Source organism: Anser cygnoides, chromosome 5 (assembly GCF_040182565.1).
Source record: "Anser cygnoides isolate HZ-2024a breed goose chromosome 5, Taihu_goose_T2T_genome, whole genome shotgun sequence".
Taxonomy (NCBI): Eukaryota; Metazoa; Chordata; class Aves; order Anseriformes; family Anatidae; genus Anser; species Anser cygnoides.
The window spans coordinates 17,926,278-18,048,173 of NC_089877.1; the positions used below are offsets into that span (position 1 = coordinate 17,926,278).

Consider the following 121,896-nt stretch of genomic DNA (forward strand, 5'->3'; position numbering starts at 1 on the left):
GAGACTTTTGTGTTTATGCATTACCCTTTGAAGAAAAGTATAAAATTAGTTCGCAGATGTTTGGATACTCTTGCTAACTCCTTATATCCTAAGCTGTCCCTTTCTTTTTAAAGCACAAGAAGAGTGAAGTCCTTCTCCCTCTTGTGCCAGAAGGGGATAAATCATTTACTCTGCTGGGAGAAGAAATGAAGATGTATTCTGTTCTAACTTAACCAATCTTTCATTTTGTTTAGTTTTGTTTTTCCCTCTGCATCTTCTCACGTGGATGGTTGCAGGGTACATTCTCCTCCAGCAATGCTTTCATTCACGCAGGGAGCCAGTGGATGAAGTGCTCCAGATCCCCCCCTCACTGCTGACATGTGGTGGCTGCCAGCAGAACATCGGGGACCGATATTTCCTGAAGGCCATCGATCAGTACTGGCACGAAGATTGCCTCAGCTGTGACCTGTGCGGGTGCAGGCTTGGAGAAGTGGGGAGACGGTTGTATTACAAACTGGGCAGGAAGCTCTGCAGAAGGGACTATCTCAGGTATACAGCCTCCCCAGCCCACTTCTTCTACCCTAGCTCCCCTTCTTTCTACCATTTCAGCTTTGCTTATTAATTTAAGGTATAGCAGTGAACAAAGGTCCATAATTAATTCAGTTTGATTCATCTTAAACATAGAGTTTAACATGGTTTGCTAAGTGCTGCTGCTCCCCCCAGTAGCTCCAGGCTGACTGAGCTGTGTCAGCATGGGATGCTCTCAAGTAGAAACCGGGGAGCGGTGAAGAATTTCAGCAAGAAGGGCTTCCTGCACCTGAGCTGACCATGAGCCAGTTCCCTGGAATGGCTTTAAGTAGTTCTGTGCTTCTCCAAGCATTGCTGTGGAGCTGAAAGTTATATAAAACAGGTGCCAAGATCAGCTACTGATGAAAGATCATTTAGTTCTCTCATTTATGAACACAGTATCCAAGGTAACTGAATTTAATTCATTTTCCTGATGCAGTAATATCGGCTGTATAAGAGATGCTTGACTCTACCAACCAGCAGGGCCGCTGTACTCGTTTGGTTTCTGCAGTGACTGCCTTTTATACATGGATTGATTCATGTCTTTTTCTGCATCACTGGTGAACTTATCTGGAACACTTCAAGCAGAAAGAGACAATGTGTTGTATGCTTATTGCAAAGCTGCAGCCAGTACAGGAAAGTTTGATCCTGCTAATTTGCACCCAGTGGATTTTTGACATTCTTAAGCCTGGTCCTGAACAGACGTGAACTTAAGATATTTGGCTGAATCAGATCCCATGAACACACTTGTTAAGGGTGTTTTCATGAATATCTCTGTCTATCTGATTTGCCATAATTTGTAAGTAGAAGGATTAAACTGAGATTAATATATTTCAAGAAAATTGATAATAAAAGATCTCTGTATTCTCAATTACAAGAAAAGTGTTTTGATCTTTGCTGTGCTGGTTGTATAGCATTTCTTCTAATGGATCCTTAATGTTGCAGGAAGTCTGTGGAACAGAATAAAGATACTTTATATTTTTTTCAGTTACCTTACAAAAGTCTACAAAATATAAAGTAACAGAGGAGCTCCTAATTATTGTATCCTGGAGCTTGCTGATGGGAATTTTGCTTAGCAGAAATTAAGAACCGAGTTATGCAAATGGGACCTCTTATAAACACTCGGCATGTGCCGTATTCCAGCAATCAACCAGTGTTAGCTACACTTTCCAAATACTTTTCATCTTAAAATAGAAGCAACAGAATATATGGCAATGCAATTAATGTATTTTCTTGCAGTGAATTCAAATGTTTTTATTTATTTAGTAATGTAACATATAATATCTTCCATTATTAACAAGAAATTTTGCAACTTTTTTGTACCCTTGTTATTACTTTTGTTGGGCAGAAGTAGACACTGACATCTCCTGGTAGAAGAAAGAAACGATGTCTTTTCCCCTTAAAGAGCTCTCTTTAGTGGGTGTTCCATTTCCAGTTCAGGTTATATGAAGCAGGTAAAGTATATGAAAGTGAAGTGTAGGGGGTGGACAAAGTCTTTATGGAATTAGTATCAAAATGTAGAAGTCAAATTCAATAGGTGTAAACTTTAAACAAGTAATAGAAATTCTTCCCCCTTCTAAGAATATATATATATTATATATCTTCTATATGTAATATATATACATATAAATAGATATCTTCCTGCTTATTTATTAATGATATGACTTGCAAACTCTGTAACCAGCACTCTGTGTGAAGTGCTGGCATTCGTTTTGTCATCACACGTGGCTGAGTATGTTGCACTGCTCCAGCAGAGAGTGGTGGTGCATGCTGTGATGGGGATACCTATGTGGTGCATTCATTAGAGTCTTCTTTTAAAAGAAAATACCATAATAATCTCAGCAGGGGGTCTAAATGTGGATAAAAGATCAGTCCAATCATAAAATTGTTTGGGCTAGCATAGTACCTGGAAGGTCTTAGCATGTGTCCATCTGAAACCCAGCAGGAGTGATTTCATGGATACAGAAAGGTTTGAGTTTGAAAGAATTTCAAACAAAAAGAGACAGTAGTATGTTAAATCATAGCTTGTGTCAAGCTTCCTTCTTATAAACTTCAAATACAACAGCTTAAGATAGGCAAAAATTATCAGCTGAAACTAATTTCTATTGATCATATATGTGCAAGTATTTGCATCACACAACTTTATGCTATGATCCAACAGTCCTTTACTCCCCCTGAAGCTGCTCAATATTTCAGGATAAGGTCACTGATCACAGAAATCAATCACATTGAAAATAGGTGAGGACCTTGGACTTTCTACTTCAATTTTTGGTATTGCAAAGTTTAGAATTTTGTTCAGCAGCTTTCCATGTGACCTCTATGTATCTTTGACAATAGTATGACTAATGGGGCAAGGCACTGATGTTTTGGTGTGTTTCTGTTTTGATTTGTGTTATTCCCCATCTCTCCAGCAATGTAACTCTGCTTACTTCTCTGCTGTTGTTGTTTTAGGCTTTTTGGCCAAGATGGCCTCTGTGCCTCCTGTGACAAACGAATCCGGGCTTATGAGATGACCATGCGGGTGAAGGACAAAGTGTATCACCTTGAATGCTTCAAATGTGCTGCCTGCCAGAAACACTTCTGTGTTGGGGACAGATACCTCCTCATCAACTCGGACATAGTATGTGAACAGGACATCTACGAGTGGACTAAGTTAAACGGAATGATATAGCAAAGACATGGCTCATGGTCTATAAAAGACATCTCACGGGTGACACAGACGCATAGCTACAGTGAGGAGATAACCACCTGAGCTATGTGCTTTGTCTAAAATGGGGGGAAAATACCACAGAGTAGGCCCTTTTCAGGCAGTGCTACGTAGAATCTAAACTACATACAAGTGAAGAAGGGAGACTGAAGCAATAGTAGATAGACTGACTTCTGTTAACAAAGGCGTATTGACAATAACTGACATCAGCCAGATAGGCAAGAGTTGGGGAACAACCATAATGTGGTAATGAATGCTCATAACTGGAAAAACAGTAGTGACTTATGTAAAGAGATGTTATGACTTTGTCACCTGCAGACTAGGATTGTGCAATTGATTTTTCTTTTCATCTTGTTTTAGTTACTCAGTTTAGACAACAGCTCCTAATGTAGATATGAAGAAGAATACTGGAAGAAAATGGCCAGTCACTTACATGGTCATTCAATAAGGCCTTACATTTCGGGTAGGACAGAAAGTGGGAAGAGGGTGGGGGTTATTTTTGCATGGATTTTTTTTTTTTTCCTGTGAGAATGAAGAATGCATCCTCTAGTCCCAAACTGTTCTTCAAATAAATAAATAAAATCCTGCTGAATAGCTGTTTTGGGGCACTGCTGTTTCAAGATGAGATGTTCCACAGATCATTTCTATACAAATATAAATCTAAAGAGTTGTTCAACTATTTTAATAACTTAGATTATATCGATAAAATATTTGTTGTGTGTAGTAAGACTCTGCAGCTTTAATAAAAATAACAGAAGATTTGAGTGTTGCTATTTCTTTCTTGGGAGCCAGACTGGATATTTTGTTTGCATTAGATATTTTATTTTTTGGTGGAGGGGTTTCTACACTTGGTCTACAACTGATTCCTGCTGTATCCACTTAAGGTTGTGTTTCAAAGCAGTAATATGAGAACACCAGCTTTGCCGAGTTCTTCACACTGAGGGGAAGTCAGATAGTGTTGTGTGATGCTGAGGCTCTTTGGTGCTTATGAGAATGTTTCGAGGCTGGGTGCCCACAGTGAAATACATTTGGGCATTACTTTGCGACAAAAACAGGGGCTATCTGATCTCAGAGGAGACTGTGTAGGATTAGGGTCTCCTAGAAAGATAGCTGGTCCTGATTTTGCTCTGGGTTATTGAATCCAGTATAATATAACTTAGAGCCGATCAATACTTGCTTGTGTTTAGAAGGAGTTAAGTTCAAGGCCTCTCCTTCAAAGACTGTTGCCACTTGCATATTAAGCAGAAGGAAGTTTCTTAGTGTTATAGTAATAATAACATGAGACATATGCCTGGTCAGGCAAAAGTGGACGTTGAGTATCTTACTCCAACACTGACAGGTAGTAGGAGTTAGGGAAGCCTAGAGCAAAGCAAGCATGGAGTGACCTCCTCATTAAGCCTTCCCAGCTTGCAGAAAGATCCACAGAGATCTTTGAACTTGTCCTCAGACCTCTTTGCTCAACACTCAGACCCATCCTCCATGAGTTTGCCCTGCCCCTTTTTCGACTTTTACACTTTCAGCCTCCTTAATGTCCCAAAGCAATGATTTTCACGGTTTGATTCTATGCCGTGTTTATTTCAAAACCTGTTTCCTGACCTCTTCATTGGGTGTCCACTATATTGGGAGAGAGAATGAATGGTCATTTCCTGTCAGGTTTTTTGCACTATTCCTGACTTTAAAGGCCTATAACTTATCCCCTCCAACTTGTCTCTTTCTGATATGAATAGTCCAAGTTCCTTCTTGCATGAAAGCTGTTTCACACCTCTGGTCCTCTTCACATCTCTGTTCCTCATCTCTATATATTTTCTGGTTCTACTCTGTTCTTCTGAGAGTGTCAAAAGAACTGGGTATTCTGCTCAAATGTTTTAAAAATAGAGCTGATAGCACAGTGGAACAAATCTGATAATCTGCTCAGAAGACAGTTGTTACGTTCATTCACCCCATCAGTACTAATATATGAGTAATAGCACCTAAGCGTATGGATATCTATTTGTCTGATTCTTTTCAATAGAATTATCACCTAAGGGATCTGTCATCCAACTGGCAGTGCTAATCACTGAAAACATTTTGCATTTTACATTTTACGATGTATATTCTGAGAGCTCTTTTTTTTTTTTTTCTTGGTTTTGTTGTCACAGCCAGCACTGGGGACAAAAAGCTTTCAGTTTTATTACCACTGAAGTGGGAGACTATACAAGGGACATAATGAGATCATGTTTGAAAAGAGAAAGTGCAGTTTGAGTGCTCTGTGATTTAGCTCTTCTCAAGTGATATGCTGACCTCTGGAGGCCATAGGCAGCCGTTATAATTACAACTCAGCCTAAAATACATCCTTGTCAGCACAGACAAGAAAGCTATGTACCCAGAGCGAGGAAAATCCAGGTAGCATCTTCTGCACTCTCAGTGGCTCCTTGCCAATACTGTCTCAATATCCCTGTTAGCTTACCCCTCTTGCTGGATGCATCTGTGATGCTAATGCAGGGTGCATGTGCACAATCATTTTTGGGTCTGTGCATGGGAGCACATGCACACAGTGAGCACTGTATCGACAGATAATGAAGTAACAACAGCTTCATGGCAGATGCCATGAAGCGTTAAAGCTTTCCAAATCATCATGCCATGTCATGCCATTGCAGTGTCTCTCTCAGAGCCCTCTTCTTTCACTCCTCTCCTTTCCCTGAAAAAAATACACCTCGATGGCACTACAGTATGAGCAGGAGAGAGGGGTGTTTACAACGTCATCGACTAGTTCATGGCAAGAAAATTTTACAGATGACAGCAATCTGTTATAAAGCTGCTCTTTCTGCACTCCCCTGCCAATGGCATGTTGACACAGACAAGTATCAAAGGGACTGTGATGCACCAGGGAGTGTGAAGTCCGCTCCAACACACGGAAGCGCTGGCCGCAGGACCTCCCCACAAGTAGCATGGATTTCGGACAGTGGGCAGAGTTCTGCTGGTGGTCATGACACTGCTTGGGCAACCGAGGGACAAAATGAGCTTCCCCTTGACAAAGTAGGCAGTGATTTCGACTGTTCAGAAGTGCCATGAAGAGGTTTTGAGCCACATTCTGATCTCACACAGCTTGATGATACGAGTGACTCTGGAATAACTGAAACCACAGAATTACACCTGTATAAAGATAGCATTGACATGATCAGAAGCAACTGAGATCATTACAGATAATACTTTTGACATTTATTCCTTTTACAGTGTAATTTTTAACCTTTCTCAGTCATACTGTATCTTATAGAGAAGTCTGACTGAAAATGGAGTATGAGGGGCCTTGTTAACACCTGAGTTGAAATTAGGTGATAGTGTCAATAGTTCAGGAAGGCTTTGCACTAACGAAAGCAAGATCTCTGTTTTGTTCCCGCCTCGGAAAGTATTTCCCGTGTGACTTCGGGCAATTTAGTTAAATATTTTGCTTCTCTGCCCACCTGTGAAATGGAAATATTATCACCTATTCTTTAAAAATTCGAAAACATCCTAATGGAAATACACTCATTATTTTGTGTAAGGTATAACTTACACAGGGAAATGTGTTTAAAACCTAAACGAATATATTTGTAATGGAAAGATGCTGCAGGGTGGATATTCTTATTTTATTATACGGCCAACTATTTTATCTAGTCCTTGTAACTTTAGAAGGGGCTTAAGCTAAACCAGAAAACAACAGCTTGTGCCAGAAGAGTCTCTGCTTAAGCAGCAGTATGACTCTACCTGTATAATTATACCAGTCTGTTGATAATCCCAGCCAGAAAAACCTTGAGACATCACAGAACAAGACGTATGCGTGCCAGAAAAGAAAAGAGGTTAAAAAAAATAAAAAATAAAAAACTATCAAGTGTAAAAATATAAGGCAAAATGCTGTAGTCATTCCTAACACTTCTTTTGCTGCTAGATTCCCATGTGGAGATGCGTTTATCACACTGCTGTGAGTTACCACTTTTTCAAGCCTGCTGCATTACTCATAACACTCATAAGTCATTTGTAACTCTTGTTCTCTGGATTCAGGAGGAGGGAGAAGAGATTTTTCTTGGAATTAGTGTAACCAATACTTCACCTCCATCCCCACTCCAAGTGTGTTCCTTACAGTAAAGAGTCTCTCCTGGAACAACAAGATAATAAAATGCTTTGAAAACAATGATAAAAATAAACACAAAAATTATTTAACATCATAGAAAAAACACGATAATCTGCATATGACTTCATCAGCTGATATTCAAATGCTTTGTCCTTTATATGTTTTCAATATCAGCAGTATTTTAAAAGGCATATCATCCTTCAAGATTTCCCTTCTTTGTCCCCATTATTCAATGTCATGCATGGTAGGAAGATGAGAGCATTACCATCGATATCACTTTTTTAATTCCATGTCCTTGAATAAGGGCAATAAGAACCCTGCATAATAGAGTTTTCAGCAGAGAGAGTAAATGGGAATCGGTTGTTAATTCAATACAGGATTCAGAAGCTGTCTCTCCCTTCTCTGTTCTCAAGGTAATACTGTGCCTCCAATTGTCATTATACCCAAGAATCGAATTATTTGAATTCTGGACACATCAGCACAAAACTGAAGACTCCCTGCCAATTTCGTAGCCTGCTTGGAAGAGAACATCACAGAGCATCACTCATTTATACGACTGCCAGCCTGAGACTGTAAATTCAGGAAACAAGAAGGCCTCAGGTGCTGCACTTTAACATGTCTTTCTGCTCCTGAATCACCCCCCCCTCCTCACTACCCCCCAGACAAGGTAACATTTTATCTCTGAAAGGCAAAGCTTTCAACCATCTGCCAGGATGAGCACAGACTCTGTATGGCCTGAATGTGAATTGAAAATGAGACTATTAAGTCTATTAATTGATAACAGTGACTTGTGACTTTGAAGGCGATTCATGACACTTGGAAAAATAATCTATAAAGATTTCAGTTGCTCTGAAAAGACAGTGCAGCATCAGCTTATTTCACTTGCAGCAGGTTCATCTCTTTTATAGAGCATACTGCACTGCAGGCAATGGAAATTTTAATGGACACTGGAGAAAAATGATCTAGTTCTCTGTCCCACAACAAAAAAAGAAACCATAAAAAGACATAAAACAGAGAGATTGAGATACGTTATCAGAAAACATTTAAGGAATTGTAATTAATTTAAGATTTAGAAGTCTTTCCATGAGATGAAGATTAAACTGGCAGAAAGTTGAACCTTGTTTGAAGCAACTTGTTCCCTCCTGCTGTGAGTATTTTTGTACCAGTCTAATGAGATGGCACATCTCTGAAAGGTTCCTAATACACCAGCAGATCTCTGCCAGTTAGTTAATAAACATATTTTGCAGGAGTATACCATATTCTGTTCAATGCTTTTTAAGCGTCTTGCAAATTTTTAAGCTACAAACAACCCTTTTTAAGCTACAAACTACACTCCACAGGTGGGGAAACTGAGGACTAAGATTGACCTAACCTGTTTAAAAATTGCACGGTAACTCTGCCAGGCTTAGACAAGAGCATCACCTTAGATCTCTTGACTTGAGTGTAACCATTCAAGCACGGACCATTCTGCAAGCACTGACAACGTGGGTGTCAGCATGGCATGGCCTGACATATACAACAGCATGGATCCAACCCCCCAATGTTCTCGAATACAGCCTGAACAGTTTCAAATAGTATTTCGTATGGATAGTCGCCATGAATTGTCTGGAAGTGATTGGTGCATTGATGATGAATACTTCTCTCCCTGTATGAACAGTCAGTTACATAAAGCTCAGCTATGTTGCAGAGTCAGGAGTTCGCAACCTTTGGGGACATTTGGGCATGGGTGGTAAAAACCCACCATCTTCTGATAAAATAAATGCATTTGATGACATCTATGGCTTAGTCTTCACAGACAGCAAGCCATCATTTCACTGTTTTCGGGAATAATCAGGTAGTACATCAGGCTCCCTTAAGTCCCCTTATCAGTGTTTTTCACCAACAGAAAAGGGGTGGTCAAAAAGTCCCTGTTACATTGTTTCTCTCTTACAAAACTAGTTTTCAAATATTTAATTTTTCAGGGTGGAAAACACATCATGCTTGAAAATCCTGTTTAAGATTTTCAGGGAAGATATTTTTCTTTTCTAACAAAAAGTTTGAATATGCAATTTACTGAATGCTTTCTGCTCATCTCTGCTCTCTCTCTGACATATTCTGGTTATGTATATATGTTGGTATAAGTCAGTGAGGCCCAGAACCAAGGGTGAATGGAATGCTACAAGTTTTATTTCTATGGATCTGCCGGAATGAGCGGACAAGGGGGGATGCTGTGGCAGTAGTGACTGGAGTAGTGAAACCCAGCCATTACTCTACAGTGTTGACAGATAATACCAGGGAATAACCCATTAAAGCTGGGATCCCAGAGAATTCCTTCTATAGTCCAGTAGTGCTGTGCCTGCTACCTTTCACATGATTGCTGAGATGTTTCCTCTTGATTTGTTTTGTTTTCTTGTTTTGGTTAATCATTGCAGCCATCTGTCTAAAGGATGAAAAAAGCAAAACCATGTCTCTTGTGTGGAAGTGTTTGCCAGGATAGTAATCGCAAAAAGGCCTGGAAATGGTGGCACAGCACACCAGCAAACCAGCATCTGAGATACAAGCAACAAAGCAAAAAAAACCTAAATATAACATCTGAAAACTTAGAAGAGCTTATGAATTATTGACTGATGATACACCTGTTAGTGAATTACTGTGTAATGGCTCCTGCTCTCTGTATGTAGCTTCCACAACACGTCAGTCACAAGATGTATTTTCCCTAGGGCACTAGGTCTGGATACTTGTTAGTACGGGGCGTAGCTTTTTGATCATGTTATCTGGCCCCCAACAACCTGCTGGAGCAGGAACCCTCTGGGTAAAGGACAGCAGAACCCCCAGCCTCAGTCTCCAGTTTTCTTACTGCTTGAGACCCCTGAATCAGGGCTGGGATTGAGGGCATGTGTCTCAGACATGTGTGGGAAAGGAATTTGCAGGTGGCTTTGCACTGTTTCACACGTCCCTGAATTAGAGATAATGAGGACACAAGCGGTAGAAACAAAAACTTGAGCAAGGTGGAGATGAAGTAAATTGGCTACAGCGTTAAAGATGAGCTTTGGGCAGTGGCCAGTTGCTGGCTGGCTCGAGGCGCATGTCTGAGGGTCTCTAACCAATTGTATGACAGTTTCGGGCATGTGGACAACACGTGGAGCTACGGGGAAGGTATATGTAGTAGTGAAAAAGGGCAATAAACGTCTCCTGTTCAAGAGCCATCAGGAGTCCATGTCTTGCATCCCTTCAGACATGTGTCTTGCATCTGATATCAGATAACTTTCACAATACCTGCAAACTGGTTTTGAGATACAATTTACTTATTTATATTTATTTTAAAGAGACGATCACAGTAAAACTGAAATTCTTCTACAATATGATGCTGTCTTCAGTCTGACAATATCTCGCAGCATCTTGACAGCTATATAAAAAAAAGTGCTTAGATGTCATGTTGGTAGCTTACTAAAATACGTAAGACCTGGAATCATCAACCTGAGGATGCTTTGCAACACTGGGAAATTCCAGGCCCACTCGTAAAACAACGCTCTGTCAAAACATGGCTGTGTTTCTCTTACAGCGAGTAGGTGTGAGCGCTGAATTCCCCTGGAATTCTTGGAGCTGGACCAGCAGTGAGTTTGACCCAACGTGCATGAGAAGCGTGTTGTTCGGCTGATAAGGAAACTGAGAACATGCATCAGCAAACACAGTTTGTTTATCCCGTAATAACTGTTTTTGAGTAGTACAGCAAAAAGTGGCCGGGTCTGCATTAGGCAGATAAGAGCTCCTACCAAAAGGACGACCAAAGGTCATGCGAGGCTTCCTGGAAATTTCAAAAGAGAAGCCTTCAGTGGGAATGGATGACTAAGGGAATTGCAAAGGGTTTCTGGAGTCTTTTATCTTTGTGCTACCTCTTCAAATCCGGCTCAACACTTCAGTAATTTATTGTTGCCATCATCTGATGAATGTTCAGTGGGCTCAGCCTTGCTCCTACCACACAGGTGTTTATAGCCAAAAACCCACACTGCTGGAACCGCAGCTAACTGGTCTCCTTGTTATGAATCTCAGCTAACAATGCAAAGAAAGAACATGGGGAGCTGAAAAGTGAGCTTTCATCTGGTTCATACAGACAGGGTTCTTTAGGTGTGAAAGAATCGGTAGCAGCAGAATTTTCTTTAGATGTGCCTTGTTGTTTTCCAAGTTCTTTGGGTAAAGAAAGACCTTCAGAACTTCCAGGAAAATGCAAAAACTGTGTCTAAACAACCAGGGTACCAACACTTTGCACAAGATCATGAAATATTCCTCCAATCCTTGCTTTCAGTGGTGTCTTTCACACATCGCTTAGGCCATGTCATCTTGCATCATGAATCACACACAGTGAAAATGCTGTAAGCACATGAAATAACAAGTATTCCCAAGGCTTTATTACTGCCTTTTTAACAAAGTTCAAAATCAGCTATCTTGGGAGCATGCACCTGTGGTCTCCTGTGAACATCTCAGTGTTATTCTCTGTCAGTATTGGTCCAGCATGGACTGTATACATACAGAACCAGAGAGTGGGTATGAGGCCTTGTTGGCCTCTGACATTGGCACCTAGTGATTATCCGCTGCACTGAATTATTATTCTATACTTAATTTAATGAGTTAGCTTTTGGAGGCAAGGATCATGCCTTTCTATGCTATTCACTCTCTCTAAAGTAAGTAATATATTTTTTTTGATACTTACACAGGTCAATGTTTACATTTTTACCAGTATCTTAGATTTGATTTATGTGAAAGGGCATCACATGAAAGGAAAACCAACTCTGAGCTAAGAAACCACGGGAAAGAACAAAACTTGGTTATGTCAGTTTGAATTAACATGAGGTCCTTCCTCTCCAGAACAAGGCCCAGTCTATTAAAATTAATCTCTAATTAGGATTCATAGTTTTGCAAGCATACATCAATAATTTAGAGCCATTTCATAGTTAAGAGTCTGAGACAATTTAATTTATTTATTTATTTATTTATTTATTTATTTATTTATTTGCTAATAAATAAAGACGAGCCTCAAGTCATGCAGAGCTGTGCAGTGTAAGGTAGGGAAGGAACAGAGGTGGCCTGGTGACAATCTTAGACAACCACTGCAGACAAGAGCAGCCAGATAGAACCACCTGACGTTTCCAGATCTATGGACCACAGTTTTATTAGCACAGTGCACCTTCCCTAGCTTGTCTCTGCCTCAGGACTTGCAGGGTTCAGAGGCACAAGGACAGGAGAGTCTAATTCATCTGGCAACCTTCTGCACTAAGGGATTTGCCTGGATTCCTGCAAAGTTAGTACCTTATTTGGTTCAGAAGAACCAAAGCTGAGCATAGACTCTAGCTATGGCTGCTCCTAGTCTTTCACGGCACCCACAAGATGAAATCCATTGGTTAAATTCTTGGTGATACCGGAGCTGGTCTGTAGTCTACCTCTGACTTCAGTTGACCTTGCAGCTGTCAAGGGTAATTTGCCATTGTATGAGAGAGATTCAAGAAGGGTGTTGTTGTTTGCACATACGTGGCAGTAACAAGAAGGGATTTGTTTTAAAACTTGTTTCAAAAGTGAGCGGGCCCCTCGCTACAAGAGGGACATGGAGGTGCTTGAGAGAGTCCAGAGAAGGGCGACCAAGCTGGTGAGGGGCCTGGAGAACAAGTCTTATGAGGAACGGCTGAGGGAGCTGCAATTGTTCAGCCTGGAGAAGAGGAGGCTCAGGGGCAATCTTATCACTCTCTATAGGTACCTTAAAGGAGGCTGTAGCGAGGTAGGGGTTGGTCTGTTCTCCCACGTGCCTGGTGACAGGACGAGGGGGAATGGGCTAAAGTTGTGCCAGGGGAGGTTTAGGTTGGATGTTAGGAAGAACTTCTTTACTGAAAGGGTTGTTAGGCATTGGAATGGGCTGCCCAGGGAAGTGGTGGAGTCACCATCCCTGGAGGTCTTTAAGAGATGTTTAGATGTAGCCCTTAGTGATATGGTTTAGTGGAGGACTTGTTAGTGCTAGGTCAGAGGTTGGACTAGATGATCTTGGAGGTCTCTTCCAACCTAGACGATTCTGTGATTCTGTGATTCTGACAGAAGAAAGCCTGAAGCTGTATTCTGACAGAAATCCCATTTGTTATTAAAATGCCCAACATGCTCATATGTAATATTTAGTTTATTCATGTACACATTTCACTGAAGTTCTGGCTCTGATCCCTTTAGCTACCACCTTGTCTTCTCTCAAATCTCATTTGAAATTGACTCCTGTAAAGCCTGAAAAAGTGATTTGCTTATCAGTTCCTATGTAAATCCCCCACCTTTCAAAGGACTACTGATCTACCTTCATGTTTGCGTGACTCACCGGAGTCACTGCATGATCACACAGCTCCCACTTTTAATTTCCCTTACCTTATTCCTTCCATACTGTTTGTTACAGCCACTCATTGGGTCATGGCTAATTTTAGATTATCAGATTTCCAAGCAAAGGTCACTGCCTAATTGTTCCTATGAAGCCCTGACCTTATTCCCTCTTTTGTACAGTAAAGAACAAAAACAATAATAACAGTATAACAACTGTACCAATTTCTATGGGTCTTTTTATTCTCAGTGGCAAGTTTTAAAAGGCAGTGTAGTAAATGAGTATAACTTCAGATTCCTAATTGCATTGAATGTACTCAGAGTAAGCCTAGCTGCAAGGCCCCCGTTCTGGCATACCATGTGCTACATCAGGTCATAAACAATACAGAAGCTGGGTGCTGTGTTAATGGCATAATAGACCCACCTACATCCTGTGGTTTCTTATCGTCTTCTGACATTCCTTTCATTTGGATATAGAGGTAAGAAGCAAAGTTTATCAAACTTGGCCAAATGTATATAGGTTAAGGTCAGGTTACTGTAGTTGTTAAATAAAGATTTATAGTTTCAACAATTAAAAGATATTTTGTGTTGTAGCATGTATAAAATGGTTTTGGTTAAAAACAGAGTTTATTAATTTCACTATAATAGATAAAATGGAGCACACAACTCCTGCATTGCAATTCACTGCTCCCCCTCTTGTGTCATATTCAAGGGTGTTTGGGGCTTCACCCCAAATAGGATTATTGAAGTGACCCTTCCCAATCCACTTTTAACATGGACTATCTCAGAGATCCAGTTTACAGTAAGGCCTCACAAATAGGTATCCCAGAAAAAAACAAGTAGGTGACAGACTGTGGCTTCATTCTTGGTCAGAATCTTGTAAAATCAGATCCAAAACTGTATCATGAAATCAAAAATAAAATAAAATAAAACAAAACAAAACAAAACAAAACAAAACAAAACAAAATAAACCCACCCCCCCCAAAGCGTTCTGTGTTCACCCCAGCAATCCTGCATCATCAAACCTCAGATTCTTACTGCTAATTCCCTGAGCTGCTTGCTACCCCAGAATGTCAGTTTTGCCCTTTCATATTTTGCCCATTTGTCCATTTAGAGCACTAAGAAACTGAGCTTGTGAAATGTAGTCCATCCCCAGATGGAAATCTTAGTGTATTAGGTAAATTTCAAGGGATGCTCAGCACCTGGCGGTAAAGATCCCTAGTGTGTCATTTCATTAGATTTTCAATAAGTAAAAATAAATGAAGTATGCTAAAATCCTCATCATCTTCCAAAGATTAAATATGAGATGTGCAAAGGAATCTGAGAAATTTTCAGCCTGAGGAATACTTCTGATACATTTAGCCATTTAGGCTAGAAGACTGGTGATAATGGAAGAAAAACTAGGCTGCATTAATAACGTGAAAAAGAATCTTTCTGTCTAGGCTGAGCTGCAAAAATGCCTTGATAACTTACCTGTGCAGCTGTCAGCTATTTGATGGACAATGCCAAGCTTGCTGTGGGTAAAACATTTCAATGCTAAAATTTTAAGTGCTAATTTTGGGGTGAATATTTCTATGCTCAGCTTCAGAAACAGATATTCTCTGCCAAACCAGCAGTTCCACAGCATTTTCTCATCTTTGCATATACTGCTGCTGCACGTCTTGAGAAATCATTCAGATGATTTTGTGACCCTAACTTACAAGCTTGGCACATACTTTGCTTGATGATTGTCCCGTTCTGTAATCTCCTAATTTCCTCAATAATTTCTCCCACTCTGAACAACTGTGTGGTGCTGCTAAGATTTGGAGATTTTCATGCTCAATGGCCATCTTGTGCAGGTATAATGAAAATTTAAGAAAAAAATATTAATTTTTGAATGGTGACGTTAGATTTTTTCCCTTTTTGAATAATTACTGCAATATGTAATTATCAAATCTGATAACTTGGTAAATTGTCATGCATTTCTGCTTCCTTAGTAAAATCATGAGGACACATTTCTATATTTTTTTACTTCCTTCTGTTGCAGTTTCTACATTCTTAGCAGTTCTTGATAACTTGGCTTCCTTTTTACCCATTGATTCATTTTAATTTCTATTTCAAAAATTCCATAGGTGTTTTAATTGTTCGAGATAACAATTTTTATGTTAGGAATAAGGGATAACATACAGTAAGCATATGACATATGGATACTTTTGGGTCTGGCTCACTTTCCTCTTGGCTTTCTGATTTTTTCATACTGCATGATGTTTTATATTGCTCCGACAGGCAAATGTTATTTAATGTTCTGTGTTGACATTCAAAATGTTAAGGAAAATTCAGACCATGACATAGCATTATACTAATAACAGAGGGATTTAAATAGGAACAAACAGCAAATGAGAAAGTTCAAGATACAATCTAAGAACAAAAGAAATACAGAATGTACTTCTACAGTTTTATGAAACACCTATCATGTCTGTTTGAGGGACTATATCCTCCCCAAAATGCATGAATTACATTGAAATCAACTCACATCAACTTTTACAGAATTACATCAGATCAAATAAAGCACAATAAGAGCAGAAGAAGATGGATTCAGCTGTGGAAAGAAAACTAGGAAAAAAAAAAAAAAGAACATGAAAGAGTTCAAGTAGGTTTTCAGAATTAAATTAGAAAGTGTTGCAAAGGAAAAGCGGTCTTTCCCCTCGAGGCAATGTTAGAAAATTAAACAGCAGATTTTCATTATTTGCAAAAAAAAAAAAAAAAAGTAGCAATTGACAAACAATGCAAGCCTTAGAACTATGCAAGTCTTGGAGTGCTAGAAGCACCACTAACCTAGCTTTGAATCTACGTTTTGGCAAAACTTGACAGAAATAAAGGATTACGTGGCGTCTCTTAGCTCTGCATTGTTAGATTTTCATGCTGGACCACAAAACCAAGACCAACAAACAGAAATACAAGTAATAGCTTTTTAGTAACATTTCAAGTGTAGTTCTACTATTTTGTTTCCTTCTCTATGGGGAAATTTGCAAGTGTGAAAATTATAAAGGACAAAAATCTCCCAAACAACTAGCAAAAATGCAGTCATATAACCATTAGCTTTTTCCTTTTTAGTTCTTATTTGAGTGATGTTGCAAGGACAGTCCACTCTGTCTCAATAACACAATACTGCTATCTGAAGAAGAAGAGGGGAAAAAAAGGATTATTAGTGTAAAAACATCCATTAGAAACAATTCCTTCTTTCCAATAAGCATATTTAACTTACTACATGTGAGGGAAAGTGAGAGTAGTGAGACCAGTTTCTACTTTTTTTTTTGTGGCTATCACATATTGATTTTTTCCATATCAGTTGTGGTCTATTTAATATTTATCTACCTCAGAGGATGCTTGTGAAGCTTAATTTGTCGCTTGTGAAATTCTGTGGTATTCTTAGTTTCATAGGACCATATCATCATAAATTTATTTTTGTGGCTTTACTACCTAGTAGTTACGTTTGATGCGCAAACAGACTTTGCTTGTTGAGCTCAAAACGTATCACCTGCAACATCCTTGTTTTGACACGAGATGTTTGACAAATGCCCCGTTGAAGCGTGGTGTGGGCCAGCAGAGGGCTGGAAGCTGGTGGCTCTGTGGTGTGTGGCTCTGGGGACAGGCCCATGAGAGGACATAGCCACGGGCTTGGGTTCCAGAGGTCCCAGCACGAACAGACGGCACATTCCAGAAAATACATTTCTCTCAAAGGGATTAGAATGAAATGAAAATACACTTTCTCTGAAAATATATTTATTTTTGATAAAATGTGGAGGAAACTTAAGAATAAACTTGTGATACAGATTCAAGATTAAGACACAAGATTTGGATACAGAGGTAAGAAGCAAAGTTTATCAAACTTGGCCAACCGTATATAGGTTAAGGACAGGTTACTGTAGTTGTTAAATAAAGATTTGTGAGGCCTTGCTGTAAATTGGATATCTGAGGTGGTCCACGTTAAAAGTGGTTTGTGAAGGGTCACTTCAATAATCGTGCTTGGGGTGCAGCCCCAAACACCCTTGAATATTAAGATTAAACCTTGTAGCTGGTACACCTCTAAGCTGCAATACATGTTTTTTGGCGGAAAGAGATTCATCTCGGGAAGTTTACTTTCTCAGTTACGTGTAACTGTGTTATGTTTCTAATTTCAGTCCCAGTGGATTCTACAGGACCAACCTATAGGGACCAAGTATATAAGCAGGTTTGTATTTGTCTCGTCAGTGCTGTTCTAGCACCAACTCCTGTGGCCCAGCCGAGCAGAGCACCCCCGCATCTCCTCTCGGAGGGCCGAAGGAGGGGAGCCCGGCGGAGCGGCCGGCAGGGGGCGCTGCGGGCCGCCCCCCCCCGACAGCGGAGCGGCGCGGCGCGACGGGCGGGGGCGGCCCCGGCGGCGCCGCTGGGACGTCTCGCAAGATGGCGGCGCCCCTGGACATGGAGCCGGCGGCCCTGAGCCTGGAGCTGCTGCCCACCGACCCGCTGCTGCTCATCCTCAGCTTCCTCGACTACCGCGACCTGATGAGGTGCGGCACGGGCACCGGGCTGCGCGGGATGCGCCGAGACGAGCCGCCGGGGGCTAAGGGGGGAGGAAAAGAGGGCCGGGCCCGGCCTCGGCGGGGGGCTGGGGGAGGCGCGGGAGGCGTTCCCCGGACCGCGGGGCTCGGCGCTGGGCCGCGGGGCGAGCCGAGGCCGGGCCGGCGGAGGGGTGGCGGCGGCGGGGCCCGCTCCCCTCCGCGGCCCCGGCGCCCCCGGGCCGCCGCTGGCAGCTCCGGGCCGGCAGGTGCGCGGCGCCCCCCCGCGGCCGGGAGCTGGGGGCCCGCCGCCGGGGGGGTCAGCCCGGGGGGGGCGGGCGGAGGCGGTGTGCGGGGCGGCAGCCTCCCGGTGAGCCGCGGTTGCACAACTTTTCAGTCCGTGCACGGCTCCGCTCGCAAACGGGGTCAGGAGGATGTGACAGACGGGGAAAGCGAGGCTGGGGCAGAGCGCTCCTGAAGCACTTGTCGCTGCTGGGCAGGAAAAGGATTCGGCTTGTTCTGGAGAAACCGCTCGGTGGAAGACATCCTAACGAATTGCACGCTTAGAAGAGCAGTGTTGTGCCCTTTTTGTTTTGTTTTTAAGCAAAAGGGGATGTTCGCTCTTCTCACCCGCATGCCACACCGCTTTTATTTGTCTCTAAGTTACGCATTAGAACCAGTAACTGAGTTGATGAAATGAGTACTTCTCTGAAAGTCCCGCGTGTCTGCGGGCGAACAAAGGGCAGTCTTGTTGCCGGTAAGTGTTTTCAGATAGCTGAATGAGCTCTTGTTGGAATCTGAGGCAAACTGAACAAAATTAAACAGGAGGACTTTTCAGGCAGAAAAAAGCATGAATGAAAGTTGCAAGCTGCTCTTGGATGGTCTGCTAGGTGGCTAAAGTATTGAGTCAAACAGTGAAGATAAGAACATGTTTTTGCTAAAACCTTAGCAATAGAGTACAAGCAATGGCAGTGATTGGAATCACAGTATTTAGTTGGGGGAGGAATGTGTATGAATCACATAGAATATTATCAAAGTAGTTTCTCTTTTCCAAAATGTTAATAAGAAAGATGAAGGCATCAGAGAGACTTCTATTAGGATGACAGTAAAAAAGGCTAAGCGTAACGAAAGTAAAAACGTACAGTCAATGTAGATGATTTAGTAGTAGTTGATAATGGTGTAGTAAAGGCAGTTAGGCTCAGTACCTATTTTTGTTATGTATTTGAAATGAGATGGATTTGATTGTGCAAGGACCATTAAATACTGGTTAGGTTTCTTAGCTCTAAAGGTGACAATGGTATTTTTGCATAACTGGCTCTTCGTGGTACTCAGAGCAGCAATTGAGGAAATCTTTAGTTTGCTACTGTTTGCTTTAGTGACATGTACATGCTCTATCACAAACATTACAGTTTCTCTAGTATTCCACAGGTTGGTTAGCCTGGTGGTGGTCCTTAAATAACGGAAAAGCTGACATGGGACAAAATATGTATGTAATTAATGAGAATTGATTGAAGATGCAATTAAAGCCTGTTTGAAACGACATGTTTCTCTGATGCCACAGTGACTTTTCTCCAAGCAATTACAGGATTGGTTGATAAGCACCAACATAGTAGATTTCAGATAGGAATTTAACTTCAGGATATTCTAATTTACAAATAAACATTCGTCGTATTGTGAATGAAGTTCTTACATGGCCAAATGTCAACATTTTGCTGTTAATGAGCAGCCATGAAACAACATGGTGTTTCTAGTGGGATTATGTTGGGATTGCTATTAAATTCGAAGTACAAACCATTAACAGGTGTTGAATATCATCTTATTTAAAGGTAAAGCCATTAAAATTTACAAATGCTGCAACGAGAGGTGAGGTAACACAGCAATCTTTCAAGAGGTCTGTGTTCTGGTCAAGCTGACCAGTCAAGTAAGTGAGCTGTAATTCTGAGGGGGAAAAAAAAGTGCAAGACCATGCTGATGGAAGGCAATGAATAAAAAGATCCAAGGGTGTTAACAATCAATTCAGCGTGTCTGTCTCATTAGTAAAACGATTATGATGGTAGAAATGAATGCACTGATGTCTTTGTGTTATTGAGAGTGGAAAGGTAATGGCAGGGCATCCAAAGGAAGAATCACTTTGCATCGTTCAGGTTAGTTTTGAAATACTAATATAGTTATAGTTTAAACAGCTTATAATGGATATTAGGGGAAGAAAAAAAAAAAAAGAAAAAAACACTGAACCGGGCAGATAAGCATGAAAAATTCTGTAGTCTCAGCACAAGATGTTTTCTCCAGGCCTGGACTCTGGCTTACTTAGCTTATCAAAGACAAGATTTGGAGGTATCTTTATTTCAGTATGTAACTATGTCCATTTACACTGTTGGTCTTTCTAATTTACCAATATCTGAGCTACACTGGGGAAAAAAAAAAAAAGGTCAGTAACTGAAAGCTGAAGTTTGGTAACCTCGTTTAGGGTATTTAGATGTTAATCACAGCCATTAAAACACGTATATTAATTGTTAGAACAAGCTACCAGAGGAAGTGGTGGTACTGCATCTGTATTTGTGGTATCTTTTTGCAAGTTTCTTCGAAGTATAACTGACAATTCAGCTCAAATACAGAAGGAGGAAAAGGTTTCTTGTCTGGTGTTGAGGTTAGACTGAATGAGACACTTGTTTCTTTTAAATTCTATGAATCTTTGAATAACATAGTAATTCCCTGTATTACTGCTCTGCATGTTGCTGATGTTTTGCCACACATTCTTAACAACACAAATATACTGGAATGCCTTGCTGTTATTGTCAGTTTTACATTCCAGAAAGGCTTTTAAATTGTAAGAAGTAAAAATGGGAACAGGCTTGTGTGTTTGATGGTAGCTCTGTTACTGCTTTTAAAAACCAAGTTACCAGGCATTGGGAATATGGGTTAGTTATTGCTATCTCCTTGCATCAAGCAAGGATCAACTTAAATGATTCTGAAGCCAATTCCCAACTCACGTCCTACAGTTTTACTTAATACTGCTTCTGCCATAATGCTGGATAGTGCAGTATATGATTCTTTGAAATTCCTGAAGCAGCAGTGTTACCTGCAATGCAACAGTGGCAAGAACTTATATATGCTCTTCATAAGAGTGAACTTGCAGTTTTTTTGTTTCCCGTCATAAAGTTTATTTAAATAACTTAAAGTGGAAAATAACTTTGTAATACTTAAACTGTATAGTTCTTAGGCTTATTGATTCAGCTTTCAGTAGTATGGCAACAGTGAAAAAGATCAGGTAGAGTCTGGAGATTCAGGTAAGGAAGCAATTTAAATCATAATAACTAGCCTACTGGAATACGTACGTCTGGTGGCATGGAGTCACACCCAAATCTTTCAGATAAGGTTTGTGATGGCAGAGACGTGCAGGATGACCCACTTTACAAAATGACTTAATTGTTGACAATTCTTGAAGTTCTTGAAGGATGTAGTTCAATTAGAAAAGTAGTTCATGACTTACACAGCTGTAATGGAGACTCTTAACCTTTATAAGAACAACTCTGAAAAGGACAGTTGACTAATTTTGATGTTAATTTCATGAGAACATAAATTACAATGTATTAGTATTTCTCTGTTTATTTCACTGCTCTTTTGCAATCAAATTTAATGATTTTATATTTATAGTTGCTGCTATTTAAGTCGGAGATTAAATCAGCTCTCAAGCCATGATCCATTGTGGAAAAGACACTGCAAGAAATACTGGCTTATTTCAGAGTAAGTGTGATTGTATTAAGCCTTTTCTCTCTATAAAAATAAGACTTACGTTATTGTGCTGTCTATGTCCACATTACTTCCAGTAACTCTCAGATAGAATTGGTATTTGCCATTTACTGGCTTCAAAATGATCAAAGGTTTGAGGTATCAAAAAAGTTAATTTCCTATAAAAGTTACATGAATGTAGGAGTGTTATGAAAGTTTTATGGATTGTTAGCAAAGAGGTGCCCTGTTAATCCCTAGGCTGAAGGAGAAGCTACAGTCTGACTATCAGGCACCAAATATTCCATGGAGGAAAGTAATATTCTGAGTACTGTAATTATGGGGGTACAGCTGGATGTCTGTGGCAATGGCTGCTATGACTGGAACCACGGAACAGTTGAGTTTGGAAGGTACCTTTTGGGATCATCTAGCCCAACTCCCGTGCTCAGGAAGGGTCACCAGCGGCAGGCAGCTCAGGATCGTGTCTAGTACGGTCTTGAAGATCTCCACAGATGGAGGCTGTGGGCACTGTCTCACACCACTGTCACAGTAAGAGTGTTTCTTTGCACACAGTTGGAATTTCCTGGGTTTTAATTTGTGCTGATTGCCTATCCTCCTGTCAGTGCACACTACTGAGAAGAGCCTGGCTCCATCTTTACTCCCTCCTGTCAGGTATTTGTACACATTTATGAGGTGCCCCTGAGCCTTGTCTTCTCCAGGCAGAAGAGTTCCAGCTCTCTTAAACTCTCCTAAAGTGAAAGATTGATCCAATCTCATAATTGTCTTTGAGGCCTTGTGCAGTATGTCCATATCCCTCTTGTACTATAGAGCTCAGAACTGAACACAGTACTCCAGATACAGCCTCACCAGTGACATTCAGAAAGGAAGAATCACCTCCCTTGACCTGCTGGCAATGTTTTCCTATTGCAGTTGAGGATCTGTTGGCTTTTTTTGCTGTGAGCATGCATTGCTGGCTCATCATTAGCTTGCTGTCCACCAAGACCTCCAGGTCCTTCTTGGCAAAACTGCCTCTAAGCCTGTTGGCACCCACTGTGAACTGGGTATATGGGGTTATTTCTCCCCAGATGCAAGACATCAGCATATGTAAACATACAGTGAATGTTCTAATTATATACAGCTTGTGAAGATATAATGCAAGAAGATGTAAAAGTTCTGCCTTGAAATCTCTGCGTAAAAATCCTAAGTGATATTCTTAGCAGAATCCAAACTAGAAAGGAAAATCTGGTGAGGGGGGCAGGGGAAGCAAGATAAGGAAGTGGAAAGTTCAAGCTGAGTACCTGATGCTAGAGAAGAGGAACATGGTTTGTGTATGTGGGGGAGTTCAGGGGGTTAGGACTCCACTAAGCAGAACAGACTCTTGTGTTGGTTTCTGAGGTGCTGGCCTCCCTTCAACCAAGAAAAGTGAGTAATCAAGGCTGAAGGAGATTTCTACAAATAACTTTTGGAGAGTATATATATACTGAAACTTCTCTCATCTGCTGAGACGTGATTCACTTTGGGTTTTTCCTCTTTTAACTCTTTGGTTTTGTCATTAGTTTATATAACTTTCCAGATTGCACTTGATGTCTTTTTTTTTTCTCCTCAACTCATCCTCAAGAAACAAGTTTCTTCTTTTATTATTAGAGCTAAAGAAATGTTAAAGCTGATGTGAAGACTTCTCAAGTGTGTAATTATTATTCGGGTGTATTGAACTGTATTACATATTTTAGATTGAACATGCTTATTGGACTCTGAAGAGTTGGAATATGTCCTTACACAACAATGCAAAAGCCGCTACGCTTTTGGAGGCAAGCATCGTTTGTCAGATATCAGCACTGTATTGGCAGCTTACCTTCCAGTATCCTGCTGTTGTGCCTGTGAGGAGAATTGAATATGCAGTGATTCTTTAAGAAACTGACTTTCCAGATTGGTGTACCGGGTTCTCCATTAACCGTTTTGCTCCTTGATCTTTCTTATTGGGTAAATAAAGGAATTAATGACTAATGTGGTCATTAAAAAATTAGATTTTTAAAGGCCTTCCCTGTATATGTGTGAAATGTGATCTGATATAGCTATTTTACCAGTTCCCTAAGACTTAATAACAGACAGCACTCTTCCTTAATGGAAATATTTTATCTAAATTTTCCCCAGATACTATGTATCCAGAATCTTTTCTACTTCTGTTCAAAGGTGCCAGAATTAATTAAGTTGGTGGAGCTTCCTGTGACTGAGAAATGTTCTTGGCATAGTATTATGCACACCTTTTTTGTCAAATAACAAATATTAACATATTGGGTTTAGAAGTCAAGATTTTTAGACTGGTGTTTAACCTTTCTTACTTCATGTCTATTTAGAGCAGAAAAAAGTCAGCGAAATCAGAGCTGGAAAGCTATCTTCATCAGCACCTACTCTGATCTAGGAAGATATATCCAGTATTATGCTACATTGAAAAAAGCCTGGGATGACCTAGAGAAATACTTGGGACAGCGGTGTCCTCGGATGATTGGTTCTTTGAAAGGTATGGTATAAGACCTACTTCCTTTAGTTGATTGGCTAATGCTACATTGTCTCTTATTAGGTTTTGTACTGTTTTCATCTTAGGCCTGTGCATTGGTTACTGGAGCCCTGGAAGTCAAGGAGACGTGCTCTCCCTTCCCCTGCAGTAAATAAATATTGGGTCACATGAATAGTACTTGGTCAGTTACTAGTGATCCATAGAAGCTCTAAAGATTTCTTTTAAGAAAACAATTATTTTTTTTTCTAGTGAACAAATGAAAATACTTTTGCTGCTTTTGTCTATGGTTGCTGGGACTGATTTTTTTTTTTATTTTTAATTTTTACTAGTCCCAGTATTTCAAGGACCTGGGGCTTGTTGGTGTGATTTTTATGTATGAGATTTTCTGAAGACCTAACGAAAGCACATTGACACTTTTAAACAGTCACTTTTAAACTAAAGCCAAAAAAAAAGGGAGAGGTTTTTTTCCTCTTCTGTAGGTCTTACTGTGTTCCTCTAATAAAGGTAAATTAGTGGCTGAACAAGGATTTGTATTTTTAAAATTACATATCCAGGTTAAGTTTGTGTCTTAATACTTGAAGTAATTCTGGTGTTCAGATTCATAAATCGTGTACATTAAGACATAAAGCAAGTTTGGGCTTTTCTGGTATAAGGATAAATAGGTCTTGCATTTTCATCTTCAGTCATCTGCGTGCAATTAAATCAAATGTCTTTGCCTAATACTGTGGTCTGTGAAATTAAGAAAAACCTATAGACAATGTTCTATTTCCTATGTAAGTCTTGCACATTTTTTGACTTGCTGGATTGTTACTTTTTTTCTAATTATTTGTGAATAACAGTGTGATTAGAATTTAATACATGCTGGTTTTTGTTCTGATTTTTTGGGGTTACTTCTGAGTATTACTGAAGTAATACCATTTTAGGAAAAAACCATAAGTGTTATGTGTAGCCTAAAGTCTTGTGTTACACAGGCCATAGTGTTTCATGAAGATATCCATGCCTTGATTTCTGTAACTTGCATTCTGCTCTATTGAAAACAGAGCACTCAGGTATACGGAATCAGTGAATTGTCAGTCAAATATTAATAAGATGGAAATTATCTGTGTTGGAGGTGTTGAAATGAGCAGATCTTTCCATGGTTTTACTTTCAAATACCTCCCAAGGTATTTGGTGCAGTGAAGCTTCTCTTTGTCTACCAAAAGACAAAAAAAAAACGTGAAATTTTCCATTTCTACGCTTCTATTGTGATGGAAAGTTTTAGCAGGAGCTCTTCTAAGACTCAAACCTTCATAATACCATTAGAACAGCACCGTGTTTCACTGGATATTTAACTCATACCTTATAAATTAAACTGATAATAAATATGAAAAATGTTTTTTAAAAAAATCAGCCAGAAAACCTTGATTAGACCAGACCGCACAGGGCATCCACTTGATGTTTGGTAGAAAGGAGGACATAGAAATCCCTCTGAATTGTGTGTGGAGGTATAAGAATAGTTACTCCCCACCCCTTTCTGTTGATAATTGATATGTAAATCCCCTCAATTTACTCAATGTATTTATTGCTTCAAATTTTAGATGGATGGTGGCTGTAGCCAATTTTTTTTTGTTGGTGGTCCGATTGGAAACTGAAAGAAACAACCCTCAGAATGATGAAAGTCACATCAATATTGCCTAAAAGTTGTAACTGGGACTCTGTCAGCTAATTACAACATTGTGGGGGAAAGGTTCATTTCACTTCATAAATACTTTATGATTAAGTCAGGCCTGTTGAGATTTCACTGGACAGAGATCGGTGTGCTGTATTAAGTAATTAGTTAAAGTAATCAGCTTCCTTTCAAATGTGTGTAGTATTCATTGTATAACACCTGGCATACAGTAATTACCCAATATTGATGCCTATGTTCATTTGATCAAGGCATTTATAAATTCCACGCTTTGTATTTGAAACAAGTTGATTTTTAGTGATTCTGGCCATTTGCATGACTTGAATCAGTGCAAGATTCTTGAGATCATGCTCGTTGACAACTGTGTCCCTAAGTTAAACTGAATTTTCCTTGCTTTTGTATTTCTGTCAGCTCGCTTCCTCTGAATTACAAGTGGCAAAATACTTTGAAATATATTCCTGTATTTGCTTTTGTAATAACATTAAAAAAAAAATTAGTAATGCTGGGGCTACTTCAAATTCTCTTTGGCAACTGAAAACATGCTGTTATGTCTAGAGTGTACGTAGTTTCTCCTTATTGCTAGCTACGCAGCTCTAACAAAATGATATGAAATAAAATTTTAAAGAAAAAGGTCTTAACGCAAATCCTAGTATTCATCTTTGTCAGCAGCAGCATATAGATACTGTGGGCAGAGTAGTGAAGCAGCATTAAATTTGAGCGTTTCTTAGGAACAGCCCTTCTTTATTTCCCCCTCCAAAACTGCCTCTTCATGCTCTGTTTCTTTTCGTACACAGAGAGTGTGCGGGAGGAAGATCTAGATGCTGTGGAAGCACAGATAGGCTGCAAACTCCCTGACGACTACCGATGTTCATTTCGTATTCACAATGGACAGAAGCTAGTTGTTCCCGGGTAAGGAACAAAAACTACATATCAAGTCATTAATTCCTGCTGTATTTCTTGGTCTGTTTACTAAAAAACAAAAAAAAAAAAGTCTGCTAATCAGGACAGATGAAACATTAAATATATTATAACTGAGTGACTGCTTCTAGTGACACTTCTAGAATTGGTTATGTTCTACTCTCAGAAGTAACCGCAAATGTGGTGTAGATTCTTAATTGATCTAATTATTCTTACACTTCAGTCTTCTCTCCTAGTGAGTGCCTTTAATTTTTTTTGTAGTAACTAAAATTTCAAACTATTAGACAACATACCACTGTAAGTTTTGCTTCATGTTACCTATGTAAATTAGCCTCTTGACACTGAAGGCTTCATGATTTAATAACTTTTTTTTCCAAATGCTTAGGGAATAACTTTCAAATCAGGTGGTCATCAGTAGAATCACAATGTCAGTTTTGCATATTAAGTTTTCTAAGCAGAAGATTTTATAATTTCAAGTGGTATCAGCAATTAAAAACTCATTTTACATCAAGTTTAGAAGGCAAATGACTAGATGTGAACTTGTATCTTCCAACTAGAAAAAGTTTTACCAGCCCAGCATTTGACAAAGTGCCACAAGTGTTAGCAAAAGATGGTAAACTAGGGCAAATCATTGCAGAGTCTGTAGTGGGCAGTGCTTTCATGTTGCTCTACCAAAGCCTTCGCAGGTAAAGCAGGCACAGCTTCCTCTAATTCCTCTAATAAGCGTGGAAGGAATATGGGAAACAGCTTTATGCAACCATAAGAATGACTTCCAGTTCTTTCTTTTTCTAGGAGAGACTTTTTTTTTTTTTTAGAGGAGAGGTAGGTGCCCTAGTTCTGTAGGCTTTAAATGAGAGAGCTCTTTCCATTTTGAAAGTGCTTCCTTCTGTTGCCTGGTAGAGTAGTTACTAGTGGTAGTGGTAAAAGTGGTAGTTACTAACAGCAAATATATTATCGTTGATCAGTGGATGACTTTCTAATAATTTTTATCAACCCTAATATGATTCAGAAAGTGTTGGTTTATGCAAAGTACAGTTATTGCACTTAATCAGCTTGGAAGTGATCAACATGCAGCTCTGCAGCTTGTGTATAGCTCTGCACCTCTTCCTACTGCTTGGACTTGGTGATATTGGAGGTCTCTTCCAACCTAGATGATTCTGTGATACTGCGATGAGTAACGTGCCTGTGGAAGGGCTGTTGCAGGGGACACGCACCTTCGGGCATGCCTTTTGCTCTGAATAACTGCCAGTGCGCTGTGATCTATTGCTGTACCCTCAAATGGAGAGCATGAGCCTACACCCAGGTTGACAAACCTCCCTGGTGGAGCAGTTAGTTCTGACACTTGAGACCCAGAGCAAAAAAGGCTGCCACGCTGCAAGTGGAAGGCCTGGTGTTACCTTTGGGACACGCTTACTAGCCAGCCCCATAGCTCTTCACTTTGTTGTGGGAGGTGAATACTGCAAAGTTCAGCTCTAGGTAGTTGAAGTCTGCAGAGAGTTGATGGGATGGACATGTTAGGCCAAAAATGGAGGAGGACACTGGGACTAGACATGGATGCATCTTGCATGTTGTCACTGTTAGGTACTTCATGTATCTGTGCTTAGATTTTAGCAAGAATACATAAGGAAAAATGAGAGGAATGGAACCTGTTGCCCAAGCATTAGATCACGCTGACATGTGGCAGCTTGTGCTTTGAGTCACTGCTTTCATAACGCCAGTAAAAGTATAGCGTCCGCAAGAGTTTGCATCTGCAAACATCAGTTAAAGGCAACTTAGAAGGGAGTATGGGTGGGGAGATGTAAACTACAGGTTTGTGTATTTGGTTGGGGAAGAGAAGGTTGCAGCTCTCAGCCTCTTTGGGGGAAGGGAGAAAAATAAATTCATATATGGTTTATAAAGTCAGGAAGCTCAGCTACTCTCGCATGTACCTTTACAGATTACTTTTTAGTCCACGCTATGCTATCGGGTGACGTTACTGAAAGACAGTTTATTGGAGGACTGATCAGTCTTACTCTGACCCTAGGAGTATTTTCTTAATTGATCTGTCAAGAATACTGTGCTGTTAACAGTGGCCCAGTCTAGTTTGAATTGCACAATCAGTCAGATCTCTTTGAGTTCTAGTTACTTGGATCTAGCAGCAACCCTAAGGAGAAGCTAAAGTCTCTGGATTTTGGGATGGATGCTGGCTGTTCTGTTTGTTTCTGGTTCTAGGAGCTTTCATGTGCTAATTCCAATGCAATTCCTGTGCTATCATTGACATTGCGTTAGAATTTAAACTTTCTTACGATTTTGACAAACATCTTGCATTAATGTACCATAGGCAAAATATCTCATCTTTCAGAGCTTTGAGAGAATGTCAGACAAATTCTGCCAAAAAAAAAAAAAGGATGAGAAAGCTGTTGTTGCAAAATCTGTTGTATTCTTACAATTGCAAAAGCTATGAACTCTATTACTTCAGGCCTTTTTCCAGATACATAGTGTATATATAGCACATTCGTGTGTAAACTTTTTCATGTGTCCTGCTGGTTCATAAGAAGAATATTTCATGGGCTTCTTTTGATGTCCTTCCAAATGTTTCAAAGTCCCATGTCAGTTATATAAAGACATGTTTATGTGTAATGTATTTATTGTTGTAACTACTGCTTTCATTAACCTCATGCCATTAGCCTGTTTAAAATGTGTCAGATTCTTGTATTTTGCTTAGTTTTAAGTTCAGTCTGTAAAGTAACCTGAATTAAGGAGGTATTAAAGTGTAATTCTTAGCAAAGTATTGTCAGATACTCATCTCATAGTTTGTTGATACTTAGCATATGTATATGATGGGAGATTGAATCTTGAGAAATTTTTATGTTGACCTGGCTAGACATCTCTTCTAGAAAGGCCTCCAAAGAAGATAAAATGTTTTTTTCAAACAAAAAGTCTGGTTTTAATAAAATAAAAACTAGAAAATGTGACTTCTTAAATACAGAAGTCAAAAAGCTAGTAAGATGGACTGAAATTAGACAGGAGTTCTGTATAAATCCTTTACTTATTTAAGGTCTGTTTTAAATTGTTCACTTTGATTTTTACTCTGCAAAGTTTTCTCTGAAGGCTGAGACCTTGCCAAAACCCAGGCTACATCTGAAGTCTACTGAATCTTTCCTGTCATTCACAAAAACTTCTTTGCAGCGTGTTTTTCTTTGGCTTTGACAAATGTAGTCTTCTCCTCTTGCTAAGCACACTGCTGTAGTGTGTGCCCTTGTAAGTGAATACTTAAGTCATGTTACCCCATTCTTCTGTTTTCTGCCCCTCTGTTAGGTTGAATGTAGGTTGCTTGTTTTTTTATTTTTGCCCTAGCGTTTCTCACCTGTCACTCATATCAGTGTTAAGTTCAGTTTCTGATGCTCACCTTCATTCCTGATATGTTACGCTTTTCAGATTAGTACAACTTTTTTTTCCAAATGTGTGTATTCTTTTCATAAGCAGAGAGGCTACTATGGTCTTCAGAGTCGCTTTCTTATTGTCAAAAACAACCACCAAAAAATCCCATCTTTTGAAGAGATGTTTACAAAAAGCAAGACAGAAGAATTAGGACACTTGATAGTCTTGTCATGTCATGCTGATGAATATTGTCTCATTCTTTCCTTGTACAACTTTGCTTGTATCTGTCTGCCTAAGTTTTTGTACTGAGATTTTAATCTCTGATGCAGTAGATGTTTTCCTTCTTTACTTCTCAACATTTTCTCCAAAGTATAAAGCACCTAGATCATTGTGGTTTTGATCAATGACTGTTACTATAGCAGCTTGTTACTCTAATTGAAAAACCATGGATGCTTTGTGGAAGTTAATTTTCAGTGCTATCAAAACTTGAGATACAGGCTGCATTGGCTATTGTTACATTATGCTACTATAGAAAACTGTGTCAGCTGTTAACAGAAAGCCTCCACCTTTTTTGAAATAATTGTAGACAATGAGAATCTCCAACAGTTTAAAAGGGCGCTTTAGGATGCACAGAATGTACAAGGAAGTGTTTGAGAGCTACCAAGCCTTCCTTTATGAAGGCTGGTGCTGTGAACTAAAACTTGGCTTGGCTCCTAAATATTCCAGTTGGACTTCATCTAGCTCTAATATGCATCTAGAGCATTGATAGAGTTAATACTTAGAAAAGATTTCTGAAGCTGTCGCTGCATTCTGAGTAGTACCTTCTGTTTATCTTTTTTTTTTCTTGTTTCAAGTTTGATGGGAAGTATGGCACTGTCAAACCACTACCGCTCTGAAGACCTGTTGGATATTGACACAGCTGCTGGAGGTTTTCAACAGAGGCTAGGTCTGAAACAATGCCTTCCACTTACGTTTTGCATTCACACTGGCCTGAGTCAGTACATGGCCCTGGAGAGTGTGGAAGGACGAAATAAATACGAGATCTTCTATCAATGTCCAGTAAGGAGGATATGTTTATACTTGTGAATGTACTTTTCTAATAACTGATGGTACCCCATTGCATGTTATCTGACACCTGAAATACTTTACATAGCATAAGTATTGTATTAAGACAGCATGCTAGTTTCAGTTCTTTGTCCTTGAGTTGCCATCAGGTTTCACCGAAGTCCACAAATGGAGTGCTGATTAGATGAAAGAAATTTACATGAAGTAGTTAATGGCTATAGCAATTTCCATAGGTTCATGACAGTGGATGGCATTCATCTTTTCATCATTATTGGAAGATACTAGTTAAATTTGTTGACAGCTATGGCAGGTATATAATCTTTTTCTTGTTACTTTAAGAAAGAAAAGCTTTTCTTTGGAAGATAAGCATCTATGTGAATCTCTTCACCCAGATATGATAAATGTGAACTTACTGAAGGGTATCCTCTGGGTTTTAAGCAAACCTTACTTTCTAGTGACAGAACAAATTGGTCATAAACCAAATTTTCTTTTGTAGAACTTAATTATCCGTGTGGTTTTTCATAATTCTTATAGCTGTAGAATTTTAAGATAGTTGTATTGTTGCTAGTGAGGCTAAAAAGATTTTAGCCTTCTCCCACTCTTTAACCACCTCCTGAAGCCTCTTCCAAACAAAAAAGAAGGGGAAGTGAAGGGTGTTTCTTCTATTTATAAAAAAAAAAAAAAAAAAGTTGGTGGGTGGGGAGGATATCTTCTTCCTGCTATGTACTTTCTAGCTGTTTATTTTTAAAGCATGTAGCACTGAGATTTCCAGGAAATGTCGTGATAAGGGATCACTTGGAGGGTGTTGAGCTCTCCCGTTGTATTATGCTGAGTATTTAAACATTTTGGATAATGGTCTCAAATTTGAAATGCTACTTAAATTTTGGGTCATCTCTGAACGGTCCTGCTTGTTTCAAGGGGGGAACGTGGTAGTACAGGATATGGAATTGTTGAGTCTGGAGAAGAGAAGGCTCAGGGGAATCTCATCAATGTTTATGAATACTTGATAGCAGGGCATAAAGAAGTCAAAGCTAGACTTTTCTCAGTGATGCCTGCCCAATTATAGAAGAAGAGCCAGTAAGCACAAATTGAAACAGAAGAAACCTGATCTGAACATAGGGAAAGAGCTGTGAGTGTGGCTGAACACTGGAACAGGTTCTTTATAGAGGTTGCATGGTCTCTGTTCTTGGAGACAGAACCCAGCTGGACATGGTCCTGGGTAACCTGCTCTAGCTGGTCCCGTCTTGAGTGGAGGGTTTGGACTGATCATCTCCAGAGGTCTCCTTCAACCTTAACTTTACTCTGCTTCTGTTTGAAGTCAATATATTTTTATTTGCTGTGTTTCTTAAGCGATGCATTAAATCTGATTAACCTTAATGGAATGTTCAAGCTGTACATTTAATTATCAGCTGAGTACTCACAGGGACAGGAATTTCTTTTATATTATACATTTGAATATCTGGCTGGGAATATAATGGTGTATTAAGAAGCCAGATAATTGGTTTAGTGAATGTAGGGAAAGCATTCCCTGTGTTACATTTCAGATGTTGAATTTTAACCTTTGAAGTCTAATGCTTTACTTCTATTACATCCATAACTTACTTTCCGTTTTAGGACCAAATGGCTCGCAACCCATCTGCTATTGATATGTTCATTACAGGTAACACTTTACAAAATAAAGAATTTTGCAGAATGTTTTAATTGTGTTTAGAAAATACATGTCAGTGTTTGACAGATCAAATCAAACTGTACAGTGCAGCTGACTTGTACAGAGCAAGTGTTCTAAATTTTCTGTAATACTTATAAGACGCTAACCTGATTTAAAACATCAGTGGTTATTTGAAATGAGATGCAAGTTTTCTTTATTAAAGCTTGTCCTTCCTTGTGTCTTGTATATGAATTACTCAGTGTATTAACCTGTCTAACAAGATGAGCAAAAGCTTTAAATTAGCCATCATGGGAATGACGTAAGTAGTTATACATCCAGATAGGCAGTTTTTTTCCTAGTAGTTTTTGCTACCATGTTAGAAGTTCAAAATATTTTGTGTCCCTTCATGAAATCTAAATAATTATAACCATAGCTACAGAAGAAAGCCTTTCTGAATTTTGATTTGGCTAATTTTCTGTGTCATTTGGTTATGTAGTAGTCCATTATGATCATCTGTCTGATAAGTACATTGGCTGAAATGATTCTTCATTTTAATTCCCTGAAACCTGGTAACAGTGACTATGCTTTCCCACTGAGTCAAAAGAATTAATTTAGACAAATGTGTTCTAACTGGTGCCAAAATTCATGTTAGCATTGTATATTTCTTCAGATATATGTACTGATAGCAACAGTGGGAAACTACATTAGACAATGCTATACCACTGCTGGTTTAGGTTGAAGGTAGTTAAACTCTTAGCCACTCTAATTATAGGAAACCTTTCTATGTACTTACTGGATTTAAGAACTGATTTCAATGTGAAGTAAAAAGTTTGTCATCTGTTTTACGAAGGTCATATTTTAGAATGCACTATGTGCTTTAGGATCATCAGAGGGAAGTTACAGCAAAAGCTCAAGAGTAATAGCTGGTTACTTGCTTCTTTCCACCTGAGGATGATGTAATACTTTAAAGTTACTCTGGTGTATTCATATTGTTACCTCGAGCTTGCTGCTTTTATGGCGTTGCCTCAATGGTGAGCTGGTCTGACATCGTACTTAAATGTATTGCACTTGGTTGAAAGGGTTAATCTTGGCATATTGCAGGGTGGAGGGGAAGCTTTACATACAGCATTTATCTAGTTTTTTTGAACGTTGCAGAGTAAATTGGTCCATTTTCTCCATTTGGAGTTACTTTATACAAGGTTTGCATTTTGTGGATTAGTGGTAGAAAGGAGGATAATAAGCTTGGAATTGCTTAGACTTCCAAAAGATCAAAGGACAGTACACGTAGCTCTCGCACAAAGTGAGAAGTGGTAAGTACATGTAATCTAACAGGAGTGATAGTACTTGATAACATGTCAGTGAAGGTTAGGATAATAGTTTCACAGTATTTCAGTTAGCTTCAAGATGTTCTTTATGAGTAATATTGACAAATATTTGAAGAACTCTGTGTACTTTTCTGTTGAACTCTTTATTACAATGCTGAGAAGATCTGTGGCTGAGAAATTGTTTTCCAGAAAGCCAGTATCACGTGTATGAAACTCCCCTCTTTAAGAGTTAAATGTGACAGCTTGACTGTCTGCTTAGAACTCAAGCTGTTCCTAAATAATGGCTGTAGGTGTATGAAAAGCTTTCCTCAGACAATGGCTGTATGTTTAAGAAAATTCTACCTTCTTTTGAATGACATACAGCCTTATTTCTTCTGGGTTTGTAGGAGGAGTGCAGAGCATATCTCTGTCTATGCCTCATCCCCATTCTCAAGGAGAGGAAAATTCTGCAACTTGTTAGCAGGTTTCTTAAACATTATTCATATGGAAGCTTGTATTTCAAAATTAAGTAAGTCCATCAGCAGGCTTGTGTGCTCCTTGTAGGTAGACTAGCTGGAAATAGCTACACAAATAGAATAGGCCACTGTACTAGTCGTCTTTCCAAATCATAGCAGAACAGTCTTGATAAGGAAAACATGATGACAGGCACCAGCATTTGAAGGCTGTGATTATAATGTGATATACTTAGCTAAGAGCTTCTTTGATTGCTCTGGCATTTCTGGAGTATGTAATCTTCATTCTAGGTTGGTTTCTACAAATGATCTTTGTTGGTTGAATGAGCTGGAATATTGACTGAATCATCTAAAAGTCTGAGAATTTATTGTAGAAGTATTCAAAGTTTTAAACTGTTTCCTTTGAATATTTATTGTAATGTACTTAGTGGTAAATTTGCCTGTCCTTATGAACACTTCTCTTCTTTGACATCTAGGTACATCTTACTTGGAATGGTTTACATCCTACGTAAACAAGGTTGTAACTGGTGGTTATCCTATCATCAGAGATCAGATTTTCAGGTATTGTGTCTGGGATTTATAACTTCATTGCAATATGTTGATGGCTCGTTTAGAATGCGGACCTCTTTTGAAGTAGTTATGCGTTTGTCATACAAAAGCTAATGGTGGAGAGAAGAGGAAGTGCATGAGGTATTTCAGATACAGCTTTAAAACAGAATGCTTAAAAAAAACTTTTTTTTTAATACCAGAAGCTTCAGAGGTTGTAACTTTGTGTTATCAGAACTGGAATCTTGTGATACAGTTGATCTGAAGCATAGCTAGTACCATATCATTTATTCTGTCTGCTATGCACGCACTGCAGCTGCAGGACTGTTCTTAGCTATTAAAAAATCAGTTGTTCCAGTGAACTGGTCTCTAAAGTAACACAGTGCAGAATAAGTAAATAAACAGGACTTGTTCCGGTGTTTGAATATTCACACATGTATAATTCCTTCTAAATATAGGAGCCTTATTTCAGTCAAACCCTGGTGTTACAGAACACAAGTTCCTGATCTGAAAATTTCTTTGCTGTAGGAGTTGTTAGGTTTTTGGTTTTTAAATAGCATAAAGATGCATCTTTATTAAACAAGTGGGTTTTCATTGACTTCAGATCAAATTATACAGCTAGCTTAATACAAGCATTAATGCAGTTACAGAGAGCTGTAGCTGTATGAGTTTGGGAAGAATATATACTGAAGATTCTGCATACATCCTTTGTTTAACTGCCAAATTACGAATTATTTTTAAGTCTAGCCTCACAGTGCTCTTCTTAGTGATTAACTAATCACTTTACATCTTCAGTTTTCTGTACTGAATGTTCAGAGCTATTTTTAGGTTTAATGTTTTCCTTTTTGTAGGTATGTCCATGATAAAGAATGTGTTGCTACCACAGGAGACATTACTGTTTCTGTGTCCACATCTTTTCTACCTGAACTCAGTTCTGTACATCCACCGCACTATTTCTTCACTTACAGAATCAGGTGAGAATAACTGCGTGACTCTTAAAACACAGGAAAGAGGTATGTAGTGTTCAGATCATCAACTGTTGCAAATTTATGCACAGCATTCATAAAGTTACTAAAATGAATAGGAAGTATCTGAATGTGCACAGCATGCAGTACTTTCTAATAAAAAAAATCATTAAAATATTACCTGGCCAGCTACATAAAGTGCCTGTCAAGTTGGTAATTGGTGAAGTACAGTAATGGGTGGGGGAAGAAGTTCTAAGTAACTCCTGTGACTTAGAAAGGGATAAATAACTACAGTGAATAGAGGCATGCAGGTATATCTTGGCGATTGATTCAGTATACTTCACTGTGGTGTGTTTTTTTTTCCCCCAGTCTATTTTGAGAGATAGCCCAAGACTACCAAGCATTTCTTAAAATGTATGAAAGTAGTTACATAACCATTAAGTATGCCTTTTGGCTTCTAGAATTGAAATGTCCAAAGATGCTCTTCCTGAGAAGGCTTGTCAGCTGGACAGTCGATACTGGAGAATAACAAATGCCAAAGGTGATGTAGAAGAAGTTCAGGGTCCTGGAGTAGTTGGTAAGTAAAAGGTTGCTTTTATGAACGTGTTTAGCATACATGTTATGAAAGTTACACTATCAGTCAATCCTTACGATGAGAGTGTGGCAGTTGTGTGGTTTGTATAAACATAATTTCATTGCTTGAAAGGAAGGAATATGTATCCATCTGTTTTGTCTTAAAGTTGTTTTACAAGGGAAGTTTGAACAGCCTGATAGTTAAATTTTCTTCAAACAGTTTTTTTTAATACTAGTTACTGAGAATCATTTGTGTCCACAGGAATCTAAAATGATCTGCCTGAATGTTATAGAGCTCAGCATACTGCTAAATTGTGGTTATACTTTAGTCCTTACTTATTGTGATCTGGTATTTTACCAACAGGGGAGTTTCCAATAATCAGTCCAGGGAGAGTCTATGAATATACTAGCTGCACCACTTTTTCCACGACATCTGGATATATGGAGGGGTATTACACCTTCCACTGCCTCTACTACAAGGACAAATTCTTTAATGTTACAATTCCCAGATTTCATATGGTGTGTCCAACATTCAAGGTGTCTACAGCACGAATGGTAAGTAGAGATGCATTTGTGCTTATCCTGGATTTTGTGTCTCACCTTCTGTTTTCATTGAACACTTGGATTAATTTTAATAGGAGAGTGCAACTGTGTGTTTAAACTCCAGTTTCAGTTCTTTTCTTGAGAATCGACTCTTTCAGATTCACTTCAACAAAAACTAAAATAATCACTTGGTCTGAGACTTTGGCAACTTCCCATTATATAAATTCTTTTCAGCTTCTGGAATGTTTATTGATTAAAAAAAACACACTTCTGTTGCAAAATTCACAGTACTGAACAGTATTGGGATTTTTAATTCTGTATAAAACATACCATAGTTAAGCCTACATCAGTCTGGAAACCATAGCAGTCTTTTCAGGCAGTTTCTATGTCAGTAAAGCCATATATCCTTGTTGCTTTGGCATGTAATGCTACCAATTTAATTCAAAATCCTAGGCCCTAGCTTTCACAAGAAGTCCTAAGTGGCTATGGGTCTTCCTTCTTGGGTCCTCAACTCTGTCTGGTATTAAGGTCAAGCTGTGTCTTATCAGGTGAGATCTGTCACCCTGTAGGTTCTTAACAGAGGTAGAACTTGACCATTCTGTTGTCCTGTGTCTGAGCTCCAGCGCTCCCCAGGATGCACAGAAATATATATGTTTGTATGGTTATGTCTGTTCAGGGCATATTTCAGAGGTATATCTGATTATGCAGACTGCAGAAATGTTGAGGTTTGTTTGTTCATTTTGTTTTAAGGAGTTGCCTTATTTCTTAAATTGTACCTAGAAACATGGCATTGAGTTAGCTGTTTGGATTTCTTAGTTCTTTTAAATATTCCTTCTTGGTATCACCACACTATGGTATGTTTTAGCCATAACGGTCTATCCACTTTCTTCAAAAACAGAAGTTTAAGTTAATGACAATTTTAAAAAGGTGTTGGTCCTTTTGATGGTCACTAGTTCACACTGAAGTGCATTTCATTAAGTCACTTAATGAAATCAATAAGATATTTAGCTTACTGTTAATTGTAATATAATTATAGTTTGGAGATTGTAGGAGGTGATCTTTAACTTTTCTGTTTGTTTTGGCACATTTAGAGAAGATTTCTTTATTTTATCACTAGCATAGCCCTTATTTAGTGTCTAATTCAGATAGAACTTAGACTTTGAGCAATCACTGAGTCTTTCTTAGGAGTAAGCATCTACCTTCACACTTTTCCCTGTTTTTCCAAGGGATTTGAGAAACTCAGTAGTAGCTCTAACAGTAAATGCCAGCAGAGGTCGTGCTTGTAATGGAAAATGTCACCTCTAACTCAAGCTTACACTTGTGAGTTGTAACCTTCCAGTCAGATGACTGTGAAAGTCATTTGTTTTTATATCTTTTACTCTACCTCCTAGTTTTAAAAGGTAGTAATGACCCTCTTTTTTTTTTTTTTAAACTACCTGTATTAAAAGTCTAGATAAGCTGCCAAGGAAATTGGTACAACTAAGGTGCTGAATTGTGGTACCTTGTGGCATTGTATACATAGTTGTATACATGGAATAATTAAGGCTAGTGGATATTTATTGAGTTAAAGGTCAAGTACTTTGGCAAAATTATCTTTATTGCTAATTATTATTGTAAGCTTAGGGAACTGGTTTTGAGACACGGGGTACGGTATCTACCTCAGGTAACTGATGCAGTGATACAGACTTTCAATTTTTCTAGAGAATTGTTAGTGCTTCTTTATAAGCAGCTGGAATACAAAATTTTGATTAAGTATGTGTATGTTTTGTATTAGGAAACAAATCATAATGAATATGCAGTGGATGAAGATGAAGATTCCACAGATACTGATGAATATGAAGATCGACGTAGAGTGTTGGACATTCCCGCACCTTCTGGACGCTGCCCACATCATACCTGATGGGATTTTGTTTGCTTCAAAACTGTTTTCAGAAGCTGAACTCTTTGGGACTAGTGCATAAGAATATTTCTGACTATTGTAAATGAACTTTCTGTTGCACATCAGGGCAACTAGCATGAATGTTGGTGCCAGCTCTAATATTCATCAGAATATAATTTTTTTTTTTTTCCCTGGCTTGGAAGTGGGGGGGAAAGGAGGGAGGGAGAGGAAGAGAAAGATGTTTAGGTTTTGTTCACTTCTTTCCAAAGTGCAAAACAGCTTGATAGTCTGAGGTAATCATATCTTACAGTTTTAAACTATTGCCTATTTATGATCATATTACAAATGCGGTGTGGGGATTTGTTTTTATACAAACATTTAAAATTAGCAATAGACAAGATGGCAAAAAAGGTGTGTACTATCGTCCTTTCTCATGAGTTTCTACTGTTGATAATTTCTGCTAGGAATGAAATTTGCAGGTTGGTCAATGTATCCCATTTGGGTTAGATCAGGTGCTCTTATGCTCTTTTTATTAACATATAAGTACCAGAAAATTCTGGTTATCAGATGCATAAATTTGGAATGAAACTGGCCTTATTTTTGGACAATCTGTCTTTCAGCTTAATTTTATGCTAAGTGACTCTGAATAATGCCTTTTTGGAATGTAGTGTAAATGCGTAATCTGCCCCTCGATAACAAAGAAATTTCTCAATGACTACAAATTATGAATTTGTAAATAAGTTCTGAGTTTTTCTTTATATGATGTTTGCTGTTCAGACTTTGTCATAGGTGACAACTTATGTTGAAGTATCATGTCTCCCTAAATCCTCTATGGGTTTTTGCAACTATGCATGAATCCAAAAAAAAAAAAAAGAGCCTGACAGAACACTAGATGACTAGAAACTTTATATTTAAAGAAGTATCTGTTTGCTTTATCACTTTTATTTTGTTTCCACTGTCATTAATAAACAACTTAACTGCCTCCTTTGCTCTAAAGTGCAACGTGGGACTGATTCTGCTGAGACTTGAGCAAAAACTGTGATGTTTTCCTGTAGTCAGTTCTTCTTTCTGACATACAGAATTAGTAGCTCCAGTGATGGGATACCAGCATATTGTTGTTCCGAGTGATTTTTTTCCATTACTATCTACAACTGTTACATAAACTGTAGATTTTTACAAGCCCTAGTATTGGATTCCCAATGTGCACATCTTTTTCTTGTGCCACACAGCATCTGGATCTTCCACAGCGGTATAAGGTAGAAAAACAAAAACTGAATGTGACCCCTGCACCAGTTGTTCAGGTGAAGCATCTGGAGAAGTAAAACAGAATCGTATTACCTCCCACAGAAGTCTGAGTAACAGTGTGAAGTACTAGAATAGTTTTAAAATGATTTTGAAGACTTCTCAGTAAAAATTATGAGGGGAAAATGTGATGGCTGTGGCTTAAATGCTTTTTCTTAACTGAAAACTCATAATTGGTTAAAAAAATCAATGAAAATGGGTTTAGAAACCCATTATTTAGCAGAATTAGAACTTATTCCAGTGCAATAGGTTTGTTGTGTGTGTGGTTTAATGACTGTTAACTGTCATGCCTTGCTGTGGTATGCAACAGGGATCTTATGTTCTAGTAAAGGGGTATCAGCCAAAGGTCGTTAGGATCTGTAGAAACACTTCCAACTCTTAACAAACTTACTCAAGGAGTGGTTTTTCCCTTCAGTTGTTAAAGAGGAGAATGTAATTATTGCCTGCTGTTGAGTAAGACAAGATACAGGACCATACTATTCTGCGAACTTGTGAGCCGTGATGTTGAGATTTTGTGAGCTGTGATCCAAGCATGTCTGCTAGTCAGCTAACTAGTCAGCCTGCTAACGATGCATGTATGAAGTAAAAACCTACACAGGTAGGAAAAGAGCTTATTGCTGTTACTGTACCAAATGTACGTGTATGTGTAACTTGAGAAAGGTTATATAAAATGGTTTCAGGCAGCTATTTTAGCACAGTGGCATACTGCCTGCAGTTACCACATGTGTTACTGCAAGCACTGTACCTCGTCATTACTTGCAGATGAAACAAAGTGTATGCCAGTACTTTCCTCACCCCACCCAAAAGCGGTGTTTATGCCAAATCAGTATGAAAAGTGAAGTGGCCAAGACGACTGAAGAAAACAAGGCATTAGCTATGTATGCCAGCACTGTTGAACTGTAGAAATCATCACTGGGGAAGAGAACTGGTTGTCAAGATCCTATATAAGAAGACAGCAATTCACCAGTGCTCTGACTGATTCAGCAAGCAGCTGTTGGGTAGGTGTATTTGTAAATGCTGTTATGATACTTCTAACTGCTAAATGCTTGCTGTTTGTTATAAGCTGTACAACATACATACTGTGCTGTCTGTCCCTTTGGTGACTGTCCTTTTGACCCAGCCTGAAGTTCTTTCAGCTTCTGCTGACTCAGATGCTGAGGGTTTGATGCTTACTTTACTGGGCAGAAGAAGGCCTAGTAAAGCCTCGTTGAACATCTATGTACTCAGCATAGAGCTGACAACTTCGTATGTTCAAATGTGAATATGTACCAAAGCTCCCCCCTTTTTTTGCTTGTTTTTGTTTTGTATGTGGGAAAGGCTGTCCCTGACTGTTTACTATAGCTGTAGCATTTCGCTGGGCTTTTACTGAGTCAGTGGTTAACCGGGAGAACCTTCAGCCACTGCTCGGACTGCAGCATAGGGTAGAAGAACAACTGGGGAGCCAGCCACTAGCAAAAAAAAAAAAGTTGCTGCTGAAGTTACTCCAGCGTCGGGTTAACTCCTGTCACTAATCGTCCCTGCAGGAAATGTAAAATGGAGACAGACCCAGGTGGAAATGCCATTTACATGACAATAGGGGTTACTGGAAGGGAAAACAGGCACATACACACCCATGGCTGAAGGTCCAGTTCCTCAGTGCAAAGTTTTACAAGTGAATTAAGAAATTAAGTTTATATATATATATATATAACATAAACTTACCAAGTCTTAATTTCGCCTATCCTGCTGCTTACTAAATCGCGCACAGTAACACCCTAAGCGCCTTACGCGCCTTCGCAGTTAATTAGGGCCCCGTTAGAGCCCAGCTCTTAAGTCCCTAAAACCCTGGCTCTGCTCGGGCCGGGGCTGCCCCTGCCGTGCCGCAGCCCCTCCGCTGCGGGCCGGGGCCGGGCCGGGCCGGGCCGTGCTGTTGCCCGGGCTGCGCCGTTGCCAGGGCCGTGCCGAGCCGTGCCAGCTCCGCCGCTCCGCCCCAGGGGCGGGCCAGGCGCTGTGGCACCACAGCCCCTCTGCCCCACCTGCAGACGGTGCGGGGCTGGCCGTCGGCGGGGGCTCGGAGCCGGTGAGGGCCGCGGGGAGAACCGCTAGCCGGGCTGGGAGCTGGGGGCCGGGGGTCGCCTTGCGAGGTCCGGCGGCACCGGGGTGCGGAGGGGCCCGGGAGGGAGGAGCGAGGCGGGGGGCAGCGTTGTTGGGGCGGCACGACGCGTCAGCCGGGCTCGCCTTCACAGCCCCGGGACCGCAGTGCGCTATAGGGGGACGCGGGGAGCCGAACCCCCCCCCCCCTCCTTTTCGGGGGCTGCTTCACCCGGGGCCGGGAGCGGTGGTCCCAGGCGCCGAGCCGAGCCGCAGCCGCCCCCCGGGCGCGGCTCTGCCCGCGGGGACTGCGGAGAAATCCCGCCGCAGGCCGGGCGGCTCGGAGCTGCAGCGAGAGCAGCAATCCAGGGGGCTTGGCTGGGGGACTCCTGTCTGTCTCTTGAGCCGTGCCGTGAATCGCGGGCTACAGCATTTCTGTTTATAAAAAAGAGCTGCAGTTTTACCGGTGGCTCGTCTCTCTGCAGTACAGGAGCACAGAAAAAATGACTGGTTTTCCTCAAAAAATAGATACGTCAGTAGGGTTACTGCTGACAAAGCTACTCTGCTGGCTGCGATGACTTTTATTAACCTGCCTTACGTTGTTCTGGTCATGGCTTGGTTGCTACTACGAGGACTACTGTATTTTCTGCTTGTGCTGCTCTTGTTTTTTCCCTCAAAACCCTACATGTTTCTTTATTTGTCAGGTCAGTCACGTGCTATAATAATGACTCTTAGTAGGGCTACTGTATTGTAAATGCAATGCAGAAAAATCGCTGTTCAGAAATGAACAAGGGGAAAAGTTACCTGAATACAGACGGGCTTATGTTTTGGACCATTATGCCTGAAGCTCCGCTCCTGCACGCAAAAGTCTCTAGCCATGATCAAGTACTGGTTTTATTGAAGTGGTTAGGAATCTTGCATTGACTCAGATGCTCCCCGGATTCAGTTCCTGGCACCGCTCTGAGTCTGGTGAATGCCAAAAGGCAAAACGGCTGTGCTCTGCTGATAGCCCTGTGTGGCTGAGGGCTCCGCTGAGATGGCGACGTGCCCGGGGATGTTCTTGTTGCGGTCCAGGACGGCTCTCGCTTTAGCCACCAGCCTTGCCGTAACAGCCGGGCTAACGGCACTCCTGCAGATTGATGTCGCTTGTGGGAAGAGCTTCCGGATACAGGATTTTGGAAGGCTCCTCACAAAGTTGTTTACCCTGGAAAGAATCACATCCCACATCTGAAGGATTTTATTTTTAACTTCAGCAATAAACAGAGGAAAAGAGTTCTTTTTCTTTTCTTTTTCTTTTTCTTTTTCTTTTTCTTTTTCTTTTTCTTTTTCTTTTTCTTTTTCTTTTTCTTTTTCTTTTTCTTTTTCTTTTTTTTTTTTCTTTTTCTTTTTCTTTTTTTTTTTTCTTTTGAAAAAATGACTAGACTTTGATGCAGGAGGATTTAAATAATGTTTTACAACAAAATCATCCTTTGAAGTTCACAGGCAATGTTTTGGGAGGAAAAAATCCATCCCAATGTGATTATGGCCTGCCACACTAGACTCTTAACTGCATATAGAAATAGTTTCAAGCAATATGAACACAGTCTAGAGCAGCGATGCGAGTGCTTCATTGCGGTCCTATCGTAAGTGAGACTTGTTATCTGAATTCTTGGGATTTCCAAATCCCACTTGGTCTTTGAAGATAAACGTGTTCCACGTCCTTCTACTGCACGTGCTGGTCCTTCTCTCGCCTGTGCCTGCTTGATACTTAGTCTGAAGAGCCTGTTCTCTGCAATAGCAGAGATGTTTTAGCGGTAGACGCTGCAGTCTGTAGCTCAGCCTCTGCATGCAGAAGTCTGTCTGGCAGTTCCAGCTGCTGTCGGAGTTACTGAAGCCTGACCTTCCCATCTTGCTGCTGCTCGCAGATGGCAGCCGTTGTGGAAGACTTGAGCGATGCCTGAGGTCGCATGGTGTGTAATTGCTTGTGCCAGCACCTCAGTGTGCATTTGGGCAGGGCTGGCAGGAGTGTGGGGAGAGGAGGAGCAAATGCCTCCTTAGGGCAGCTAGATCCGAGGAAGGGAGTGCGGTCTGGCTCCAGGGTTATCGCTGAATTGCTGTAAAAGCAAAGGCATTCAGACCTAAGCGACCTCTCTTTGTTAGGTGCACTTGCAGAAGGTTGCAGTTGGAATTAGTGAGGCCTATTGGGTGGTGCAATAAGCAGGAAGAGAGCGGGCTGAGCTGCAGCCTGCCAGGGGCCTCCGGTGGCTGCGCTCTGAATAAAAACCCTGTTCTCAGAAGGTGCAAAGTCACTTCTCTCTCTTCTCCTTCTGTGACTTCTCTGGCTAGTGACTTCATTAAAATGGAGTCGAGTTTTGAGACCTTGATTCCTCACCATATGTTTTGCTAGTTCTGTGTCGATTTTTAATATAATAAACATCTAAAATCTGTTTATGCCTCCAAACTAGGGGAGAAGCATGGTCAAGATGAATTGTATCCTGTTAACCGTCTGCATCGTTCTGGTTGCTTTTTGTAGTTCAGGTGAGTACAAGGGAGGCTCTTTGCTGATGCAGTGTTATGACAGTGTGTGAAGAAATCATGGAAACTATGTCTGGGAAGGAAAAAAAAAAAAAACAAGAAAGGTCTGCATTATTTAATACCACTTTTGGGAATGAGAGTAACCTTATAAGCAGGGCATAGTTTCTGTTGCTGGTCGTCTTTGGTCAGAATGGAGATGCTTAATGTGGCAACAAAATGTTCGATTTTGCTGATGGAATATTGGATTCTTCTTGTATAAATTGGAAACTAGGTGTATAGAATGAGGGAGAAATGAAATTTATAAAAAGGGGATAGAATAAAATTCTGATAAAAGTATCTTTTGTCTGTCATTTTGGAAAATGTAATTTTTAAGGTTAAAGAAGCAAAAATTTAATATATTATTCTGCAGGTGACATGAAGATGAGTATATTTTAAAATGATGCAAGTATGTGCTTCAAAATCTTACTTTCAAAATTGCCAGTATCAATATCACAGAATCACAGAATCATCTAGGTCAGAAGAGACCTCCAAGATCACTGAGTCCAACCTCTGACCTAACACTAACGCCTGTACATTTCATCTGGAGTCTTTAGTTTAATAACCAGGGATATGTTTTGTGACAGTTAGATGCAGCTGGTGTTCTTCCTTTTGCTTTTTAATGCTGATAATGTTTCAGCGCTTTATTATTCAGTAAAGGTAAAACCTTGTCTTCTTAGGTTATGCCCTGAGGTGTTACTACTGTGAGAACAGCCCTTCCTTGTGCAAGACCAATAGTACTTGCTTATCAGCTGAAGATGCTTGCTTGCAGATGAGATTTGGTATGTATACTGTCCTACAGACTTAAAGTAAACATGGTTGTATCAATTTTCAGTGTCTGTGCACTTCTAATCTGGCCATAACACACATTTTTAGCCTCATGCAGAAGACGGCTTTGAATGCAAACACGAAGGTCGTGCTTGTAGTGAATTGATATATTTTGACTTGAAAGCAACTGATAAAGATGATGATGATTTAGACAGTTGATTTATACGTGTACTAGCACGCACACAGATAAAGAAAAAAAACAACACAACAGTGGCTAGAAGAAAAAGCAGACAGCATTGACTTTAAAATACAAAATGTTTGTCTTGAATTTGTCACTTTAAAAACAGATAAAGCATGCGTAACTTGTAAAATAAACTTGCAGCTGAAGACTCAGTCTTTTTTAAAATTATTTAAACAATTATTTTTTTCTGAGTGTGAATTCACCTGCATCTAAGGAACATGGTCTAGGATATTCAGGGGCATGGAGTTACTTTCCTAGTTGTTGAATAATGTTTGACTCTTTTGCTATGAGTGACAGGGTATTCATTGGAAAACCAGAATATCATAAAAGGAACTCACTATTTATTGAATTTGTGGCTGGCACACATTTTACTTTAGACTTGTTACCTCTAAGGTGTCAAAGTGGGTAAGCTCATGAAAGCATAGAGGGGAGAAAACTGTTTACTGAATTTGAAGTTAATTGTGGTCATTCTAAGGTTAATAATTTGTAATGTAAATATAGGGTTAATATGATGCTAGATAAATAGCTCAGCTGAAGGTCATTCTAGCTCTGTAACAAAGTATTTATTCGTCTCTCTATAGTCCTGGAGTTTGCATTCTATTTAAATGGCAGAAATGAAAATGTGGCAATCCTCCCAGACTTGCTTCGGATTGTGATTTACTCAGCACAGCCTTATAATTGTTTCTTTTAACGAAGAGATTCTGAAGCTAATAACTGTCTAGTCCCCCACTGTCCAGGCAAAATGACAGCTTGGCATGTTGCACCTTGTAAATGAAGATGTTTGCAACTGTATTTTCCTGCTGGAGAGCCTGCTGCATACGTGCAAGCTATACAGAAATGGACCTGCCAGCCTAGAGCACTGCACTAGATCAGCTCCGGCAGCTGTTATTGTAGTGCAGGTCCCTTGAAAGTGAAATACTGAGTAAAGTGAAATAATCTCCCATTTTCCCAGCTGATTCCCTCTGCCCTTGAAAGACTTGTGCTGTCTTTGGACAGCAGGAGCAAGTATGGGATGGGACTGCCATCTTCCTGGGACAGTCCTTGCTAAAGTTTGTGACTTGTCATGGGGAAAAGAAGCTTCTAACACAGCTGGAGCAGGACACCTCTCCATGCTGCTAGCATCCTGGTTTCTTTTTTTGTTCTTTTCCCTTGAGCCTAGACTGTAATGAGCACAAACTGTGTGCTTTCCTGCGTGCAGCCTACAGCAGTTGTCCTTTGCCAGAGGCAGCAGTCAGGTACCTGAGGTGTTAAGCTAGGTGGAATTCTAATTGGGTTCAATTCTGGTGTTCCGGGGAATAGGTGAGAAGAGGGGAAGGCTCTTCTGCTCTTCAGGCTGTGTCTTCCACATTGTATGTAGAAATGAAGCCAGTCACATCTGATGGGACTTGCCTTCAGCACAAAAATGAGCTTGAGTTACTGGACTTGCTCTGAGCTTGGTGGAGGCAAACACTTGGACTGCTGGACAATGCAAGAGCTGCACGGTGAATTAGCAGACAAGTTGAGCTAGAAGGTCATGCGTTATCTTTGTCTGGCGGGAGCCCCAGAGGAAGAATCGTTTAAGCTCTAACCGCATATCTCCCAGTGGGTCGTTTAGTCTGAATGTGGAGCACTGGTTAGCTGAGCGATATATATATATATATATTAATAAAAATAAGTAATTTGTATTTACATTTGAATTTTAAATATATATATATATTTTAGCCATATGTATGTATACAAGAGAGTACTGTGGTTGCAGGACTACAACTTTCTATCAATATTTGCACTACCAAAGTCCTAGTGAAATCACATTCAGAAACTTCCAAACACCTGGAGAGGGGAAAAAAAAAAAGCTTTAAAAAAAAAAAAAGGCAAGTACATGATTGTCTAGGCAGTGATTCTCTCTCCATACCAAAAATTGCATTACTCTTAATCTGTTTAATTATTTTGCAGGTAAACTGAGAACGTTCTCCTGCTGGAAGATGTCCCAGTGCAACGTGAATGATATTGCTGTATTCCACCAGTTGGATAATTTTGAATACTTTTGCTGCCAACAAGACTTGTGCAATGAGAGCACAGTTACTGCAGTTAACAAAGCAGCTTTCAGTATTGTCTCTGTAATGACCATGTTATGGATGCTTCTGTAATAACCATTATCAATGCTTTACTTCCAAGCTGAAATTATACAAAATCATTAACTCTTTCCTGAATTGTATTTCTTGCATTTTCAGTTCCTAACTGGACTGAAGCTTGACCTTTTAATTTTGAATTGTTTTTTTTTTTTTTTTTAAGGCTACATCTGTTAAACTACTGTCTCCATTCATGTGAAGGAGGACCTGTATTGTTAATGTTTTAGGGAATTCAGGAGTTTTGGCATGCCATCTGCACGGGGAAAACACCTTGTTCTGAAATAGTGTCATCTTGTGGAGAACCTGAGCAAACTTCAATGGGTTAAGTGGAGAGGGAGGAATGCGGTATGTCTTGGGCCGGAAAACTGTCTCATTGTCCCTTGAATTTTAATTATTTTTCATTGGGATTTCTAGTTGGTTTTTTTTTGGATGCTACCTTTTTCATACACTGAGCAGTGTGTTTACCCTCAACACAGAAAGTGTTGGATCATAAGTATAAACTTGCTGCGGTGTTCATAACTAATGCTGAAGTATTTGATTTCAAGTGATGTAGACTCTTTGTTCCTGTCATTGTAACATTTTCTTTTCCTTTTTTCAAGCCACTAACATAATGGTCAGTATGACTACTTTGGAAGAAAGCATCTACATTTCTTAAAACCAAAACAAAATTAATGCTATAAGTGAGGAACACACTTCCTCTTTTTATATTTCTGTGAGCATGCAGACAACATATGCTAGCTTCCTTTCTAGGCTTTTTTTTTTTTTTTTTAGTTTTGCTTATATTTTTTTCAAAGTCTAGGATTTAAGCTAAGCATGTGCTTTGCACTGAATATTTCTCGCTATACTGAAAATTGTTTATAAAATGCTAAGGAATTAAAATGGCACAACTTGTTTACTTTCCCGTATAATTAGCTTTTGCTTTTTTGAAAACATGGGCAGGTAAACTTAATCCTTAAAGCTTCCACATAAGAGTATTAAACAAAAATTTGGAGAACTTTATATTTTGACTTTTATGCAACCCTATAAATGCCAATCAAAATATATGTATATTTATACAGCATGCAGAAAAAACAGTTTGTATGTGTAAAACTTCCAGAGATCGAGCACTCTGCACATTGTTCTGACCCAGTGGTGGAGACAGACCTTTGATCCTTCCCCTGGACTTAGGGAGCCTCTCAGTCGAGTACAACGTGAAATTTTCCTTTGTCTCGTTTGGAACTCTTAGCATATTCCTGCAAGAGTCATGGTCCGTTGCCAATGACATATTCTCTTTCTGAGGACCCTAGCTAGTGCTGTCCAGGGCACCAGTGACACCAGTTCACTCAGTCATAACAAAGGCAGGGGACAGCACTGTATTAATCCAAACCATTGTGTATTCTGCAGTGCATCTTTTGGTTAAGCTTATCTTAGCTATGAAAGCATCCTGGGATCTCTCTGATCACTCAAAGTATGAAAGCTATGCTGTCTTTGATTAATAAAAATTCCAAAAAAGAAAATGTGGAGAGTGTGGTTATTTAACAGCATGCTACTTACAGCTGAATATAATACTAGTTGTTTCTGTGTGGGATACATCCATGCTTCACATCCAGAGACTCTTGGTAAGTGCAAGCCAGACTTCTCTCACTTTTACTTGTGGATGGCTGCTACCTGTGAATGGTAAATTAGTTTTGGCAGAGTGATTATTTGTTTTACAGAGCTGTTATGCGTAGTGGTGTCTGGAGTGCCGGGTAACTTGACACTGCTACCTGGTGGGGTTTTTGATTATCTAAATGGTTTGCTTTATTCTAAATTAGTGGCACAACTAAAACCTGGTACTTAACTGTTCACCTTTGAGAAGACTTTATATATATATATATATATTTATCTATTTATTACCCATAATTTATACACTAATAGCCATCTAATCATCAAAGAGTATTCTATGCATCTCCTTCTCAGTGTTCATTGTTTTTGTAGCTGTTAGTCCTTTTTTCTTGGGCAAGAGTTTACAAAGGAGTTATTTTTCCCTGTAAGCATATGAACAAGGAGATAGCTAATGGAAGCTGTCATGGAGAAATTCATTCTTGTGATCTGTCTTTGCCTGAATTCCTCCCTCATCCTGTTTTCCATCTTATACTTTGTGTCTTCCTTTGATGGGAGCTTGGGCATGGAGAGTTTGGAAGCCCTGTGGTGATGATGGGAAGGTGGAGCCGAAATACCTGGTTGGTAAGAATTTTGCTGTATCTTGTCTCAAGTCATCCTCTGGTTTTCCCACTCCTAAATGATAAGGTGGAAGGGAGGTCTCCATGCTATTTCAGGGTGCAGGAAATTCTGAAAAGAAGATGTATGGAAAAAGCAGAGAGGCAGAGCAAGCAATTTCCTCCCACCCCATGTTGGGATGAGAGAAATGAGGAGACTAAGAAGTGATGAGCTTTTGTTTTGCAAAATGTGGGGGAATTGCTAAGGCAATAAAGTAGTTCCAGCAGAGCATGCACATGAAGTAAGTTGGTATTGCACTAACTGGGGCATCTGGATACTGTTGTTACATAAATATTAAAGGAACCCAGTAACAGCAGTATCTCTCCAGTTGGGAGAGAGCTCAATGTGTGCGAATCTCCACGTGTCTCTCAGGGACTTGTATCTTGCTGGTAAATACAATAGGCCTTAGGCCTGGAGTCGTAACAAGGAAGTCTGGCTATAAGACACACGTAAACGTTAAAGCCAGTTATCTGTAAAATGTCAATGTTTGTTCCCGCATAAAAAGTACATTGTACTTTCTGACTTGATAATTTTAAGATTGCACTAACAGGACCTTGATGCAGCACCCTGCATTTTAGAGAAGGACAACAGAGCAGCTAATTTGGCTGTGGGATCCCAGAAGGAAGCAGGTGGTCATTTCCACTCCCATCTTTCCAAGAACAGTTTATCTTTCATGGGGTTAAAAGATAAGATGTGCACATGAGATTATGAATTTATATGCTGTGTTGATTACTACAGTAGGACAGCTCATACAGCATAGGAAAAACTGTTCTGGAGCCTAGAAAAGTGAAAGTTTAAGAATGCTTTTGATTTCTTTCACTTAAGTGGAATGAAAAATAATATTTGGAGCAAAGTTGCAGATAAAGAAGTTTACTGAATTTAGGAACTAATTTTGAAGAGTCAATTAATAAATGATGACACAAGGGTAAATGTGAAGCAGCAGGTCGCTAAACACAGACTGTTCCCCAGGCAACACTAACATGCACATCCCAATATACGAGAGTGGAAAATTCTGTGATTCTGGCCTACTGCAGAGACTACAGGGCTGGCTGTACTCAGGAGCCTATCTTACTTTACATGTAAACCTGTTATATCCACACCTTTTTCCATATATGTTCTTCTGCTGATCTTACTTTTCCTCAAAACCCTACATGTTTATTTGTAAGGTCAGTCATGTGCTATAATAAGGGTTGTTAGCAGGGCTACAGTATTGATATACAATGTAGAAAAATCTCTGTTCAGAAATGAACGAGGGGGAAAAGTTACCTGAATATTGATGGACTTATGTTTTGGACCATTATGCCTGAAGCTCCCCCCCTGCACACAAAAATCTCTACCTATGATCAATTATTGGTTTTATTTAAGAGGTTAGGAATCTTGTGTTGACTCAAATGCTCTCCGAATTCAATTCCCAGCACTACTCTGAGTCTAGTGAAGTTGCTTGTGGCACCCTGCTGCTGTTCAGGAAGAGGGGTAACTCCACCCTTACTCACTGGATGTGTTTGGTTTGGTGTTTGTTACGAGAGTCATTTATACCACTTTGATAGCTAAGGATGATAATGAAACACTTGGTGGCTAAGGATGATAATGAAGCACATTCATTCCTGTTTTTCCTTTCTGACAGCTACTCAGAAATGCTAATTTTTGGCAGGTTTTGAGACCAATGAGGCTATGGAGACACTGCAGAATGGGACTAAAAAGTTGCTTGTTCAGTGGGTGGAAGTTGTGGTCAGATGCACTCTTATTTGTTATGGAGAGGGCTGCAAACCTAAACTGACTGAAGCAGGACATAATGCAAACATGACTGTTTAACTTCTGTGCTAGTGGATGCATAAGAAGGACTAATTTGTGAGTGTAGTAATGATGATACTGGCTTAAATGTTTCTGTTGCTGTTTAAGGATCCAGTTTTTGTTTGTGTTTCACTGAAATGAGTTTCAGCACAGCATTTTTGGAATGCCAGCTAGCCCAACTCTGTTTTGAGGGTGTAACACAATGCTATTGTTCCCATGTGTACGATTGCCAAAGAACCCTTTATTCTTGAGAGCGTTCACGCATGCAGTGCTGGGAAGCCTGTGGTCATGACGTTACTGAGAATTTCAGTGGGAAGTGTCTGTGGGAGCTCCCAGCTTCGCATCGTACTGGCCCAGTAGTTGCAGTGACAGTGCTCTCGCTTTGTTTTGTTTGGCTGCAGCCATCTCCAGGAGAAATGACCAGACACTCCTGTAATAAACAGTGTTTAATCATAAGAAGCTAGCTGTGAATTGGAAAAATGGACATAGACGCTGGTCATGCTGGCAAAGCTGTTTTGCCTCATCTCCAAGTAAATTCAGACAGAGCAGCTCAAGTTACAGCAGAACTATAGTCCACTTCATGTTCATGCTAGCGTTCCCAGAGATGCTAATGTTTTCCAGAGGATTTCAGATGCTAATCATCAGCTGTCATGTTACTAAGAGGTTAAGGCATAAATGAGATCACAGGCAACATTATATTCATTTAGCTTGTAATCAGAAATGAATGAAGACGGTGTGCAATGTTGCACCAGAAAGGGATTAGTTATTGAATTGACAATCAGATCCTGAAATTTAATCCCATTTAAACACTAGCAGTTTTTTTCCCTTCCTGTTTCTAGTCATTTTAATTTTGTAGTCTGCTGTAAATTAAAGCTTATTGGCTGTTCAGTGTACTGTGGTATGAACTGGTGCTTATTTCAAAAATGCTAGGTCTGTAGCTGGGCCACACTGGAAGCCATAGAGTGCAAGATAAAGCTAGGAAGCAACAGTTTGCATGCAGAAAAATGTCCTAGCTAAACTATTGGAGAAGGAAAAATATGACAGCTGCTGGTCAGGCATACAAGGTACAGTTTCCTTTTGTACTATACTGTGCAAAGCTTTGGTGGTTTTCCACTTAGAAAAAGGACTTTAAATCCATCCCTCACCCTGAAAGCATGACTGGTGTAACAGTGGTACGCTTCCTGGCCTCCAAGGCCTCCACGGGACAGAGGGCCTTATCCCTACATGAAATTCATCACCCTGCTTCACTTTTTCCCAACGTACAACTTCGCATCCCTTGCCTACGTTCACAGCCACGCAGCAGACGCCCTGCTCCGGCTCCCAGTCACACTTCTTCCCCCCAGCGATTCCTCGCTGGGCCGCCGAAGCGCCCCCAGCTCTCCCTCACCACCACCCTCACTGCCCCCCAGCGACGCCCGGCTGCCTCGGGGGCCATTTTCCCCCCCGGAGAGCGCCGTTCCCTTCCTATTTGCGCGACGAGGCCGCGCTCCCCCTTCCCCTCAGCCCCGGGGCTCCTCCGCGCCGCCCGGTGGCGCTGGCGGGGCCGCCTGGCGCTGGGCTGGGCCGTGCTGCCGAGCCCGGGGGAGCTGCCGAGGCGGCGGCGGCGGAGGAGGAGGAGGCGGCGGCGGCTGAGCCTGGCCCGGCCCGGCCGCCCCCCCGCCCCCCCGCAGGTGAGTGGGGCCGCACGGAGCCGGCCCGCCGCAGCCTTTCCCCGCTGGCGGCGGGGGGACGCGGGGCCCGCCCGGCTCTACGGGGCGGCGGCGCTGGGCCCGAACCGGGGCCCCCCCGCCCCGGCTGCAGCCTCCGGGGGGAGGCTGGGGCGGGGAGGGGGCCCCGGCTGCCTGCTCTCGGCACCGCGTTCCCGGAGGGCCCATAATAGCAAAGCGGGACTCAGGCGGGGGACCCCGCTGAAAAGGGGGCTGGGAGGAGGCCGTGTGTCCTGCTGGGCCGCCGCCGGCAGGCCGGCCGAGCTGCCTGCGCCCTGCTGCCCCCCCTGCCCCTGCCCCATTGCACCTGCCCTTTGCAGCAGGCCTTGCGCTCATGCTTTGTTTCTTTGCTGATGCGCTGTGGAAAGCGTGTGCAGCAAGGGTATTAGGCCCAGCAGGGGGATTGGTTTCTAGGGGAAAGTGTAATGTTATTGAGAAATAGGTGCAAGTAATAGCTATATAAATGCGCTGTTAGATTTTCTTTATTTAGCAGGAGGGTTAATGTCCTGGCAGGCCATCACACAGGCAGATCTATGGGTAAATGCAAAATTTGCAGATGCAATGAGGAAACATACATAAAAATGCTTTTCTTTCAGTGTCCCTGTTTAAAGCACATAGTCATTCTAGGAAATACATTTAAAGTAATAAAACACTTGCCTAAGTTTTCACATACTGCTATTGGGAGTCTTTCTACTCCTGCCCCGTTGAGAGAAGAGAACGGGGGCTACCATTACTTCCCTTGGCAGTAAAAAGAGAGGATTCTGCCTCTGTTTTCTTATATAGTCTTTTTGCAAGAGAAGGGGGAAAAGACCTTCTGTAGCACCTTTGTAGTGAGAACTCAAATGAGTGCTCTTTGAAGCTATTATATCAGAATGACTTTGAACAGACATGGGGAAGGTTAGGCAAATATGTGTAGTTCTGTGGAAGTCAGTGGACTGTCAGCATTCCTAATCATCTGAGTAGGTGTTTGTAACATCGCATTTCAATGTTTTACCCTGTAGATTGTTAACCCTCAAGCTGTGGGGGTTCTCTGACCACCTAAGTATGAGCTGCTGCTGAAATGTGTCCCCGTCTGCTGTTGTGTGCCCCAGATTGCCCCTTGTGCTAGGCCCTGTGTTTGCCTGACTCAGGGAAGCAAGCAGGCTTGGAAGCTATCCAGGTGAATACATGGTTAGCTTTTTTTTATAGCTGGATTTGGCTGCAGCTAGAGCTGGACAAAGAAAATGGAAGAGTATGAAGCCAAAGCTGCCAGTGGGACTCTCCTCTTTGGTTGCATCCTGTTGTGATAAGAGCTGAAACCTCAGTTGTACTTTAAGCGTCAGGAGAAGCTGGTTTTGTAAAATTAAGCAGTCCTTTTTTATATCTCCTGGAATTTGGGAATTTGTGTAAGGTTCGAGTATCCTGCCTGTTGTTCTTCAGTGAAGAAGAGATCAAGGGAAATGAACGTATAGTGCGTGGCAAAGAATGGTTGTCAACATAGCAGGATATGTGAGATGAAGAGCGGGATGAGATACTGGCTGTGATGAAGCAGTGTGGAACATTGAAATTGAGGACAAGCAGTCTGAACTTACTGGGGAAAGACGATCTGTCACTGTGAAAACTTCCCAGGGAATATAGTCACAGATGATTTGGATTTGTTGCTTCTCTTATACTTGATAACTGATAATGCTATGTTCAGGAAGTAGGCTGCCAAAGGAAGGAAAATGATGGTAGGCAACTTGGTTAAATTCTGTTTAGATGATCCTGCAAGCAGAAGGGACTGTGTTGAGCGTTCCAATTGCAGCTTTGCCGTCTTCAGTGCTCTAGTTTGCTGTCTGTATAAGAAAATGAAAAATCATCATTGGTTGACTTCATGCTGGCTAAGGGAAGTCTGTTCATTTTTGTTTCCCAGCTTGATTTGGAAAACTTGTCAATATTTACTATTCCTTGTATAAACAAAAATATATCAGAAAGTAGCAGTGGAAGTATTCAGGTAGGAATGCTGGCACGTGAGACCGAAAGTGATTGCATCAGTCAAAGCTGTAAATGAGCTAAAATATACATTAGTAAAATGGAAATGCACCACGATTAAATCTAGTGAGTCATTTCACTCCGCTTTGTACATGGGTAACCCTTTAATGTGTCTGAAAATGAGTTTTTTGCAGAGAGCAGATTTGATGTTACAGCTCTGGAGGAGTTATGGGTGGGGTTTTTACTTCTAAGTTGTATAATTTCAGTCCCCAAGCCCACAGCTTGCTTGTTGATTTTAATGTTAGAAAAGATTCTTAGCGTAATCCATTTTGACCTTGTAGATAACATAGGCCATAGAGTGCACTCAGTGATTCCTGCTTTTAGCTTTGAAAAGATAACCATCTTTAAAAGCAGTCTCTGCTATCATTCTGCATACCTTTTAAGGAAAGCTATGTGCTAACGTTTATAATAAACTCTTTTCCAAATTCAGTATCGCTGACTGATCTGTGCATGCATATTTCAAAAGTATGTAATACAGATTAGAATGGACGGATTATTTTCCTCTGGACGTTGCTTGTTGAGACTGAAAATTACTGAAGTACAGCTTTGCTTCTTACTTCATGCTGCTCTTGGGAATTACTATACGGAGGCAGAGCAATATACATTAGTCTGCTCTTAATGTGCATCTCCTTGACGCAGTTTGATATTTACTGCATTGGCTATTTTAAAGACTTTGTCCATTTTTTTCTCAGCCAAGCTTGTTGCTGTTGTTCAGTATTGTTCTTAGCCTTAGAGCTGCCTTCTACCTTCTTGGTCTGTAGGATTTTGCTTCTTACAGTTGTGTTAGAGCCCGTACTTGTGTTTATTGTGAGACTGCAGCTTTCCATGGTCTGAGGCTGTAATTACAGGTATGTCTGGTACATCGGTACCATTTAGAAATATGTGGTGCTTGGTTCAGAGCAGAAGAAGCAAGGAACACTTGCTGTTCCTGGAGGTTTAGATGCGTTTAATATGCTGATCAGTGACCTCAAGGGTTACAATACTCATGTCATTTTTCTCATGAAAGCAGTCATGGCAATTAATGCAGTATGGTGTTCTTTAACGCTTTTAGTCTTTGTGTAGGGTTTTACAGAAATACGCATTGATATAATCCCTGTCATATTGCAGTGGCAGGCAGAATGTTTAAGGTCAGGTTAAATATTAGCGAACTTTAAGTGGCTTGTATCTTTTATTTATGCATGGAAATAGCAACTATGCTGAATAATACTTATGGCATTTAAATTTTAAAGATTTTTTTGATAGTATTGACGTTTTACTAACGACGAGTCTTTAGAAAAGGCATAACATGCATATTTTATACATAATTACATTATTTCTCAGCAGCTAGTAATGTGATGTAAGCTGTTAACAAACGTTTAAAGTTAGAATCGTGTATTTTACTTTGAAATACGCAGAGAAGAACCAGTTAATTAAAGTTACCTGAGTCATTGACATTTACTGATGTATTGTTTCATTTGTTTTTTCATAGCTATCTTGAAACTATGTGGAAATGGGGTAGTGGAGATGATTCTCCTTCCAAAGCTGTAAGTACTGCATTTCTTTTAAGATGATAATTTCTTAAGAACTTCTGACGTACAGAACCTTTAACTGATGATCTACTAATCATATGTGTTTGCTCTTTCATAAAGAAGTTGCTTAACTGGTTTCACTATGATACACTTTTAGGACTCTAAAAGTCAAGTTGGGTTCTTGCTCGATATTTAATCCTTGTGTAACACGACTGCTCTATTTGTCTTCATTATGCTTAACTTGCTTTAAGAAAGCATCTGTAAGAATTACATAGACTTTATCCCAGGTGTGTTTTTTGTGCGTAGCATGTTAATAAAATATTTTGTTGGCACTAGGTTCAGCGACACTACTGCTAGGTATTATAATGAAATTCCAGTAGATAAGGAAATTCAGTCCTTGTACATTAAATATGTCAACATTCAGTATAGCTATTAATTATTTTTATGACCTTTTCTTATGCATTCAAAAGCAGCATCATCCCCTTCTCCCTTTTTTTCCTTTAAGTGAACTATTGCCGTAGTTATGTTCAAGCTTATTTTGAGAAATGTCTTATTGATGGAAAGGTGAGGGATTATTTTTTTTCCCTTTCCTTAAAAAGATAAAGCTGTCTTTTAAAGTCTCGAGTAGAGTTAGGTAGATCTGCTTGAAATCGTTAAAGCTTTTCTTTTTTTTTTTCTCATTATTATTCCATAGAAATGTTAGATGACTTTTAGAGACAGAGGGGAAAGTTGCTGTTCAAAAGAATTTATAATACAGAAATAGCTATGTTAGGATTAGGAAAAGAAAGAAACTGCAAGGAATTTCTGAGATGGCAAAATACAGGAATTACTTGTTCGTGCTCAAATGATCAAGTAATTGTAGTGGTCTGACTGAACCATAGTACAATGAAGAGTGTTTCTACACAGAAGAAATCAGATTATTACAGTTACATTGTGTTCTTTTTTACATGGTTTTATATAAACCCTTCTGCTACTGTATCTATCAGACTAGTTCAAAACAGTCTGGTATGTAAAATGTAAGTACAAAAACAGTAAATGTATGTTTTAATATTGCATTCTAATAAGATTTGCAGAGTGTGTTTAAAAAAAGGTGATGGCACAAGGATCATTGTCTGCACTATCTTGCTCGTTCAAAATATACTTAATGTCTGCAGGCTGCAGGGTCACAAGATGCAGGAAACATGTCGGTGACAGATTTGACTGAACAGCTGACAAGTACTGAACAGCTGGTAACTCAGCTAAAGGAGCTTGTCCGAGAGAAGGATGCTGAGCTTCGAAATAAAGATAATCAGTTAAAGGTACCGTGTATGTATTCTTGTCAAAGAGACCATTAAAAAAAACACATCAGTCCTGTTTATCATAAGCTGTTCTTGTAGACAAATTTAATAGTCAGGTATAACAACTTCAGGAACCCTAGGAAGCATTGGTTACAATTAGTTGTTATGTTTCCTGGGCATTACAGCTTTTTGCCAATGCGCCTTCCTTCTGTTATAGAATCTCTTAAGATCATCAGGTCCAACTGTTAACCTAACACTGCCAAGTCTGGCACTAAACCATATCCCTAAGCACCATATCTACACATTTTTTAAATACCTCCAGGGACGGCGTTCCAAAATTGTAACTGAATTTGGATATTGCACAGGCAACAGTCTCTTCAGGGGAATTTTTTTTTTTGGTAATTACTTTAGATTTCTGTTTTTGTTTCTCTTTTTTTTTTTTTTTTTTTTTAAAATGAGTGACTTGAAGGATGCAGTTGTTCATGTAGCTAATTTAAGCCCTTCATGACTCTAATGTTTGTAGGAGGAGAGGGAATCTGCTGATGCCAAACTTTCCAAAGTGAAGCTGCAAAACAAAGCCAAGGTTGCATCATTAACCTCACAACTGGAAGAACTTAAGAAACAATTATCAGCAGCAGGAGGCTTAGAGGAAAAAGCAGAACAAAAAAAGGTAAGTGTCTTTACATTTGAAAGTAGACAGGTTATCGTGCTGGACTTGTATATGGAACTCAAGTCCAAATTTTGAGCTGAGTCTGGTTAGGACCAAGGTACACTTTGTAGCTGCTGTCTGTCCATCTGTGTATTTCTATCTCATTCTTCTTGTATCTTTCTATAGAAATATAGAAAATTGTATGTTCCTTTCAAATTATTTTAGTAAAAAAAAAATATCTTTTTTCATCTTATTAGCGGCTCAAACTCTTAACACATGAAGATAAGCTTTTTGAGAAGAAATAAAAACAAAGCTAGCTTATAACTTTAATATCTAAGAAAATAATGGAAATATAAGAATGGCCTTGGTAGCAAAATTTAGAATAACTGTAGTAATCTCTCATTTAAGTTACTATTGTTTTACCATTAACAAAGTTTTTTAAATTTGTTTTTAGTAATGCAGTCATGTTAGTAGAGATTTTCTTTAAAATAACGTATTTTAATGACATACAACTTCTAACATAACTTTAGTGAGACTTCAGTATTTTTTGAAGATATGATAAAGTGGAATAAAAGCAGATCAGTCTGTTGAAGTTCCTGTGTGTCCTCAAAAACATGCAGTGGCTAATTATTTACGTCTTACCTATTTTTCTAGAAAGACATAGTTTTAGCAATTGGGTTTGATTTCTTTTGTAATGACAGACAGTTTCTATAATCCAGTACTTGTACCTACTGAATTCTGATCGGAAACACTGTTTAGGAGTTTAACTTCGCCCCCCAATATTTTTTTTTCTTTTCCCTGAGTTATATTGGTTACGCATGCCAGATTATGTGGGTTACAGTGGCCAGAGGAAATGAATACCCTTTTTGTATGTTTCAGTCCACCTTGCATAATTAATAATTATCATTAATAATTTAAATATTAACATTTTTACTAGTTTGATAAAAATACCGTGCCTGCTTTGTTTAGCTTCTACTTGGAATACTTAATATATAAGAGAGTGGAAATACAAACCACAAGACCACTTTGTTTCACCAGTATTGTCTGAACAGGTAGAAGTACTGAAGTCAGTCGCTACTTACTTATGGAATGTGAAACTCCCTGTTTTTGCAGGCATCAAGAGATGGTGACCAGGAAAATGCTGCAGCAAATCGTGGGAAAATATTAGTGCTGAGAAGAAGAATTGAAGAACTAGAATCCCAGATCACACAAAAAAATGAAGAGCTACAAAAAAAGGTGGTGTTTTATATGATGCTGAGTGTATGTTTTTTCACATATGTGGTGTAGGATTATATTTAAAGACTAAAAAGATATTCTGAGAAAGTTTTGGGTTGAGAAAACAGGTTATGTGCTACAACCTGCCTGAACAAATACAGTGAGAATTCTTTCATTGTGTTTTCAGTTTACACTGAATCCTCAAGCATGCTTTTAATAGTAGTTTGAAAATAAATAGGAAAGGAAACACTATATGAGCTCTGTGCGTTAATGTTATCTTTAAATCTTCTGTTTTGAATTAAAATGTTGTTTTGCTTCAGTTTTTCTTGTTGCAAAAATAGTTAATGACAGGAATAAATACAAAGAATGATTTCGTGTTACAGTTTGTAACAGTGATGTATTTTGTGGACGTTATTGTTGACTGTGGAAGGTGGCAGGAATGTGAATGCTGCAGAATTTCAGAGAGAAACAGGCTCAGTAATTAAATGTTAGAGTTAAAATTGAACCAGGTTATAAACGTGATTGTAATTTTTTCTGTACCCTAAAATAGGCACTATGGTGGTGATGCAAACTGTGCTAGAAATATAGATTACATGCAGTGTTGTCTTTTCAGAATGCTGAATTGGAGGCCCAGCGCTGTCGGGGGGCTGAAATGGATGTCATGCTGGCAGAGAAAGAAAAGAAGTTAGCTGAAAGAGATGCGTATATCATTGATTTACAGATAGCCTGTGGATCAGGTGGTGTTGCAAATGAAATACTCTTGCCCAATGAAGAACTGAAGGTATGTTATCATCTCAGATATAAAACCTCCATAGAGGTTTCCAAGAATTAAACAATTCTGATGTTGTATGGTTGATCCTTCTCTGAAGCACAAATCACCATCAGTTATTCATGTGTCTACAATTTCTTCATTGATTATTTTCATTTATTTTAATATATATATGATTATTTACTTTAGTCAGTAATAATACTGACTAAATAATACGACTTTTACTGACTTTTAAATCTGATGAGAAATTTCACTCAAATTAAAACCAAACCTGAGCTTCTAGTTTAATGTTGCTTGCCTGAGGGAGGGCTGGATGGTGGGTGTTTTTTCTGGGCCCATTCTTCTAATTGTCATAACGGTTTGCATTCTAAAGAATGAACTGTCCATTAAAGAATCTTCGCTACAAAGCATGCAGATTCTTGTTCAGAACCTTACCAAGAAGGTTGGAGACAGTGAGGAAAAATGTAGCTTGTTCCAGGAACAGATTGAGAGTCTTAAAACCGTTCAGAGCAATGAAAGAGAACGTTTCCAAGAAATGGAAGCTGCATATATAGAAAATGTAAGTAAACATTCTAGAAATATTTACATTTGCTGGTGGAAGATGTGGTATCTTGACTGTAGTGTTGCTATCTCAGTAATTGAGAAATGCCATTCTTAATTTTCGATGATTCTTGAGTTAAGGTCTGTATGGCATCAGATAAAGTAAGAATAATGAAGCAGTCAGTAAGTAGATGGTTCTAGTAGTACAGGTAATTATTGAAAATGAAAGTATTGTGCAAGAAAGGATTTTAAGGATGTGGCTGATGTTTGTGCATAGAGGAGGTAGTGTGTAAATGAGTGAAGTGAGTTGTGGAGCATTGTAGTTGAAGAACCTCCAAGCCCGTCTTCCTTTTGGCACTACACCTGAAGGTGCAAAAGTGCACGCGTGCAGTGGCTAGTAGTTTGGGTTATTTAACCATTCTCAGTGTAATGTGGCTATTTGACAGATCACTTTCATTTGTCCTGTGAGGTAACTGATGCGCTTCTTAGCAGAAGAGCGTTGTTTTCCTCCTGACTTTGAAAAATAGCTGGTGAAGTTTGGTATACTTAATGGGGAACTTAATGGGGAACTATTCCAGAAGTTCGTGGCTGATTAACAGGCCAAGACAAACCTTTTTATAAAAACAAACAAACAAACAAAAAAACAATTAAAAAGGAAAAAAGAAAAAGAAACACTTAAAAAGAAAAAAGAACCTAGGGAGCATGTTATCCATTCTTTGATGTTGATAGCACATCACATTAAATCTGAGATTTAACTTCCAAGGGAGTTTCAACACAATTGCAAAGAATTTAGATTTTAATGCGATGTGCTTGATCCCTCAGAGTTTGTGGCACCGTGTATGAAACTATTGATCTCAGTATTTCCTGTATTATTTGATATCTGAGTTTATCTGGTACTTTCAATCCTGAATAGTAGCATACCTGTTCAGTAGTACAACATTGCATGTTTCGATAGAAGAAACAAAGAAAAAGACAAACAGCTGAGACTAAAAGCCATTGTGGTAAGCACAATGCAGTCACTGAAATACAAATCTGGGTAGGACTTCATGTGAAAAAAACTGCTTATCTTTAAAAAAAACAGTCTTGAATTTTTATTCAAAATATCATTAGCAAGATTCCAAAAATTACATCCAGTTCTTATAAAAGTAAGATAGCTAACAAAGGTGCTGGAAGAAGAATGCAAATTCTGGAGTAGGAAGAGGTGGCTAGGTTTCAAAGCTATTTCGGCTTAATTGATTAAAACTTGATAGAAATTATTATGATTGATGTAATCTTTTAGAAAAAAGAAGTATCAGAATGATAGCATCTAAAAAGGTGGAGATCTGTGGTGTTAAACAAAAATGAACATTACAGTCCTTTTCATTTAAAGTTTGTTACTGTAGAATTGAGGCAAATTTCATGCAAGTTGAAGGTTTATGCACCATTGACTTCAGTAATCAGTAAGTGATTACTGTGTTTACTGGTAAGTGGAAGGAAGAGTGCATTATCTTGCTGTACCTTTATTTAGACAAGCCAGTGTACTTTTAATGTACCTTTGTGGACTGGTTTCATATTTACTTTCTATGTGTTTTCAGGTACGTGTATTTCAAAATATAATCCAGGAAAAGGAAAAGGAATTGGAAGCACAGAGAAAAAAACATGAACAGGAGCTCTTTAAATTAGTTGCTAAATCTGATGCAAGTGCTGACCTAGAACAGGTATGTTGCTTTGGAAACTTGGTTGCTTGCTTTGACTTAGATAGTCACGGGAGTTTAGAAACATGTAATTAATAACCTCTGTGACACGGTTCAGAAGTCTGGGTGGGAAACTAAACATAATACTTATTTTTTTCCCCCTTCTGAAAATTTTAATCCCTTTATTGATAGCTTGATTTTTTTTTCCTAGCTACTGAAGGCCTTGAAGCAGAAGCTCCATGAAAAGGAAGAAGTCATGCTGGGAAGGACTCAGGTGATAGATGTGCTGCAAAAAGAACTGGATGCCAAGGACCAGCAATTGAAAGTAAGAAATAGCATATATACACTGCTCAACTCATCAGGTCAATAACAAGTTTCAAAAGCAGTTTGGTTGTTGTTCAAAAGATAATTCTGCATAAAATACTTAGGTAGCACTCTGGGAGGTTTTGACATGTGCTGGTAATGCAACTGTAATTGTGTGAACAGATACTAATCCCAGTTCAATTCATGAAATGAAGAAGTAAAGCCCGTGAAATATAAAACTGTCAGTTCTCCTCCATAGTTTGTCTTGGTTTGTTTTGAGAACTTGTTATGTAGGGAAGACTTTCTGCTATCAAAAGACTTCAGTTTCTCTAGTTAAGAGAATGGAGTGAGCTCCAAAACTGAGGTTGTTTTTTTTTTTTTTTTTTTCCCAAAGAGAATGTTTAGCTAGCACTGTGCCCTTTCTTTTGAAGTATTTTTACTGATTGCAAAATGCATAGTTAATCCAGGGTCATTGTGTTTAAGCATCTAGAGTGAATTGTGATTATAGCCTTTGAGTGCTCCTACTTCAGTTCAACAATGTAGGTAAAGGACATTGCAGTCTCTCAGATAGGCTTTTGGGACTCTGCTGAAACAACCTGCTTGGGAATTGTCAGGTACAACATTTCAGTCATCTTTACAAAAAAAAAAATAGAAAAAAATCCACTTACCCAAGAACGTTTCCTGAATTCAAATCTATTGGAAATAGTTTCAACTCTGTAACCAGGTAGACACGCTGTCCTACTAAGGTAGTTAAGATCTGTAGCAAAAATGTGTGATCCAGAAGCTATTGTCCTAGCTAAATTGGTGCTTCATTTGTCCTTACCATTTGTTACACACTGTGCCTTATGCAGGGTTGTTTTTTTTTTGTTTTTTTTGTTTTTCCCTGGGTTAGATGCACCTTGTTTTTCCCTTGGGTTAGATGCACCTTGAAATACGCTTGAAGGTACGCTTCAACAACAGTCAGTACCTAGTACTAGTGCACTGAGGGGACAGAAACGCACAGTTTGAGGGTAGGGCAAAGGGTGGACTGCGACAACATGAACTTAGAGCAGTTTAATTGTAATGGAACTTCAGCCTAAGTATTAAAATAGCAGGAAGACTTCCTTTACATAAGCAGTTTAATTGCATTTTGGAAATGTTGCCTCTGCTGTCCTGCACAGCTTCTTCACGTGGACAGTCATTCTTCCTTGGTTTCTGTATCATTAACATAGGCTTTGCACAACAGGTCTAATGTGAGTGAACCGCTCCGTTACAGTGATCTGTAATCTAGCTCTTGTATTATTATAACTAATGTGAGAGCACTGGCAGTAGAATAAGCACTAACAGAAGTCTAGTTAGCAGAAAGAACAGCTAGGTCACAGTTTGTCAGTTTTAATGGATGTACGTAACAACATCTGGATGGCATTGCCGTGAGCATTCTCAATCTTTGATATCACTGTTAGAGAGATCTTACAAATATGTATTTAATATTCCGTAGAAGCAAGCATTGATTTTTATTCCATTTTCAACTATGCATGTAGTTTTCACTCAAATAGCAATGCCATTTTGCTCAAGTTCCTATGTAAGCCTTGGAAAATCAGAGCTGAGTTTTTTGTGCTAGAGCCAGGTGACCAACAGTAGCTCTGATTTCTGGTTATAATGTATGGAAAAGTATGTAAGAATACAAATGCAGTGTTTGACAGTCGTACTAAAAATACTTTTTCTTAAAATAAAAAAGTTCATTTTTTTAATAGGAGATTAACGAAAACCTGAAACGTCTTCAGTCTGAGAAAGAAAACCTTCAGTCTAAACTGGATGCAGAGAGACATGTCTTGAGAGCCCAGATAAAAGACATGATGGAGAAACACATGCTTGAAATGACAAAAGTGAGGGAGAAATACGATGCTGAACTGCATGAAATTCAAGAGAAGCATGAAACTGAGCTGCAAGAAAAAGATCAGGCCCTGGTTCAGCTTAAGAAACAAGTGGCAGAATTAACTGTTAGTGGGCAGACAAAAGATGTTAGAGATCTGGAGTCTACAACTAAAGAAAAGATGGAAGAATTGGAAGGTATCCTATTTAAACAGTTGCCACATATAAAGGGTTACTTTAGGCCATACCTTTATATATTGTATATCAGTTTCATACCTGTTGCAAGTAGAACTTCATAAAATTCAATGGAAGAGTTATCACCACAGTAATTAAAAAGTATCTGTGCTCAAATACTATAATAATGGGGGTTATGGGAATATCAAGATGATGACATATCCTGTAAATTTCTCACCACGTTTCTTAGTGTTTTTCTTCTTTGCATGCAGTTGTCTTCTATAAGTGTTACTTTCAGTTGTTAAAGAGATTAAATATAGATCTTGTAATGATAATCCTTCTGGGGTTTAAAATATTTATGTCATGTTTCTTAGTACAACTGAAATTGAAAACAGAAGAGGCCACCAAATCTGAAGCTAAGTTTCTGAAAATGAAGGCTTGGTCCAAATCAAGAATCAAGCAGCTGGAGGATGAACTGAAAAATGTGTGTATGACATTGTTTGATGTTACAAGCCTGTTTTTAAAGCTACTATGCTCAGAGATCTGACTGAAAAAAGTAAAGTGTGGGGTAAATAGGGTATAAAGACACTGAATAAATTCTTTCAATATATAAAAATTGAATAGACATTAAATGTTGGCACAGGAGGAAGTTCCAACAAAAAAAAGTACAAATCAGTGTTACTAGCATTCAGGAGTGCAGTTGCTCCTCAATAGCTGGTGTATTGCACTTTCAAATAGTAGAGAAACAGCTACTCCAAATCTTACCAAAAATCAGAAAAAAGTGGCATTTACTTTACTGTGTTATTAGTGTTTTGGTGCATTTGAAAAACTTACAGCTACTTTTTCTTTTAGTTTTCATCGAAGAATAATGACGTATCTGCCTTAAACAATCGTGTGTCAGAATTAGAAGCTGAAAAGGAAGAACTGCAGTCAAAACTTCAATCATTACATGAAATCAGAACTCAAAATGGTAAAAAACAAACAAAAACCTACCCTGCTTGCAAAAAAAACAACCAAACAAAAAACCATCTCTTTTATTTTTCTATTTCAGATGGTTCCAAATTAAAGAGACAAAGATAAATAGTCTTTCTGGTTTTAAATTTTCAGTGTATTTTTTTTTTTTAAATAAAACAGATTTGGAAGTATCTTCATGCAACTTTTAGCAATAGCATACAGTTCTTAAGTCAGAGGTACAAGTCATCTTTTCCTTCCCTAAATCTACTTGTGTACTTGTGCATAACAGTTCAGTCCTTGTTCTGTTTAGGTTTGGTAGAATATATCTAAACTTTTCCAGCAAGTGGAAAAGGTATCTTCTTAAGATGAAAAATGAGAACAAGATATTTGGAAAAATCTAATAGAGTATATATACAATGAACTTCTGAGAGCAGTGAGAATTATAAGAATTATCTTAAATATTTTTTTTCTTGTGTGAAGATTTGAGGTTTTTTTTTGTGTAAAACCTCAGATAGGCAATTACATTTAAAATAGAGTTCTATGAGAGATTTTTCTGTTTCACCTTGTAGTTTTTCTGACATCCTTTTTGTAAATGGAAAATGGAAAATGGTTTTCGCTTCACTAGTCTAAATTGTTAGCATGTTAGGTTTAAAACACTCATCGCTATTCAACAACCAAGAAGTCAGTTTTGTGGGTTGGTGGAGAACACAGACAAGTACAGATCTTCTAACTGAAACGAATTATCTGAATTTTCATTTTGAATCTTGTAAATTTTTGTTGATCTATCAGTTTTGTGTCCTAATGAACCTAATTCATTATACTTTTGTAGAAGAATTGCTGACTAAGCTGGAAGTCTATGAAGAGCAGCAAAGGAAGTTGCAAGCTGATCTTGACCAAGTTACAAAGAGGGCAGCTTCACAGGTTAACTTTAAAATTGATTTGTATGAGTTACTGATTAGCTCAAACAGTGCTTTAGAAAGTGTGTTAGCTGGGTCTTCTTGCTGAAAATTAATTTAGCAATATGTGAAATTGAGATGTCAGTAGCTGTTAAAATGGGTAACAAACTGACAGGTTTGAATTAATTAAAGATTGGTTTCTCCTTATTTTTTCACATACTCTAATTTATGTATTTCCAAACTGTCTACTGTCTACTTAGTTACATTTAACATGGGTTATCAAAGTGACTTTTTATTATTTTGTGTAAGGTCTGAAGAGCTTTTAGAAGAAAATAAGAGCTGAAATCTTAACAAACATACAGGTCGAGATGACAAAGTGAGAAGAACCATAAAGCTATACTAAAAGACTTCTAGGTGGATTAACAGTATACGTTAATCTTAGTACATGTTAAATAATTTTATACAGACCTAACAGCAGAGACAATTTGAAAGGGGTTAATATGTGTTGCTAAAAGTATTTTTGAACTTTTGTGGAGAATTTGTTTTTGGTAAATTTATAAAATAGTTTTTATTTTGATGGGAAGGCAAAAACATTCTTTCTTATTCTACTCATGGATAAGATAGAGATTTGTTATCCTAAAGAAAAAAATTTGATTATTGTTGTACTTTAATACATTTCTAAGATGAAAATATTCAAGAAAAATAATTTAAAAAGCCATTTTTTGTTTAAAAATATTTTAGCTTGAAAGTGCAACCAACAGTGGCGTTTTTAATATTTTGCTAGGTGGTGAGGCTTGCTTTTTACACAGTCTGTGATAATTCTTTCTTTTCATATTTTTAATGTATGTTAAGTGGTAAATTACAGTGAATTGCTTTCTCTGTGAATGGTTTGCCAAATTAAAAAGTCATTTACGTTTCCAGTGGGATCTGGTAAATATATTTTCATGCCCAGTTTCTCTTGTTAGGCCAGTGAATCAGGTAGTGTGGATGAACTGCAGAGTCAGCTCTTGGAATGGCAAGAAAATGTAGCAGAATCAGAGGAGTCCCGTGATCAAGTCAGAGAAGAGAAATCTGCTATGGCCTTGAGAATGGCTCAGATTGAGGAGGAGAGAGAAGGTAAGCTGTTCTACTTACGATTAAATTATCATATATATATATATATATATATATATATATATATATGATGCACACACACACCTCGTGTATGTCTGCTGCACTTCAGACTGAATTGAGAGTGTTCTACCATGACAAATTTCTGTAGTCATAAGATTTATAAGATTTAGCTAGAAAAATTGCTTAAATTTGCCATTTTTGCTTTTTCTTATTTCCTTGATTCTTTTTTCATAAATTCATTTTTTGTATTGTTTTTATGAGTAGATGTACTTTTTCTGTTTGCCGTCTGAGTTGCTGCTCTGTAAGACTGCTTGAACTTGCTTCAGAAGGTTACTGTCCACACAAGAATGACCAGTGATTAAAATAAGTTCACCATTGAAATATTAAAGCTGCCTGCCATGAACAGGTAGTGAAGGTGTGGGGCACTGTAGCGTTGGTTTGAATTTTATGATGTAGGGTGGTGCTCTAGTAAAATGTACCTGAGACAAATTTTCTCTTTAAATATCATTGATCAGAAACCTCTCAAAATATTTAGTAATCTGTTAGTGAGTGTCACTTGTGCAAATCAGTTGAATAACAGTAACTGGTAGTTTAGGGCTAGTTAAAAATGTTAAATTACCTACAGAAAATAACATTTCAAGTAATCTTAGGTTTTGTAATTTTCTAAATTAGTAATAAAACAGTTGATGAGAAAGTGAAGCAGCTTCTCTTAAAAATTATAAAAGTCTGGGTAAATTTCAGATAGTTTTTGCTGATTGCTTTCCAAGTTATTTAGTACTTCATTATAATTTTTGTCCTGTTAGTTAACTGTGTGAAGATTAATGGCACATTTTAATGTGCACAACCTGCCGTCGTAATTAATCCAGTTAGGTAATTTGAATCTTCTCTTTTTAATCTGCCATTGAATTATTTTTCATTTCCAAGATTAATTTGAAAGTTCAGTACATAAGCATAGAAATGTTTTAAGGATCACGTCTCATCTTTTTGAGGGGTTTACCACGTAATGCTTTGGAACTGAAAGAGAATAATATTCCCTTCATTAAAAGTACCTGTTACCTCATCTGTGGTTATTACAGATCCATGTGCAATATTAATAACAGTTGTAAAATTTCATCTGCGTCAGTCCGTGTTTAATTTTGCATTTTTCCCCTTGGGATAAGCATGACCTTTCTGTTTCTTTTTTTTTTCCTGCCGTTACACCTGATGAGCCCTCAGCGTCCCTTCCCCCTCCACTCCTACCACCCTACACTGCGATTTGGTCAGCCAGTGAGAACATAGTTTCCCATCAGTTTTGTGCATGCAGGTTCCTGCAGCAATGGCAACTTGTAATATACTGTTGCTGATTTCTTCTGTTGATGCTTCTTTTGAGGAAATTGCCAACAGTACCTTATAAGATTTGCCATTGATGGTATATGGTTTTTAGCAGTACATGTAACAAATGCTGTCTTTTAACTTGATTTTTTCCCCTCTTGCAAAGCCTATTTCTTCATTTATATTAACCAGATCTCTTTATTTTTTTTGTAGTAATAGCTGACTCCATATTTACTCTGTAACCTTTTCTAGAGAAAAATTCCTTGGCTTGCTGCAAGTGATTGTTACTAAGTAAGAATCAAATTAATTTAGACAATCTTAATAGTACTTGAAATTCAATAGTATTTTTTAAAAAACAATTATATTCCCTCCCATAAGTTGCAAAACTTTATTTGCGTTAATATTAGTTATGAATATTTTAAGCAAACTAGAAACCCACTACTCATTCCATCATAGTCTATGGCAATTTGCCAAATAAAGCAATTGTCTGTTTTGGAATGAATGTGTGGAGAGCTACACAATCCTAGGGGATGACAGTGTTGACTGATGCGTATAGATTCTGGCTTATTTCCTCTGCAAACCACTAATTATTGGGACATTTAATATGTGAATAGTAACACAAGGAAATGTAGGCACGTCATTAGTTAATTTGAATGCACTGAAAAAGTGCGTTCTGGAAAGTTTTTCAGTTTTTACATTAGGTATAATGTTTTTACATTAGATATAATGTAAAATGAAATGAAATGTTCCCTAAACTGCTGGAAAACATTAGAAAACATATTTATTTACTAACATTGTTAAAGCAATGCTGAATTTAACTGAAAGTGATTTAACACTTGCCTGAGGGTTCTAAATCATTCTAAAGCTCTGATTTCTATACTGTCATTTTTCATGTGATAATGGTAATTTCATTCTTTCTTTCATTATCAAAACCCAAAATAGTCGGGTTCCTAAAGAACAGTGTATTATTCGTTCTGATTATGCTAAAAAACAGGTTACCTCAATTTCAACTTCAAGAAATTTAAATCTGTTTTTTCAAAGAAGGGGGTCATTCTTATCTGGAATAATACTTGCTCTTTGAATTGCTTCACTGGCTACAATGATACTTTTTGTAAACAAAGGTTTAAGGTGATCAGAATTTGGCATTTATTTTTATGGTTTTGAAGAAACATGTATAATGATTAAAAAAAATAAACAGAATCCATCCTTGAAGTTAAACAAAGGTTTGCAAAGTGAGTGCTGATAAAGTGGCAGTGAAAGAAACCAAAATGTAATTAAAACCAAAAGCAAAATCCAATTCAGCAGTCCTACTTAAAAGGGTCCTTAAAGTTTTCAACTGTTTTGCTTTAATCTTTTCTGACAGTTAAGTATGTCATTTTGAAATATTTCAGGAAGAACTTTGCTCCCATCTAATAGGTGTTACAGGAATGTGCTTTAATGAAATTTGTGGTATGAGTCGGCCTTGTACAACTCAGATGAAAGCTGAGCATTCCCAGTAGGGCTGAATCTACTAATAGTTTCTGGGTTTTACTTCGCTGATGCATAGATAAAAGTTGTTTGAATTTTGCATGTTGTGAGGACAACTGGATTGATATGGCTAAATCAAAAGCCAAATTTGTGATTTTCTAATTTTCAATTAAAATATGGAGCCACCTTTACTTTCATTTCTTTTCACTGGCTGTTCTGCTTTGCGTGCTTTGCATGAAACACCTGTTTCCTAATCTGTCTCCACAAACGTGTTTTGTCATATCACAAAACAGATGGGAATGTATGTAAAATGAAAAAGCATTTCTAACAATGAACAGGATGCATACCTAAGCTTTCATATTCTGAGTTCACTCAGTGTGTTTATTTACAACTGATTCTGTATTTGTCTTTAAAAGAATGATATTAATGTATGATAAAATGGTTTGATGCCAGTTGCAGTGTAACACGTGCTTGTGACTTCCTCAAATTATCTGGCTTTGTAGCTCATACTAAAATGAAAGTTGAAATGGACACATGTCATTTCCATAAAAATGAATGTCATTGTTCACATTACAAAAACTACAGCTGTCTCAGCTGATGCCATTATCATACACATCAGGTGTCTTTAACCTGGTGATTTGAAAGGCCGTGTAATTTGGCATTTTAATTGGTTGGATATTTTTTTTTTTGGTATCAGCATAACCTCACCCTTTCCAGTCTCCTGTACAAAGACTTCCTGAAGAAGTAAAGTTAGGCTTCAGTTTGCTTCTTAGTGAGATATGCAGACTTTATTCTTGTGTTCTACGTAGTAAAGTTGGAGGGAAATCACAAGGTGAATGCTATGGATTGCTTCTTTAATCTTGTTCCTGTCAGTCATTCATAGGGACTTCAGCTTGTCCCTGGTCTCTTTTCATGTAGTAGTGTCTGATATAAATGTAATTGCTTTCCTGTGGCACAAAACTGATTGAGGATGACTGGTTCTTTCCTGGCTGCTCTGATCCAGCCATAGTCTCAGGGCAACAGGAGCTGGAGGAGGAACTGACCACAGCTCAAGGAATGGGCAGGCTGGAGCAGGCAAGAAGAAAAAGCAATCAGACCAGCAGGAAGGTTCAGGTGGGTTAAAATCTTTGAGTCTATTTTTACCTGTATATTAATAAAAATATGGAAAGTACTATTACTTATATGATGCTTTATGCTTGTATACATTAAGGACTTATGAACTTAGAATAGTTATGTAACCGAAGACTAGACAGATCTGGTGGTAAATTAAATGATTGTGTACGTAGCCAGAAGATGAGGAGCAATTCTAATGGCATCACACCTCTCTGTTCCTTGAGTCTACTTAATTTTACATTGAAAAATAAGGAGCATCTCTCCGGAGTAATTCATGTGCTTGAAGCTAGATATATGCTTAATATGTTGAGGCCATCTTTGTGTTAGGTACGACCTTTACGAATTTCTTTGTCAGTGGAGCTTTATTGAATGGTTTGTGTGTCAGTACATTCAGGCATACTTTTAGGTAGTTGGTGCTGTTTCTTGCAAGAACAAAATCTTTATCTTTTCTAAGAAGAATTAGGATGCCATTGTTGCAATAACATGCCATTGGAAGTGTAATTTTATGTTTAGTTAATTTTAATAATTTACCATGAGTTTCAGAGGCCCCTATTAACTGTAGAAAACAGGGGACCAATTAAGGTATCCAAACATAATTATCTGTTGGCCTTTCAGATGCCTGAGGGTGGCTCCAGAGGCCTAGCAGATACTGTCCAAAACCTGTGGGAGACTCTACTTCTCTGGAAATAGTGATTAGAAGCTGGACAGGTGTCTGTGGTGATCACATACACTTAGATTTATGCACCTGAATCACTTGCAGGGTTTTAGGACTTTTAACTGAAACTTCACTTCTTATAACAGTGTATATACATGTATTACCCTTGCTACTTTACTTCTTTTAATTAAACTTCACTTTTATGTTTTGTGCATAGGAAGAGTACAACTTTGACAGAAAACAGTGCTTTCAAGAAGCGTTGAATGTCACCTTGGATAGCACTGATTCAGCTGAAGGAGAAAATATGGGAGGTTGGTGGCCAGAGTACACTTCACCTAATGCAGGTGTGATAGAGACTAGACAGTTTATTAAAGCATGCACAGCATCTGTATTTTGTGTCTATTTTTGTTTTCAAATTCAACTAACAACCCATTTGTGGTGTATTCTAATCTTTGTTCAATTTTTTTGGCTTTCATTTTCTTCTGTTTCATTTTAAAGCATGTGCGTGCTGGATGAACTGCCTAGTTTTGGTTCAGAAGTAGAATATGAATATGATTAAACGCTGGAATTTGTTGAGCCTTGGTGCCCATGAAATATCCTATGTGGCAAGACTGTGTATTTTTAAGTTAAGAGTCTTGTTCCTGTGAATGTGTTTCCAATCTATATAGCTGTTAATGTTTGCAAAGCAGAATTGTATTCCACTGCTGTGTGCTTTTGCTTTAAAAATCAAATGGCTATTTTAGTGTAGGCATTCTTATATCTGTTGTAAAAGCTGCAAGTACGTGTTATTGATAAAATGGAATAGATTTACTTGCAAATTTTGATACAGACCAATTTACTTGTTTATTAATATTGCTTAAGCTCTGATCCTGCAAGTACATTAACTGATGATTAAAGTAACATCAGTCACATTATTAATTGAGCCACAGTACTGATGAGAATATTTCTGCCAGGTTCTCTATGAGTTCTGAGCTATGCAACTTGATTTTATTTTTTGAATAGTTAAGAGTACTTTTGTCATTTAGTTTTCAGATGTGCAAGGCCTCAGGCATTTCCACTGGAAATGGTTGAGATCTGATTGTGCCCAACAGTGGTGAGAATTCTGAATACGAGGATGAAAAACGTTTCTAGACTTCAGGATTTTTTTGTTGACCTTTCTTGAAATTATTTTTCCTCTTTGACTTAAGTAGGTTTACGGAGTGTAGTTGAAGAGTTGGAACTGGAAAGAAATCAACTACAGGAACAAATTCTTTTTCTAGAAGAGCGTTGTCAGGATTTGGAAGATAGATTGCAGCTTCAAGGTAGAATGGAGGCTCTTCAGGTAAGCTTTTGTATTTGTGTAAAAACTGTTGTTGTTAGGGGAATCATTTAGTTCTGTTTATGTTATAATCATAGCCTGCAATAAGACAAAAACGTCCATTTGCAGCTAGCAAAAATATCTAAAACGTATTTTTTAGCTTATATTTATGTTGACAGAGTGTCTCTACATGCTATATTATGCTCTGAAATTTAAGGCTGTTACTTCTATTCAGCAAAAGTAGAAGTCACCACAAAAAGAAACTTGTTTGGAAGAAAGCTTTGGTTTTTGTTGTAGAAACATAGTAAAAGGCGTTATTATTTTCATTGTTCTCTGTAGGGAGCCTGCGTCAGAAGGTCAAGAATTAAATTTTGTTACTACTGGCATAAATCTCTCCTTAAATCCCTCAGGCTTCATATAAGTCACAGATTATATCTCACATATATTATTATATATATAGTATTTATAATAAATATAAAATATTTTTAACTATTTATATTATAAAAATAATGAATGAAGGCCGACAAAGGAACAGTAACAAATACTTTTATCAGATATTTATTTTTTAATATTGCCTGGTAAGTTACTATGCTTGATACTTTCTAAACCTAGTTATCACAAAATGAGACAAATGATCTCTTACTAAAACTCAGGCTTGGTGCATTACTTATACTTCTTTAAGTTGCGTCTATATATGTAGAAGAGTTTAGTATTTTAAGGTGCAAGACAACCTTATATTAATTCATACACGGGAATCTTGTAACAAAACCTTTCAATACAGGTAACGTTTGGTGTAGAGGAAGAAGGGCAGCTATTGAGGGCGGTACAGGTGTGTTCTGCCTCCTTCAGAATGCTAGCTTATTTTCATTAGAGGTGACAAGTTTGCCACGTTTGTCCTATTTGCTGTTGGTTCTGGATATGTGTTCTACTTTTGGTTTTTGGTTGCTTTTAGATTTTTTTTGTGGTCTTGTTTTTGAATTGGTGCAGTGTATCTGTCTAGAATAGGAGATTTATACCGTTTTAAAGAAAAAAAAAACAACTGTGTGAATGAAGCTTGCTTTCTTTTCTTCACAATTCCTTGTATGCTAATCTGTATCTTGCAGATTTTTTGCATTCCTTCAGCCTGAAAAAATATGCCAAAAAATTGGAAGTTTAGTATTCTTCTCAAACCAATGAGGAAAGTATTTTTTTCAGAGCAGTAGCTTCCCCTGTTAAGATAAGTAAGCTGCCTTAACACAGTGTGTGTGTGTGTGTGATTTTTGCTTTGGGTATGGAGCAATGATCCTTGAGTTCATGCATCACTGAAGGAGGTATTTCTGGAAGGTGGGTTGCATCTACCTGAACTTGTGTCATTGGTGTTGTATTTTGCACTGATATACGCTCATGTGCTAACCGTCTCTCTTACTGTGTAGGATGTAAATCTCCTAATGAGTCAGATTTTCAGGAATCTAGTTCTCTTGCACTATTCTGGACGTTTGTGATCATTGATCATTGTTTTGTTGCAGAATGAAAATGAACGTTTTCAAGCTCAACTCACCCAATTACGCAACCAACAAATTCGAGATGCTGAAAAGCATCAAATGCTGATTTCTGGCTTGAATGAGCAGCTAAAAGGGTAAAATAAAAATTCTTTATAGCTCCATACAGGATTAGCTTTCTTTGCTGTAAGATTAAGCTTCTAACAGGCAAGAATTATATTCTGTTAAAACGTGCAATTGAGTTACTTAATTCTTGCTTCTCTTTGCAGTCATGATGTTTTTGGACTTGGTAGTTTAAATGGAAAGTGTAGAAATCATTATTATTTTAGGAACATAGTTTTTGGGTGTTAATAAACCTTTAGAAAGCTTAAAGCAAACTTTGTTTTCAAAATGGAATTTGATTATCAAAGGTCTGTGTATGTATCTTCTTGTTAGATTAAGTGACAGAAATAGCTTCCTTGAAACTTCTCTTGGAGAAAAAGAACAAAAGCTGCTAAACATGACAGAAAAACTAGAACAAATTGAAGCTTTGACAAAACTGCTTCAAGAAAAGGATCTGCTGAACAAAGAGCTTGGTGAAAAGTTTGTGCATACTGAACAAAAGGTAATTTAAAGTTACTAAATACTATTTAATTTAGTAGAACTGGTGAGCGTTAGTCATAACTTTCTATTTGCATCCCAGAAGCAATATTGCTGTTTTCCTACCCAAAGGCTTCGGTTGTCTTGTCTCAGTTTTGTTCACATCATGTAATTACTTTGTGTAAAGCTGGGTATAAGGATTTCTTAGACCCAGCCCAGAGCTTTACATGAAAGTGTTGGTGTTTTATTGGGGTCATATGTTGTCTGTGTTAGTTTCAATGTATACAGTCCACTTAGGCTTAGTAGTATAACTCTAGTGTCATGTTATTAGCATAATTCTATATGCTTCTGTGATGTTGATTTCTATTTTTAATACTAAGCTGAATGAAGTCTTAAAGAAATGCAGCGTGTATGAAGTGGAGAACACTGAGCAGAAAACAACCATCAGTGATCTAACTGAAAAAGTTGCTGCACTGAAGGAAAAGGTAACTCACTAAAATGATGAAAAGAAATTTTCTGTTAATTTGACATTGTCCATTTAGATGTCAGCAAAAAAAAAAGCACTAGTTGCTTCAAATTTCATACACTGACCTTTCTGTATGCTTCAACAATCTAAAATATAACATCATGATCTTGTGACTGTACAGTTGGATAGGTAATTAGATTAAGGGTCAAGTGTGAGAGATGGATTAGTTTAAGCAGTAGGTCTGCATATGGAGTGTCTTCCATTTGCCTTTGAACGTATGTTTGAAGTATTCTTGTAATGTTCTTTTCTTAATATTTAGACTTTGAAACAAGATGGCATGGTGGAATCGATGCAGCTAGATCTGGACCAGACAAATGAAGAGCTTGACAAACTGAATACAAGCCATTTAGAGGAAAGATCTCAACTTATTCAAGATCTCCAGAAACGCGAAAGAGAAATTGATAATCTTAAAGAAGCACTGGCAGAAAAAGAGAGGGAAATATCTGCCTTATCTTTGAATATGACAGAATATTCTGAACAGGTTGTTATCCTGAAGCATGAAGTGCAATGCAAAGATGAAGAAATAAGAGGGATGGAAGAAGCTTTATCAAAGGCTGAAAGGGAAACTCATTTACTGAAAGAAGTACAAACAGCTGATGTCAGAGATGCAAGTGTGAAGATATCTGTCCTTTCTGAGCAGAGTAATACAATGAGACTAGAGCTAGAACGAGTTAGAGTTGAGAATGAAGCTAAAACCAAAGAAAATGAGGAATTAATAAGACAAATCAGTGAGAACAGCATTACAATTAAGGATCTTCGTTCAGAGATCAAGGCCAGCCATGTGGCATACCATAACAATCTTATGGAGTGTGAGTCACAAATTAGTTTACTGAAAGAACAAATTAGCAAATCATCTGAAAAGTTACAAGAAACTGAGAATAAACAAAGAAAAGAAACTGAATATTTGAAATCTCAGATTGAGGAAAGCAACACACTAAAAGAAAAATGGAACAGTTTGCTTAAAGAGAAAGAGAGTAAAGAACAGACACTTGAAAATGAGTTAAAATCAATTAAAGATTTATACAACAAACTAGTTTTGGAAGATGCTAAAAAAGATGAAGAGTTAGCTCAGTTGTGTCGGAAGCTTACAGAACATACTGAACATCAGGAAACAATTAAAAAAGAATTACAAGAGAAACAAGAGATCATTATTTCATTAGATAAGAAGCTTGGGTTTTTGGAGCAACAAAATGAAGAGACTAAACTTAAATTAACTGGAGATCTGAAAGCCAAAGAGACATGTTGCAAAGAGCTTAATAACCAATTAAGTGAAATACATAAACAAATTAACAAGATGGAAATAGAGACACAGGAGAAAGCTTCAGCTTATAAGCAATTGCAGGCAGATCTTGAGGGGAAAGAAGAAGAACTGGCAGAGCAAATAAAAGCAAATGAACAACTGAAAAAAAGTATAGATATAGTGGAAAAAGAGAAGCAACAGTTAAACAGTGAAAATGAGAATTTGTCCAAACTTCTGGATGTAAAAGAGTGTGAATTGTTAAAGAAAATCCAGGCTGTGGCAGAAATAGAGAACAAATTATCTGTTAGCACTGCCGAGTACCAAAAAACTCTTTCAGTACTAAATTGTGATAAAAACACTCTGGCAAAAGAGATTGAACAACTTTCAATACTTGCAGAGCAAAAAGAAAATTCAGTTGCAGAACAGCTGCAGAAGAAAACAAAGGAATGTAATGTGTTAGCTGATCAATTGTTTGAAAGCAAGGAACAGGCACAACAGTTGCATGAACAAATGCAATCACTTCTCATTCAACTGAAGGATGCCAAAGACAATGAGATAAAGAAAGAAGAAATGATAAGTAGTAAGTTATCTGAATGTGGTACCCTAATCCAAGAGCTCAACCATAGTAAGGAAAATAATTTACTACTGCAGGAACAAGTTCAAAGCTTAACTTTGGATTTTGAAGCTAAGAGCAGGTGTCTAGAAGAAAAAATCATTCAAAATGATTCATTACGTAAGGAAATGGAAGACAGTAAATTTTATGTTGTGGAGTTGCAGGATGAGATTAAAAATCTTAAGGAAGAAAAAACAAAGTTATCTCAGTGGGTAGAGGAAAGAAACCTGACTGTAAAAAGTCAGGGTTCAGAACTTGAGAAACTTCATAAGCAAGTTTCAGACAAAATTGAAGAAAGCAGAGTGTTAAATAATCAGCTACAACTATTAAGCAAAGAAGTGGCAGTGCTTAAGAATGAAAAGGAGGACCTTTCAAACTTACTGAGCGAGAAGTCACGTGAATTTGAAGTTCTTCGGTCACAGTTGGTGCAGCAGCAGTCTGAAGTTACTTCAGCAAGGCAACAAGCACACACAGCAGCTCTAGAAAATGAAAAATTGAAAGTAGACATTGAAACAGTAAATGCAACGGTAATGAAAAAGTCAGATGAAGTAGCTGCTTTAACTTCACACTTGTCCCAACAAAGTCATAATATTTTGGCTCTGAAGGACCAAATTGATGGCCTAGTGATTGAGAAAGAAAACTTAAGAACTGTCTTAGAAGAAAAAGAAACTCTAATTTCTGAAAAGGATGTTTTGATACAGCAAATGAAAGATAGTAAAATGGCCGGAGAAGGGCAATATTTGCAAATTGTTTCAGATCTGCAAAACCAAATACAAACCCTAGGTTTTGAAACCAGTCAGCTTAGACAAGCAATGCAGGAAAAAGAAAACGAATGTAAGAGACAAACCCAAGAATTAAAGTTATTAAAAGATAAATCTGAAGAGTCTGATGTACTTAGGGTTCAACTGTCTGAGAATATGGAGGTTATTTCTGACCTTCAATATCAGCTTAGAAATGTGACAGAAAAAACAGCACAGTTAAATGATTCAATTACACAGAAGGATGAATCTCTAAAACAAAAGTCAGATGAGTATGTCAGTTTAAAAGCACATCTTTCTGATGTACAGGAATCATCTGTTTTGCAGCAGAAGCAGTTAGAGCTTTTAACCTCAGAAGCAGAACAGTTAAAAGCACTTGTTTCAGAAAAAGATTCAACTGTCAATAGTATGTCATTGTTTAGTGAGAGTTTAAAGATGCAAATTCAAGAAAAAGAGAATGAATGTGAGGTATTAAAGAAACAGGTGGTGGAGCTGGAGGATGTGAAATTGAATTTACAAAAAGAATTACAACACCAGAAGAATGTAATAATTGAGATGGACCGGTCATTGTCAGAAAAGGAATCGTCTCTTGTAGAAAATAAAAGTCTCCTCAAAACTCTGAAGGAGAAAGCAAAGAAAGATGAAGAGAATATAAATTTAATTTCTCAACTCCAAAGTCAGGTACACAACCTAACACAAGAACTACAAAAATCTAAAGAACTAGTCCATGAGAAAGAGAATGCTTTGTTTTCTCTTCAGGAAAAAATTAAAGCACAGTATGAACTTAAAACTGAGTTCAGTGCAGCTCTTAATAAAAAAGAAGAAGTTATTGCTGGACTGCTTAATTCTGTGAAGGAGAAAGATACAAGTATACAGTTGGCAGATAGCAACATTAATATTCTTTCTAGTGAGATTGCAGTTCTCAGAGAAGAATTAGAGAAAAGTGATGCAGCCATGAAAAATCTTACTAAGGAATTTCAGGAAAAAAATGAAGACTTTAATATTAATCAGAAAAAAATCGATTCTTTGACAGCTGAGCTTGAGACTGTAAAAAATGAATACCAAAAAGCACTAGACCAAGTAAGTACATGGAAACAAGATTTACAGCAAAAAGAATTGGCTGTGGAGTCCCTGCGTGTGACGTGCACTGAACAGGCAGATAACATAGCATGTTTAAAGTTAGAGCTGATGAATGTAAATTCCAAGTCATCTCAAGACAGCCACGACAATGTGCTCTTAATAGGTAATCTGCAAAGCCAGGTAGAATCTTTACAGAAAGAAAAAAATGTGTTACAAGAAGATGCTGATAAACTGATGGCTGAAAACACACAGCTTACTGCATCTCAAAATCATTTGCAAAAGAAATTGAAAGAGCTCCAAGAAATTAATGAAAAACTAGAAACCAGTGAGAATTATTCAAGAATGCAGATAGATGCTGTCAAACTGCAGATGAAGACTGAAAAAGAGAAGTTACAGATGCAGGTTAGTGCGAAGGGTGAAGAACTTTCCAAGTTAGAACTTAAATTTAAAACTCTAGAACAAAGTCTATATGAGTCAGAAAACAATTGGGTAACAGAACTTGATAGGGCAACTTTACAAAATAAAAATCTTACTGAGCAATTGAGCAGTTTAGAAAGTGAAATGAAATCAAAGGATAACAAAATCCAGTCTTTACAGCAAGAGCTGGATCTTTCTAAAGAGGAATTAACTCAAACCCTATCTCCATTACTTAATAGTAGGCTTTTGTATAAAGAAGAGAATGCACAGACTTCAGATTCCCAACTGCAGCTACCTGATAGTAAAATTCAGTTGGAAAAATTCTCCACTCTGATAACTACTATTTTGAGCAAAGAAGCAGAAGGAGAACAATTGCAACTGATTCTTTTAGAAAAACAGAAGGAAATAGATATCATAAAAGATGAATTAAAAAGCATGCGGTTACTTGAGAAAGAGAAGGAGTTGCTGCAGAGTGATATTGAAAAGATGAAGGGCACCTATGAATCTAAAATTGAATGCCTATCACAAGAAATGGTCACTGTCAAGGAAACATTATGTAAGCAACAGTCTCTTTTGCAAGAAAGGGAAGAATCATTTGCAGAAATGAATAAGCAGGTTGAATTTCTTCAGGACAAAATAAATAAATCAGAAGAAATAGTAAGAACCAGTCAAGAAAAATTACATGTTGAAGGTAAAAAAGTAGCAAGTTTTCTTGAAGAAATGGGAAAAAAAGATCAACTCATAGAAAACTTAACTTCACAGGTAAATCAGCAAAAGAATTTAATTTCTGGTCTAAGCCAGCAGCTGAAAGAAAAGGACTGCTCTGTTGCCCAGGTCATGGAATCATTGTCAAATGAAATGCTGAATTTTTCAGAAGAGAGGAATACGTTAAATAGCAAGCTGCAGGATCTGGAAGCTGTTCATAATAGTTCTGTAGAAGAACTAAGTAGAGTACTGCAGGAACTTGGGGACTGTAAGAGAGAACTGGAATGTAGTCAGGTTATGTTAAGCGATAGAGAAGCTGTTGTTAAAGATTTAATGAAAGAAAAAGGGGAGATGCAGTTTAATCTTGAGAAACTTGGCAAGGAAAAAGAGAATCTGAAAAAGAAACTTCAAGCAGCACTGATAATAAGAAGAGATCTAATGCAAAAAGTTGGAAAACTAGAAAAGAGTGGACAGGAAGAAATAGAAAAAGAGCAAAAAAAATCAGAGGAGTTGTTGAAGAAAGTTAACGAGTTAACAGACAAGCTGAAATTAGTTGAAGTACAAAATAATGATTTTGAGTCGTATCTTGGAACTTTGAAGCAAGAACTTTTAGAAAAAGATGCCAAAATAAGTGATTTAAATGAAATGTTGTCTGTGAAGGCCTCTCATTTAGAGCAACTTGAGACCAGTATTGCAGGACTAACTGATGTTATTGCTGAAAAACAAAATATATGTGAACAGAACCTAAAATCTTTAGAAGAAAAGGACTGCATGCTTGCTCACATGCAATCTGTGCTTGATGAAAAAGTAAGTGCATATGAAGAGGAACGTTCTCAGCTCTTTATAGCTCTTGAAAAGGTGAAGTCTGAAGTTAAGAGGGAAGAAGTATTGAAAAATTACATTTCTGAAGAGACTAATTTAAGTGCTGGGGACCATAAGAAAAGTTTGGACTCCAACAGTGAAATTAATATTATGAATCAATTTAAAAAGGAAAAAGAAACCTTACAGGGGGAGCTTTTGGGAAAATGTGAAGAAACTGATGTGAAGAATTTGGAATCAGACAAATCAACAAGCAAGGTTCAGACTGCATTCTTGAAAGAGTCCGAAAACCTAGTAACTTCAGTAACAAGGAAAGAGACTGAATTAGAAGAACTAAGAAGTAATTATGCAAAGCTTCAGGAGGAAAAAGAAATGCTAAAGGAAGAGTTGAGAAAAATATTAGTTGAATTCGGTGGGGAAAGAGAAGAAACTCTTAAAGTTGACTTGAATTCTGTGAGACATCAGGAACAGTACCAAGAGCAATGTAAGGACAGTTTGTTGGAGGACATAAAGCAGCTGAAGAAAAAGCTGAAAGCATACATGGCTGAAGTTGTAGACATTAAGGCAATGCTTAAACATGTCAATAATGAGAAAGAAACACTTATTAAAAAAAATGAAGAGGATTACAAGATGAGCCAGGAGAAACTGCAGAGATTGAGAATGAAAGCTAAGAAGGAGGTTGCAGAAAAGAATGAGGAGATAGAAGCATTGCATTCTTCACTTAAGGATTTCAGAGAGAAGCTTGATCTGGAAAAGGAATTATTGAAAGAAGCTATAAAGGAGGGCCAAGAAGAAGCCCACAGTTATAAAGCGGCATTGGAAGAAATGAAGAGTGAAAAAGAGGAGCTTCTCAGTTGTTTAGAGAAGTCCAATTTGGAGCTAATTAATATGAAAAGTGAGGTAAACCATTTCAGTGAAGAAAACAAAAAGCTTCTGAGAGAGCTATGTATACTACATGAGAAGGCTGAGATAAGTAGTCCTGTGGTGTCATGCAAAGAGTTTAAGGAAGAAAATGATACTGAAAAGGAACTGAGAGAGTTCTGTTTAGAAAGTAATTCGCTTCAAGGAAAATTGCAAAGTAAAAGCACTTGTTTTCAACTATCAGAAACTGATTACTCTGGGAAAACTAAACTGAAAGAAACAATGGAATATCAAATCCAGAAAGAAATGCAAATAGTTCAAGAGGCACTGGTAAAAACTGTAAATGTAAATTATTCTAAACCACAAGAGCAAAGAATTACAGCAGAGGAGAAGCCCAGAGAAGAGCGCCTTCAGAGAAAATTACAGGCAGCTTTAATATCACGGAAAGAGGCCCTGAGAGAAAATAAATGTCTAAAAGACCAGATTGATAAGCTGATATTAGAAAGGGAGGAACTGGTGAACAAGACAGGTACGCTTGAACAACTGTTGTTAGAGCTTGGTAGAGAAAAGCAAAGTTCAAATACTATTTCTCCAGTATCTGAAGAGGAGAGCCTTGTTTCTGAAAATGCTAGACTGTTGACTGAAAATGAAAACCTCACTGCTGCATGTGAAAGTCTTAAATCTACCATGGAGACTATAGTTCAGGAAAAAGAGGCCTTCTCTTTCCAGCTAAATACCTTAAAAGATTCTCAGACAGTTGAATTAACAGGATGGAAGGCTAAACATAGTGAATTAAAGCAAGAGTATGAATCGCTCCTTCAGGCTTATGAGAATATCAGTAGTAAAATAGCAGATATGAGGCAAGTTATTGATGCCACTAGAAAAGAGAAGCAAGAGGCTATTCAAAGACTCAAGGAAGGAGAATCTGAGAAGGAGGCTCTTGAGAAGCGTTTTCAAAAGCTCATTGATGAAAATAAAGTTATTAAGGATCAACTGAAACAACTGAGTGAATCCAAGAAATTGGAAGTTGATGAATTACAAAGTAAAGCAAAAAGGCAGATACATGAGCAAGAGGCAAGGATGGAAGAACATAAGGATCGTCTTCAGGAGCTCACTCAGCAGAATCATCAGCTAACAGAGGAAAACAAGCAGCTGAAGCAAACTTCTGAAAGTTTACAGCAGACTTTAGAGAAAATTCAGAGTGAAAAAGACATTCTTCATAATAACATCACTGTAACTAAAGCAGCTTTGGGAGACCTTCAAGTTCAAATGGAAACATACCAAAATGATATGCAATCTAAAATGACTGATGCATTGTATAAGAATGAATCATTGTTAAAGGACATCAACATGTTAAAGGATAAACTCTCTGAAAAAGAACAAGATGTGCTTGTCCTAGAACAAGAAAGAAAATTAATTTCAGAAAAAGTGAAAGAAACTGAAAAATCTTTGGACTATAAAAATCGTTGTATCACAAAGCTGGACATGGAATGTAAAAGTCTTAACCAAGAAATTGTTAGTCTAAATGAAAAAGTTAAGATTTTAGAGGATGATAAATGTCTGTTACAAGAGGAATTAGAAAATGTACAAGAAGGTTCTTACAAAGTAAAGAATGAGAGAGAATGTCTTGAAACAGAATTGCTTAATCACATTAAAAAAATTGATCATCTTACTGATAGAGTGAAATCAGTACAGATGCAGAATAACTTGCTGTTACAGCAACTGGAAGACTTAAAGGCAGAAAAATGTAACGTGATTAGAGAAAAAGAAGAACAGCAGTTACACCTCGTAAAAGTGTTTGAGGAGAAGGTGAAATGTGCCCAGAGAGATAATAGTGGAAGTAAAAACAAAACAAAAGAATTACAAGAACTCTTAAAGGAGAAACAGCAAGAGATCAACCATTTGCAAAAGGATTCTATAAAACTCCAGGAGCTGATCCTGGATTTGGAAAGATCTGTGAAACTGTCACAGTCAAAAAGTGAGAAGTTTGAAAAGGACTTAAGTAATATGTCAGAAAAGCTTGCCAAATCAAATGAAGAAATAAACCATCTCAATGAAAAGCTTTCTTCACAGGTGAGCTTGTTGGATCAGTCAAAGAATGAAGTGGACAGGCTTACAGCCGAGAATCTAAATTGGAGAAAAGAACTTAAGAAGAAAGAAGATGAACTACAAATCCAAAAGAGAGAACATGTGACAGAATTGGAACTTAATCTTCAACAATCAAAATCGGTTCACAAAAGAGAGTTTTTGAACCTAGAGGAAAGACATAGTGCCCTTCAGAGAGAAAAAGATAGGGCGGTTAGTGAGATTCATGGATTGCAAGAGGAAGTTAACTTTAAGGATTCTCAAAACAAGAAACTTCAGGCAGATTTGAATGCAGCTTTGGCACGATTAGCTGCTTTTGCAAAGTGTATGTCCTCTCTTCAAAATGACCGGGATAGGGTAATCACTGAAATGAAGACCTGGGAAATGCAGTTCAAAGAGGCCATCCAAAGTAAAGAGAAACAGATAGAAGACAGTAATAAAAGGATAATGTCTTTACAAGATGAACTGAAAGACAAAATGACTCAGATTCAAGAACTGAATATCAAATATTCTGTGGTAGAGGAAACAAAGGATGAACTGTACTTGAGGCAAAAATCTGCTGATACACAACGGCATGAGGAGCTCTGCAGAATAAAAGAAGAGAATACCTCTTTTTTTAACAGGCAGCAAGAATTGGAAAGTGCTCTTCAGTCAAAAGAAGAAGCTTTGCAAGCACTCCTTAAAGAAAATAATTCTCTTAATCATCTCATAGAGAATAGTAAAAGTGCAGGAAGAGAGATAAAAGCACTGGAAAGCAATTTTACAAGACAAGAACAAGAATTGCAACAGCTTCTAGCTGAAAAGGAAAAAATTAATGCTGAATTGGAAAAGCAGATTACCATTTCTGAGCAAATGAGAATCATGCTAAATAATAAAGATAAAGAAATTTCCTTACTCATTTCTTCAAAAGGTGATGAAATTTCTGACTATCTGATTCAGGTACAGACTCAACATAGAGAACAGATCAAAGAATATGAACTTCAGTTAAGGTCTCTGCAGAGAGAGAGACAACAATCTGAGGAGTCCTGTCAGAGGATGGAAAATGAACTAAGAAATCTCCAGATGAAAGCAGATAAAGCAGATCAAGATAAGGCTGCAATTGTCAGTGAAATAGATGCTTTTAAAAGATCAATGTCATCTCTTCAGAATGATCGGGATGATCTTTTTTCTAAATACAAAGAGTTGGAACATCTTCACCAAAATGTCTTAAATGAGCGGGACAGTCTTATAGTTGGCAATGCAAGTGAAAATAATGCTTTGAAACAAGAATTAAGGATACTTCTCAATCAGATAGATGATCTTCATTCTGAAAATGCAATGTTAAGTGCACAGCTAATTAAGTATAGGGAAGATCTTAACCAAGTTTTATCTCTGAAAGATCATCAACTGAAAGACTTACTTAAACAGAAATTGGATTTTATTAAAGGCCTTGAAAAAGAAAAATATGATCTTCAAAAGCAAATAAAAGACATGCAACAGTCCAATCAACTGCAAATAGACACTGCTGTATCTTTGGAACATGAAAATAAAAAATTAGCGTCTAAAGTAAATGATTTAGAATCTTTAATTGCATCATTAAACAAGGAGAAACTTGTTTCTGAATCTGGAGAGAAATTGTTAACTAGTGGTAGTATTCAGAAAAAAGAATGCGTATCTGATGGACTATATGGAGCAAAACTTCAGAAGAGGATTCAAGAAGTCCAGAAATCAGTAGGTAGAAATGCAGATGGGGAATACAATAAGACTCTTTTGACACCTGAGCATGGAGATGAACCTGATGCTTTTACAGAGATGATACTAGAAATTCAATCTCAGAATAGAGAGCTGAGATCCCAAAATGAGGCCTTTGGGAAAGCAATGACTGCTCTGCAAAATGACAGAGACAGGATAATAGAGGACCTAAAGATACTTCAGAGCAAGTACACATCAGAACTCAAGTCCGAAAAAAAGAAAGGAGATGAACTTGAAGCTGAATTGGATTCCTTTAAATCAAATCTTGTCAGTATGCTCAAAGAAAATGATCTTCTGAATAAGGTGCATTTTGATGCTGCAAATAAGGTTACACTTGATCAGATTGCTGATGAAATTGAAAATCTCTGTAGGACATTAGTCACCCATGAGTTGGAGATTGGCAGACTCTCATCTGAGTGTGGGAATTATGTTCACCAGATTGAAGCATTTTCCAAGGCTATGGCCAGTCTTCAGGATGACCGAGACAAATTGCTGCAGGAACTCAGCAAACAGAAGGTAGTTTCTGAAACTAAACAGGGAACAGCTTTGTTTCCCATTGCTTGCAACAGCATTAGTGAGATAAATTCTTTTAAAAGTAATTTGGATAGGCCTCAGATCAATTGGGAAAGATTGGTAAGTTTTAAATAGCTACATCAATGTGTATTTTTTTAATGCAGAGAATACTTAGAGACATTATGGATTCTGAAGTTTAACGTCAAGATTTATGCAAGCGCCAAGAAAACATTGTATGACTAGAGAAGGCATGCTCACAATTTTGATAGTTTAGGTAGTTATCCTGTTAAAGAAGAGCAAATGGGGAAAAAAAAACACAACATAATTCTGTTCTAGAATTCTAACACTAATAGAACTTCAAGCACATATTTTTCATTCCAGCTCACTAATCATGTTTATTAAATGTAGGCTAAAGAAGGAGCCAGCCTTGCAGCTGTTGAAATATCAAAACTGAAGACCAAGGTTGATGAGTTGGAGAAGGCATTGCATCAGACAAAAGCCTTCCAAGCAGAAACTGAGAGAGAGATTGCATCATACCAGAGTGAGCTTGCTGGATTGAGGTAACAAATAATACAGGTGGATTTTGTTTAGAATTCCTCAATGTCTTCACAACCTGACATTAAACTGACATAGAATATTATGTATGGTCTACCAGAAGAATATTTCCATAATATTCGCAGTGAACTTCAGTTTTCTTTTTTCCCATTTATCTTTGTACCTTTATGTAGTGATCTCTTTGTTTATGCAAAATTTCAGTCAGTCTTGAATGAATGTTTTCTCTCCAGCTGGTGACTTGGGTATATGAAATCACAGAATAAGAATCATATTTCTATGCTTGGTATCATATTCTCTTCTCAGTAAAAGTAACCATTGGGATGGCTGAACATTTTCTCCATTTTTTTTTAAATAGACATCTGAAATATTGCAAGTGTGAGTCAACTACATATTGAAAATTAACTTCATTTCACATTTGAGCAATATTTTTATAGATTGAAGGGTCCACTTCAACATTATTCGCATCTTGTACTATCTGTGTGAAATGAATAATGTGACACCTTTCTGTGAATGCCATATGAGGTCTGCGTTCAAAGAAGGTAGTAGGCATTTTTAAGTGGCACTCAGTAGAGACAGATCAAGATTTGGTTGTCCTAGACTGTTGTTCAAGTTTTAAACTAGTTGGTGATTCAAAGCGTGAAAACATGTTATCAGTTCAGTGAAAATAATTTTGTTTGGATTTCAGGCTAGTAGGCACTATAGTCTGTAGTACAATTTACGCCATTAAAGCCTCTGTCAGATAATACCTGTTTTACACTAGAAAAGGGGGTGTGTGTGGAGGGGCGATGTAGATCAGAAGGCCAGCCCCACATTTATCTTTGCAAATGTGAGCAAGTTAGCATGAGATATTCAAACCACATTCTAATTTGTAGACTTGACAGGTGGACAGTTTTTTCCAAGTATTTTTCTAAACTTCAAAAGCATATTTTAAACTGATGTTATGCCCTTTGTAATTTCATTTGTATTATGACAGCACTTTCTGGAGATGTGGTATGTTTGCTTATTTAATTTTTTTGTCTAGGGACTCCTCTTCAAATTTACATTCTTTGAAATAGGATAGACTGTATATCTTGAGCAGCACTCAATACTACTAAAACCTAGGGTTGCTCTGCTACCCAGCATTGTTCTTTAAATAGCTCAAGTACGTATTGCATTAAGAAATATTGTTATCTTTAAAGACAGTAGACTCTCGTCTCCAATCCAATGAAGTAAACATGATGATATCACTTTCAAAGCTTTATTTTCTGTTTTTTTTCTTTTAAAGCAGACCTCTTCAAACTGAAATATGTATTGAGAATGTTCATAAAATGGACCATATTTACATATAATTTTTTAAAAACTGCTATTATTTATTTTAGAAATAACAATTAGTACAACTTCATCCTTCTCATTGACTTGTATATAGTATGTTGTTATTTAAAGGCTAGTTTGTTATTTTATGTTCAGAACAGAAAAAAACCTCCTCCTCTTGGAGTCCGAGGCACTGCGAAATCAATGTCAAATGACAGTTGCTGAGAAAGACCGACAGATTGCAGAACTACAGAAGCTGCAAGAAGACATGATTGTTAAGAAATCAGTCTCCACCAGCAGCAATTACCCAGTCAAGGTAAAAAAATAAAAAGTGGTAGGTAGCACTAATCTGCTTCAATTGATTTATTGTACAGCCCGCTTCCAAAATGAAAACTATATTGTATATGATAGTGAAGGGTGGGATTGTAATGAGTGCATTACCTGTATTTCAGTACTTCTGGGGTCAGTCAATTCAGTGAACTACAACTATCTCACTACAAGAATGACATTGAGGTGGTAGAGCATGTCCAAAGAAGGGCAATGAACCTGGTGAAGAGTCTAGAGAACAAGTCCTATGAGGAGAAGCTGAGGGAACTGGGATTGTTTAGCCTAGAGAAAAGGAGGCTTATGGGAGACCTTATTGCTCTCTACAACTAGCTCAAAGAAAATTATAGTGACATGGGGGGTTGATCTCTTCTCCGAGTCAACAATTGATAGGACAAGAGGTTTAAGTTAGGTATTCAGAAAAATTTCTTCACTGAAAGGGTTGTGAATGGAACAGGCTGCCCAGGGAAGCAGCTGAGTTAGCATCCCAGGAGGTATTTAAAAGATGTGTAGATGTGGCGGTGCTTAGGGACATGGTTTAGTGGTAGACTTGGCAGTGCTTGGTTAGCGGTTGGACTTGATGATCTTAGAGGTCTTGATTCCAAGCAAATGAGTTGCAATAATTAAAAACAGTTTTTAATGGAGTCTGATATTGATCAACTTCTTGTAAACAACAAAAAAGTTTCTTTTACAATTACAAAATAACAGAGAAAACTTGCTGATGCAATACATTGTAATGGTCAAAAAACATTGAAAGAACTTTCATAAAGAAATGATATAGTTGTAAAGTGAAAGGCGAAGGACTGCTGCAAACCAGTAATGCTTAGTGAGTCTTAGCCAGAAAGGAGTAACAATTTACTATGGTTGAATTGTAATGGTATTTGCATCTTACTGAGTTGCTACTGTTAGTAGATTACTTAAGTAATCTTCTAAGTGACTATTTTAGGTTAGTTAAATCCAGAATACGATATGAAGAAGTTCCAACTAGATGAATGAGGAGGAATATGGTTCAGCAGTAGACCTGGTGTTGATAAATACAGAGATAGATAATGGAAAGAAAAAGAACTAATGCAATTTACAGCTTTCTCACTTAATTCTATAAAATCAAGAAGAGAGCAGGGAACTTTCAGACAGCTCACAGAAGATTACTTATGTAGTAGCTGACATTAAATATGTTATGCCCATATGTGAGAATATAACTCTGGAAATTCTGGGTCTATGATTCTGTTTTCTTTCGCCAATTGGGTGTCATTTGCTGTTTGCAAAAAAAAACCAACAGTGTCACTAGTTGTTCCTATGGCAGGTGTTTGAAAGAGTAGGATGTTGTACTATTATTTGTAGGGTGCCAACAATGTATTTATTGGCCACTGAGTCTTTGCATGTTGTTAATCAGCTGTCTCCTGTCTGCTTTTGCAGATTACCATTAAAGATTTGAGGAAAGTGTTATATCAGAGTAATATTTTTATTTGCGTTTTCTGTGCCAAAGGAAGTAGAGATGAGCTATCTTCCTTGTATTTTATTAGAAATAACATTTTAGCTGGTCAAATTATGCCTATCATATGCTGTTCATTTTTAATGGTTAAAACAATATATAAAAGCTGTTGAACCATAACGTCTGTTGGGTTATGGAATATTTTATGTGGTATAAGTCTTTATTTCATGATTTTATGAGAAAGTAAATTCCAGAAACCATTGGAGGCAGACTGCTTTCCTTCATTATATCAGATCAACATCATAATGTTGGCCGGCTAGATACTTACAACTTTGTCCTTCTTAATTAGTGATAGAGTTGAATTATTTTTGCAAAATGGACTTTGAACTTTAAATTCATATTTAGAAAATAGCTGTCTTTTACCTTGTTATGAGTACCCTACATTATTAATTAGAAAATAGATTTTAAAAGGTGTATTTTGTTCATCTGGCTTTACTTTTTTTTCCACTTCTGTGCTTCATGCTATTTGCAAATTTACAATTTAGTTGGCATGTTTCTTCAAGGTAATTTTTTTTTTGTATTGAAGTTAAGTTGAAAATATTTAGTAGTACATATTTATATCAATAAAGCCTCTTGCAAATGCGAGATTAACTTGTGAGAATGAAATAATCTTGTGAAAAAGATATCATTGTGTAGTCCATATGTATTTAGTGTTGAAATTGTATACTATTTATAAAAAATCCTATGCTATTTACCCTTGAATATGCTGATACTTTTTAAGGTTTTAGAAACTGCCTCCCTTGCTGGAAGTGCAGACATCCCTGAGGAAATCAAACATGTCTTGGCTGAGAAGAATCAACTTCAAAATGAGCTGCAGCGCTGTCTTCAGGAGATGCACCAGAAGGATCTGCATTTTCATCAGATTAATTCAAAGGTAACTTAAAACAACAACTGTCATCCTATAGAGTTAATGTGAACTTGAGCTGTTACCAACATAGAAATATTGCTAAACTGGTGGTATCTCGTGTAATTGAAACTTAGAGTGCTTTAAAACTTAGATTCGTCATAACATCCCAGTTGGCTCAGACTACAAATTGCAAACTTAAGCTCAGTGTTATATTTATGCTGTGGCCTTCCTGACTACTTATTTGTGTGAGATATGTTTATTTGAATCTGCATTTTAAAGAGACATTGCTGAACTTGAACTCAAAGTAAAGTATTTTTCATTAGACAGAAACAGATGTCTGTCTTAGCTGGAACAAGATTTTAGCTATCTCATACCAAATGTTAAAAACCTCAAAAATGTTTCGTCACAGTGTCTTTATGAACCCTTATGTGGCTGTTAAGATGTGGGGGGTGCATGTGTGTGCATGTGTGTTCAGTTTTGTTAGCAGAAGTTTGTAAATGTTCTTGGAAATTCCCTAAACAGTTATCTTGCTTCGCGTAGTCTGTTATGCAGAGCAAATTAGGTTTATGTTACCTTTCATCTGTGATTGTGTCTGTTTTCACTGCTTCACCCAAACATTTTATGAATCTAATAACAATTTCAACGAAATTTTGAAACAGGCATAGTAATCTCACGCTCCCACAAGATGAGTATGTGGGTAAAGGGTGGAGACGCAAATTACTGTTCTGTTTTTCAAAAGATGAAAACTCAACAGCTATACATTCCTTGATTGCCTGATGAACATGTGTATACTATTCAATTTACTTAGCTCCTACTTCAGGACAATGAATATAGCCATGTATACTGTACTTGGCCACATAGGGATGTCATAGCAAACATGGGGAGGAAAGCATTGGGGAAAAGCTGGAGTTACTCTTTTGGCATATTGATTACAGAGAAAACCAATATGCAGGTTTTATTATTTCTGCTGCTCGTAAAATAGATAGTTAAATCTTACCAAAGTGACCTTGCCAAAAATTGATGGAATTTTGAAAACAATACACAATTATATTCAACAACAGGTCTCAAATCTGTAGTAATTTCCTGGAGGAGATAATTCATTTTTTTTTCTTTCTTAATTAAAATGTTAATTTCTTTCAGGTTGTGCAGTCAGCAGAAGAGAATGCTGTCTTGTCTGCCCAGTTGAAGACTCTGTCTCAGACTCTAAGGGATAACCAGCTTCGTTACACTGATTTGCAGAATCGTTATTTAAGGCTGGAGAGAGAATATCAGACAATGCAAGTGACGTCTTTCCGAGGCACTGTTCAGGTAAATGAACATATGGAAAAGTTTTTAGGGTTCTTTCTTTTATGCTCGTGCTTTTCCTGTTTTTTGTGCTAAACAAACAAAAAAACAAAATCTTTTATTAATAAATAATAAATTAAAAATACAGTAAATGCTTCCTGTTCTACTGATTCAATACTTCTGCTAGTCTATGATGCGCTGAAGATAACTGTCTTTATTGCTATAAAGCTATTTTTATTTGACTTTTAATTTAAGGAAGATCTGTACTGACACTTTTCATTTTGAGGCATTGTCTTTTTTGAATTGGTCTACAACTGGCAGAGGTAATTGAATGATCACTAATCGTTGGATTAGCAAAGTTTGGTGATACTTTCACAGCAGTCATGAATCATTTTGCAAGGTCTTTGAGTAATATTTTGAGAAGTGAGATCTGTGTAAACAGTTCAGCATTTCAGTACTCTTTGTAAACCATCATATACATATGCAAGTTTATTCCTTTATGATCTCTACATTTTTGAAATGTTTTCCTATACTGCCTTGTTTGTTCAATAATGAGTGGTTAACGAAAGACCTTACAATATTATGTTGATCTATATATAAAACAATCCCTATTCTTCCAGAAACGGAAATAATCCAGGGAGAACTGTCAACTGTAAAATAAATGAATCCCCACTTGTTATCTCCTGGACCATTCAGATTCTACTTCCTTTACATGTTGATTGCAAAGCAATAGGCTGCTTCAGCACAGTTCTGAGTGCTTCCACACTGCATAAAGCTCACTAGCTCTGAATTTAAACATTACTAATAAGGATGCTGTAAGCTTTATGTTAGGCATAGATTATCTGAGAGAGAACAAAAGGGAGATTTACCTTATTCAGACTCATAGTACCACCCGTTCTTCACATAGATATAGCCATCTACTTCTAGGCAGTTAATCAGTGCCACTCCAACTGGTAATCCCAGCTTGCTCATGACTTGTCCTAGTCCCACTGCATGTCCTAGTATTTCTGTTGTGCTATTTGTTTTATACCATATAGCAGCAAACTGGGCAGGGTAGTGCTGCGGTAACTAGTCAGGATAGTCAGAGGATATCATAAAGAGTACTATGTGCAGTTTTGGGTGCTATAATATAAGAAAGACAAAATATTAGAGAGCATCTAAAGGAAGGCTGTGAAGATGGTGAAGGGTGTAGAGGGCAAGATGTATGAAGAGTGGCTGAGGTCCCTTGGTTTGTTCAGCCCAGAGCAGAGCAGGCTGAGGGGAGGCCTCATGGCGGCCTGCAGCTCCCTCATGAGGGGAGCGGAGGGGCAGGCGCTGAGCTCTGCTCTCTGGGGACAGCGACAGGACCCGAGGGAACGGCATGGAGCTGGGACAGGGGAGGGTCAGGCTGGGTGTTAGGGAAAGGTTCTGCACCCAGAGGGGGGTCAGGCACTGGGGCAGGCTGCCAAGGGCAGTGGTCATGGCACTGAGCCTACCAAGTACAAGAAGCGTTTGGACAATGGTCTCAGACATATGGTCTGATTTTTGTGTGGAGCCAGGAGTTGGACTCAGTAATCCTTGTGGGTCCGTTCCAACTCAGGGTGTTCTATGATTCTGTGACTATATTAATGGGGGATTTCTGTTCCTGGAGGGGAGTTCACAGATGCGAGAAAAAGAATTCAATACGCTGCAGAATATTTCTGCTACTTCAGCACGAACTGGCATGTCTACATGGCATGATGAGATACCACACAGATTTTTTGTTTCAGATTCTGTTAGTGTAATAGCTGCATTCTTTATGAAACTGTGGTCAGTGCTATGTTACTATGTGGATTTGGAGATGTATTTATTGCACTTCAAACACAGCTCGAATTGCTGTGTTATGCAGCATACATGTATCTTCCAAGTCTGGCAGTACACACAGACAGTCATAGTCTTCAACTTTCTGTTAGAAAACAGGTTTGGAAAATTGCAGCTGCGGAAATTAAATGATCAAATGACACGGCAGTGTTTTGTTCCACTGCTTTGTGGTGGTTATAGCTTCTTTAATTGATATAAAGGTTTTTACAAGTAGAAAAATGGTGAGTAGCTTTTTTTCCCCTTTAATATTTTCTAGGATGAAACTAGGGCCGAAGTTCCCCCTGGAGCACCACAGGAAAGATCTGCAGTTATTGTTGAAATAGACAATATGGAGCTAAATGAACTCAGAAAAAGGTGAGGACTGAGGGCGTGTATTAGCAATATTGGTTTCCTGACAGCTGTGTTGTAAGTGCAAAAGTAATGCTTTTTCTCTCTCTAAAATATTTTGGGGGAAAAGAGAAAGATGTGGATTTACAGCGGATTAAAGGAATCAGTCTTATTCTTGAATTATTATTTGGTAGTATTTGCGGTTTGGTTTTGTAAAGGTACATACTTATTGGTGACTTTATTTAAATATCTAATCTAAAGTGTCTCATTCTAATTAAGTCTTCACCACAAACAGAACGTTCATTAATAAAAAAAAGAACAACAAAAAAAAGAACTCTCTTAGTAGATAAAATATTGATTTCATATTTCATTTTGTTATAGGCTTGCAGAGACTGAGCAACAATATGATTCAGTGCAGCAGGCTCTCTCACAGCTGACAGAAACACTGTCAGAAGAGAAGAGAAGGAGAGAAGCTGCAGAAGAAGCTCTTGGACTCTCTGAAGAGCTAAGTAACAGGTAAATAATCCTGTAAAACATTATTTTTCAATTTTAAAGGTATACAACAGAATGCTGTATCATGTAAGTGTTTATGCTTACGTGAGTATGAAATAACCTGCATGTTCAGAAAACTTAAGCCATCTTCCCCCTCTGGTTCCTCTTTTCGTTCCACTTCCCTTTGGATGAATTGATATAGAGGTCTTCATTTACAGTAGGTCTGGAATAAATGCAAAGTGTACAACAGAACTGGAAAACTGTGTCAGATTCCTTTGTTTGCCCTTTATTGTTAGTGAGATTGGTGATAAATTTACCTGTGCATATTAGGTTTCTGATAATAGAATAGAATCAGTTTGTAAGTCTACAAGTCTATGGTACCTGAAGCAATGAAAATTCATGTGTGACTGTGTTAAAAAGCTGGTTCTAACTCAATGGATCAAGAAAGTGTTAAGGGCCTCTGATTTTTTTTTTCTTTTCTTTAGCCTTTTGCTTCTGATGGCATTTCTTTTTCTGACAAGTCAGAATAAATATACAGATAACAGCTTTAGTACAGTCACAGTTTAGATTTAAAATATTATCCATCTGCCTGCATAAAGTCTCCATCATTATCAACATCTGAAAACCACTAATCAGCTAGCAATGGTGAGGGTTATTCTGAATAGATGAAACACCTTGAGAGTAGATTGCAAATGGAGACTGAAGATGACTTGGCAACAGAAACCAAGTTTTACTGCTTTTTGTGGGGAGCTTCCCCCAGTAATATAAGTATATTAAATAATATTTCTTATGTCAATTTGGAATTATGAAAGATAATTCAGTATTTCTTTGTCTCCCTTTACTTTTTCTCTAGATTTGAAGTAAGTAGTTACAGGTCTGTACCTAGAGAATACACTGTTCAGATGGAAACTGAGGAGGAAAGGGAAGCCTTAATCATCAATCCTAGTGAACATGTTATTGTACGAAAGGTAAGTGAATGAAAACCTTTTAAAAACCCCGAATTCCAATCTACATACATAGTGTGCTAATTGTATACTGCTAATTGCAGATAGGACAGAAGGCAGCACAGTTCATTATTTCCTCCCATGGTACTATTTCGTTTCTCTCCTCTTCCTTCTGCTATGCCTCTGTCTCTTTCAACTCATTAATTTTTGAAGTGCAGATTTCCGTTCTGAGTCACTGGGAATCACTGATTCTGGGTTGTCTTCTTTGTATGTAAACACTAGTGTCAAGCAGCTACTTGTCTAATCTGCCTTGACTCTGAAAAGCTACTGTGAAGTACTCTTTTTACTGTACTACATATCATGGGGATGTGTTGGTTATGGCGAGGCCCATTCAACATAGCAAAGTAGATAATGAAAATATTTATTTCTGTTTGGATTGTGGATGATGAGTCAAATATAGGCAGCTGTGTAAACTATGCCACATAACCCATTACATATGTTCAAATTAAAAAATAAATAGTCTGAGTGTAATTCTGTTACACATGTGGCCATTAAATAAAATGTGCGTGTATATAATCATACATTTTCATCTCTAGAATGTATATGTAATTACATAATGCACAAATACCTTATATATTCCATTCTTCCTCCCTTTATTAATGCTGTTTTCTTTTACCTTTAAATAATGTATGCTTATGGCCTGTGATGTGGCATCCATTGCTGCATATCAGAGTTTGAGGGCTTAGAGTGCCTTGGAAAACTAGGTTACAGTGGAGATTCTTCTCATCTGTATGCATGAACCCTTACCTGAAGTTTTTTATTTCCTAACCAGGTGAAAGGAGGAGCCCTTTCCTTTAGAAGATGGCTTCGAGGACGAAGTCTTTACTGTTCTAAGCTGCTGACGTCCAGAGCAAAATCCCGCTATTTATTCCTTACATATCTAGTTACACTACATCTTGTTGTTTTACTGTGCCTCACTGGTGTTCTCTGAATGCACTGTATTTTCTGTGTAAATTATTTTCCTATAGGTAATGGTGTGCCAATTGAAGATAATAGACTTTTCACATGCTGCTGTTAAGCTATGCACTGGACACAGTTGTATATATTCTTGTTACACTACATGAATCTTGAGCTTCTTGTAAGAAATTTGTGTATATCACAGTTGCTCCAAAGTTGATTTGAATTGCTCTTTAACAGTGGGATATTATATTTGCTAAGGAGAAAATATTCCCCTCATTTGCCCTATAAAGAAACTGCTGCATACAAGTTATTTAATATTGTTTGTGAGTACATAATGATTGATTACTACTGAATGGGTTGTAAATGATATCTTTTCTAAATAAATTTTATTTTAAGAGTTAAACTGTACATTTTAAAGGAATATTCAGCTATTACTGTTTATTGGCTTCTTGATTATAACAAGAAGCTTTATAGAGTGCAATAAAGGAAGAAGAACTGGATTTTTGATGTGTTTTTTTTTGAATGAAAATAAAAGGCTTAAGTCAGTGTTCTTTATTAAGTCCTTATAGTTTGTATTGGCTGTTGTCAAGGAGCACAGATATGTATGTGGTAATATGATAAGCCAAAGTATAAGCATCGGTCAAGATTCAGAATTGGTATAAGAAATGTCTTAAACTTCTTATATTCTTTATTTTTGTTTAAAGGTTCAATTTCTGTAACTTTTTTTTTTTTAGTTTATTTCTATTCTTCGTGGGTTTAGTTACTGTGTCTTTGTGGCAAAATGTTATTCGGCTGCTCCACACATGAACTTCAGGCTTATAAATCTACAACCTGATGTATTTTATATATTTCATAATACAAATGAAGAGAGGTTACATTTTCAACTGATGAGAGGCTGTAAGAAGCAGAGGATTTGGATTCAGTTTCTGTAGATGCCTAAAGGAGTAATATGGCTTGTATATCGATACATCTGTATTTTATTATAATCTCTACACAACTATTTCTCCAATTCCCAAACCAGTTTATTTATGAAGACTGTGATCACTTGAAGCTAGAATGTTGGTTTTTCTCCTGGTATTTGGTGTTTGTTTTGTGTTTTTGTTCATGTCTGTTTAAAATGGAGATGCATTCAAAACAAGCCAAATCTAAAGAAGCAGACATTAAGTCATAAAAAGGATTGATTTCCTATTTGCTAGACTGAAATCCTGAAAGTATTGTGGGAAAAGAAAAATTTAGTGAGTATGAAAATGGAAGGATTCCACCAGTTTTACTGATGGGCAGATACAAGATTGACTTAGATGTTAATGAAGTGAAACATTTGCTTATGGTGCAAAGATTCTTGTATGTGAGGTCTCCTGCGCAGTCAGTTACAAGTGAGAAAGGATTGGTTGGCACTAGATGTTTGCAGAGTTAACATTTACCAAATTGTATCTAATGTTCTGCATCATTTGTTTTCATCACGTGGAATGGGAAATATTGCTGGCCTTAATTACCATTCTAGGTAAAGCCTGGAAACTTCTCTTGATGATCCTTTAACATTTCTTAGTCTGTTAATGGTCTGGATTCCTATATAAGTCAGATATATTCGTATGTAATTGATGTATTTTTTTGTCGAATAGTTACTGGTCATCTCTTTTGAATGACTTATTGCTGATTCAGTCCCTGTTTTCAGCCATAGTGTCACCCAAATACTGAGATAAGTCAGCTATTTTCAGGCTTTGCACCACACAAACAAACAGCAAGTACAGTTGAAACATGAGTACTGTACGTGGTAAGACTTTTCCTTTTCCAGCTTGAAGATGGCTGCTAACAGGATGATAATGAACTATTCTTAGCTATTTGTGTTATAATGAAGTAGAATCCTTTCCAACAACAACAATGGATCACAAACCCTTCCAGACTTGCTCATCTTATTTTTGTCTTCAAGGGAGATTGAAAAATTAAAAAAAACTGACAAAAAAACCCTATGTCATGAGGCACTGCAAGTTAGCATGTGGGAAAGGATCCAGAGATAGTGGAAATTCTGCCCTAATTTATCCAGACCTTTATGCTGTCCCTGTGATAAGCACAAACTGAAAAAAAAGTTTCCAAAAATGGCTTGACACATGTAGATATTCTGTGAACACCATTCCTGAAGCTGATATAAATGTAATGGAAGGTGAGATCACTTCATTTGCAAAGACGCTTTTACAAATCATCACCATTTCCTGGGTAAGTACTGCCCTGAGAGTTTTTGGTGTTACAGTTCATGATTTTAATGCTTCTCTTTACTTTTGGGGATATGTACACTTTCATCTTTCCAAACTGTGGACTTGGATACAGCTTGCTTCAGCCGTTGAAGGAATTCCAGAGGGGCTCCTAGTGTAAGGTAATTCAGATTTTACTGTATGATTGCAGGGAAATGTAGATGTCTCTCAACACTGGAAAGATAAGTGGTGTACAGTGGAACCTTCTAGTCTATCTGAAGGCTAGAAAAACCACTAAGTGCAAACTGAACAGCTAACTATGAGCAGCAACAACAGAAACCATGTTGAAGCACAAGGCGAATGTGTTCCGTCACATTTAGTTTACTCTTTTTGTACTGGAAGACTACACACATTGTAAAATGTGTGCTGCCTTGAGAATTAATTAATTCTGTATTAATTTCGATTCTATCTACAGTTGCCCGAACTCACTGGGGACCAAGGAGGGATGGGCAAGTGTTGCGGGGCAGGCTTATGTGAGGCATGGAGGCTTGAGGTTTTGATTGAATAGATACTTCAGGTATCTGTCTTCAGCATAGACAATAAGGAGTTTTATTTGGTGAGCACTAAATATGCATACAAAATGCAGAATGAGCTAAACAATTTAAAAGTCTTAATAGTTTTCTCTGGATATTATGCAGAAACCAGTAGAAACCAAGGGAAAGCTTTCTGTTAATTTTATTCAATTTTGGGCTAGGAATTAGAAGAAATTGAAATTAAAAATCAGTCAAATTTAGGGAAGTCTTTGCATTTTTGAACTTCATCTAGTGAAAAGACTTCCAAATGACTGCTTTGTGGAAGTGATTATTAAACCTATAAATTGAGCAGCTGCAAAGCAATAATGACAATGACGGTTTTTATATTTCAGTAGTGCTCTTTATCATTTACCTTACGACCAAGTAATAACAAGCAAAGCAATGTTGTTGCTATTTTTTTTTAAGCAGGAAATGAACAGATTCAGCTGTTGATTTTATTAATAAGTTTCAGTGTCTTCTCTGGAATCAAATCAATACTGAATAAAGGGTGTAAACTGCATTACTGCTAGCACCCCGAAAGTGTAGCTTGTAAGGATGAACTGGGGTTTACCCCTGCATTTTATTTCCCTGAGTATGGCTGTACTGACCTTAGTTTTACATGCACAGTTACATATAAAATGCTGTTTTCATGAATGAAGGATTATTATTTCTCACCATGGAGGACTAAATATCTTTGTCATATCCAGTCTTTAGAACCAAGGAACAATGCTCAACTCTCAGAGCTATGTAGAATTTCTCTACTTTTAATATCTCTGCTTTGAAATTGTAGTGTCTCATCTGATGCAATTCCTGTGTTTAAGAAGTGAATTTCCTTCAGTTCAGACTCACACTGATGAAATCAGAGTCTGGATACAGTTCTGTAAAGCTGGATAAAGCTGGTAAATGGTTAGTTCACTGCATTCTAAAAACCTTTTCCTTAGGGTTTTGGAAGAAAGTAGGTTCATGGCAACAGGAATGAATGTTCAGAAATACCAGCTACTGGAACTGATGTTCCTAAATCAAATCTGTTAGCAAATTTATGTGATAAAAATACTTTTTTTTTTTTTTTTAAAGAGAAGGAATCTTCTACTCATAGGCAGATCAACGACAATTAAAGTGTTTGTTATTTTAAAATAATGTCATATTTTTAAATTATGCTTCTATTTCATCTAACGATGTTTTGATCAATTATATGTTATGGCCTTGCTCCATAAAACCCATGGGAAAGGATTGAACACCAGGAACTTCCTGCAGCTCAAACTTCCTTTGATGCAGAAGGGGACAGCATACTGTCACTGCGCAGTCATTGTTGTGACAAAAGCTGGGTTTTGAATGTCCAGGGACTTCAGTATTATTGCAGGGATCCTCTGAAGATCATGAGACTATTTTAAACCCCACAAATGGGGCAGCATGAGTTGGTTCCAGGGAAAAACCTGAATATTACTGGCTGCTCTGCCAGTGCTAATGGCCTGCCCCTGTGCATGGCACTTGTTTAGGTGGAACTGAAATGCCATCAGAAGTCACATACTTGTTTGCATTGTTAGGGAGAGGACTTTTATGGGTAAGTTCTGTTTTTCTGTTCATTCCTTTCTCATTCCTAACGTACCTCTTCCTTACTGAGTGAAGTAGCTGGAGAAGGAAAAATAAAGTACTTCCCTCTTCTTGACTGCCTAAAGAGGCAATCCTACAGCCCTAAAAATAAACAAGGAATCTGAAACAGAAGTCTTGGTGAAATTCAGGCCCTCCCTTAGTGGGAGTTTTGCCATGGATTTCAATGAGTTCAGGACTTCACCTGATATGTTGTCCAACCCTAAAGTTTCATTGGTTTGGGTCAGTTGTGCCAGCCACGTCTTGTTCTGTTTCCCAGAATAGCCACTTTGATAAGGTATTTACCATTTACAAATATGGAATGGATCCTTTAGTGAGCACTTAACATTACAGAGTAGCTGTCATTTAAAAACACGGCAAACACTTTCATGAAACTTTTTGTAGGGGTTATTTTTAGTTGCTTGTTTCAGATTGATGATGGCCCTCTAAGAAAAAGGCAAATTTAAAAATGCCACTAGGGAATAAATGTAGCATTTGAAGGAATGAATGTTCAGGAGCTCATTTACTGTTTGCGTACTGACATTGTAACTGGTAGGCGCATATGATTAATTTGTTTTTAACAAATGGAATTTCTAGAAGGTAATTCAGCCCCAGAAGACAGGGAGTTATACCTGCTGAAGTCCATGTAAGAGCTGAATGTGCATCCTTTCGCTGAACTTACCCCATGATCACCAAGTCAAAGAACAGAATATCACAGGACTCTGAAGCTACACTGGAGGAGATTTCTCTTTTTGGAAATCAAGACTGAATGTCCTCATTCATTTGGTTCAGTAAATCTATTCAAGTAGAAACTTATATGGATACTTAACATGCTTTGTAATATTGAGGCTGTATAGACTTTGCTGTTTAGGTTCATTCTTTTTCCTTTTAACAAAAACATCATACGATGGGTGAGCAATTGGCTGACGGGCAGGGCTCAAAGGGTTGTGGTAAATGGGGCCACATCTGGCAGGCGGATGGTCTCTAGTGGGGTCCCTCAAGGCTCCATTTTAGGGCCAGTCCTCCTCAATGTTTTTATAAGTGATTTGGACGTAGGACTAGAAGGTGTTTTGAGCAAATTTGCTGACGGCACCAAACTTGGAGGAGTTGTGGACTCGGATGAGGGTGGAAAGGCCTTGCAGAGAGATCTGGTCAGATTGGAGAGCTGGGCAATCACCAACCACATGAAGTTTAACAAAAGCAAGTGCCGGGTCCTGCACCTGGGACGGGGCAACCCTGGCTGCACGTACAGACTGGGCGACGAGATGCTGGAGAGCAGCCCCACAGAGAGGGATCTGTGGGTTGTGGTTGACAGCAAGCTGAATGTGAGCCAGCAGTGTGCCCTGGCAGCCAGGAGGGCCAACCACATCCTGGGGTGCATCAAGCACGGCATTGCCAGTCGGTCGAGGGAAGGGATTGTCCCGCTCTACTCTGCGCAGTGTGGCCTCACGTCGAGTACTATGTGCAGTTCTGGGCACCACACTACAAAAAGGACATTAAACTGCTGGAGAGTGCCCAGAGGAGGGCGACGAAGATGGTGAAGGGCCTAGAGGGGAAGACATATGAGGAGCGTCTGAGGTCACTGGGCCTGTTCAGCCTGGAGAAGAGGAGGCTGAGGGGGGACCTCATCACAGTCTACAACTTCCTCGTGAGGGGGAGTGGAGGGGCAGGTGACCTATTCTCTGTTATCACCAGTGGTAGGACTCGTGGGAATGGTGTTAAGCTGAGGCAGGGGAAGTTTAGGCTGGACATCAGGAAGAGGTTCTTCACCGAGAGGGTGGTTGCACACTGGAACAGGCTCCCCAGTGAAGCAGTCACTGCACCGAGCCTGTCTGAATTTAAGAAGCGATTGGACTGTGTGCTTAGTCACATGGTCTGAACTTTTGGTAGACCTGTGTGGTGCCAGGAGTTGGATTTATGGTCCTTATGGGTCCCTTCCAACTCGGGATATTCTATGATTCTATGATTATTTTTTTTTTTCAATTTGCTGTCTAAAATGTGGAGAGTTGCTTCTGTCCTATTCCATTCCATCTACTCCCTCCCCTCTCCTCTCTCAAATTACTGTTTTGCAGCCACAGCTGTGAGGCACCATGTGTGATGATGATGAAACCACTGCCCTTGTCTGTGACAATGGTTCTGGGCTTTGCAAAGCTGGGTTTGCAGGAGACGATGCCCCAAGAGCTGTATTTCCATCCATCGTTGGACGTCCTCGACATCAGGTCTGTTGGTACCAAAATGGAAGCGCTGTCTGCTCTTGTTTTTGAGACTTGTGGCAGTGACAAAAGATCAGTTTTATTCAGACAAACCTCCCATCCACATTTGTGGGAATTTAGCTTGTTAAGAACCAGTGGGTTGAGCTGCATGTCTTTAATACTGTGAGGTGAACTTCTCAGTCCATTGGAAAAGGTGTTCTTCAACTATAAAATGTTGACTATAGGAGAACATAAGTGTTTTAATGATTTGGAGGTATCTTTTTGGGGAAAAAATGAACACAAGACTTGCTGGATTAATTAATACTTGCTGTATCAATACAAAGAAAAAAAGCAGAACGATGCTAACATGAGGAACCAAATGAATAAGAGGGGGGGAGTTCCTTTTATTGTTCCATTAAACAACGGCAGGGCCCGTTAAACTTCCAAAAAAGATCTCTAGCACATCACTTAATCAACTCAAACAGGACTAGAATGGATAAATGTAGCTTTTCTTGAACTTGAAAAAGGTCTTGCTGCTTAATTAGTTTTCTAACAGTTACTTTAGAAAAAGAAGCTGCAGGTTTTCATTCATTTTATTCTTAACTGAGTCAGATTTTAAATTTCTGAGGTGTAAAAACCCTTCCCTTGAAGTTCTCTGTGTTCTTTTGCTGAGTTAAATAAGCTTGATTTGATGGGTGTAAAATGTTTAGCATTTTAAGGAACACATTTTGATTAACTCTATGACTTATTAAAGTTTAAATGTCAGTTGTTGAAAACATGTCCATTCTTTAACCTCTAGAATTGCTCACTGGCTTTTATTAGTGATTAGAGCTGGCAGGTAATTTTGCACAGTGAAGCAGTTCAGTGACTGCATTATTAAATACATGGAATTAAAACATATCCAGGAGAAAATTAAATATTTTTATGCTAGTTGCTGAATAACATTGTACATAGTATGATGTTGTGTTATTTGGGGCAAGTATGGCAGAATTCCTAATGCAAACATGATGAACTTGCTAAAACTATTGTTTAATAAGTTTTCTTTCAGAAAATGCCTATGTTAAACATTTTACAAAAGAACATTAATCTTCAAAATTTTTCAAAACCAAGTGTTTTTCATTTTACCTGTGTTCTAAACCAGTCCCCCAGCAAGGAAGAATCTCACTGCTTAAAGGCAGTAGTGGAACTGCCTAGACACAAAGTGCAAGCAAATATGTAAAGGCAATCTGGGGAGCCAAAAAAAAAAAAAATTCTCCCTTTTTCACCTATAGTTCCTTTCATGTATTTCTTTGTGAAATTGTGAAATATCCACCTCTTCTAGAGAAACCATGAATTTACTGATACCTGTCTAGAGTGGGCTCCTGCACGGGTACTAATTGTGCCCAGTGTGAGATACCTGACTTCATTTCTGAAGCTGCCTTGTGCTTTCTGGTGGGTTTATTGAGGGGGTTAATATGGAGTAGGTGTTTACCGATAAATTCACATTTTTAGTGAATTAGTTTCCTGCCCATTTTTGGCTTTGTGGAGGTACATGCTGGAGCATTGGTAGCAGTAGCAGGTAAAGTATTTCACATGGAGTTTTAACTTAAAAATTATATTCTCTCTACTGTGCATGATATACTGCGCTAATATTAGAACAATATACTTTGCAGGGTGTTATGGTTGGAATGGGTCAAAAGGACAGCTACGTAGGGGATGAAGCACAAAGTAAAAGAGGGATCCTGACACTGAAGTATCCCATTGAGCATGGAATCATCACTAACTGGGATGACATGGAAAAGGTGGGTGTTAATTTTTAATATCATTTTGATGAAGCATCATGTTATCATGTTAAGACAAAAAAAAATTGCCATTATCCTTCTTGCAAATCAGAGGAAAAGTCCGTGAAGAATTTGTAATCTCAGTCTAGTGCAATATGCTAGTCCAGGAGTCCAGTTGTTGATCAGGTCTTAGCACTTCTAGAATTGTTACTGTTTTAAAAAGTAAACATTTATTATTCATCAGATTTGGCAGTATGTTATAAAAGTATTTTATGCTTTATGCGTACCATTTTCAGTCCTGAAGTTCATACTGAGGCAGAACTTGACATGCCAATGATAGGAAGTACCTAAAGTAAAAACCATACAGGTTGCAATTCACCAGATGTGAATCAGAGAAACATTAAAGATATAGTCCTTCGCTTGGCATCAAAACTGAGGCAGAGGGATGATTTTTCCTCCTCAGTTTTTTCCTACAAGAACAAGATCATGGATGATGTCCACATGTTGTGTTGTGTAGGATGTTCTTGCTGCCAGTTAGAGAGGAGAGTACAGATTTGGGCTTCCTATCCCTATACTAATTATCTGAGTAGAGGGCTTTTGTTTCTGAAGCATGTTTTCCTGTTGCTGATTCCAGTTAGCTTTTAACATCTGTGTGGTGATAAGGCTGCTGTATTCCCTGTTAAGCACAGCTTTCTTGGCATTCAGCCTGCATAATGGCTTTTTGTGAAATGCCTATCTAAGGATGCCTCAGACCTGGCATGGGCAGTGAGGTGTGCTCATGACAAGCACCAGAGAAGGCACTCTTACTGTGCAAAGTCTCTCTCAGGTCCCAGGTGTCCTGGTCTTTGCAGGAAGCATCTCTCTGTTTGTGGAAATACTGTACGTCTGCTGTAGGGGCAGGATTGCAACTCAGTCCTGTGCCATCTCCAGCTGGAATGGTCTGAGAAGAAAACAGCACAAGCCAATGCTTCTAGTCATGACTTCCTGTGGAAAACACCACTGAAAGGAAGACACAGGGCCTGTAGTACCCTGTGCTTGCATTTGCTGAGATGAGGTGTAGATATATATCTAACATCGTATAATTCAACCATTGGGTTGTGGTCATAAATCCAAATTGCTAAGTGCAGAGTGTTCCAGATGAACAGACCAAAGTTGACACAGAAGCAATGGGAGTTTCTGAGTTCGTATTTGGAGATAAATTGCCCACCTATTCCTCTAGATGGAAGCATAGTATTTGCATTTCATTATTGCACTGCTTCCTGGGAGGGAGGACACCTTGCTTGTTTCTGCAGAGTAGGATATATAGGAATGGGAATGTAATTCATTACATCATTCTTCCTAATATTTTTTCTGCTTCCTGCATCAAGTAGGAAAGTTTATTTCTAAATAAAATTGAAGGTCACTCTTTTATGTTCTTCTCTCAATGTTTGGTCTCTGCATCTAAAACTTCTCCTGTGTGTTATGCATACTGGTATTTGTTCCCTTTCTGGGTAATGCTGGATACTAGAGTAGGCTATCTAAAATGTAGTCAGGAAAGGGTACTAAAGGAGGTAAAAATGTGGCATGTGCTTTATTTACTGTAGTGTAGTACAGTGCTGCAGTGTAGCCTATTGCCCAGACCTCCCCCTTCTTAGGGGAAGGGCCTCCAAGGGTGTTCAGTGGTGGAGGCTTCAGACAGTGCTGTAATTTGAGTAATGGCAGGATACTGTATGGGTTCCTGTGGTTTGAACATTTTTTTCTTCCTCTCTTTCTTTGTCATATAAATGGGTGAAGGAATTAATTGTGAAAGTGAATTCCTAGCTCAAATTTTCTTCAGACATACAGCTTGCAAAATGCAGTAGCTGGGAAAGATGCCCCCAAACTGAGTTGTTCTGAGACTAGGAGTGGGACAGAAAGTGAAGGCAGTTTTCAAATAAATGAGCAACAAATAGAAAAAGAAGGAAGCATGAGATAAAGGCAGTGAGAGATGAGAACAGTGTTGCTAACTTTTGTGATTGTTGAAAATAAAGAAATATACATATGTAAAAAATATATAACATTTTATATATATTATATGTATATTATGTATATATTTTATATTTTTCCTTATGGTCCTTCTTGATTCAGTCAGCCGTATGATCCCATTGAAATCTCAGCTTCCACTGAAGCTCAGTAAAACACACGTGCGCACGCTTTTCTGGCCGAGAGAAGTTCTGAAATGCAATTCCCAAAGTTTTGATGCTGAAGGAATATCTTTTGTGTATGGATATATTTTATCCCCATGTTTTTTAAACCAGTTGCAGGATTTTGATCCAAATCTTGAATTTCTTTTGCATACTTGGCAATAGAAGTACTGAAAAACATCACACTGTAGAATAAACAAGAAAATTACTGGGGAACATGCCAAAAAAAATGGGACAAAGGCATAACAGTGCAGTGCCTAGCCATCCACACATGACAAAAAGAGGGGGGTCACCAAAAGATTAGGCTGAGCGAGTGAGTAAGCATGAGTGTGTGTGCATGCATGTGAGAGAAGGAGAGAGTGAGGATGCTGCAGGATGCACAGACACTCGTGTGAATCAAGGGCAGAACGTGTAGGCAATGAAATGAAGCATTCTTCTTCTCATGTGCTTCAATTCACAATATTTAAATTGGGACTGCTCCGTTTTCCACTGGATAATAATACAGGGCATTGTACATCGCTGTTAATTTGTTCACAGCTACTGAGCTGACAATGTATGGGAGGAGAAGCATTAGAATGGAGCGATTTCTGGCTCTGACGACTACATAAATGTTTAAGTGTTAGAATAATCCTTCCTTGGTAATTTCTCTTTGCTGTTGTGCCTGCTGCTTAAATTTAATTCTTGTGACCTATTAAAATCAACACTGGGCTATTCTTGTTTCTCATGGAATATCATTATCCATTACAGTTATGACTATCAATAGATCAAATCTAATGATTTGTACAGTGTCTAATCCTGCCTGGTTTTAAGCAGAAACTTGCAACATGCCAGAGATTTCGTCAGGGTCCTAGTTTATTCATACAGGTTTCTTCCTCACTGTTGAAATCTTCAGTACTCTGTTAATTATGTATGGACTGAGGTTTCCTTCCCTTTTCTCAGTTATGTCTCTCCTGTCTGGAATTGCAGGCTTTTTCTTCTCCTTATATCTGACACATATTGTCCTTTTTATACCTTTTACATGATTACTTTGTTTTATTCAACCCTCCCCCCCCCCACCCGTCTTTGTTTTCTAAACCTGCAAGTGGAAGATGGCCTACCTCCCCACCCCAAGCCCCAGTTCTGGAAACATCTTTTTGTTTTGTTTTGTGGTTGTTTTTTAAGGGAACTGAGAGGGAATGGAATTTTTTCTTAGGGCTCTTAATTTTCTTAATGAGTAATTCCAGCTCTGGACAGCTGCTGACTTTGTAGACGCTTCACATTTAGATAAGATCTTTTTTCTGGTTAAATTCGTTTTGGAGCCTGATAATACTTGTTTCTAGGATATTAATCAAGTAAACTTACCCATAAAACTGATGTATTGTTCTCAGAAATAAGTTCCTTGGGTCAAACAAAGCTGGAATATGATTAAAAAGAGGAAAAAATAAGTACAGGAAAGAATTAAACGAGAAGATAAAAATATTTCATCATGTTACTGAATGATCTCTCTTTGAGCTGGCATCAAGAAAAAAAATCCCTTGAGTTTCTCATAGCCCCAGTCTTCAGACAATAAAGGCCTTGATGTATCAGAAGAACAATCAAAGCCATTATTGTTTGATCAGGTAATGCCTTCCAACATGAAAAATACTAAGGTGCTTTACAGAAAATAAGAAACGTGGTTACTCTATAATAAATGACAGTTTGATTCAGGGCTTACTGGATGAAATATCTGTGGCAAAAAGGGCTTTTGATTTTTGTGGAAATAATTAGATTTCTAAAGACCATATTGGCAATGACTTGCAACTGGATCTCCGCCTCCAAGCAGCTTGAAGTGGAGACGTCTCTCCAGATCTGGCAGTTCAGTGCTTGGCTGTGCTCCAGTGCCAGAGCACTGGGGCTGGGAATTCACCAGTGCTCCGCTTTAGTGGGGTGATCTATCATCTGCGTGTGGAATCCTACCTGGCAGGACTCCCTTGTGTAGGCTCTGCTGTTACATATGGTAAAATCTCAGGGGTTTTGGTTCTGAAATAAAATAGAATGGAATTTAGCACATTCGATCTTGCATGCTTTTTCTCTGTTTTAATATGTCTGTAAAAAAATCACATGGACTGTGTCTGAAAAGCTTTTTATGTAGTTCTGTTATATGGACAGAAGAAATAGTTTCCAGACCATTTTTCTGAGCAATTTTCATTTTAGATTTGGCATCATTCTTTCTATAACGAGCTCCGCATTGCACCAGAAGAACACCCTGTGCTGCTCACTGAAGCCCCCTTGAACCCGAAGGCGAACCGTGAAAAAATGACTCAGGTAATGATCAGATATCAGGTGGGAATGCTGCTCTGCGGATCATTTCCACAGAGAAGCAGCCATGGTATAAGTAGTCCTGGATGTTCAGCTTTCTTAATTTGGGAGATACAGACCTTAGGGTTAGTATCTGAGCACACTGGTTGAACCATGATGAGAGAGCAAAAGTTTCTGCTACTCATGCCATATCAGTTCTCTGAATGTCCCTAAAATGTTTTGTTCTTACACGTAGTAGTGTTGTATGTACAACCAGCCCCTTAGAAGCTGTAAGTGATTTTCTTTGTTTACAAGGCTGTGTGTGTGTGGCTTGGTATGTGGGGAAGGTGTGGACAGGAGGCCAAAGCAGCTCCTCTTCCATTAAGTGACTTTCAATGCAGAGGTTTGCGAGTTCTGTATGCTCATCACGTACACTTTGTACACTCATCACACTTGTGTGTGAGCTTTGGATCAGTCACACTTCTTATATGTCTACCTCTGGCCACAGAGACTGCTGAGTTTGTAATAGCCCAACACCTCAGCTCAAGCTGTAGAAACTATTGCTTTCCTACACTGAAGAATGTCACTTTCTCAACACTTTTAGCTCATAGTGCTCATTATCATCATATCAGAATTGTGTTTTCTTGAAGATGTTTTAAAGGCCACATGCACATACATTTGTGGATCTCCTAAGAAACACATCTTCAGGGACAGGGAAAAAGTGTACAAAAAGTAGTCTTTGTTCTGGCTTGGGAAAATAGATTATCTAGAAGCATTCAGTCTGAAAGGATGTTTTGCTAAGCATTTCTGCAGTCAGACATGCCCAGTCTGATTTAGCAAACTCATCTCAGAACCAAATGTAGACCTCTGAAGCCTGTGTATTTTAGAGCAGCCTTCTGACCAAAAGTCCATGTTGTAGATTTAACCAGTAGTGTAACCAGAGGTAAATGTTATTTAAATACAGATATAGGTGTAAAGTCATCTGGGAAAATCAAATATGGCCTTGAGCTTCCCTTTGTGCACATTTCTGGCGTATATTGAATAGGAAGATTATGCACTAATTTAGCAACAGTGTAAATAAACTAATTAAGTAGTGAGCATGACAGCACACGTTACTGGGAGATAATACAACTGGGAGATAATAAATAACAACAAAACATAAGAAAAAAATGGTTTATAGCAACCAGGACGTGTGGTTTTTACAGTAGACATGTCTAGGACTGTTTCTTTGTCATTATGCTGTAATGATAAATCCTGTTTTCAAGATTGTTTAAAGGCTTACTTTTTATTACTTATTGCATTAAATTCATTACATCAATTAACTATGAAATATTGTAATTAATGTATTCTTTAATTGACAGCATACTTTTCATTAAAATAGATTTACTGGCAAAGGTATTAGTTTATGAAATGCAAAGTCTAAATGTAATCCCGATTCCAGTGGCACTACACTTTTGACAGACAGGATGGTGAGATGTGGTTGTAGCAGTGCCACTAGCAATGGGGTGACAGTGCCTAGGGTACGTGGCATTGGTTTTAGAAAGAATAAAGCCACTCCCTGTCCTCCCTTAATGGCTTTCCTTAGCAGAGTTCCAGTGGAAGGCCAGCTGGGAACGAATGATATTCCTTCTGGTCAGATAAAATGTCAGTATATCTGACATGGAACGTGGAAAGCACTGAAGCTTTCTAGAGTAGAGAAGATGGGGGACAAGATGAGAGACCATGGTTAAGGTCACCATAAGGAGAAAACAAACTGTTGTGTTTGCAGGGGGAAGAGTGAGATGTCATGGGTTTAAACCAGACCAAGTGAGGTTTTAGCTAGACGCCAAGAAAGGCCTTACAATATTAGGGATAGTGTGTCACTAGATTTGTTTGCCAGAGGAATCTGAATGTTCCAGCAGCAGAATTTCAGAGACAGAACAAAAGCTATGTCAGGAATGGTTGACTCTTCCTTGAGATGGGAATAGACAGATTATTCCTTGTGGTTTCTTCCAGCTGTGTCTCCTACAAATCTTACATATATATAAAAATATATATATATATATATACACATATATCAGATTGCTGTGTTGTTGCATTCTTGCCATCAAGGTGAAAAAGCATCACTTTCAGTGAAAATTACCAGTAACAAAATGACCTGGCCTGAGGTTAATGGAAATATATCCACTGACTTCAGTGATCTTTATGAAATCCTAAAGAAAATGTAGTGTGCTGTTCACAGAAGAGCCATGGGTCAGGAGGCAACTTGGTAGTAGTAACTGGCAGTATTCATGTAAGGAAAAAAAATATATTATTGTCTCTTCAGATACTCTTAGTGCAGATCCTAAAGGTTTGCAAATTCTTAATTACAGATTATGTTTGAGACATTCAATGTGCCAGCCATGTATGTAGCAATTCAGGCAGTGCTGTCTCTGTATGCATCTGGACGAACTACTGGTGAGTCTCTCTGGGAGTTGTATTGTCCACCTGTCCTTCCCTTGCGTACGCATGTGCACGTACACAGATATCTTGATTGTGGTATGTCAGCTGTGTATTAAGAAAGGTCAATAGCTGTATGGAAACAATGTACAGGTGTGGATCTTAAGTCTTTCTGCTTCGAAAGATCAAGTCAATTCAATGACATGAGCAGATGAAAGAGGATACAGTTTGATACTGCCCTTAATTACACAGCATAGAGAAGAGGCTGTATCTTAACCAGATTGTTCCAAATCTGCAGTTTCTTCTTACTCACTTCAAACCTCTCTATTGTTAAGCTCCATTCCCAGTAGAAGAAAAATACTGTTCATTAGTTTAATGAAAATATTTCATTTGAGTGTTGAATTTCAATAACCTAACTTGATATCCGCTGTTAAGTGATCATTAGAATTAGCACAGAGATCTATTCTTACTGCCATTTAGAATCTGATCAGGCATTAAGATGATAAATTACTTCTTAGCAACCCTTCAGTCTTGATATACTTTGAAAAAAAGAATTAAAATACCGTCTGTCTTTGTAGCCTGATGCCACAGTATGATTCTGTATAAAAAGATCACCAGCCTACAGGAATTATGACCTGTCAAAAATACTTGCTTTAGGTTTAAAACTCAACTGTTTATATGTGTCTTTGATAACAGAAATGCTGTACTCATTTTAAGCGGGAAACATATACTTCATTTTCTATTCAAGAATGTAAGTGATGTCTGTGCACAGATAAACCATTGTTCTATTTTTTCCCTTATGGAGTGATTTATTTTAATGGCAGACAGATTTTTGTATACAGTTTACACATTATTTAATGTCTGTGAAGTGCTAGGGGTCTTCTGAAATGGAAGACTCTGTATATGATTGTTATTGGTAGCATCTGTTCAGTAAGAACAATACAGTCAAACTGCTGAATGTTACAAGTCTTTTCCCAGACACAGTTACTTAGTTTGTGCTAACAACTTCACCTCACGTGAACAGCATTTGATTTATAAGAATAAAAGAAGCAATCATCATGTGAGCATCTTGTTGTTGCACGTTTCAATTTAGAATATGGAGAATGTAGAGACTCTGTTTCAGTGAAAAATAACCAGCTTTTCCTTTTCTTTCTTTTTTCAGGGATAGTTTTGGATTCTGGGGATGGTGTCACACACAATGTGCCTATCTATGAGGGCTATGCCTTGCCTCATGCCATAATGAGACTGGATCTTGCAGGCAGAGACCTGACTGACTATCTCATGAAGATCCTTACAGAGAGAGGCTACTCTTTTGTCACCACTGGTAATAAGCTGTGTTTTGTGTGCACTTTGCATGCATTTGCTCTGGTAGTTGTCTTATTATGCTGGAATCGTGTACCTGGCAAGATGCATCAAAATCCTTATCTCTAGGTTAGCTAATGGGATTCTCCTGGCTTTGCCTTTCAGCACATGTATTGAGCTCAAGGATGAGGAAGCCACCTTGTTAGGCAATGCTGTGTCACTGACAAACTTAACTGGTTGCTGGATTTGGTCTTACCTGTTCCACAGACAAAGGAACGAAGTTAATAATTGGTAATGGATGAACCTCTAAAGATTTGATCAACGTTTTGAGATATAAAATGTTACCATTAGTCTTTGTTTTATACTGTAGTACAACATGTTTTTTATCTGTGGATGAGAGACTTTTGGTACTGGAAATGGAAAGTAACATAGCTGAGATAGCAGAGAGATCTGAATCCAATGGACCGATGATCACCATGAACCCAGGGAAATGTGCACAAGAATATCTGTGTCCTAGCTGTCATACTGTATATTGATGAAAAACTTGTTGGCTTTCTGCAGCGGAACGGGAAATTGTGAGAGATGTAAAGGAGAAGCTTTGTTACGTAGCTCTGGATTTTGAAAATGAAATGGCGACTGCTGCTTCCTCCTCCTCTCTTGAAAAGAGCTATGAACTTCCTGATGGGCAAGTCATCACCATTGGAAATGAACGATTCCGATGCCCCGAAACTCTCTTCCAGCCATCCTTCATAGGTGAGACACGACTTTTCTTTCTAGGGATTTAACAGTGTGTGAAAAGAAGTATTTCTTAGAGAGTATAGGAAACCTGCAGTTGTAGGATCTTAGATATTTATTCTCAAATGTCCGTAAAAAAATGCAGCTTCTATTTGCTTAATCAATTCTTTAGAAGCTGCTTCGAAAAGGTACTTGTCAGTTTGGATATAATAGAATTTTAAGACAGGTTCAACCTTTTATAAATGCAATAGAGATTTTAAGATGATGTTTAGAGAACTGTGAGAAGATCACTGCTTTTTATCTTGACTGATGTATAACTGCACAGTGCTGCTCATGTGTTTTATTTAATCTAGATTCTGCTTCTGTTTATTGTTTTATTATATTAATCTGTAATTTAATCTTATTAAAAATCAAATAATATATATAAAATATAAATATAAATTAAAATAATATATATAAATATAATATAAAATATAATTTTCCAGTAGTTTTTATCTGTAGTGTTAAAATTCCCAGGGATCAAGGTTGGTGCTAAACAGTGGTTAGTATTGGAAATGTGGCTATGGAGCTATGGGATTTCCCAGATCACCGATCTCTGTCAAAATGTGTTTATTAGTTAAAAAAGTATAGTACTTAAAGTTCAGGCTCTACTTGCAGTACTTTATCATGCCTGTTTCTCTTCTTTAGCAAAAGAAATGCTACCATAAGTTAACTTTACTGTAGTGGCATTTTAATTTAACTGACACCTCAAAATCAAAGTAGTCCAGTGAAATCAGGCAAGTGGGCTTCTATTTCTTGCTAACAGCATGGTAAAAGGTTATCAATATGGAAAAGTATTGCAGTAATACCTCTCTTTTTCTGAAATACTGCTATATTATTATTATTATTTATTATTTCACTTGAGGAAGTAAAAAATCCAATATGAAACTGTAGTAGGGATCTTTCTTCCTTGTGTCTATTCTGCTAGTATATTAGTCTGGCCCTATGCTGAGATGACAAAGAATGTGAGGAGTGTGTACTGCCTTTCTCCTTTGTCTCCTAAGTACCACTTAGCTTTTTTTTTTTCTGGAGTTTTCCTCAGGAAGACAGGCGAGGGATACGATCTTGGACTAGTGAGATATCCTTTCATTTCAACAACTATAAAAAGAAGGGGACAAAGAGAAGTAACATGGTGAAAACTTCTTTCCACCCAGGGATGGAGTCTGCAGGTATCCATGAAACTACATACAACAGTATTATGAAATGTGATATTGACATCCGTAAGGATCTGTATGCCAACAACGTACTCTCTGGAGGAACCACAATGTATCCTGGTATTGGTGATCGTATGCAGAAAGAGATTACAGCTTTGGCTCCAAGTACCATGAAGATTAAGGTAATTTTTAACACTTACTCTTACCCGTTTTTTGTTGAAAAAATAAAGACATCTGAAATGTCCTTAAGAGAATATCCAGGTCCTGCATCAGGAGTCCCATTAAGAGAACTGGGTCTTGGACAGGTGGCCTTACATCTCTTTTCCTTCTACCAGCCAAAGAAGGACTGAAAGAGGGTTTTGAGAGAGGTATGGATGAGCCTAGAGAAAATGGAGCTGTGAATACCAATGGGGGAATTAACAACGTGAGAAGCTACTGGGAATATTATAGACTTCAAGGCTTGGCTAACAGTGAAAGCCATTAGTGAAAAGAGTGAAAGAAATTTCATTTACAGGCTCTTCACTAATAATTTCAAAATCTAAGCAGTGTGCAAAGTATACAGCTTGTTAGCTATTTGAAAGGACCCTCTCAGCCCTGACTCAAGACAACGTATAGTGTTATAGTACTCTTGTACGTTAGGCTATAAGCAGTCTCTGTGTATATTGCTGTTTTCCAACTGCACAATTGCTTTGCTTCATTAATAAACAGAGGTTATGGAAAATTGAGAAAATGAGAGTTCAGCGGTCCTTTATCATCACCTCTCTGTACAATGGAGGCCATTGCAGGTATGGCAGAATGGAGTACACAAAAATGTGATTCAGCTGGTGGCCTCAAAATTTTTCATTATAGCTAGATTTGTAGTGTATTTTCATTGATGAACTTACTTCAAAATGGGCAAAATATAGAGAAGATATTGAAAGGTCTTAACAAGATTGGATTTCCAACATTATATAAAAGTCATCTCATTCTGTACCAAGCTGCACATATACTTGTGTTAAATAGTTAACTGGTGTTAACAGCTCCACAGCTGGTGGCACTTTGGACCTGTCAGGTCTGAGCATGGGCAGCAGGACCAAGTCAGGTCCGTGCTGGCTGACTTGGAGGGAGGACTTCTCTGTGGACGCTGCTGAAATAGCCACCTGAGACTTTGAGCAGTATTATGGCTTTATGCTATGTTAGTGCCCAAAGTGAAATCTGTGTGAAATCTAGAGCTCGTTTTTATCTTGCAACAGGCTGCATGCTGAATGGGCATGACTCCAAGTGGCAGGGATGGAAACAGGAACACACAGAAGCAGTGGCATGCTTAATGTATTTTAACAAGTCAGTGGCTAAGGGGGGAAGAGGCAGCAGGTCTTCTAGCCCTATGTCTAGTACTTAGCTAGATATACAAGGCCAGTCTGTATGGAGGGTTGTTTATTTCATTTAAAGGACTACTTTATCCTTAAAAATAAAATAAAATCCTTTGATCATACTGTGCAGTTTTTATTAGCAATCAAATTAGGTTAATCTTTTAAAGTTTTAAATTCTTTCTTAAGTTTGTAAATTTTTGGAAGATATTTTATAGGGCATCTCATATTTTATGGGCTGAAATTATTTATTTGCTCATCGTAACAGCATCTCTATTGACTTGAGGTGGAAGGCAGAGAACGTGGCAAGCTTTCTACCTCCTAGGTGCTTTATTTCATTAGAATTGCACTGGTATGATGATAAGACTTTTACCTAGTTATTTCATCCAAAGAGATGTTACTGTGTTACCTGCCTGTCACTTTATTTACAACAGATTGCACTTCTCTTTTAGATGATTGCACCACCAGAACGTAAATACTCTGTCTGGATTGGGGGTTCAATATTGGCATCGCTGTCCACTTTTCAGCAAATGTGGATCAGTAAAGATGAATATGAGGAAGCTGGCCCCTCTATTGTCCATCGCAAGTGCTTTTGAATACTTCCATCATGTACTGTCAGTGATAAGTATTGCTGTTTCTCACGTCACCTGCTCTCATTTACTCTGAGGGAATTACACGGTTTGGCTTTTTTCCACCTGTAATAAAGCACATTGTAGGGGGGTCATACAAATTAGTATATTACTTCTGATTTTTTAATGCGAAAATGAGGCTAATGTTTCAGTGATGGGTGTTTTTCAAGATAAATAACAATTATAGTACACGTTTTTGTAGACTTCCTCCCCTTCTCAATTTGGAAGCACTGAACTGCCATCCATTCAGGAGGCAGAAACAATACATCTGTATGTTAATCTCTGCTAATTGGTGGTGAGTCTGAGGTACCCACATAGAAAGTAATTCTTTCAAACTCAGACATAATGCAAGGTTTAGGTACCACATATGGCTTATTTTATGCAGCTAAGTAGTAGATAGGAGTTTTCGGGGGGGGGGGGGAGGTTATTTTACAGAAGATAGAGTGGATTTATGTGGGTGCTAGCGTGCACATTCTCTTTCAGTGGGGCTCGTATGGATGTCTTTCCTTTGTATGCTGGAAATGTTTGGCAGGAGTCTTTTCTTTCCCTGTGACCACCACTCCCCAACAGTAATGAGTTTCAACAAGCTACAGTGACTATTGCACTTACATGTAATGGATTAATTTACTTTGCATGTTATTTTCTTCATCTCTTCCTAAGCAGTGAAATGATATTTCTTTTTACTTTTGCTGTGCTATGCTAAGCTAATGATTTCTGAGTAAATAATAACCTTTTAAATATGTTATTAAAATTTTCTGGGTTTAATGGATCAATAAAAGTGTAATTACCCATGTAAGACTGATGTGGCTTACATTATTTTCATAGTGACTAGTTTATCTGTTAAAGATAAAATAATAATTACTAAGTTCTAATTTAATTTTATTATGAAAATTGTTTCATTCCCTCTGAGTTTTCTAGATAAACAATTTTTAAATGAAAACAGAATTGTTTCACAGTTTCCATAAAAATGTATATCTTCCTGGATGACAAATTTTCATAATGTTCTGTATTAAAGCCAGCTATAAAGATCACATTTTACTGCTTCAGATATCAGGCAAGTAAGTTCTTTGTGATTCTGGATGCCTTGGAATTTGAATTGATAGTGATGTAAGGTTTGATGTGTGTTTCATGATTTAACTCAAGCCTGTTAAGTTTGATGTACTTGCACCGTGAAATAGCAGTACATGTCTTTTGTTTTGTTTGTTTGTCTTCTACTAAATGAATAATAGCAAGGTTTCAGGATGTAGTGACTTGCATTAAACACTATAATGTGTTGGGGGCTGGGAGTAGAACCAAATACAGAATTCCTGACTCCCAGACAACTGTTCCATCAGCTGGACAATGTGTGCACATCCTCCCTCCCTCCTTCCCCTTGTCTTTCTCTGACTTCACTGTATTTTATATCTGTGCCTCCTAAAGCTGTGATACATGGCAAGTAAAGACAATTTCCCTCTCTTTCCAAAGATGGGGAAAAAATAAGAACTGGATTTACAGACTTGTAGTGTGTTTGCTTGGGCTAAACTGTCAGAAAAAGTGTATTTTTCAAGTGTACGTTTCAAAAAATGGTCAGCTTTCACAGAAATAAATTTACTTTCCTTTTGATGCAATGCTTTTTTTTAAAAAAAAAGTCACTGCATTCCAAAAGCGTTGAGGAATCCTAGTGTGCTGTAAATAGTTTCTGTTATCCTTGGAGACAGCATAATGGACAGTGCCTAAGTGCTGTGGCTAAGGGCAGTAAATGAACAGCTAGTCTCGAATTTTCTGGTGAGCAGTATCCATCTGCTCTTCGGCAAGTGCTCTGACACGGCCAGTTAGCTGCCTGCTCAGCATCAGAGGGAACATTAGACTGGTGCACAACCTGCTCTTGTTGTGTTGTGTTCTGGTGTGGAGGTTTCTGCAGGACAGACTCCTGCATAGGAAGGGGAGGAATGCAAAATGAAGGTTGCCTTCATTCCAGAGTTGCACTGTAAACTTGTAATTCTTCTTTCTTCATCAAAACACTGGATGACATTTTGCCTTTGTTTCAGTTGTGCTTTGCCAATGTGCAACTGATATGTGCACACGTTTCCCAGGCAGGGAAGGGTTCATCGGTGCTGCTCTGCAAAGGCACTGCCTGACTTGCGTGTCGTTTAGTGGGGTTCTTCACAGATGAGTGAAATGCAGCACATCAGCTTTGTATCACAGGTGAAACATCCACTGCCTTTTGAAAATGCACCTAATTACTGTCAATTCCAGCTGCAGATAATCTCATTTCTTCATCTAAATGAGCTCTTAATGCTAAAAGCTGGAAGACCTGGAAGGGAAAGATTCTTCAAAGGTTTGCTGTATCTAGCATGGTGCAGGGTAAGAGGTTGGTTCTTTCTTACTTTTGAACAGCAGGCAGTTCAAATTGCCAGTATCCACGTGCTCTCAAGCAACTGTAAATCACTGCAAATGTCAGCCTCTGAAATGAGTACTACTTCCATGTTTATTATCTTGGTCTAAGCTCATAAGATTGCTGCTTAAGTTGATAATAAATCAACTATGTATGGGATCAGCACTGTTGACTGTCACCTGTCTAACCAACATAACTTACATTTTCATCTAGACCTTTTGTAGGCGTGATGTTCAACAGCATAAACTTAAGTACGCAGATCTCTGGAATTCAGTTACTTTTGCAGTCCTCTGTAACATCAAAACAAAAATCCATTCAGTTTTCATATAATCTACTTGGCCTGGTTTCAATATTAAAAATGAAGGATCTTCTTTAGATTTTCAGTTTACATTTCTTAATGTCCCTTTTCAGTATCTACTCACAATTCATCAGTCAGTGCCCTAAGAGCTACTAGGTTAGGCAGTTTCATCACCTCTTTTCTACAGAACATGTTCCAAGAGCCCCATAGTAACAGTGTAGT

The 121,896-nt window shown here is 38.2% G+C and overlaps 5 protein-coding genes across 10 annotated transcripts in view; all 5 read left to right on the plus strand.

The window, feature by feature from the left end:
- LMO2 (LIM domain only 2) overlaps nucleotides 1-4,012 on the plus strand; it is a 7,676-nt gene extending 3,664 nt beyond the window's left edge. The window contains exons 3-4 of the mRNA XM_048058809.2: nucleotides 313-528; nucleotides 2,998-4,012. Of these exons, the coding sequence (XP_047914766.1) occupies nucleotides 313-528; nucleotides 2,998-3,217 (436 nt within the window). The 3' untranslated portion in view covers nucleotides 3,218-4,012. The remainder of the gene's footprint in view (nucleotides 1-312; nucleotides 529-2,997) is intronic.
- A 14,016-nt stretch (nucleotides 4,013-18,028) lies between these two features.
- Nucleotides 18,029-40,338, plus strand: FBXO3 (F-box protein 3). The gene is made up of 11 exons (XM_048058769.2): nucleotides 18,029-18,187; nucleotides 21,830-21,919; nucleotides 24,256-24,419; nucleotides 26,877-26,991; nucleotides 31,215-31,419; nucleotides 33,040-33,085; nucleotides 35,327-35,411; nucleotides 36,248-36,370; nucleotides 36,823-36,938; nucleotides 37,299-37,489; nucleotides 39,252-40,338. The coding sequence occupies exons 1-11, from the start codon at nucleotides 18,081-18,083 to the stop codon at nucleotides 39,375-39,377; spliced, it is 1,368 nt and encodes a 455-aa protein (XP_047914726.1). The 5' UTR covers nucleotides 18,029-18,080; the 3' UTR covers nucleotides 39,378-40,338.
- Nucleotides 40,339-41,466: 1,128 nt separating this feature from the next.
- Nucleotides 41,467-49,891, plus strand: LOC106044593 (CD59 molecule (CD59 blood group)). 3 transcript variants are annotated; one of them, XM_066997177.1, is made up of 4 exons: nucleotides 41,467-41,656; nucleotides 45,173-45,245; nucleotides 45,959-46,060; nucleotides 48,220-49,891. In XM_066997177.1, the coding sequence occupies exons 2-4, from the start codon at nucleotides 45,182-45,184 to the stop codon at nucleotides 48,411-48,413; spliced, it is 360 nt and encodes a 119-aa protein (XP_066853278.1). In that variant the 5' UTR covers nucleotides 41,467-41,656; nucleotides 45,173-45,181; the 3' UTR covers nucleotides 48,414-49,891. The 3 variants fall into 3 exon arrangements, with proteins under 3 accessions (XP_066853278.1, XP_047914729.1, XP_047914728.1); XM_048058772.2 differs by lacking the exon at nucleotides 41,467-41,656 and adding an exon at nucleotides 42,573-42,717; XM_048058771.2 differs by lacking the exon at nucleotides 41,467-41,656 and adding an exon at nucleotides 44,657-44,677.
- A 4,104-nt stretch (nucleotides 49,892-53,995) lies between these two features.
- LOC106044604 (golgin subfamily B member 1-like) lies at nucleotides 53,996-99,164 on the plus strand. 4 transcript variants are annotated; one of them, XM_066997172.1, is made up of 29 exons: nucleotides 53,996-54,094; nucleotides 57,609-57,663; nucleotides 58,803-58,946; nucleotides 59,449-59,595; nucleotides 60,688-60,810; nucleotides 61,403-61,570; nucleotides 61,932-62,117; nucleotides 63,673-63,795; nucleotides 63,983-64,096; nucleotides 65,808-66,123; nucleotides 66,474-66,583; nucleotides 66,952-67,069; nucleotides 67,883-67,974; nucleotides 68,915-69,065; nucleotides 72,844-72,953; nucleotides 73,826-73,952; nucleotides 74,796-74,929; nucleotides 76,411-76,520; nucleotides 76,819-76,987; nucleotides 77,343-77,447; nucleotides 77,748-88,313; nucleotides 88,719-88,870; nucleotides 90,312-90,471; nucleotides 92,693-92,845; nucleotides 93,959-94,126; nucleotides 96,198-96,295; nucleotides 96,650-96,784; nucleotides 97,614-97,728; nucleotides 98,537-99,164. In XM_066997172.1, exons 2-29 carry the CDS (start codon nucleotides 57,622-57,624, stop codon nucleotides 98,693-98,695), a joined length of 14,295 nt encoding a protein of 4,764 aa, XP_066853273.1. In that variant the 5' UTR covers nucleotides 53,996-54,094; nucleotides 57,609-57,621; the 3' UTR covers nucleotides 98,696-99,164. The 4 variants fall into 4 exon arrangements, with proteins under 4 accessions (XP_066853273.1, XP_066853274.1, XP_066853275.1 ...); XM_066997173.1 differs by having other exon boundaries at nucleotides 74,799-74,929; XM_066997174.1 differs by having other exon boundaries at nucleotides 73,826-73,919.
- Nucleotides 99,165-104,982: 5,818 nt separating this feature from the next.
- On the plus strand, nucleotides 104,983-119,792 carry LOC106044622 (actin, alpha skeletal muscle B). Its single transcript, XM_066997176.1, has 8 exons — nucleotides 104,983-105,228; nucleotides 106,854-106,982; nucleotides 111,296-111,406; nucleotides 113,731-113,815; nucleotides 114,960-115,121; nucleotides 115,661-115,852; nucleotides 117,028-117,209; nucleotides 118,826-119,792. The coding sequence occupies exons 1-8, from the start codon at nucleotides 105,100-105,102 to the stop codon at nucleotides 118,967-118,969; spliced, it is 1,134 nt and encodes a 377-aa protein (XP_066853277.1). The 5' UTR covers nucleotides 104,983-105,099; the 3' UTR covers nucleotides 118,970-119,792.
- The last annotated feature ends 2,104 nt before the right edge of the window (nucleotides 119,793-121,896 follow it).

What these genes read in the sequence shown, in the direction of transcription:
- FBXO3 (XM_048058769.2), top strand. Translation starts at nt 18,081, where the DNA reads ATGGCGGCGCCCCTGGACATGGAGCCGGCGGCCCTGAGCCTGGAGCTG. An exon ending in GATGATTGGTTCTTTGAAAG is followed by an intron (nt 24,420 to 26,876) that starts GTATGGTATAAG and finishes TTTCGTACACAG; the next exon opens with AGAGTGTGCGGGAGGAAGAT. An exon ending in CAGAAGCTAGTTGTTCCCGG is followed by an intron (nt 26,992 to 31,214) that starts GTAAGGAACAAA and finishes TCTTGTTTCAAG; the next exon opens with TTTGATGGGAAGTATGGCAC.
- LOC106044593 (XM_048058771.2), top strand. An exon ending in GGTTGCTTTTTGTAGTTCAG is followed by an intron (nt 45,246 to 45,958) that starts GTGAGTACAAGG and finishes TTGTCTTCTTAG; the next exon opens with GTTATGCCCTGAGGTGTTAC. An exon ending in TTGCTTGCAGATGAGATTTG is followed by an intron (nt 46,061 to 48,219) that starts GTATGTATACTG and finishes ATTATTTTGCAG; the next exon opens with GTAAACTGAGAACGTTCTCC.
- LOC106044604 (XM_066997172.1), top strand. Translation starts at nt 57,622, where the DNA reads ATGTGGAAATGGGGTAGTGGAGATGATTCTCCTTCCAAAGCT. An exon ending in AGACCAGCAGGAAGGTTCAG is followed by an intron (nt 72,954 to 73,825) that starts GTGGGTTAAAAT and finishes TTTTGTGCATAG; the next exon opens with GAAGAGTACAACTTTGACAG. An exon ending in CTAAATGAACTCAGAAAAAG is followed by an intron (nt 96,296 to 96,649) that starts GTGAGGACTGAG and finishes ATTTTGTTATAG; the next exon opens with GCTTGCAGAGACTGAGCAAC.
- LOC106044622 (XM_066997176.1), top strand. Translation starts at nt 105,100, where the DNA reads ATGTGTGATGATGATGAAACCACTGCCCTTGTCTGTGACAATGGTTCT. An exon ending in CTACTCTTTTGTCACCACTG is followed by an intron (nt 115,122 to 115,660) that starts GTAATAAGCTGT and finishes GGCTTTCTGCAG; the next exon opens with CGGAACGGGAAATTGTGAGA. An exon ending in CAAGTACCATGAAGATTAAG is followed by an intron (nt 117,210 to 118,825) that starts GTAATTTTTAAC and finishes CTTCTCTTTTAG; the next exon opens with ATGATTGCACCACCAGAACG.